The sequence below is a fragment of the Salvelinus namaycush genome, chromosome 24 (assembly GCF_016432855.1).
Source record: "Salvelinus namaycush isolate Seneca chromosome 24, SaNama_1.0, whole genome shotgun sequence".
Classification (NCBI taxonomy): Eukaryota; Metazoa; Chordata; class Actinopteri; order Salmoniformes; family Salmonidae; genus Salvelinus; species Salvelinus namaycush.
In genome coordinates, this window is record NC_052330.1 from 27575880 (window position 1) to 27720058 (window position 144179).

A 144179-nucleotide genomic window follows, 5' to 3' on the forward strand; every position below is an offset into this window, starting at 1 on the left:
ATCTACAGATGTCTCCCGTTTCACACGTCCCTCTCCTCCCATCCCTCCAACACATTCCGAAGCCACCGGTCTTTCTTCAGAGAACCATTAACTTTCTCCTTTGATTCTATGCTTCTTCTCTCTCATTTATTTAATATCTCAATGTTCAAAATGTCGAACCCAACAAAGCTAAACATTGTTTATTTTCATTCATTTAATTTGTTTTGTTTATTTTTCTTACATTTGATTACAGACAGTACACCTATGTTGCAATTATATGAGATTTTTTCCCCCATGAATGATTGTAGAGGATGTCTTCGTTGATTACACGTTGGATAGATATTATGGAATTATAGATTCTGTCAATTCTTTTGGGTAATATAAGTGTATTGCCTAATGTGAAAGTGTGTAATCTACTGTAATTTACAGTACTGTAGCATATTACTTTCAGCACTTCTAAGGCCGTATATTGCATTGTTTGCTATTGGATTAACTGGATGTTAAAACTACTAAATTGAGAAGATATCATTATGTTGTTTTGGTGATTAAACCAATGTTCTCATAACACTTCACAATAAACCTTTGAATCAGTGGTTGTGTGGTGAGAGATGTTTACAATCCAAATGAACGCACCATGACAGGTTTTGAATGAAAGAGTTGCTGCATTACAAGTGTGACCAGTTTGGTATGTACCACATACAAAACTAAGCTTGAGCGTTCTCACCAAGGGTGTGAAAAACACTTCTGCTTTGTGAACTTCAGTCCATCAAGAGTCTGAAATGATATAACCACTGAAAGGAAATTACGCTATGGTGATAGAGAAACTTCCCTCTTGGCACACACTGGATGAATCAACATTGTTTCCACAATATTTCAACAAAATTGCGTTGAACCAATGTGGAATAGACATTGAATTGACGTATGTGCCCAGTGAGTACTGTATGGTGAGAAACTTGTTGTGCAGAGACACTCTGACAGAGAGAGAAGCAAAGGAGAGAGTGAGGGAGAGGACAATGGTTAAAATGGCTGTTTTGGGACTGCTTGGGTCCTTTTTATATCTGCTAACAGGTGAGACCAGTGCGATATTTAGAGAATAACATGCAAACTATCCATCTCAGAAAACAATATATATATTCATATTGTAGAATTTCTTTGGTTGAGTAAACATTTCTGTTGTGACATTCGGTGGATATGGTGACTCCATTTATGTGAAAAGCATACCTTTTAAGTATATTAATGGTCACCATCTCTATTCTAATCTGTATTCAAAATAATGACCTGATATTATGTTCTTGTCAGGTGTCAGTGGAGAAACTGTCCCCCACATCACCACAGAGGGAGATGATGTCAGTCTGCCGTGTAACAATGTGGTTAATCCAGACTGTTCAACTACATGGATCTACAACAGAGATGGAACTGCCTTTGAACTAGTCAGTCTAGGGAAGGTGATAAAACAACAACTGAACAACATGGCTGACAGACTGAGTGTGGGGTCTGACTGTTCTCTAAATGTTAGTGATGTCAGAGCTGAGGATGCTGGATTCTACACTTGTCGACCATACCTTGCAAAGACTGGACTACAACAAGGAGAGGATGCTCATGTTCGTCTGTCTGTTCTAACCAGTGAGTATCTGTTGCTCTGCAGTGCCAACATTTTCAATGAAAAGCTGATCAATTATGTCAGTAAGAGTATGTTTGAGTAAGATTGACCTTGTCATGTGGGTAATGCGTACAGGACATTGAAAACAGTCCCAGTACAAAGAAAATGTATGTAGTGTATTTGAAATTTGAATTTTGAAGTGACCTTTTCTCTGATTCAACAAAGTAACATTGTCTGAGTAGTTGCATCATTTCAAAGGACAAAATCAATGTTATAATCGCGGTAATACGGGTTTGATTGAATTAAACCCCATAGTGTTGATAGTAATGTTGCTACTCAACCACATGTGAAACCAAAATTCACCATATGACACATTCATCTTATTCATATCCAGAGATCATATCCTCCACAACTGCAAGAACATCCACATCATCCAATCCATTCACTTCTGGTGTAGTAGCTCTACTTTATACAATACTATCTCCATCAGTGGAGGCTAGTGGGAGGATCTATAGGAGGACGGGCTCATCGTAATGGCTGGAATGGAATTAAAGGATCAGAGTCAAACGTGGTTTCCATATCTTTGATATGTTTGATACTGTTCCATTTCATTCTAGACATTACAATGAGCCCGTCCTCCTATAGCTCCTTCCACCAGCCTCCTCTGATCTCCATATGACCTCAGGCTCTCTGTACTGAACCATCCTGTCTCTGGTCCTGCCAGGTTCTCCTTCACCAGTCCAGATCCTCGTCCTCTCTGTGGCTGTGGGAGCAGCTGTGTGTGTTGTTGCTGCTGTCATCGTACTACACAAAAGGAGAACAAGTATGTCATAAATTGAATAAATATAGCCTACCAGATCACAGTGATAGGAAAGTGACACCTCAGACACCTAATTTCAATTTTGCTCTGCTTTTCAGATAACCGAATGTCAGCTGATGACAAAATTGTGAGGAACAAATATACATTATTGCATATTGTATACTTCTCTTTCGTTATTTACTAGATCCTGTGCATTGTTTACATTTCATTTTTATAGGATCTGACTGCAGGAAGCCACTCTAACGTACCAACCAATGAGGACAAGGTCAGTAAATCACAATATGATTACATTTCTGTCATTATATTTACTCATGTGAATCATGATGTTATTCAGCTGTTATCATGCAATGGGATTAATGTCCAGTTAATTAGTCCATAATCTTATTGTTCTCTGTACACTTGAAGCATCAACCTGATAGCAATATCACCTATGCCTCCATCCTCCACTTCAATCAAAATCCCCCGCAGAGTGTTGATGTAAGTGAAACTAAATAATACTGTGTGCAGGTATGACTCTTACTCCTACATAATGTTTAAAGCATTTAACTGGTTGTGTGTGTGTGTGTGTGTGTGTGTGTGTGTGTGTGTGTGTGTGTGTGTAGCTCCAGGGTGAGGATGCAGTGACCTATTCCTCTGTTAAGCCCTCTACTACCAGAGGGAGAGAGACAGCGAACCCTGCTGACCCCAGCTCCCTCTACTCCACTGTCAACTAACCTCAGGAAGCCAAGACATAAGGAGAGACAGCGAACCCTGCTGACCCCAGCTCCCTCTACTCCACTGTCAACAAACCTCAGGGAGCCAAGACATAAGGAGAGACAGCGAACCCTGCTGACCCCAGCTCCCTCTACTCCACTGTCAACAAACCTCAGGGAGCCAAGACATAAGGAGAGACAGAGAACCCTGCTGACTCCAGCTCCCTCTACTCCACTGTCAACTAACCTCTGTTGTTTAACCTTTATTTAACTAGGCAAGTCAGTTAAGAACAAATTATTATTTACAATGACGGCCTACCCCGGCCAAACCCTAACGACTCTTGGTCAATTGTGCGCTGCCCTATGGGACTTTCAACCACTGAGATGCAGTGCCTTAGATCACTCAGCGCAGCAGTTAAATGTATCATTTAACTTGTTAAGTTGACTGAGAACACATTCTCATTTACAGCAACAACCTGGGGAATAGTTACAGGGGAGATGAACGGGCCAATTGGAAGCTGGGGATGATTAGGTGGCTACAGTATGATGGTCAGATTGGGAGTGTAGCCAGGATACCAGAGTTAACACACCTACTCTTACAGTATCTGTGCTAACATAATTGCAAAATGGTTTTCTAATGATCAATTAGCCTTTTAAAATTATAAACTTGGATTAGCTAACACAACGTACCATTGGAACACAGATGGTTGCTGATAATGGGCCTCTACACCTATGTAGATATTCCATTTTAAAAAATCAGCCTTTTCTTGCTACAATAGTCATTTACAACGTCTACACTGTATTTCTGATCAATTTGATGTTATTGTAATGGACCAAAAATTGGCTTTTCTTTGAAAAACAAGGACATTTCAAAGTGAACCCAAACTTTTGAACGGTAGTGTATTTATACCCTGGATTGCTGATGCTATGTGTTGGCCAATGAGATGCTTTGAAGCCACCGGTCGGCTATATTGGCACTCCCTAGTGGGAGCAGTCCTCCATAGAAATGAATGGAATTCTACAGTATTTTCAATTAAAAGTTTCAAGGATGAAATTACATGTATTTAAGTATTTTTGTTGTTGTAGTGAGGACAGTAACATTAGTACAAAAAATAAATATTTTAAGGAAAATGTTTTTATATTTTTTTTTTTCATGTTTAGCTCACATAATATACATTAAAAGTATGCATAAATATACATTAAAAGTATGCATAAAGGTGTCTAATAGAATAAATGGGTAAAAAAACAAATGAAGAAATTAATAAATGCATTTCTATAGCTTCCAAAATATTTTACAATTGAGGAGTACCAATATTGCTGCCTGTGGCTTCAATACAGCACCCCCTGTTGGTCATCCAGGGTTTGCTCAAATCGTGGTTTTAATAAAACACCCACCATGACGCCCATTAGATTTGCCTGATATCAGACAATCTAAAAGGTAGAGAAAACCCCCACCAACTTAGGTTAGGGAGTAAAAGTAACGTGCAACAAACCAAAAAATGGAGAGACAAGAAAAAAGGCTTTAACATAGAAAGGCTATGCAAATCAAATGTATTTATATCGCCCTTCTTACATCAGCTGATATATCAAATGTATTTATATAGCCCTTCTTACATCAGCTGATATATCAAAGTGCTGTACAGAAACCCAGCCTAAAACCCCAAACAGCAAGCAATGCAGGTGTAGAAGCACGGTGGCTAGGAAAAACTCCCTAGAAAGGCCAAAACCTAGGAAGAAACCTAGAGAGGAACCAGGCTATGAGGGGTGGCCAGTCCTCTTCTGGCTGTGCCAGGTGGAGATTATAACAGAACATGGCCAAGATGTTCAAATGTTCATAAATGACCAGCATGGTCAAATAATAATAATCACAGTAGTTGTCGAGGGTGTAGCAAGTCAGCACCTCAGGAGTGAATGTCAGTTGGCCTTTCATAGCCGATCATTGAGAGTATCTCTACCGCTCCTGCTGTCTCTAGAGACTTGAAAACAGCAGGTCTGGGACAGGTAGCACGTCCGGTGAACAGGTCAGGGTTCCATAGCCGCAGGCAGAACAGTTGAAACTGGAGCAGCAGCATGGCCAGGTGGACTGGGGACAGCAAGGAATCATGCCAGGTAGTCCTGAGGCATGGTCCTAGGGCTCAGGTCCTCCGAGAGAGAGAAAGAAAGAGAATTAGAGAGCATATTTAAATTCACACAGGACACCGGATAAGACAGGAGAAATACTCCAGATATAACATACTGACCCTAGCCCCCAGACACAAACTACTGCAGCATAAATACTGGAGGCTGAGACAGGTGTCATGAGACACTGTGGCCCCATCCGATGAGACAAATACTCTCAACTGTTTAAATAAAAATAGAGTTTAAGTTACCTGTGATGAATGTTGAAAACAAAAACTTTAATTTCTATATGCAGGAAATCCTATTTTAATAATGGGCATGGTAAGAATTGACAACCAAAGTACGAGTCATAATTCCCATGACACCTAGCAAAATCTGAAAAGCGGTTCCTTCATTTATTCCATAGGATATTTTTTAGATTCACTTAAAATAAGGTCTGTTTCGTGTAGGCTTACATCACCGTGCCAATTTTATAACTGTGTAGATATCCATAGGACAAGGTAACTCTGATCAATATTGGCCAAATATAAGCGAAGATAAAAAAAATTGTAGAGTGGATTTATGAAAATATGTTGACAAACGTTACCTTATCCTAGTGAGATTTACACGGGTATCAAAACGTCGAGGCGGTTTAAGCCTGCACGAAACACAGACCTTATTTGAAGTAGATCAAGACATTCTCTATGGAAGACATGAACGGTAAAATAGCGAAGGAACCCCTTTCAAATTCAGCCGCAAGTTATTACAGGAATTATAATGCGTCGACTATTTCTCTCTAAACCATATACCTTTGACTAATCAGGAAACTATCACCTCGAAAACAAAACGTTTATTCCGTTCCGTATTTTATCTAACGGGTGGCATCCATGAGTCTAAATATTCCTGTTACATTGCACAACCTTCAATGTTGTCATAATTACGTAAAGTTCTGGCAAATTAGTTAGCAAAGAGCCAGGCGGCCCAAACTGTTGCATATACCCTGACTCTGCGTGCAATGAACGCAAGAGAAGTGACACAATTTCACCTGGTTAATATTGCCTGCTAACCTGGATTTCTTTTAGCTAAATATGCAGGTTTAAAAATATATACTTGTGTATTGATTTTAAGAAAGGCATTGATGTTTATGGTTAAGTACACATTGGAGCAATGACAGTCATTGATTGATTGGTTTTTATAAGATAAGTTTAATGCTAGCTAGCAACTTACCTTAGCTTACTGCATTCGCTAACAGGCAGGCTCCTCGTGGAGTGCAATGTAATCAATGCAAGATTGTATCCCCCGAGCTGACAAGGTTAACAATCTGTCGTTCCTGTCAATGACGTTCCTAGGCCGTCATTGAAAATAAGAATGTGTTCTTAACTGACTTGCCTAGTTAAATAAAGATTAAATAAAGGTGTAAAAAAAATAAAAAACGGCAAATCGGCGCCCAAAAATACCTATTTCCGATTGTTATGAAAACTTGAAATCGGCCCCGATTAATCGGTCGACCTCTAATCTGTATGATGTGTGAACTGGGTACTGGGTACTGTGTTTTCCCATGCTGTGTCAGGGTTTGAGACTGGGTCCAGAAAGACACTTGATTTGATGTTTTTCAGACAGTTTTGATGTAACTACTCTAATTCCCATCAAGACAACCAGCAGTACTCCACAACAGTATAAGACTGGTCATGTAAAAACAGCCCCAAACATATTGATAGGAAGTACTGCTTGTCTAGTGCTCTAGAGAATGGAGTAGAGAAAGATGTAACAGATTGCAGTAAAGAACTCTATAGGCAACACAGAGTCAGTGGATCCATACTGTACTGTGATGTCACCATTATTCACCAATGACAAGTGGTCACTGTTTGTTTTCCACTACTGTAGGACGACCCTCACCCCAAAGTGACATTTGTGTGCAAGAAATTCTTCTGTGTTGTCTTAGGAATTCAGCATTCTCTGTGTTGATCTCAGCAACCCCCATTGTCTGACCTCTGAGGAGCAGAAGTTACATCCTGTAGGTCTGATATCTGATTGGAGGTTAACTTTACATTAATGCCACTGTTCTTTCTCTTTTTTGTTATTATATTACTTTTTATCATGTGGAGTCAGATATACATTTTAATAGGCTAATTTCATGGTCTAATTACAAGTTGCGTGTGATGTATATACACTGCTCAAAAAAATAAAGGGAACACTTAAACAACACAATGTAACTCCAAGTCAATCACACTTCTGTGAAATCAAACTGTCCACTTAGGAAGCAACACTGATTGACAATAAATTTCACATGCTGTTGTGCAAATGGAATAGACAAAAGGTGGAAATTATAGGCAATTAGCAAGACACCCCCAATAAAGGAGTGATTCTGCAGGTGGTGACCACAGACCACTTCTCTATGCTTCCTGGCTGATGTTTTGGTCACTTTTGAATGCTGGCGGTGCTCTCACTCTAGTGGTAGCATGAGACGGAGTCTACAACCCACACAAGTGGCTCAGGTAGTGCAGCTCATCCAGGATGGCACATCAATGCGAGCTGTGGCAAGAAGGTTTGCTGTGTCTGTCAGCGTAGTGTCCAGAGCATGGAGGCGCTACCAGGAGACAGGCCAGTACATCAGGAGACGTGGAGGAGGCCGTAGGAGGGCAACAACCCAGCAGCAGGACCGCTACCTCCGCCTTTGAGCAGGAGGAGCACTGCCAGAGCCCTGCAAAATGACCTCCAGCAGGCCACTTCTTGCCACAGCTCGCATTGATGTGCCATCCTGGATGAGCTGCACTACCTGAGCCACTTGTGTGGGTTGTAGACTCCGTCTCATGCTACCACTAGAGTGAGAGCACCGCCAGCATTCAAAAGTGACCAAAACATCAGCCAGGAAGCATAGGAACTGAGAAGTGGTCTGTGGTCACCACCTGCAGAATCACTCCTTTTATTGGGGGTGTCTTGCTAATTGCCTATAATTTCCACCTTTTGTCTATTCCATTTGCACAACAGCAAGTGAAATTTATTGTCAATCAGTGTTGCTTCCTAAGTGGACAGTTTGATTTCACAGAAGTGTGATTGACTTGGAGTTACATTGTGTTGTTTAAGTGTTCCCTTTATTTTTTTGAGCAGTGTATAATATACTGTATATACACTATTGAAATATGTCTGTCCACCACACTACTATCCAGGAAGTACAGCTTCTACTGCAAGACCAGCCTTGTCAACCCCATCTTCTGCTGGTATTGTATTTAATACTGTTTCCCTTCTCAGTTCTATGGTAGACAGTATGAGTGGTACAGCATGGGGCCAAAGTCAGATGTACTACCTTGGTCAACACAAAGCATGCATTTGTACATGAAACTAAACTTTCATGTTACATTTTATAACTTGGCTGTGGTGCCGTTCACACTTCTCACTTCCTGTATGAATTTCTGCTTCTCTGTGATGCCAAATAAAAACACTCCAGGTTTAAGGTGTTATATAACCTTTCAATTATTTAGTGGATGGTGTGAACAATCATAATCCATTAAACACAAATTAAAATGCTGAATTAGATCTTTGTTGTTCAGACAGAGACGAAGTTGTAGAGGGGTTTGGCTGATGGATATTGGTCTTCAAACTTTACTTTAAATCAATCTAAATGATTGACTGTGTTTAATCACCGTCTGTCTCATTGTCCAGGTACCAGTAATGCTGTTAAGTTGCCCATCAGTCACATCATGCTCTTTGTGACACTGACCATCATGGCTGCCATAGTCACTATTCACACAAGGAGGAACCGCCCACCCAAGGCTCTGCCCCCACAAGCAGGTGAGAGTCACAGGCACTGGTCCAGTTCCATTTAAGTTCCTAACTCCTCCCACAACACCAGAGTTCACAGATCTGATAGGACTGTATAGACCTAAACATTATGAATGGTTCCATCAATCTATAGAACACATGGAGCAAACAACACATTACATTCACATTCTGATCTTCAGATGTGTGAACTGAAACGGAATCAGGTCATAAATAGTCATTTAATATTCTCATCTTGTTCCTTAATCTTAATCTTAATCCTATTAACTAGTTCATCTTTATGGTCTGCTATAGAATGAATGGTGAGACATGTTGTTTTGTTCTCTGTATAGAAGAAGCCTCTGGTATTGTGGTTCATGTCCTGGAGGAATGACCCCTTGTTCCTCTTCTCCCTGTGCTGGACTAAGACTTTCAAACTGTCTGTAGCTTTATTGAATCAGTAACAGAGGACATTATAAATGTTTTTAAAGTTGATGTTTATATATTTTAGTGCATAGTGTGGAAGATGTATTAATTCGTAGTTGTGTTCTTATATTATAGTATCTTTTTATACACCTTTATGTAGTAGGGATTCAAATATCAGCAAACCTTGGTTGATGTGTTTAATTTTTTCTGTCCATTGTTAATGACGTCAGCATGGAGAAATTCCTTGGTATTGTTTAATTAATCATTTGTGTCCTAAGCTGACTTAAAATGAGCACAATGCTTCTTCTAAAATGTATATTAATTACTAAAACTGTTTTTAAATAAACTAATAAAAATACAGTATTTCAAACTGCTACAGGTGTTTTTCAGGCTACCCTTCCACAATGTCAGGTAAAGCATGAATACATTGACCGTATGTCATTTACAACCTTCTTCTAGTCAGCAGCAAAGATAGATGTGTCTGTCCTTTTTCTCAAAGCCTACTCAGAATTTCTATGACAAAATAAAGAATTTTAAGCCCTTGAAGGCCTTGCTTACCATAGCCACCAGTTCTTCCCGTTGACATTGCAAATGACTTTAGCCTACGTTGCAAATGACTTTAGCCTAGTCACAGACTACTCCATTTATCACCTTTACCTGCAGCAGAGTTTCTTGCCAGGCGTAGTGGTGCTGTCTGTAATCCAAACATCTGGAGGCTGTATCACGCTACGTTAAACAGGTGTCCACATCAAGTTTGGTATCGGTATGACCACCAGGTTGTCTAAGGAGGGGTGCACCGGCCCAGGTCAGAAATGAAGCAGGTCAAAGCCCCTGTCCATTAGTGGTTTAGCGTCTGTGAGAAGATGCTACAGTGCAGCCTTGGCAAGACATTGAAACACAATCTTTGATTTTCATTTAGTTTCAGAATAAATATTCTGCTTCATTGTGGCAGCTGCCTCTTAGTGGAACAAAATGAAAAGATATTCAATACGGAAAGAGAGAACTAGGCTATAGCTTAGCTAGCAGGGTGTAACACCGACCCTGGGAGACGAGAAGCAAGAAGTAACGATGGTGACAGGTGTGCGCAATAATCACCACACTGGCAACAACGAGCGCTGGAGAGGGGGAGCGGGAGTAAACGTGACACAGGGAGTATATCTCACAGTTGAGAATTATACTGCCTCCTACTGGCGAAGACAGTAAATTACTGAATTAAACCCAAACAGGTAATACAATGTTATGGACCTCTTTGAAAGGAGTTAATCAGTTCTGACTTACTTTAGTCAAAATCGTTTTCAACATGAGTAATGAAGGAAAAAAACTGTTATCAGGAAAGCTAAAATATGTTTTTCTAAGAAGCTGCTATAGTGCTACATACTAAAAGAAAATAACAGAGGCATAGGTCATCGCATCTTCACCTTGGGCCTACAGAGACAACACAAACACAACAAAGTAAAGGCTGTAAACAGTGTATAGGATGGAGAGTGATACCATTACAATATGTTCAGTATAGCTTCACTTACATCAACTCTCTGAGGAGGATTTTGATTGAATGGAGGCATAGGTGATTCTGTCAGCAGGTTGACTCTACAAGGGTCAGAATTGTTATTGAAACATGAATCATTGAAACTGGACATTAGTCTGATTGCAGGATAACTGGGTCAAATGATGTTTCATATGAATCATGTTTCAACTTCCATTAGGATATTGATGCACTAACCTTGTCCTCATTGGTTGGTGGGGTGGAGTGGTTTACTGCATTCAGACCCTTCATAAATTAATAACAAAGGTAATGGATTCAAAACAATATAATTATAGTGGAACCTCTTAGTTATTTTACTACAATAGTATAATACACTGTTTTAGTCACAATGACATGTTATGTTACTCACAATGCTGTTGATTGTGAGTAATCAGTAATCAGTTGATTCTCTGAAAAGAACAAATAACTGAATAATTGATACAGTGGAACAACTGTCTCCATGTGTATTACTGTGTTATTATTGCACTCCATTAAAGTCAAAGAAAAATGATGAATGTCAGTATGTACATGTTCTCCTTCTGCGTACTATAAAGACAACACACAACTGCTCCCACAGCCACTCCTACAGTCACAGGGAGGATCTGGTTAAGTGGAGAACCTGACAGGACCAGGAAGAGGATGGTGGTCTGGTTTAGTGGAGGAGAACCAGCCAGGACCAGATAGAGGATGAGGTCTAGTTTAGTGGAGGAGAACCAGCCAGGACCAGAGAGAGGATGAGGTCTAGTTTAGTGGGGGACCTGACTGGACCAAAGAGAGGATGGGGTCTAGTTTAGTGGGGGAGAACCAGCCAGGACCAGAGAGAGGATGGGGTCTGGTTTAGTGTAGGAGAACCAGCCAGGACCAGAGAGGATGGTGTCTAGTTTAGTGGAGGAGAACCAGCCGGGACCAGAGAGAGGATGGGGGTCTGGTTAGTGGAGGAGAACCAGCCAGGACCAGAGGGGATGGAGGGCTGGTTTAGTGGGGGACCTGACAGGACCAGAGAGGGGATGGAGGGCTGGTTTAGTGGGGGACCTGACAGGACCAGAGAGGGGATGGAGGGCTGGTTTAGTGGGGGACCTGACAGGACCAGAGAGGGGATGGATAAGTTCACAAGATTTAATGACATAACAGAACAAACATACTGCTCTACTGTATGTGTCTGATAATGAAGAGTTATTTAAAAGAGCATGTTCTGCTCCTGAACTAGATATTAAAGACACGGATGATGACGGTGGAGAGGACAACGACGGTAAGAAACCATCTACACTGTAAAACCAGTTAAGTTCTGGCTGTTCAAACATTTTGAGGAAACGATTACCTCAAAAATAGGAACTTAAAGAAACTTAGAAATAGCTGAACCGAGCAGTACTACCTTCATATGAGTAATACAAATGCAGTGTTTTGGACTAAGATATACTTAAATTTAACACCCCCACTAAGCAACGACTCCAATCATTTCCCTGTGTGCCTTGGCTCTTCGATTGAATTGTAGCTTTACCAGCCATGACTTTATTTGTTCGTGAGACATGGTTGTTGAATTCGTTCATTTTCAGTCCTGTGGCCTTCAAGTGAGTTCCTAGGTTAATATTATGGGGTTGCAAAATTCCACAAACGTACCCAAAAAAATGTCCAGTAATATTCGAACGAGGATTTCTGGGAAATGTACCAGAATTTTGCAACCCTTACTCTAAATCACATCATGCTGGCTTGCAAAGTGATGTGTAACTCGTATTGAAATCGATCACGCATCTATCCAACAGTTTAAATTCGTATTCATCCACAACCTGCATTCATAATGACTGCCAGGGTTAAGAACAGTGGGAGGAGAAACCATGTAAACTGGAACAACCATTTCAGTAATGGGGCAAATATTCGGTGACCGGATTAGTTTAGAAAAATGTTATTTATCTTTATGTAGCATAACTTTTGAATCAATCAATCAATCAGTCAATGTACATGCATAAACACAGATATTACAACTATGTAGAAAACTCTACCTGCAGTAGAGCATGCTCGGAAACCAGTTGATTTATTATCATATCTTTAAAAAGAATTGTTGGTGTGACTTAGTTCTTAGTTCTGAGTCAGTACCACATAAACATTTTAAGTATAAATAACATTTCATTAACTTTGAGTACAACTTACAATAATTATTTCAGTTAAAAATGCCTTGGGGTTTACAATGTACTAAGTAAAATTCAAACTTTGTTTACCAAGGCAATGCTTTTAGTACTGTACCTCATTGTGCTTCATCTATGGACTATTGTGTGCCAGTCCCTCTTTCATCTCAAGTGACACAGGTGTGCTCTCTGTCTTCCTCCATCAGGTCTTAAACAGTCGGTGCTGATCAGGGTGCCAATGGGGGTGGTGGTGTGTGTGGCTGTGTGTGTGGCCGCAGCTCTGGTTGTCACCTTCAGAAGGAGGGTAGAACAGTTCTACCTGTTCTAGGTCTAAATGGAACAAATAAGAATGGAACTGGCTTCAAGGTCCAGATTTTAATTTGAAGGGGCTATGAAGTGGAGATGTAAGAACTTGAAGGTTCCCTTGAAATAAACTTTCTGAGTTAAGCTATACCAAAAAAGTGTAGTTCTTCCAACATTTCCATTACCTTTACATTTTTGTCATTTAGCAGACTTGGAGGTGGCAGAACGGAGCAAGTTTCAAGTTTAAATGTCACATGCACAAGTAGAGTGAAATGCATTTCTTGCCCGATCTAACCCAAACAATGCAGTAATCAATAACAATGTAAAACTAAACATAACAAGGTAGAACAAAAAACCTGAGATATACAAATAAGAATAACAATAAAATAATAAGAACATGATAAAGTAAGTAAGCATACTATATACAGGGTCAGTTCCAGTACCATATTTACAATTTGCAGGGATACTGGAGTGATAGAGGTAGATATGTATAGGGGTAAGGTGACTAGGCATCAGGATATGTGATAAACAGAGTAGCAGCAGCATATATGATAATTGTATATGAGTGTGAGCAAATGAGAGAGTGTTTGTGTGTGTGTTGGAGTGTCCGTGTGCGTAGTGTGTAGGGCCCTGTCAGTGTGCATAGAGAATAAGAATAAAATACAAAGGTCAATTTAGATAATTCGTGTAGCTATTTAGCAGTCTTATGGCACGGGGATAGAGCCTGTTGGTGTCAGACTTGATGCACCGGTACCGCTTGCCATCCCAAAGCAGGGAAAACAGTGGCTTGGGTGGTTGGAGTCTTTAATGATTTTCTAGGCCTTCCTTTCACACCACCTGAAAAACAGTAAAGGTCACGGATGGCAGGGAGCTTGCACACACCCATGTGTTGAGGTTCTTCATGGCAGAGGTGATGTTGCCAATTCTTACCATCTGGGGTCGGCCTGTCAGGAAGTCCAGGATCCTGTTGCAGAGGGAGGTGTTCAGGCTGAGGTTCCTAAGCATGGTGACGAGCTTGGAGGGGACAATGGTGTTGAACGCTGAGCTGCAGTCAATGAACAGCATTCTCACATAGGTATTACACCTAGGTGGGTGAGGGCAGTGTGGAGTGCAATTGAGATTGCATCGTCTATGGATCTGTTGGGGCGGTATGCAAATTGGAGTGGGTCTATGGTGTCTGGGATGAAGGAGTTGATGTGTGCCATAACCAACCTCTCAAAACACTTCGTGATTACAGATGTGAGTTCTACAGGGTGGTAGTCATTGTGGCAGGAAGCCTTAGAGTTCTTGTGAACAGGAATGATGGTGGTCATGTTAAAACATGTGTGGAGTACAGACTGGGAAAGGAGAGGTTGAAAATGACCGTGAATTTACATGCCAGCTGTTCTGCATATGCTCTGAGAACGTGCCCTGCGGCCTTGCGGTTATTGACCTGATTAAACTTCTTGTCAATAGGGGGGCACTGTTTTCACTTTGGAAAAAATCGTGCCCAATTTATTAAACAGCCTCGTACTCTATTCTAGATCATACAATACGCATATTATTATTACTATTGGATAGAAAACACTCTCAAGTTTGTAAAACTGTTTGAATTATATCTGTGAGTAAAACAGAACTCATTTTGCAGCAAACTTCCATACAGGAAGTGAAAAATCTGAAAACGAGGCTCTGTTTCAGGGCCTGCCTATTCAATTGCCTTATATTTTTCGATATGCATGCACTTCATACGCCTTCCACTAGATGTCAACAGGCAGTGGAAGGTGGAATGGGGTGTCTAGCTTGATCTGAGGTCGAACAAGAGCTTTTGGAGTGACAGGTCAGCCATTTTGTCAGTTTTCCAAGGCGCACGAAGAAGCTCCACATTGTCTTCTGAAAAGCGGTCGGTATACACGGCGAATATCTCCGGCTCTGATTTTATTTGATACATTTGATAATAACATCATAAAGTAGGTTTTTTCAACCGAGTTTTATCAGTTTATTCAAAGTTTATTGGGACTTTTGGAGTTTTCCGTTCTTTGCGCCAAGAGAGGATGGGAATGTTAGTAACCTTGGCTAGCATTGTGGCGCGAATTCCACAGAAGAAATGGACATTCTAAAACCAAACAACAATTTATTCTGGACCAAGGACTCCTTGTACAACATTCTGATGGAAGCTCAGCAAAAGTAAGAAAAAATGTATGATGTTATTTCGTATTTCTGTGTAAAATATTGACTCCTATTCTCCGCCGTGTTGGTGAGTGCTGTCTCACAATAACGCAAGCTGTATGTTATGGTAAAGTTATTTTTAAAAATCTAACACAGCGGTTGCATTAAGAACCAGTGTATCTTTCATTTGCCATACCACAAGTATTTTATGTAAAGTTTATGATGAGTTCTTTGGTCAGATTAGGTGAGTGTCCAAAATATCTCCGGACATTCTGGGAAAATTTTGCTACATATTCACCATGTATAACCACGATTGCAGCGCTAAATATGCACATTTTCGAACAAAACATAAGTGTATTGTATAACATGATGTTATAAGACTGTCATCTGATGAAGTTGTCCAAAGGTTAGTGATTAATTTTATATCTTTTGCTGGTTTTTGCGAAAGCTACCTTTGCGGTGAATAAATGCGTTTGTGTGTTTGGCTATTGTGGTAAACTAATATAATTCTACATTGTGTTTTCGCTGTAAAACACTTAAAAAATCGGAAATATTGGCTAGATTCACAAGATGTTTATCTTTCATTTGCTGTACACCATGTATTTTTCATAAATGTTTTATGATGAGTATTTATGTATTTCACGTTGCTCTCTGTAATTATTCTGGCTGCTTCGGTGCTATTTGTGATGGTAGCTGCAATGTAAAACTATGATTTATACCTCAAATATGCACATTTTTCGAACAAAACATAAATGTATTGTATAACATGTTATAAGACTGTCATCTGATGAAGTTGTTTCTTGGTTAGTGACTAATTATATCTCTATTTTGTCGGTTTTGTGAAAGCTACCTATGCGGTGGAAACATGGTGAAAATATGCGGTTGTGTGTTTGGCTATTGTGGTTAGCTAATAGAAATACATATTGTGTTTTCGCTGTAAAACATTTTAAAAATCGGAAATGATTGCTGGATTCACAAGATGTTTATCTTTCATTTGCTGTATTGGACTTGTGATTTCATGAAAATTATATTATATGATATCCCTGTCCCGTTAGGCTAGGCTATGCTAGTCAGCTTTTTTGATGAGGAGGATCCCGGATCCGGGATGGATATTAGTAAGACTTTACTCACGCCGGCCACCTGCGGCGCATGTCAGAGCCTGTGTAATATGATTCCACCTTATTCCTATATTGTCCATTTGCTAATTTGATGACTCTGCGAAGGTCAAAGTGGGACTTCTTGTACTTGTTCCTGTCCACAGCCATAGTCTCAAGGTTGTCTGCGATGGCCCTGTGTGCGGTAGCCCTATCCTGGCCCAGTGTCGTCCGGGAACTGTAAAAAATGTGTTTAGCGCCAACCTCAGTGTTAATCCAGGGCTTTTGATTGGGGAAGCAGCGAACCTTAACTGTGGGGACAACATCGCCGATGCATTTCCTAATGAAGCCGGTGACAGAGGTGGTTAGCTTATCGATGTTACTGGTGGAGTCCCGAAACATATTCCAATCAGCGCAAGCAAAGCAGTCCTGTCATGATTTGATTTGCCGATTGGTGGAAAAGGGAGGGCCTTGTATGCTTGCTTGTGGGTAGAATAACAGTGGTCTAGGACTTTATCGCCCCTAGTGGTGAGGGAGACATGTTGATGGAAGTTGGGCTTCACGTGTTAATTAATGACGTGGAATTGAAATCGGCAGCAACCAGAAAAGCAGCCTTGTACAGTTTGTTAAGTGCCAGGTTGTTATTTTTCTTGTCCTGAGGTGGAATGTATACAACAGTCACAATATTATCTGAAAACTCCCTCTGGAGGTAAAAAGGGTCTGCATTTGACCATCAGGTATTCAAAGACGGGTGAACAATGGGTCAACACTTCCATTGCACTCAGATCAGCACACCAGTTGTTATTGATGAAGAGGCAAACCCCCCCTCAATTTCCCTGAATCCACTGTCCTGTCGGCACGGTGATTGGAGAATCCATAGAGTTGGATAGCCATGAGGGGTATCTTGTCCAAGAGCAATGTTTCAGAAAAGCAGAGAATATTGCAGTCTCGTTGGTAGCAAATCCACAATCGAAGGTCATCCATCTTATTATCAAGTGATAACGGAGGGAAGAGTTGGCCAGTTTTCCCTTCGCCTTAATCTCGCCAGGATTCTCCCTCTCTTGCCTCTGTAACTTCAGCGTTTCCTCTTGGGTAGCCCAAGAATTGGCTTTGGAAGCCCAGGACAGATGAGTCACAGTTGAAGCAAGAATTAAGGTTGGGATGTACTGTAGCAGAGCCTTAAGGTAGGGAGGGGCAGTTCCCCTTGCTGCTCCGTAGGCAAGTACCACGGTCTTGTACTGGATGCAAGTTTAGACTGGAAGCCAGTGGAGTGTTCACAGGAGTGTGGTGGCATGGGAGAATTTGGGAAGGTTGAACAACAGGTGGACTGCAGCATTCTGGATAAATTGCATGGGTTTGATGGCACAAGCGGGAAGCCCAGCCAACAGCGAGTTCAGAAGTCCAGACGGAGCAGGCAGGCCTTGAAGCGGGCAAGCTTTCCCCGGGAGGAAGAGCAGCCATCTTGCCGAGGTTGAACTTGAGGTTGTGGGCCAACATCCAAGCTGAGATATCTGCCAGGCACGCAGAGATGCGTGTCACCACCTTGGTGTCATACGGGGGGATGAAGAAAAGTAGTTGAGTGTCATCCACATAGCAATAATAGGAAAGACATTGTGAGGATATGACAGACTTTATGTATTGGGAGAAGAGGACAGGGCCTAGGACGGAACCCTGTGGGGGACACCAGTAGTGAGAGTATGTGGTGCAGACACAGATCCTCTCCACGTCACCTGGCAGGAACGGCCTGCCGGGTAGGATGCAATCCAAGAGTGTGCAGAGCCTGAGACGCACAAACCTGATAGGGTGTAGAGGATGATCTGATGGTTCACGGTGTCGAAGGCAGATGATAGGTCTAGGAGGATGAGAACAGAGGAGAGAGTCAGCTTTGGCAGTGTGGAGAGCCTCCTTGACACAGAGAACAGCAGTCTTGGTTGAGTGACCCATCTTGAAGCCTGACTGGTTAGGGTCAAGAAGGTCTTTCTAAGAGACATAGTGAGAGAGTTGCTCAGAGACAACAGCTGGTCTGGCCTTGCATCAGACTTCTGTGTGACAATATCCTGTGTATTCTCCACTTCCCTTTCTCATTCTGTTCCAATGAATAATGACACAACCGATGCAGATAAACAATAAATATTACTATGAATCTCAATCTTGAAGTAACTCAGAGGTCACATAGGAATCTGCATAAAGAGGAAGAGTCTGACAATGATTAATCTGGACCGCAACTATATTATTCACAATACTACTTCGTCTTTATATGGGACACACCTCCTTCCACCCACTTTTGTGTGAAAACTTAATCTGTGGTCTAAAAATAATTCAAGTTTTAGCCTGTATATTTGATATTTTACCAGTAGGCTACAATAGGCTGTCAAAACTGTTTCTGTCCAGGCCACAATGACTCACACTTGACCATGAACTTAGTTGTCTTTACAGTAAAGTGTTGTGTTGCACTAGTGACATCTTGCGTCCATAAATATATGATAGCTCTAATTGACTGTGCTGAGAACCAGTCTGAAGATTTAGAGACTACCTTTGGATTTTGAAGGAGGGAGCAATATTCATCCTCGTTTATTCATGCAGTCTAATCTAAATCCTTCCCAGGCACATTGTGGCCTATTGTTTTTACCTTTTTAAAGATTGTCACTCCCCTGTCACTCAACCACAAAGTCACTAACATAGACCGTATAAACTGATATTTGCAGCGTCAGTGAAGTGAAACCTTAATTCTACCCACTTAAGAACATAGCCATTGAGTAAGATTGAATTTGCATTGCGTGCCAGCACTAAAGATGCTTGAAGTTATTCCTCAAGGTTGTGGCCCATACTCCCAGTAGGTATTAGATAGAACGTCTCGGCCACCTGTGGCTACCTACATTAGGTTACCCCATTGGCTCATAGCAAAAACTTGACCTTTTTCAAACACAATTTTCTTGTTGTCTGCTTGTTTTAGTCAAGTACAAAACTACATTTAAGAAAAAGACAACATGTCTAAATACTTTTTTTTAACCCTTATTTTACCAAGTAAGTTGACTGAGAACTCATTCTCATTTACAGCATTGACCAGGTGAATACTTAGTGAGGAGGCATGAATGAGCCAATTAGAAGTTAGGGATGATTAGGTGGCGATGATGGTATGAGGGCCAGATTGGGAATTTATCCAGGACACCAGGGTTAACACCTTTACACTAAGGGTGTTATAACCCTTAACTACAGGGAGTCAGAACACCCATTTAACATCCCATCTGAAAGACAGCACCCTACACAGGGCATGTCCCCAATCACTGCATTGGAATCTTATTTTAGACCAGAGGAAAGAGTGCCTCCTAATGGCCCTCCAACACCACTTCCAGCAGAATCTGGTCTCCCATCCAGGGACTGACCAGGACTAACACTGTTTAGCTTCAGAAGCAAGCCAGCAGTGGGATACAGGGTGGTATGCTGCTGGCCTACCATTTATTTTGAACATTGCCTGCTCCCAAGCGTTCTCACTACTTAGAAAAACATAATAATATAGGGCTTCCCTGAGGACCTTTTCATGACGATGCCAGCAGCCACCTGAGCGAGTGAGTGAGTGAGTGCTAGCTAGCTACCGACCGGAACATTAAGCTAGCCAAGACCAACAACTTAACAAATTGACTATACAGCTACAAGTAGTGAATGGAGTTACAAACGGACCATACTAAACAAGTTAAATGTCTTACGTGTGATGACTTTTTTTCCACACACATAGCTAGCTACATGTGTAGCCTACTTGGACACCAGCTCCCCACAATTTCCCACTCTCCCACGCTGAGAAATAGTCTGAAGCCACATGGCTCTTCTCGCAGTGTCTATTTCCCTATGTGGGAGCATTGCGAACCGTTCCATCTACATTGAACAAAACAGCAGCTTTTCGGCATGTTTAGTTATTTCTGTATTTTAAAAAATCTACGAGAAAGTTGGCTCTTTTACACTGGGGGTCAATATGAAATAATGTTTGTTTTTCCCCAATTTCTGGGCGTGGTTGAAAGGGATTCCTTATTTGTCACGTCCTGACCATAGTTCTTATGTGTTTTGCTTGTTTAGTGTTGGTCAGGACGTGAGCTGGGTGGGAATTCTATGTTGTGTGTCTAGTTTGTCTGTTTCTGTGTTCAGCCTGATATGGTTCTCAATCAGAGGCAGCTGTCAATCGTTGTCCCTGATTGAGAATCATATATAGGTGGCTTGTTTTGTGTTGGGGATTGTGGGTGGTTGTCTTCTGTCTTTGTGTTCTGCACCAGATAGGACTGTCTCGGTTTTCACATTTGTTATTTTGTATAGTGTTCACGTTATTGTCTCTTCTTTATTAAATCATGTTGAACACTAGCCGCGCTGCATTTTGGTCCTCTCCTTCATCCCAGGAAGAAAACCGTTACATTATTATTATGTGAATATTGCCTCGGACTGTCCTCTAGTGAGTTTACCTGTACATTCCGTTGCTATGGGGATTTTTTTCAGAGGTTGTGCTTTGAACAAAGTAGTGTCCTAACTATTCCCTCCATTACTGATTATTTTCACTCCTAATGATGACTAGATTTGTCAACAAATAGTGCTGAGACGAAATTTCGGTACATTTTTGGTTCAATTATCTGAATTTTATTAAATTTTTTCTTCTTCTGTAAGATAAATGCTCACATTGCACAGTTTCTCTAGAGATCAGTCAGATCCAGCCTGAACTGTGCAATGTATTAGGGAGGCCAACATTTTACTACAATGACATAATCCATTGCGCATCTACTTGTTCGGGAGAGCAGCTGATGCTTCGGAAGGTATCTCTACCTGAAAATATATTATCTAAGTGATTGATAGTTGCTATTCCCCAGTCATAAAAGTATGTTTTATTTACATTGAAGAACTACAAAATAGTGATTTTGTCAGACAGCACAGGCAGCAGCTCTATGGAGATGAGATGATGACTTGAAATGAAATGATAAATTCATCAAGTAAAATGAATGTAATATACACAACAACTGAAATATTTTATTAAAGTAAAGTAATGTGAATAAATTATGGTTAAGTGATAAGCATTAATGGGCAGTCACAACCATCATGGGACTTAATTTTTTAAATTCTGTGTTGTTACAGCATTCACCTCACATAATATGACGTGGTGAGGTTGGACCCAGGTGCAGAGAAGAGACCAGATGAGGAATCAATGGATAAGGATAAACATAATACTTTACTGAGAAACGGTAACGGAAGGATCACAGTAACAATGGGAAAACAACAAACACTAAGTCTCAAAAACTCACTCAAGAAACTAACGCGCACACACAATCACACACACACACACACACACACACACACACACACACACACACACACACACACACACACACACACACACACACACACACACACACACACACACAATCACACACGCACGCACGCACGCGCGCACACACACACACACACACACACACAGTAAACAATTCAAGCTTCTGCAAAGGACCACAGAAAACACACCTCTTTTAACAGGGACACAATCATGAAATAATAAGACACACCGGAGTCCAATAAACGTCTCTAGGGCGGTCTCTGCTGCCCTCTGGTGCCAGGAGGAACCATGACACATAATGCATTGTGCATTTCATGTTTTTTTTAAATGTGATTCTTTTTTAATAACCTAAACGAAACTTGTGTTTGATTTGATATGAGGTATATAGAAATCACATCATCAGCTTACAATAGCGAGGAATAATGGCCACAAGGTAGGCTACAAGAGTTGAGGGAATTGATAGTATAATGTATTTTCATCTCAAGAAGACACACCTGGGACAGATACATTTACTTGAAGGTAGTCTATTATTTGAGTGTGCTTTAGCTTGAAATTTGTCTTTATTCCATTGTTCCATTGTAAAAATGCTTGAAAGTATTTTAAACTTTTGACAGTATTTTACTCAGGTTTAGAAGGAGAGCTCCCTACTGGCCTGGCCCACTGACCGATGATGAAGACTTCAATAACCTAGCGGCTGCAGATCTACCCTCTCCTCCAGAATGTCAGTGAGGGAGAAAAGCACCAGATAGAGAAGATGGTGGACATGGGCGTAAAGGACCTCATCAACCTGACACAGCCACGTGAGGGCACTGGCATCCTTCACCTGGCAGCTGTGGCCAACAACACAAACATGGTAAGCTTCCTGCACCCCAGTCATGTTAGCTGCTGAGATGGGGCACGACGGCATGGTTGCCTTGCTGGCTAAGAACTACGCTGACATGAACCTGATGAATGCTGAGGGGAAAGGGGAGAGGATAGTCAGGCCACAGAGTAGGTGATGCTGCTGTGTGTGCTAGAGATATAATCCGTTCCACCGAATAAAATAGAACGGAATGGCATAGAATGGAGTAGAATATTCAGCCACTGAATAAGGACTTTATTTTCCACCTGTAGATAGAAATGGACCTTTAAACCACAAATGTATCAACCACAGGGTTTGTTTACTTACTATATTACTGTATGTAGCTCTTATACCAAGAGCTGTTGAATGCCCTGCCTGTTTGACTCATGCTCTCTCTGTTTACATGATGATGAGATCAGTGTTTCAGGCGACTCAAATCGACTCACCCACTCCAAAGGAACCAACGCAATGACACTCATACAAAACTCCTTAAAACCCAATTATGATAATAGCCTCAATTGCAGTGCGGACCAGTCTTCAGTTACAGTCAATGACTCTGGGCTCTTTTGAGGGGATGATTGTGGACATCTAATTACAGATCAGAAGGGATCCTCTCCCTGCTCTGTAAAGCCTGCTGGCCTGCTGGGTAATCCGATTTGATCGGCTCACCGACTCTGTCTCTTGGCTCTTTTCCCCGGTGTGCTCCTCTGCTGCATCTTCCCCCCATGCGCTGCCTGCAGGTGGCCTACACAGCATGGCCGATGTCAACAACGTCTCGCTTGCCGGGACACCCGTGTTCCTGCTGGCCGGCCAGCACGCCACTGACTGCTCCGCCATGTGCCTCTGCATCCTGGTGCAGGGCGCCGACCCTGACGCAGCTGATCATGACATGAGGGGTTCTGGGAGATCAAAGGCCAAATCTGAAAGGACACCCTATTCCCTATGTAGTGCACTACTTTAGTGTTATGAGGTAGAGTTTGGTGGAGTGTTACAAGTATGACATTTTGGATTCAACTAGGGTTATATTCCTAAAATTGAACTGTTGAAATTTGGGAATGTAAATTACCTGAATGTACCTGAATTGTTGACTCTCTGAGTAATCTAGATACCTGTGTTGAATAGAATAAAGTAACTAAGACTTTGCTGTGTGAATTCTATCTTCTTAATGCCATTCATCACATGACAGGCCGCACTGACAGGCCGCACTGCGTTGATGGAGGCAGCCAGGGCTGGGGCTGTGGAGCTGATCAGAGCCATCCTACTGAGGGGGGCGAACACACTTCACTGCCATGGGGGGATTCTTTGAGGTGGGTTATACAGTATTATACACCGGGAGGTTCGAGTCCTGAATGCTGATTGGCTGAAAGCTGTGGTATACCACGGGTATGACAAAACATTACTTCTTACTGTTCTAATTATGTTGGTAACCAGTTTATAATAGTAATAAGGCACCTTGAGGGTTTGTGGTATATGGCCAATATACCACAGATAAGGGCTGTGTCCAGGCACTCCTCGTAGCATCGTGCTTAAGAACAGCCCTTAGCCATGGTATATTGGACATATACCACACCTCCTCAGGTCTTATTGCTTAAATAATGCATTTGAACGTCAGATGTCTGTCAGTAAAGGCTAACCATGTCTAGTTGTGGGTTTGATTACCACATGGCCACATATACTGTATGTCTATACTCCATGGGCCGGTTTCCTGGACCCAGATTAAGTCTAGTCCTGGACTGAAAAGCCCTTTAAATAGAGTCTTTCCATTGAGCAGGACAAGGCTTTTTTCTGGTCTGGGAAACCATCCCGATATGTCAACTGTTGTTTTGAATACAACCGTCATCAGTTACTATAACTGTCCTGAAGGTGATCCAGGTGTCCTGAAGGTGATCCAGGTGTCCTGAAGGTGATCCCAGTGTCCTGAAGGTGATCCAGGTGCTGTCTGCGAACTCAGATGACATGGGAGTGATGACAGAGGGGGACACACCTCTTCACTACGCTGCCTGACTGCTGCGGATTCTTAGCACAGAGAGGTATAGACCTTCACTAATAACTAATTAACACTGAGTGAAACGGTCCTTCAAACAAACACATTTACGTTATACTCAGTGAATACATCTGTTATAAATATTTTTATAGTCTTCAGTGATATGCCACTGTTTCTTATGCATTTAATTCCCAGCATTTGGAATGTTTTCAGTGGGCTTTTTATGATTTAACTAAAGGGTTTCATTCTTTATTGTCTGTAACTCCAAGTTGTAACCCCAAACGGAAGAACCAGGAGGGCCTTCTCCCCCGTCAGATTGCCAAAGACAATGGCTACAATTCAGCGGTGAAGGAACTCAAGAAAGCAGAGAGGATACACAGGAAATACTCCAAACCCGGTGTGTCCAATCCCAACACTCCCTGAGCTCTGACTCTCCACTATTGGTCTCACGAGTACGAGACTGCCCTTCGGAACGCCTTTTTTGATGAATCAGGAACCGAATGCACGGAGACGGTTTCCAAGAAGATGTTTATGTCCGTGCTGCAGAAGCTCCAGGGCCCAGGGGAACCAGACCAGCTCCATGCGGTGGTAGTGGCCTACGACAAGAGGAGAGGAAGACTAGTCAACGTCAATGACTTCTTCAATGGCCGCAAATACCTCCATAAACCATTTACCATCGCCACCTATGCCCCCAAGAAGAAGAAAGGTAAAAAGGGCAAGAGAAAGGCCAAATTCACCCTCCCTTATCTGCACTGTCCCACCTGAGCTTATTTACCAGGGGGACGACGGCGGGCCGCCTTACTTCATGATCCAGACGTACCAGCACTGCATTGACGTCACGTTGTTCGACCGCGACCACCCGCCAGGCCACCCCATCGAGGACAACTCGGCCTGGACGAGCTAGAGAGGGTCTAAATCAACATCAACTACTGTGTGAAGACGGGGGACCTGGAGTCTCTGAGCCTGGCCTTTAGTCAGGGGGTCCAGGTGGACATGAAGGACTGCTTATACAATGCATTAGGAAAGTATTCAGACCCCTTGACTTTTTCCACATTTTGTTACATTAAAGCCTTGTTCTGAAATGGATTAAATCGTTTTTTTCTCTCATAAATCTACACACAATACCCCATGCAAATGTATTAAAAATTACAAGTATTCAGACCCTTTACTCAGTACTTTGTTGAAGCACCTTTGGCAGTGATTACAGCCTCGAGTCTTCTTGGGTATGACACTACAAACTTGGCACAGCTGTATTTGGGGAGTTTCTCCCATTCTCCTCTGCAGATCCTCTCAAGCTCTGTCAGGTTGGATGGGGAGCGTCGCTGCACAGCTATTTTCAGGTCTCTCCAGAGATGTTCTATAAAGTTCAAGTCCGGGTTCTGCCTGGGCCACTGGATCTTGCCTGTGTGCTTAAGGCCGTTGTCCTGTTGGAAGGTGAACCTTCGCCCCAGTCCGAGGTCCTGAGTGCTCTGGAGCAGGTTGTCATCAAGGATCTCTCTGTACTTTGCTCTGTTCATCTTTCCCTCAATTCTGACTAGTCTCCCAGTCCCTCCTCCTGAAAAATATCCCCACAGCATGATGCTGCCACCACCATGCTTCGCCGTAGGGATAGTATTGGCCAGGTGATGAGCGGTGCCTAGTTTCCTCCTCTTCCATACAGCTTCCTCTCCTCCAGACAGCTTCCACTCTTCCAGACATCTTCCACTTAGCTTCCTCTTCAGCAGACAGCTTCTACTCTTCCATACAGCTTCCTCTCCTCCAGACAGCTTCCACTTAGCTTCCTCTTCACCAGACAGCTTCTACTCTTCCAGACAGCTTCCTCTCCTCCAGATAGCTTCTACTCTTCCAGACAGCTTCCACTCTTCCAGACAGCTTCCTCTCCTCCAGACAGCTTCCACACTCCCATACAGCTTCCTCTCCTCCAGACAGCTTCCACCCTTCCAGACAGCTTCCACTCTTCCAGATAAATTCCACTCTTCCAGACAGCTTCCACTCTTCCAGACAGCTTCCACTCTTCCAGACAGCTTCCTCTCTTCCAGACCTGTAGCTCCCTCTTCCAGACAGCCTCCTCTCTTCCAGACAGCTTCGACTCTTCCAGATAGCTTCCACTCCTCCAGACAGCTTCCTCTCCTCCAGACAGCTTCCTCTCCTCCAGAGAGCTTCCACTCTTCCAGACAGCTTCCACTCTTCCAGACAGCTTCCTCTCCTCCAGATAGCTCTCTCTCTCTCTTCCAGACAGCCTCCTCTCTTCCAGAGAGCTTCCACTCTTCCAGATAACTTCCACTCTTCCAGACAGCTTCCTCTCCTCCAGACAGCTTCCACTCTTCCAGGCAGCTTCCTCTCCTCCAGATAGCTCTCTCTCTCTCTTCCAGACAGCCTCCTCTCTTCCAGAGAGCTTCCACTCTTCCAGATAACTTCCACTCTTCCAGACAGTTTCCTCTCCTCCAGACAGCTTCCACTCTTCCAGACAGCTTCCTCTCCTCCACACAGCTTCCTCTCCTCCAGACAGCTTCCACTCTTCCAGACAGCTTCCTTTCCTCCAGACAGCTTCCACTCTTCCAGACAGCTTCCTCTCTTCCAGACAGCTTCCACTCTTCCAGACAGCTTCCTCTCTTCCAGACCTGTAGCTCCCTCTCATCCAGACAGCTTCCTCTCCTCCAGAGAGCTTCCACTCTTCCAGACAGCTTCCACTCTTCCAAATAGCTTCCACTCTTCCAGACAGCTTCCACTCTTCCAGATAGCTTCCACTCTTCCAGACAGCTTCCACTCTTCCAGACAGCTTCCTCTCTTCCAAATAGCTTCCACTCTTCCAGACAGCTTCCACTCTTCCAGACAGCTTCCACTCTTTCAGACAGCTTCCACTCTTCCAAATAGCTTCCACTCTTCCAGACAGCTTCCACTCTTCCAGATAGCTTCCACTCTTCCAGACAGCTTCCTCTCTTCCAGACCTGTAGCTCCCTCTTCCAGACAACCTCTTCTCTTCCAGACAGCTTTGACTCTTCCAGATAGCTTCCTCTCCTCCAGACAGCTTCCTCTCCTCCAGACAGCTTCCACTCTTCCAGACAGCTTCCTCTCCTCCAGACAGCTTCCACTCTTCCAGACAGCTTCCTCTCCTCCACACAGCTTCCTCTCCTCCAGACAGCTTCCACTCTTCCAGACAGCTTCCTCTCTTCCAGACAGCTTCCTCTCCTCCAGACAGCTTCCACTCTTCCAGACAGCTTCCTCTCTTCCAGACAGCTTCCTTTCCTCCAGACAGCTTCCACTCTTCCAGACAGCTTCCTCTCTACCAGACCTGTAGCTCCCTCTCTTCCAGACAGCTTCCACTCTTCCAGACAGCTTCCTCTCTTCCAGACAGCTTCCTTTCCTCCAGACAGCTTCCACTCTTCCAGACAGCTTCCTCTCTTCCAGACCTGTAGCTCCTTCTCTTCCAGACAGCTTCCACTCTTCCAGACAGCTTCCTTTCTTCCAGACAGCTTCCCCTCCTCCAGACAGCTTCCTCTCCTCCAGACAGCTTCCTCTCTTCCAGACAGCTTCTTCTCCTCCAGACAGCTTTAGAGTTCTACTGATCTGAGCTAGAGGTAGAGCCCAATGACGTAAAATATGCTGAGGATATAGATCTGGGCTGCAGGCTGGTGGTTGACATGTGTCAATATCTCCTCTCTCCCCTCCTCTTCGTCTCTCCATCCCCATCTGTCAGACATGCTGGGCAGCAGGTCTCACTCTGCAGGTACCCACAAGCACTGCACACACACGCACACACACACACACACACATACACACACACACACACACACACACAAACCTTGTTAAGACACACACATCTCCATAAGCCTGTGAATGGCATCCCACATGGTTGATGTCACTGCCTGACTGGTTCTGTAATGTGCCTGTTTCATCCTTTGTTAGTCATCCATGTGCCTGTAATTGACTGGGACAGTCAGGCTGTTTGAGAGGTAATGGTTTCCAATGCAATACACAGTTCTTCCTCTGAACCAGCAGAGGGCACTGTTTGGCTAACTTTACTGGGGAAAAAGTGGTTGTTTATATTGCGGTGAATAGAAACTTCTAGGGAGCTCTTGTCTTACAGCCCAGAATGAAGCAAAATGGCAGCCGTGTATATTTACCTTGCTTATATAAATACCACCATGGCCATCATAGCTTGCTTTACAATTGTATATTTTGCCAGATTTCAATCTGACAATAAATAACAAGAAAATAAATTGTGTGAGCTCTTATATTTCTCTCTCTCTCTCTCTCTCTCTCTCTCTCTCTCTCTCTCTCTCTCTCTCTCTCTCTCTCTCTCTCTCTCTCTCTCTCTCTAAACATATGTTAACATTGCCAAAGCAAGTGAGGTAGATAATATACAAAAGTGACACTGACAGAAGTTTCAAAAGAATAAAGACATTACAAATGTCATGTTATGTATATATACAGTGTTGTAACGATGTACAAATGGTTAAAGTACAAAAGGGAAAATAAATAAACATAAATATGGGTTGTATTTACAATGATGTTTGTTCTTCTCTGGTTAACCTTTTCTTGTGACAACAGGTCACAAATCTTGCTGCAGTGATGGCACACGGTGGTATTTCACCTAGTAGATATGGGAGTTTATCAAAATCGGGTTTGTTTTCGAATTCTTTGTGGATCTGTGGAATCTGAGGGAAATATGTGTCTCTAATATGGTCATACATTGGGCAGGAGGTCAGGAAGTGCAGCTCAGTTTCCACCTCATTTTGTGGGAAGTGTGCACATAACCTGTCTTCTCTTGAGAGCCAGGTCTGCCTATGGCGGCCTTTCTCAATAGCAAGGCTATGCTCACTGAGTCTGTACATAGTCAAAGCTTTCCTTAAGTTTGGGTCAGTGACAGTGGTCAGGTATTCTGCCACTGTGTACTCTCTGTTTAGGGCCAAATAGCATTCTAGTTGGCTCTGTTTTTTTGTTAATTCTTTCCAATGTGTCAAGTAATTATCTTTTTGTTTTCTCATGATTTGGTTGGGTCTAATTGTGTTGCTGTCCTGGGGATCTGTGGGGTGTGTTTGTGTTTGTGAACAGAGCCCCAGGACCAGCTTGCTTAGGGGACTCTTCTCCAGGTTCATCTCTCTGTAGGTGATGGCTTTGTTACGGATGGTTTGGGAATCGCGTCCTTTTAGGTGGTTGTAGAATTTAACGGCTCCTTTCTGGATTTTGATAATTAGCGGGTATTGGCCTAATTCTGCTCTGCATGCATTATTTGGTGTTCTACGTTGTACACAGAGGATATTTTTGCAGAATTCTGCATGCAGAATCTCAATTTGGTGTTTGTCCCATTTTGTGAATTCTTGGTTGGTGAGCAGACCCCAGACCTCACAACCATAAAGGGCAATGGGTTCTATAACTGATTCAAGAGGTTTTAGCCACATACCTAATTAGTATGTTGAATTTTATGTTCTTTTTGATGGCATAGAAGGCCCTTCTTGCCTTGTCTCTCAGATCGTTCACAGCTTTGTGGAAGTTACCTGTGGCGCTGATGTTTAGGCCAAGGTATGTATAGTTTTTTGTGTGCTCTAGGGCAACGGTGTCTAGATGGAATTTGTACTTGTGGTCCTGTCGACTGGACCTTTTTTGGAACACCATTATTTTGGTCTTACAGAGATTTACTGTCAGGGCCCAGGTCTGGCAGAATCTGTGCAGAATATCTAGGTGCTGCTGTATGCCCTCCTTGGTTGGTGACAGAAGCACCAGATCATCAGCAAACACTCTTTACATACGCTGGGTATGTAAAGAGTTGGTAGGCTTTGAGGGGACTCCTATGGTAGGTAAACCTATATCTCATCTCTTGGAAGTGGTACTGTAGACTACTTTATCTTCTCTCTCTCTCTCTATGACTCTCTTGCTATCTCTCTATCTGTGTTAAACGTGTTAGCACTTGCTGAAGCTGATCCACGCTCTCTCTCCATCTCCAAATCAAATTAGACCACAGTGTCCTCAAGGTCCATTGGACATTGTTACATGATCGAATAAAAGGAAAAATAACAACTCTGAGGTTAGTGGTAGAGGCCGATGTTGTTGAATATGCATTACCACTAGACCTTAATGATATCAACCAGAGACAGAAAAGGAGAGGATGAGGAAGGGCTGTCAGTGACAGAGAGAGAGAGAGATGACAGAGAGAGACAACAGAGAGAGAGAGACGACAGAGAGAGCGAGAGAGAGAGAGATGACAGAGGGAGAGAGACGACAGAGAGAGAGACGACAGAGAGAGAGATGACAGAGGGAGAGAGACGACAGAGAGAGAGAGATGACAGAGAGAGACAACAGAGAGAGAGAGACGACAGAGAGAGAGAGAGAGAGAGAGATGACAGAGGGAGAGAGACGACAGAGAGAGAGACGACAGAGAGAGAGATGACAGAGGGAGAGAGACGACAGAGAGAGAGAGATGACAGAGAGAGACAACAGAGAGAGAGAGACGACAGAGAGAGAGAGAGAGAGAGAGAGATGACAGAGGGAGAGAGACGACAGAGGGAGAGAGACGACAGAGAGAGAGACGACAGAGAGAGAGATGACAGAGGGAGAGAGACGACAGAGAGAGAGAGATGACAGAGAGAGACAACAGAGAGAGAGACGACAGAGAGAGAGACGAGAGAGAGATGACAGAGGGAGAGAGACGACAGAGAGAGAGACGACAGAGAGAGAGACGAGGTAGAGATAGACGAGAGAGAGACGAGAGATGACAGAGGGAGAGAGATGACAGAGAGAGAGACGACAGAGAGAGACGACAGAGAGAGAGACGAGAGAGAAAGAGACAACAGAGAGAGACGACAGAGAGAGAGAGAGACTATTTTAACCATTTGTACATTGCTACAACACTGTATATATACATACTATGACCGTTGTAATGAGTGTTTACTGTTAATTTTTATTGTTTATTTCACTTTTGTATATTATCTACCTCACTTGCTTTGGCAATGTTAACATATGTTTCCCATGCCAATAAAGCCCCTTGAATTGAATTGAATTGAATTGAATTGAGAGACGACAGAGAGAGAAAACAGCGAGAGATGACAGAAAGAGAGAGAGACGAGAGCGAGAGACGACAGGGAGAGACGACAGAGAGACGATAGAGAGACGACAGAGAGAGAGACGATTGAGAGGGAGACGTTAGAGTTAGAGACGAGAGACGAGAGACGAGAGAGAGAGACGACAGAGAGCGAACTCACAAAAACAACACTAGACACTATGGAACACAAAGCTTTTACTATCTCACCCTGGAATATACATGGTCTGAGGTCATTTGCCTTTGGCCTAAAGAGCAGGAACCCAGACTTCCTCAAAGAAATTGGAAATACAGACATTGTCATCCTACAAGAAACATGGTATAAAGGAGGTGGCCCTACTGGTTGTCCTCTAGGTTACAGAGAGCTGGTAGTCCCATCCACCAAACTCCCAGGTGTGAAACAGGGAAGCGACTCAGAGGGTATGCTTATTTGGTATAGAGCAGACCTAACCCACTCTATTAAATTAGTCAAAACAGGAACATTTTACATCTGCCTAGAATGTAATAAGGAAATGATCTCAACAGAGAAAAATGTCCTCCTGTGTGCTACATATATCCCCCCAATAGAATCCTCGTACTTTAACGATGACAGCTTCTCCATCCTAGAGGGGGAGATCAACCATTTCCAGGCCCAGGGACATGTACTAGTCTGTGGTGACCTAAATGCCAGAACTGGACAAGAACCCGACACCCTCAGCACACAGGGGGACAAACACCTACCTGGAGGTGACAGCATTCCCTCCCCCATATGCCCCCCTAGACACAACTACGACAACATAACCAACAAAAACGGACCACAACTCCTGCAGCTCTGTCGGACGCTGGGTATGTAAAGTGTCAATGGTAAGCTTTGAGGGGACTCCTATGGTAGGTAAACCTAAAGCTCATCTCTTGGCAGTAGTACTGTAGACTACTTTATCACTGACCTCAACCCAGAGTCTCTTAGAGCGTTCACAGTCAGTCCACTGACACCCCTATCAGATCACAGCAAAATCACACTACTTGAAAAGAGCAATAGTCAATCATGAGGCATCAAAGCCAAAGGAGCTGAATAATATTAAGAAATCATATAGATGGAAGGAAAATAGTGTAGAAATCTACCAAAAACAATTAGGCAACAAAAATGCAATCCCTTCTAGAGAATTTCCTGGACACAAGGTTTCATTGTAATAGTGAAGGTGTAAACTTGGCAGTTGTAAGGCCTGGGTGTCGGAGTGTGGAGTCAACACGCAGGAAACAGCAGGTGCCAAATACAAAATGTTCTTTAATGAACACGGACCATCTAGTCCACCCTATAAACACACTGGGTGTACTATCTAACCAACCCCAGACACGGGGGGAAAGGAACACAGTCCAGAAAACACGTAGCACACAATCAACACCACTACTTACAAGCAAACAATCCCGCACAAAGAAACGTGCGGGCCGGCTGACTAATAAGCCCAACTAATTAACCCTAATACACCACAGGTGAACCCAATAACCACATAGGGAGGGGGAGAAAAAGATCAGTGGCAGCTAATAGGCCGGTGACGACGACCGCCGAACGCCACCCGCACGGGAAGGAGAGCCTGCCTCGGTCGAAGTCGTGACAGCAGTAGAAAACCTAACAGTATATTTGACCTCTCAGCTTCCCTATCAAATCTAAACATTTCAAGCAGACAACCTAAGAAATTGAACAACAACGACACCTGGTTTGATGAAGAATGCACAAACCTAAGAAAGAAAATGAGAAACCTATCCAACCAAAAACATAGAGACCCAGAAAATCTGAGCCTACGCCTTCACTATGGTGAATCACTAAAACAATACAGAAATACACTACGGAAAAAGAAGGAACAGCACGTCAGAAATCAGCTCAATGTAATTGAAGAATCCATCAAATCTAACCACTTCTGGGAAAATTGGAAAACACTAAACAAACAACAACACGAAAAGTTATCTGTCCAAAATGGAGATGTATAGATAAATAACTTCTCCAATCTTTTTGGCTCTATAACAAAGAACAAACAGCAAAAACATATACAAGATCAAATACAAATCTTAGAATCAGCTATTAAAGACTACCAGAACCCACTGGATTCTCCAATTACATTGAATGAACTACTGGACAAAATACAAACCCTCCAACTCAAAAAGGCCTGTGGTGTTGATGGTTTCCGACATGAAATTATAAAATATACAGACCACAAATTCCAACTGGTTAAACTTAAACTCTTTAACATCATCCACAGCTCTGGCATATTTCCCAATATTGGAACCAAGGACTGATCACCTCAATCCACAGAAGTGGATACAAATTTGACCCTAATAACTACCGGGAGTGGGGGATATGCGTCAACAGCCACCTTGGGAAAATCCTCTGCATTATCATCAACAGCAGACTTGTACATTTCCTCAGCGAAAAATATGTACTGAGCAAAAATCAAATTGGCTTTTTACCAAATTACCGTACGACAGACCACATATTCACCCTGCGCACCCTAATTGACAAACAAACCAAAACAAAGGCTAAGTCTTCTCATGCTTTGTTGGTTTCAAAAAAGCGTTAGACTCAATTTGGCATGAGGGTCTGCTATAAAAATTTATGGAAAGTGGTGTTGGGGGAAAAACATAATACATTATAAAATTCATGTACACAAACAACAAGTTTGTTGACATTGTCAATAAACACACACATTTCTTTCCACAGGGCTTGGGGTGAGACAGGGATGTAGCTTAAGCCTGACAGAGAGAGAGACAACAGAGAGAGAGAGATGACAAAGAGATTAAGATAACAGACGACAGAGAGAGAGGGCGAGATGACAGAGAGAGATAAGAGAGAGAGACGACAGAGAGAGAGGACAGAAGGAGAGACGACAGAGAGAGAGAGACAACAGAGAGAGAAAGAGAGACGACAGAGAGAGAGAGAGGTGACACAGAAAGAGAGAGAGAGACGACAGAGAGAGAGAGAGATGACAGAGAGAGATAAGAGAGAGAGATGACAGAGAGAGAAAGAGAGAGAGAGAGGACAGAAGGAGAGACAACAGAGAGAGAAAGAGAGACGACAGAGAGAGAGAGAGATGACAGAGAGAGATAAGAGAGAGAGACAACAGAGAGAGAGAGGGCAGAAGGAGAGACGACAGAGAGAGAGATGGCAGAGAGAGAGATGATAGAGAGAGATAAGAGAGAGAGACAACAGAGAGAGAAAGAGGACAGAAGGAGAGACGACAGAGAGAGAGAGACAACAGAGAGAGAAAGAGAGATGACAGAGAGAGAGAGAGAGGCGACACAGAAAGAGAGAGAGAGACGACAGAGAAAATGAGGTGGAAACTGAGCTGCACTTCCTAACCTCCTGCCCAATGTATGACCATATTAGAGAGACATATTTCCCTCAGATTACACAGATCCACAAAGAATTTGAAAACAAATCCAATTTTGATAAACTCCCATATCTACTGGGAGAAATTCCACAGTGTGCCATCACAGCAGCAAGATTTGTGACCTGTTGCCACAAGAAAAGGGCAACCAGTGAAGAACAAACACCATTGTAAATACAACCCATATTTATGCTTATTTATTTTAACTTGTGTGCTTTAACCATTTGTACATTGTTACAACACTGTATATATATAATATAACATTTGTAATGTCTTTATTGTTTTGAAACTTCTGTATGTGTAATGTTTACTGTTAATTTGTATTGTTTATTTCACTTTTGTATAATATCTACCTCACTTGCTTTGGCAATGTTAACACATGTTTCCCATGCCAATAAAGCCCCTTGAATTGAATTGAATTGAATTGAGAGAGAGATGACAGAGAGAGAGAGAGATGACAGAGATAGAGAGAGTATTGTAAATAAGCTTTGGCAGTATGTACATTGTTACGTCATGCCAATAAAGCAAATTGAATTGAATTGAAATTGAGAGAGAGACAACAGAGAGAGAGAGAGGACAGAAGGAGAGACAACAGAGAGAGAGGCAACAGAGAGAGAAAGAGAGACGACAGAGAGAGAGAGCGAGAGAGGCGACAGAGAGAGAGACGACAGAGAGAGAAAGAGAGACGACAGAGAGAGAAAGAGAGACGACAGAGAGAGAGAGAGGCGACACAGAAAGAGAGAGAGAGAGATGACAGAGAGAGAGACGACAGAGAGAGAGAGCGAGATGACAGAGAGAGATAAGAGAGAGAGAGACGACAGAGAGAGAGAGGGCAGAAGGAGAGACGACAGAGAGAGAGAGGCAACAGAGAGAGAGAGGCGACAGAGAGAGAGATGGCAGAGAGAGAGAGAGGTGACAGAGAGAGATAAGAGAGAGAGACGACAGAGAGAGAGAGAGGACAGAAGGAGAGATGACAGAGAGAGAGAGACAACAGAGAGAGAAAGCGAGACGACAGAGAGAGAGAGAGAGAGACAACAGAGAGAGAGAGAGACGACAGAGAGAGAAAGAGAGACGACAGAGAGAGAGAGAGAGGCGACAGAGAGAGAGATGGCAGAGAGAGAGAGACAACAGAGAGAGAAAGAGAGACGACAGAGAGAGAGAGAGAGACAACAGAGAGAGAGAGGACAGAAGGAGAGACGACAGAGAGAGAGACAACAGAGAGAGAAAGAGAGACGACAGAGAGAGAGAGAGAGAGAGAGAGAGAGAGAGAGAGAGAGGCGACACAGAAAGAGAGAGAGAGGGACAACAGAGAGAGAGATGGCAGAGAGAGCGGGAGATGACAGAGAGAGATAAGAGAGACGACAGAGAAAGAGAGAGGGAGACGACAGAGAGAGAAAGAGAGATGACAGAGAGAGATAAGAGAGACGACAGAGAAAGAGAGAGAGAGACGACAGAGAGAGAGATGGCAGAGAGAGAGAGATGAGAGAGAGCAAGAAAGAAAAGATGACTGAATTAACACAATAGAGGGAGAGAAAGCCCAGTAGTGACATTCATGTGTGTAATGGGATGGAGAGATGGAGAGAAGGGGAGTGAGAGCAGGGCAGGGTGAGTCAGTGAGGGGGAGGGAGCTGTCAGTCCTGGGGGAGGAGGAGATGGAGTGAGAGCAGGGCAGGGTGAGTCAGTGAGGGGGAGGGAGCTGTCAGTCCTGGGGGAGGAGGAGATGGAGTGAGAGCAGGGCAGGGGGAGTCAGTGAGGGGGAGGGAGCTGTCAGTCCTGGGGGAGGAGGAGATGGAGAGAAGGGGAGCGAGAGCAGGGCAGGGTGAGTCAGTGAGGGGGAGGGAGCTGTCAGTCCTGGGGGAGGAGGAGATGGAGAGAAGGGGAGTGAGAGCAGGGCAGGGTGAGTCAGTGAGGGGGAGGGAGCTGGGGGAGGAGATGGAGAGAAGGGGAGTGAGAGCAGGGCAGGGTGAGTCAGTGAGGGGGAGGGAGCTGGGGGAGGAGGAGATGGAGAGAAGGGGGGTGAGAGCAGGGCAGGGTGAGTGAGTGAGGGGGATGGAGCTGGGGGAGGAGAAGATGGAGAGAAGAGGAGTGAGAGCAGGGCAGGGTGAGTCAGTGAGGGGGAGGGGGCTGGGGGAGGAGGAGATGGAGAGAAGGGGGGTGAGAGCAGAGCAGGGTGAGTCAGTGAGGGGAAGGAGGAGGGTGGAGAGAGGAGGGCTGTTCTACCACAATCAATGCTATGCAGGTTAGTAGGAGTAAACAAGGCCGGAGGCTCTAATTGTCGGTCAGAAAGCTATGACGCAGTGAGTGTGTTAGGGTGTTTGTCTCTGTAGGACTATTATGTACGTGTCAGAGCACATGTCTGCATAAACGGTATCTGTGTGTGTGCTCCCCTCTGATGAACAGTCCTGTCTGGGTGTGTTCTCTCTCTCTGATGAACAGTCCTGTCTGGGTGTGTTCTCTCTCTCTCTGATGAACAGTCCTGTCTGGGTGTGTTCTCTCTCTCTGATGAACAGTCCTGTCTGGGTGTGTTCTCTCTCTCTGATGAACAGTCCTGTCTGGGTGTGTTCTCTCTCTCTGATGAACAGTCCTTTCTGGGTGTGTTCTCTCTCTCTGATGAACAGTCCTGTCTGGGTGTGTTCTCTCTCTCTGATGAACAGTTCTGTCTGGGTGTGTTCTCTCTCTCTCTGATGAACAGTCCTTTCTGGGTGTGTTCTCTCTCTCTGATGAACAGTCCTGTCTGGGTGTGTTCTCTCTCTCTGATGAACAGTCCTGTCTGGGTGTGTTCTCTCTCTCTCTGATGAACAGTCCTGTCTGGGTGTGTTCTCTCTCTCTGATGAACAGTCCTGTCTGGGTGTGTTCTCTCTCTCTCTGATGAACAGTCCTTTCTGGGTGTGTTCTCTCTCTCTGATGAACAGTCCTGTCTGGGTGTGTTCTCTCTCTCTGATGAACAGTCCTGTCTGGGTGTGTTCTCTCTCTCTGATGAACAGTCCTGTCTGGGTGTGTTCTCTCTCTCTGATGAACAGTCCTGTCTGGGTGTGTTCTCTCTCTCTGATGAACAGTCCTGTCTGGGTGTGTTCTCTCTCTCTGATGAACAGTCCTGTCTGGGTGTGTTCTCTCTCTCTCTGATGAACAGTCCTGTCTGGGTGTGTTCTCTCTCTCTGATGAACAGTCCTGTCTGGGTGTGTTCTCTCTCTCTGATGAACAGTCCTGTCTGGGTGTGTTCTCTCTCTCTGATGAACAGTCCTGTCTGGGTGTGTTCTCTCTCTCTGATGAACAGTCCTGTCTGGGTGTGTTCTCTCTCTCTCTGATGAACAGTCCTGTCTGGGTGTGTTCTCTCTCTCTGATGAACAGTCCTGTCTGGGTGTGTTCTCTCTCTCTGATGAACAGTCCTGTCTGGGTGTGTTCTCTCTCTCTCTGATGAACAGTCCTGTCTGGGTGTGTTCTCTCTCTCTCTGATGAACAGTCCTGTCTGGGTGTGTTCTCTCTCTCTGATGAACAGTCCTGTCTGGGTGTGTTCTCTCTCTCTGATGAACAGTCCTTTCTGGGTGTGTTCTCTCTCTCTGATGAACAGTCCTGTCTGGGTGTGTTCTCTCTCTCTGATGAACAGTCCTGTCTGGGTGTGTTCTCTCTCTCTGATGAACAGTCCTTTCTGGGTGTGTTCTCTCTCTCTGATGAACAGTCCTTTCTGGGTGTGTTCTCTCTCTCTGATGAACAGTCCTGTCTGGGTGTGTTCTCTCTCTCTGATGAACAATCCTGTCTGGGTGTGTTCTCTCTCTCTGATGAACAGTCCTTTCTGGGTGTGTTCTCTCTCTCTGATGAACAGTCCTTTCTGGGTGTGTTCTCTCTCTCTGATGAACAGTCCTTTCTGGGTGTGTTCTCTCTCTCTGATGAACAGTCCTGTCTGGGTGTGTTCTCTCTCTCTGATGAACAGTCCTGTCTGGGTGTGTTCTCTCTCTCTGATGAACAGTCCTGTCTGGGTGTGTTCTCTCTCTCTGATGAACAGTCCTGTCTGGGTGTGTTCTCTCTCTCTGATGAACAGTCCTGTCTGGGTGTGTTCTCTCTCTCTGATGAACAGTCCTGTCTGGGTGTGTTCTCTCTCTCTCTGATGAACAGTCCTGTCTGGGTGTGTTCTCTCTCTCTGATGAACAGTCCTGTCTGGGTGTGTTCTCTCTCTCTGATGAACAGTCCTGTCTGGGTGTGTTCTCTCTCTCTGATGAACAGTCCTTTCTGGGTGTGTTCTCTCTCTCTGATGAACAGTCCTGTCTGGGTGTGTTCTCTCTCTCTGATGAACAGTCCTGTCTGGGTGTGTTCTCTCTCTCTGATGAACAGTCCTGTCTGGGTGTGTTCTCTCTCTCTGATGAACAGTCCTGTCTGGGTGTGTTCTCTCTCTCTGATGAACAGTCCTTTCTGGGTGTGTTCTCTCTCTCTGATGAACAGTCCTGTCTGGGTGTGTTCTCTCTCTCTGATGAACAGTCCTGTCTGGGTGTGTTCTCTCTCTCTCTGATGAACAGTCCTGTCTGGGTGTGTTCTCTCTCTCTGATGAACAGTCCTGTCTGGGTGTGTTCTCTCTCTCTGATGAACAGTCCTGTCTGGGTGTGTTCTCTCTCTCTGATGAACAGTCCTGTCTGGGTGTGTTCTCTCTCTCTGATGAACAGTCCTGTCTGGGTGTGTTCTCTCTCTCTGATGAACAGTCCTGTCTGGGTGTGTTCTCTCTCTCTGATGAACAGTCCTTTCTGGGTGTGTTCTCTCTCTCTGATGAACAGTCCTTTCTGGGTGTGTTCTCTCTCTCTGATGAACAGTCCTGTCTGGGTGTGTTCTCTCTCTCTGATGAACAGTCCTGTCTGGGTGTGTTCTCTCTCTCTGATGAACAGTCCTGTCTGGGTGTGTTCTCTCTCTCTGATGAACAGTCCTGTCTGGGTGTTTTCTCTCTCTCTGATGAACAGTCCTGTCTGGGTGTGTTCTCTCTCTCTCTGATGAACAGTCCTGTCTGGGTGTGTTCTCTCTCTCTGATGAACTGTCCTGTCTGAGTGTGTTCTCTCTCTCTCTGATGAACAGTCCTGTCTGGGTGTGTTCACTCTCTCTGATGAACAGTCCTGTCTGGGTGTGTTCTCTCTCTCTGATGAACAGTCCTGTCTGGGTGTGTTCTCTCTCTCTGATGAACAATCCTGTCTGGGCCTTGCCTTGGCTCTACTATGCTGCTGTCTGAGATCAATGTCTGGAGCTCCCCGCAGCACTGCAGTGTTTCAGAGCACTCAGAGCACAACGCAATGCTTACTCAGCATTCCCTCACTTCCCACTACCCACTGGGACAGCTCCGGCCTGGCCAGGTTCTGTACTCATTCACTACACCTCCTCATGAGCAGATTATAGCACTCTCTCACTCACTTCTCTCTCTCTTTGTCACTCTCTCGCTCACTTCTCTCTCTCTCTCTCTCTTTGTCTATCACTATTTATCGCTCCTTCACTCCCTGTTTCCATATCTCAGAGAGAGCGAGAGAGAGAGAGCGAGAGAGAGACCTGAAGTCACGGTGTGGATGACTATAGGCCTGCAGAAAGTAAAGACCTGCTTGATTAGAGTAGCACTCTACTGACAAAGGAAACGAGAACGTCGTCATTGGAGACACATTCAATCATGAATAACAGAAGATGAAATGAACAGGTGGCAGAATTGTGATGTATGAGCTGAGCCTTCATCACTCCAGTGTTACCCAACTACATCATGCCTATTGACGGCCAGTAATAAACAGTGTTACCCAACTACATCATGCCTATTGACGGCCAGTAATAAACAGTGTTACCCAACTACATCATGCCTATTGACGGCCAGTAATAATCCTATCAATCAGTCCACTAGCAACAGCCAAGTAGGATCCACTTTTTTTTGTCAAAGAGTTGACAAGATGCATTGAAGCCAACACGTAATTACTTTGAAGGTCATCCATAAATGACTCAGTGTCTGAGAAGGTCAAGGGGTCATAATGCTTCTCCTCTTATTATTGAATAAATTCACTTGAACTAACAATAAATATGCCAGGTGAAAAGTTCTCCATAAGAGCTTGTTGTATTATTTATCTGTTGATCCATTCGTTTCGTTCTACAGGGATCATACGTTAGCTATAAAGCTCCTTTACATCTGCTTTCTCTTCTGCATCCTAAATGGTACCCTATTCCCTACATTGTGCACCACTTTTGATCAATGCACTCTGGGCCTTGGTCAAAAGTAATGCACTATATAGGGAATAGGGTACCATTTAGGATGCAGAAGAGAAAGCAGATGTAAAGGAGCTTTATAGCTAACGTATGATCCCTGTAGAACGAAACGAATGGATGTGACTAAGGTGGTCACCAGTCCGGAGCCTCCGGGGATGTTCGGTGGTCTGGTTCCTCCGGCGATGATCTGCGACCCGGTCCCTCCACCAAAGCGGAGGGATCTGCGGGCGAAGGGTGGTCTACGTCCCGCACCAGAGCCGCCGCCGTAAGGGATGCCCACCCGGACCCTCCCCTTTAGAGTCAGGTTTTGCGGCCGGAGTCCGCACCTTTGGGGTGGGGGGGTTGTACTGTCACTCGGCCAAAAACAAAGAAATAGAAAACATAGAAATAAAGAAACTAGAATTTCCACCCTAGTCACACCCTGGCCTAACCAGAATAGAGAATAAAAACATCTCTATGGCCAGGGCGTGACTAGGGTGGGAATTCTAGTTTCTTTATTTCTATGTTTTCTATTTCTTTGTTTTTGGCCGAGTGTGGTTCCCAATCAGAGGCAGCTGTCTAGCGTTGTCTCTGATTGGGAATCATACTTAGGCAGTCCTTTTTCCCTCTTTCATTTGTGGGTTCTTGTTTTTGCATTGGTTATTATTTCGCCCTGCAGAACGTCACGTTCGTATTTTGTTTTGTTGTTGTCGGTGTTCGTTAAATAAATAACGAGAATGAACACGTACCACGCTGCGCTTTGGTCCACTTCTTCCCATGACGATCGTGACAATAGGGTTCCATTTGAGATGCATTCTCTGTATTCTCAACTGTAGTATAGAGGAAAAACACTACACACTACAGGAATGAGCTGTATAGTAAAGGAACATTTGCTTTGTGGTTGTGATCTGCTTCTCGTATACATTATTAATGAAAAGTCGTATTTCACGTCGGATTGGCTGACTGTGCTTATAGGGCCGTTACTAGAGGATAGCCCTCTGTCCTCAGCTCTGTGCAGTGATTGATTCTCACGGAACCAATGATTCAGCATTTTCAGTTGCAAAAAAGTCCAGAGATATAAGTAACTATTTGGTGCAAGACCGAGATGATTCTAAACAGTCTGGTAAGATGCAGAGGCTCTTATGACTCACAAAGCCTAATCCATCCAAAACGATGTACATCCATCTAACCTAAAGACAATAATAATGCTGGAACAAACAGGAGTTATATAACAAAATTAAATGTTCAAAATGGTTGTAATTTTTGGATGACTGTGAGACAGCTAATATTCCTATAATAAATACATTTAATTAATAAATAATACATTCTAAATTGCATATGGCTCTTTCCTGCAGCGCCATCGGCCTCTCCCGCCCGCCCCAAACTGTCTCATTCTCAGGCCAAATCAACAACAACAACTTCCTTGGCCAAATCCTCTCCCTGATGAGAGTCTGTGTCCCAAATGGCCCCCTATTCCCTACGTGGTGCACTACGTTTCACCAGGGCCTATGGCTAAAGTAATGCATTATGTAGAAAACTAGGGTTTGATTTCATATGCAAACACAACAGATGGACCCTTGGGTAAAGAACCTTTAATCAAACTACTGCAACAGGGAAACACATGAATGTTATATAAGTCATCCTGGAGGAGCAAGTGCATCTGATGACTATGTATAATGCAACGGTCTGTTATGTAAAGACCAACGGAAGAGGAGAGCTGCTCTAGGGAATGGTCTGACCGACAGCACATCACCCCAACTGACAGGCAAGAGAAGGTCCATGGACGCATCCCAAAGGGCTCATTGGACTCTGGTCAAAAGTAGCACACTACAGAATAGGGTGCCATTTGGGACACAGACTGAGTGATTCTTCTAATTACCTCTTCTTTTTTAAGGGACCTAGCACGTAAGCATTTCACTGCACCTTCTATACCTGTTGTAAACTGTGTTCGTGACAAATAAAATTTGATTTCATTTGACTTACTTTAGTGACTTAAGTTGACCACAAACTGAGAGACATTGAATGAGGACCTGGTGAAAGAGAGAAAGAGAGAATCTCTGAAAAGGTAGCTGAGGTGAGGAGGAATGGAGGTTTCTTTCTGGCAAGGGAGGGAGAGTGGAGTGTTTTCCTCAAACTGTGTAGTACTGCAGAGCCTGAAGCGTGGATGTGCCAACCCGCGCCCGCTCCCCCCTCTGCTGCACTGAATCGATAGAGCTGGTTGGCTGGTTGGGGTTCAGGGGCCCTGTTTCACTGCAGTGGAGACTCTCTGCCCTGCCCCACCTCTCTCTCACACTCTCTCACTCTCTCACTCTCTCTCACTCACTCTCTCATCTCTCTCTCTCTCTCCTCTCTTCCTCCTCTCTCTCTCCTCTCTCTCACTCTCTCTCTTTTTCTTTCCCTTCCTCTCTCTCTCTCTCCTTCCATCACTCTCTTTCTCTCTCCTCTCTCTCACTCTCTCTCTTTTTCTTTCCCTTCCTCTCTCTCTCTCTCCTTCCCTCGCTCTCTTTCTCTCTCCTCTCTCTCACTCTCTCTTTTTCTTTCTCTTCCTCTCTCTCTCTCTCTCTCCTTCCCTCGCTCTCTTTCTCTCTCTCTCCCTCTCTCTTTCGCTCTCTCTCTTTCTAGAAAAAGTGCCTTTTCCACAGCTGTTGCTGCTTATTGTATTAGTATTGTCCGTTCTTTCATCACTATTTCATAATGATCATTTGTTTACATCCGTGTGAATAAAAGACACAGAAACTCTATGATATTCTCTATTATCTATGACAATAATGCTATGTTATGTCTACAACTAGAGAAAAGAGGAACAGAAGTATGCTGCTTCTCTCTCAGTTGAACTGTTTTAGAAAAAAAGGAATAGGAAACCAAACCAAACATGGTTGCAGGTGACGCAGAGAGGATACCCTGTTGCCATAGCAACATGCAGGTGCAGGCATTGGCAGCTAATCTCGTGTTCAATCTGTGGAGATAAAACATGTTCATGCACATAGTGGTGTTAATAATGTTTTACATGCACACACACACAACATGTACACACACACACTCAATACAGCCCCCACACACACCAGACCTGAAGAGAGACTACCACATTACCAGCCATCAGTAATGGACCTGGAGAGACTACTACATTACTGCACCATCAGTAATGGACCTGGAGAGACTACTAAATTACCACACCATCAGTAATGGACCTGGAGAGACTACTACATTACCAACCATCAGTAACGGACCTGAAGAGATGACTACATTACTAAACCATCAGTAATGGACCTGTAGAGACTACTACATTACCAACCATCAGTAATGGACCTGGAGAGACTACTACATTACTACACCATCAGTAATGGACCTGGAGAGACTCCTGCCATTACCAACCATCAGTAATGGACCTGGAGAGACTACTACATTACCAACCATCAGTAATGGACCTGGAGAGACTACTACATTACTAAACCATCAGTAATGGACCTGTAGAGACTACTACATTACCAACCATCAGTAATGGACCTGGAGAGACTACTACATTACTAAACTATCAGTAATGGACCTGGAGAGACTACTACATTACTAAACCATCAGTAATGGACCTGTAGAGACTACTACATTACCAACCATCAGTAATGGACCTGGAGAGACTACTACATTACTAAACCATCAGTAATGGACCTGGAGAGACTACTACATTACCAACCATCAGTAATGGACCTGAAGAGATGACTACATTACTAAACCATCAGTAATGGACCTGGAGAGACTACTACATTACTACACCATCAGTAATGGACCTGGAGAGACTACTACATTACTAAACCATCAGTAATGGACCTGGAGAGACTACTACATTACTACACCATCAGTAATGGACCTGGAGAGACTACTACATTACCAACCATCAGTAATGGACCTGGAGAGACTACTACATTACTAAACCATCAGTAATGGACCTGGAGAGACTACTACATTACTAAACCAAAAGTAATGGACCTGAAGAGACTACTACATTGCTAAACCATCAGTAATGGACCCGGAGAGACTACTACATTACTAAACCATCAGTAATGGACCTGGAGAGACTACTACATTACTACACCATCAGTAATGGACCTGGAGAGACTACTACATTACCAACCATCAGTAATGGACCTGGAGAGGCTACTACATTACTAAACCATCAGTAATGGACCTGGAGAGGCTACTACATTACCAACCATCAGTAATGGACCTGGAGAGACTACTACATTACTAAACCATCAGTAATGGACCTGAAGAGACTACTACATTACTAAACCATCAGTAGTGGACCTGGAGAGACTACTACATTACTACACCATCAGTAATGGACCTGGAGAGGCTACTACATTACTAAACCTTCAGTAGTGGACCTGAAGAGACTACTACATTGCTAAACCATCAATAATGGACCCGAAGAGCCTTCTACATTACTAAACCATCAGTAGTGGACCTGGAGAGACTACTACATTACCAACCATCAGTAATGGACATGGAGAGACTACTACATTACCAACCATCAGTAATGGACCTGGAGAGACTACTACATTACTAAACCATCAGTAATGGACCTGGAGAGGCTACTACATTACCAACCATCAGTAATGGACCTGGAGAGACTACTACATTACTAAACCATCACTAATGGACCTGGAGAGACTACTACATTACTAACCATCAGTAATGGACCTGGAGAGACTACTACATTACTAAACCATCAGTAATGGACCTGGAGAGGCTACTACATTACCAACCATCAGTAATGGACCTGAAGAGACTACTACATTACTAAATCATCAGTAGTGGACCTGGAGAGACTACTACATTACTACACCATCAGTAATGGACCTGGAGAGGCTACTACATTACTAAACCATCAGTAGTGGACCTGAAGAGACTACTACATTGCTAAACCATCAATAATGGACCCGAAGAGCCTTCTACATTACTAAACCATCAGTAGTGGACCTGGAGAGACTACTACATTACTAAACCATCAGTAGTGGACCTGGAGAGACTACTACATTACTAAACCATCAGTAATGGACCTGGAGAGACTACTACATTACTAAACCATCAGTAATGGACCTGAAGAGATGACTACATTACTAAACCATCAGTAGTGGACCTGAAGAGACTACTACATTTCTAAACCATCAGTAATGGACCCGGAGAGACTTCTACATTACTAAACCATCAGTAGTGGACCTGGAGAGACTACTACATTACTACACCATCAGTAATGGACCTGGAGAGACTACTACATTACCAACCATCAGTAATGGACCTGGAGAGACTACTACATTACTAAACCATCAGTAATGGACCTGGAGAGGCTACTACATTACCAACCATCAGTAATGGATCTGGAGAGACTACTACATTACTAAACCATCAGTAATGGACCTGGAGAGACTACTACATTACTAACCATCAGTAATGGACCTGGAGAGACTACTACATTACTAAACCATCAGTAATGGACCTGGAGAGGCTACTACATTACCAACCATCAGTAATGGACCTGGAGAGACTAGTACATTACTAAACCATCAGTAATGGACCTGGAGAGACTACTACATTACTAAACCATCAGTAATGGACCTGAAGAGATGACTACATTACTAAACCATCAGTAGTGGACCTGAAGAGACTACTACATTTCTAAACCATCAGTAATGGACCCGGAGAGACTTCTACATTACTAAACCATCAGTAGTGGACCTGGAGAGACTACTACATTACCAACCATCAGTAATGGACCTGAAGAGACTACTACATTACCAACCATCAGTAATGGACCTGAAGAGCCTTCTACATTACTAAACCATCAGTAGTGGACCTGGAGAGACTACTACATTACTAAACCATCAGTAGTGGACCTGGAGAGACTACTACATTACTAAACCATCAGTAATGGACCTGGAGAGACTACTACATTACTAAACCATCAGTAATGGACCTGAAGAGATGACTACATTACTAAACCATCAGTAGTGGACCTGAAGAGACTACTACATTTCTAAACCATCAGTAATGGACCCGGAGAGACTTCTACATTACTAAACCATCAGTAGTGGACCTGGAGAGACTACTACATTACTACACCATCAGTAATGGACCTGGAGAGACTACTACATTACCAACCATCAGTAATGGACCTGGAGAGACTACTACATTACTAAACCATCAGTAATGGACCTGGAGAGGCTACTACATTACCAACCATCAGTAATGGACCTGGAGAGACTACTACATCACTAAACCATCAGTAATGGACCTGGAGAGACTACTACATTACTAACCATCAGTAATGGACCTGGAGAGACTACTACATTACTAAACCATCAGTAATGGACTTGGAGAGACTACTACATTACCAACCATCAGTAATGGACCTGGAGAGACTACTACATTACTAAACCATCAGTAATGGACCTGAAGAGACTACTACATTACCAACCATCAGTAATGGACCTGGAGAGGCTACTACATTACTAACCATCAGTAATGGACCTGGAGAGACTACTACATTACTAAACCATCAGTAATGGACCTGGAGAGACTTCTACATTACTAAACCATCAGTAATGGACCTGGAGAGACTACTACATTACCAACCATCAGTAATGGACCTGGAGAGACTACTACATTACTAAACCATCAATAATGGACCCGAAGAGACTTCTACATTACTAAACCATCAGTAGTGGACCTGGAGAGACTACTACATTACTACACCATCAGTAATGGACCTGAAGAGACTACTACATTACTAAACCATCAGTAATGGACCTAAAGAGATGACTACATTACTAAACCATCAGTAATGGACCTGGAGAGACTACTACATTACTACACCATCAGTAATGGACCTGAAGAGACTACTACATTACTAAACCATCAGTAGTGGACCTGGAGAGACTACTACATTACTACACCATCAGTAATGGACCTGAAGAGATGACTACATTACTAAACCATCAGTAGTGGACCTGGAGAGACTACTACATTGCTAAACCATCAGTAATGGACCCGGAGAGACTTCTACATTACTAAACCATCAGTAGTGGACCTGGAGAGACTACTACATTACTACACCATCAGTAATGGACCTGAAGAGACTACTACATTACTAAACCATCAGTAATGGACCTGAAGAGATGACTACATTACTAAACCATCAGTAGTGGACCTGGAGAGACTACTACATTACTAAACCATCAGTAACGGACCTGGAGAGACTTCTACATTACTAAACCATCAGTAATGCACTGAAGAGACCACTACATTACTTAACCATCAGTAATGGACCTGGAGAGACTTCTACATTACTAAACCATCAGTAGTGGACCTGGAGAGACTACTACATTACTACACCTTCAGTAATGGACCTGAAGAGATGACTACATTACTAAACCATCAGTAAAGGACCTGGAGAGACTACTACATTACCAACCATCAGTAACGGACCTGGAGAGACTTCTACATTACTAAACCATCAGTAATGGACTGTAGAGACTTCGACATTACTAAACCATCAGTAATGGACCTGGAGAGACTTCTATATTACTAAACCATCAGTAGTGGACCTGAAGAGATGACTACATTACTAAACCATAAGTAGTGGACCTGAAGAGACTACTACATTGCTACACCATCAGTAACGGACCTGAAGAGATATTAGCTGATGTACGAAGGGCTATATAAAATAAACTTGATTTGATTTGATTTGAAGGGACTACTACATTACTAATAACAGCACTTCGAGATATTAGCTGATGTACGAAGGGCTATATAAAATAAACTTGATTTGATTTGATTTGAAGAGACTACTACATTACTACACCATCAGTAGTGGACCTGGAGAGACTACTACATTACTAAACCATCTGTAATGGTCCTGGAGAGACTACTACATTACTAAACCATCAGTAATGGTCCTGAAGAGACTACTACATTACTACACCATCAGCAATGGACCTGAAGATGGCGGTAATGGGGGAGTTGATTGGCTGACCGGAACGCTGACCTCCATAACCCAGAAACAGGACAACACAGAGCATGAAGCATCCCCCGAGGAGCACTGGACAACACAGAGCATGAAGCATCCCCCGAGGAGCACTGGACAACACAGAGCATGAAGCATCCCCCGAGGAGCACTGGACAACACAGAGCATGAAGCATCCCCCGAGGAGCACTGCAAGGTTAGGTGAGGGGAACACACACACATAAAAATAATAAATAATAATAACTGTAATTCCTGAACCAACACTTGCACAATATCCCTTCCTTCCTCTGCCTCTGACAGCTGCTTCATTGAGGAAAATGTACTTACTATGACTGTGCTATGTGGTTGTCCCATCTAACTTTCTTAAGATGAATGCACTAACTGTAAGACGCTCTGGATAAGAGCATCTGCTAAATTACTAAAATGTCAATCTAAAAATGGAGGTGATCCAATGGCACACTGACAGCACTCTCTCACAGGGTCTTTAAAACAATAACGTCCCTCTTCCCCTACTCCCCTACTCAGCAGTCACCAGCTTTGTCTAAACATCCTAATCATCATCATACGTTCATTAGAAATCATTTTTTCAATTTTGATAGAGAACTCATTGCATCTGCTCATGGGGCATATCAAAATGTAGTCATGCAGCTAGAGGATCTCAGCTGTTCCAATGTTTTATCCCCTGATGCAAATGCTTAAGTAAACACACACACACAGTACACACACACACACACATGCACATATGGAGACTAAGAATACACACATTTGTGTTCAGTTGGCAATAACATGCCACTTCCTGTGAGTTAGCCAGAAGGGACGTTCTGTTTTGGTCCAGTGCACCGAAGAATTACAGCATTCAGCTCCGTTCTGCCATCCTGCACTACACGGCTGTCCACGCACACAGAATGGCATCTCTGAACCTTTAAACCCTACTTTCTCTGCATCTCTCTCTCTCTCGTGCGCTTTTTCTCTCTCGCTTTTTCTCTCTCACTTTTTCTCTCTCTCTCTCCCTCTATTTATTCTGTCTCAGCCTCTCCCTATCCCTCTCTTTAAATATCGACCACATTCTCTCACTCTCTGTCACTCTTTAATCCTTCAGTTCTCCTCCTCTCCCATCCAGAGGTAGTAGTGTAGTATGAGGCAGCATTAGCTGTGATGTGATGTGGAGAGAAAGGCCTGTGGGGTGTAGAGATTAATTTCAATAGCAAGTCAATATTCTCCCTGACAGCCATCCTTGCCATTGGATACAAGACCTTCAGTCTCACATTTATCAATGTCACGACATAGCCCGAATCTATCAATACATCAATTATCAGATCTATCAATACCTCAATTATCAGGTTGAATATCACTCTCTGCGGTCGACACTGAGGCTGAGAGACGTTCCTTCTTCTGGCCTCATTAAGTTTGTGTGAGGTTGATGCACCTTTGCTATACTATGCAACACAATCCCATACAATAAATTGGTTTTATTTACACACATACAAATACATGTGCCACAATGGTGCACTTGAGCAGTTTCTACTACAGAGAGCTGCATTGCAGTATAGTGTACATGTTGAGAAAGCAGTCCATAGGGTGTTATTGTAAATGATAACAATAAATAACAAACAAACTGAAACGCATATAGTAACTCAACAGTGCCTGCACAAAATGATTTAATTTATGTTACCACGGTAACAGAATCACAGAGACACTAGTGATTAATTAGATCAGAGAATTTACTGGGAAAGGAACCAGATCAGTTGTAACTACTGTGTTGAACTGAACAAGAGCTATACAAAACGACAGTTGGATGATATACTGTAGGGTACTGTATCAAGACAAGAACAGTATTCAGTGACTACATCCGGACAGGTATGCAGTACATATATGAGTGCGTTTGCTCTAGTAACTGAGGTGTGACATTAAGCCTCTCTATCACCGCCAGGTGAACAGAACAGTTGTTTTTTTGTGGAATATGCTGAGTCACAGGATGAGCCCATAGCTGCAGCAGCAGCAGCCTCCCCTCCCTGCATCTCTCCTCCCCACCCTCCCCTCCACCACCCTCTCCTCCACCATACATCCTCCCCACCCTCCCCGCATCTCTCCTCCCCATCACTCTTTCACTCTATCTCTCTTGCAAATCTCTTCCCTCTCTCTATCTCGCTCTCTGTCTCCTTCAGTCCCTATCTCACTCTCTCTGTCTACCTCCATCTTTCTCTCCATCCCCCCTCCCTCTCTCAGTAGTTTAATAAGAATGAAACCATTCTGAGAGAGATGGGATGTCAGAGGTTACAGGCTAGCCTGATACAGAGCTGATAATTCTGCTGTTACTGCTAATCTCCCTCTCCAGCCACTGCTTCTGCTCTCTGGCCGCTAAAAACAGCAACACTCTATCCTCTATCCCTCCCTCCCCTCCAACCAGAACACTCACAACTTCAAAGAGACTATTTTTGAAAAGTTTGACGTTTTCTTTTATGTCCTGGAGAAGGAAAAACGACAGGCAGAGAGGATGAGAAGAAAATGGAGATCTTGTTTAGCATGTGAGATACTCTTCTTCTCCAAGACAGAATGTCAGTGACTGCTACTCTGCTGGTGTTCTTACCTTTACATGAAGGATGTTTTATTCAAATAATAAATAAATAACTGACGATGCAGGATGCGGGTCACTTTAAGCTGTCACTGTTACCATACAAAAGTCTCATGTTTTTCTGTGATGCATTTGTCAAATGTTAATTCATTACCATAGTAGTAAAATTATAGAAAATGAATATACTTTACATTTAGTAAATCTGCAAAGCTGCGAGCATATGAAGAGTTCATTTCCAAAGCTATATATCCAACAACTTTTCACATTTGTGTTTTTTTCAGATTGCTTGTGTGTACCTTCATGTGCGTTTAAAATATTACTGTTCTCAGATGTTTCATTGATAGATTTTAGATGTGTAGTATTTTTGTTGTTGTTGCACAACACAATATTGTTGAGCTGGAATGTAATGTCTGTATCATATTTGACTGTGATATGTGGTTGTCTCCTCTAGCTATCTTAAGATGAATACACTAACTCTGAGTCACTCTGGATAAGAGCATCTGCTAAATGACTAACATGTCAAATGTAAATGTTTTACATACATATCTCATATTACTGTACTGATGTCACAATTGTATCATTTGTACAGTTCTTTATTTTTAAAAAAGGTGTTATTTATTGCATTTGACTGTGTAAACCTAGCAAGACTACTTATTTATCTGAGAGCGAGGCGGATACATAGCATTTTGCAAAAAAACATAATTATTTGTCCCTCTGAAAGGACGCCATCAAGTGATAGATTTTAAACAAATACATGTCTGTCATTGAATAACCCCATGCCATGATTAGATAGTGAAAAAACACACCAATCTTTTCATAATATCTTTAAACAATAAATGTGTTTTAGAATAAACTCTTCATATCTACTATGTTCTGTATTACAAATGCACAACATTTCATGGTACTGGTAGTATGGAACTGCAAAATAGCTGGCTATCTATAAATACATGCAGTTACTATCTGTTGGTTTCATGAATGGAATGGCCTGCAAGAATCTTCTTTCCCCCTCTCTCTCTCTTTCTCTCCTCCCCCCCCCCCCCCCCCCCGCTCTCTCTCTCCCCCTCTCTCTCTATCTCCCTCTCTCTCCCCATCTATCTATATCTCTCTCTCCCCCATCTCTCTTTCCCCATCTATTTCTTTCTCTCCTTCTCCTCTCTAAATGGATTTTTCATGCAGTGTTATCATTATCATTAATTTAGGAGACAGGAAGGCTTCAGAGCCATAGAAGATACATTTATTAGACTGCCAAACAGAGGTAGAGAGGAGAGGGGAACATTCCCACGCTGCCTGGAGAAGTCTACACTGCTCATTAGGAAATATCAACTACTAATTTCCCATGTTAATTTCCTTTGATTGATCCGAAATTAAAGCCTGTGTTTATCATCCATGTGTCTATGATTATATTGATAACTCCCTCATACATGACTGTGATTATCCTTGTCTTGAATACATGTACTGTAAGACAAAGGTTAGGTGTTGCTGGCATAGGCTGAAGACATAGGTTGGAAGAAGCAATCATGGTTTCTAGTGAAAGCTAAGCACACCAAAAGGTAGGCTGTAAGAGGTCAGGCTTGCAATTTCCCCCGAACAAGCCAGAGAGAATTGGCTTGTACTTTCCAATCAAATCTAATCTAATTGTATTAGTCATGTACACAGTTTACAGCAGGTATAAAAGGTGCAGTGAAATACTTGTGTGCTAGCACCCTCAACATAACAGTACAATAACCAATATAAATAATTGGAGTCAAATCAAGTAATAGTAGAACTAGTATGCATAGTAAGAGCCTGGTATGTACACAATAGAATAATAGATCATGAATGTGCTGTCAAGTGTGACTGTGTTTACAAATGTAAAGTGGGTAGTGTCTTCTGGTTGTGCAGTTGAATAAATAGTATATACTTGTGCATGCATGCGTGTGTGTGTGTGTGTGTGTGTGTGTGTGTGTCTATGTCTGTGTGTGTGTTTGTGTGTGCATGCGTGTGTGTCTATGGCTCTGTGTGTGTGTGTGTGTGTGTGTGTGTGTGTGTGTGTGTGTGTGTGTGTGTGTGTGTGTGTGTGTGTGTGTGTGTGTGTGTGTGTGTGTGTGTGTGTGTGTGTGTGTGTGTCTATGTCTGTGTGTTTGTGTGTGCATGGTGTGTGTGTGTGTGTGTGTGTGTGTGTGTGTCTATGTCTCTGTGTGTGTGTGTGCGCGTCATACAGAAGTATTTATTATTTAACCTTTATTTAACTAGGCAAGTCAGTTAAGAACAAATTCTTATTTTCAATGACAGCCTAGGAACAGTGGGTTACCTGCCTTGTTCAGGGGCAGAACGACAGATTTGTACCTTGTCAGCTTGGGGATTCGAACTTGCTAGTCTAATGCTCTAACCACTAGGCTACCCTGCCAAATGGGGTTGGATGTCACACAGAATGAGGTTGGAGGTCACAATGTAACTTATTTTGTAACAGGAAATTAAGCAATATGGCATACAGAGCCTTTCTTTGATCAAATTATATTTACTAACAAAATTCAGTATTTTGTGTCTTGAGAACAACAGATTGAGTAAATGTGTTTGTGTATGAATGTGTGGGTGTGTGACAGAAAAAAATGTGTATAAGAGAGAAGCAATGAAGGGATCTCTTCATAGCACATACTGTAAGAGCTTGGGATTTATTGTAAACTGGCAGTGGCAATGTTGATTGTGACAACCAACCCCACATTCCATGTGACAACCATCCCCAACAACATAATTGTTCATGGATACTCCCATAATTCAAACATTTACGAAGAAAATTCCAATATTTTTTTTTTAACCTTCACCTATGAAAAACACTAATTCCCGTCAGCTCAATGTTTTGTCATGCTGACATGAATTGACCAGGTGGAGGATCCGCCCCTTTTTTTCAATTTTGGCCAACAATGACATATCAAATCTAAGTGCCTGTAACTCAGGCCCTGAAGCAAGGATATGCATATTCTTGGTACCATTTGAAAGGAAACACTTTGAAGTTTGTGGAAATGTGAAAGGAATGTAGGAGAATATAACACAATAGATCTGGTAAAAGATAATACAAAGACAAAACCAACCGTTCTATTGTATTTTATTTGTACCATCATCTTTGAAATGCAAGAGAAAGGCCATCATGTATTATTCCAGCCCAGCTGCAATTTAGATTTTGGTCACTAGATGGCAGCAGTGTATGTGCAAAGTTTTAGACTGATCCAATGAACTATTGCATTTCTGTTCAAAATTGTGTATCAAGACTGCCAAAATGTGCCTATTTGGTTTATTAATACATTTTCAAGTTCATAACTGTGCACTCTCCTCAAACAATAGCATGGTATCCTTTCACTGTATTAGCTACTGTAAATTGGACAGTGCAGCTAGATTAACAAGAATTTAAGCTTTCTGCCAATATCAGATATGTCTATGTCCTGGGAAATGTTTGTGTAACTTACAACCTCATGCTAATCGCATTAGCCTAAGTTAGCGCAACGTCCCGCATGGGACCCACCGATCCTGAAGAAGTTTTTTAACGAATTCACACAATTTAACTTGAAAATTATTACACAACTCCATTTAGATTGGGAGTAATTAGCACTGTGACAACCAACCCATGAGACAACCAACCCGGTCTCCCCTAACTTATAGAAGTTAGAGTAGTGATTCAAAACTTTACTTGTGTCCTTTCTGTTTTGTTTGGGATTCACAGTGACTGAAGTACAGTGTGCATTGTTAGGTTAAAATGTGGGTGAGTCAGGAAAATAATGACTGTAAAATGTCAATATATAAAAAAGAAATGCGTCATTGCTGTTAGAGAAAGTAACGACCTCCCATTAGCATAACGCTATAGACTATTCACAATTCTGTTTCAGAGCATCCAATAGGGTTATGTTGTTGTGCGGGTGCTGTTTGTTTCAATAGGGCTAAATTACACGTTGGTAGTAGATACTCAATAATATCGTCATACCGAGCATGTGTAGGCCTATTATGCTACCTATTTCTCATCATAAAGCCACATAAATATCTGTTTGGGGCGAGAAACTGTTTAGAATCGATGGCTGAAATGTGATACCATGACACGACACATGTAAACACATTCACAGGCTGTTGTTTGCCAAAAAAAAATACATGGCGATTTCCGTTGAGCAGTTACCGGTGCGCATGCAGCTGCTCATTACCAAGCTTGCAGAAGTGCCTCTCTTTTTGACAGATAGGCCTATCTATTAAAAGCTGCTGACGTCAAAAGCGACTGCCATCTTTGACTAGGGCAGAGCTGCTGCGTTCCATTGAAGAACTGAGGAGGTATCAACCACGCGCAGTGCCTTTGCAGCAATCCAGTCCATACAGAACGGGAGTGATATCGGTTAGTTGTTGAAATACGCAGACATTTCCTCCTGCTGACTGCAAGCCACCGACCACGGCACAGGTAGGAGAACACTTTAGATTTCTCTATTCTATTATAACGCAAATGTTTTATTTTCGGGGGTTTTCACCAAAATATTTTCAGTACAAAATGAAGTACTCGGTTTTTAATTGTGAAGCCGTTTTCGATTGAGAGCATCGGAGGATATGTTTTGATAAACCCCGCATGACGGTAGCACTTGATTAATAAAGGTTTATTCGTTGCCTTTTTGTTGAATTCGCATGTCTGATTTTGAAATATATAAATTGTAGACATGCCGGGGTTTGCCTCTTTCTAATTACATGAACCTTGTGCTGTGCGTGTAAATCTCCACGAGCAGTCGATTTTCTGAAATTGAAGGATGCTGTATGTGCTAATGCGTAAGGTGTGGGCGTTTTCTGCGTTTCAGCACCTTGGACAATGACAGCTGGGGCTCGGCTGCGCTGTTGTCTCTCTTGCTCTCAAACTCTCTCAGAAAATAAACAGACGAACACGCACAAGAAATTAAACAAAGGCACGGCATTCTGGTTTATTAGATGTTCAACCCGTATTAGATATGACTTGTTGTGTTTTGCACCAGCATGCTTTGAAACGTGTGTTTATTTAGAAGCTTTTGGGGATTTTGCGCAGAGCTGGTTTATCACTCCCTCGAGTGATGCTTAAGAGGATGGTATTTTACTACCGCTTCTCAAATATGGGTAGGAAACAGCTCACTGCTGATGCCGCAGTGGAATCGTGAATGATAGTAAGTTTAGCAAATCAAAAGTGGGGGTGATTTAGTGCAGATTTGGAGCCTATTGTGCGTTAAAAATGCAGTTGGGGAGAAACATCCCAAGGGGGTGAAAGAAGGGGTCCTCAATTGATTTGGGGAATGTCATTATAGTAAACTGCGCCAGAGTGTGTCGATGGGAGGAGGGGGGGGGGGGGGGGGGGGTAAACAGGGGAGACACGACCGACAGTCTTCATCAATATGCCACTATATATGTTCGTCCGTCCGTGCTCGCTGGCTGTAGCCTACTCAGTTTGTTGCGTCAAAATGGCCACATCCCTGCCATGCCATTTAGGTGACGAGGCATCGGTAATTACCGTCTGTGTCTTCCCGGTGCTAGAGGATGGGCGGGGGCTCGAGGCGAGAAGAGCGGGGGAGGACGGTGAAACCCGCACTATGACATCCTATAGCCCCCATCCATCCTCGCCATCCTATACGTATATGCACTGCACCTCGACTACATCAAACCACAGATGAGATCCTTAGATCGTCGACTTGTCAAGCACGAAGCATGTGGTGAAATTGACACCAAATCTGTTATGATGTATGTGCATTTAAATGGTCTTCTCTCCATCATTGCTCAATGGAACGTTGTTGATTGCTGACCAGACCTTTAAGGTTTGCGGCAAATTAGTTATTTAGGTCACGTGCTCCTCTACGTGCTCTTCTTCGCAGGTCGCACCTGGAAATACAGTTTTTAGATTTCAGCACCACGTGATGTTGGACCACCGTCGCATCTCCCCCATTGCTCTACCTGAGAGTTTTCAGTCTCTTGTGCCATAACATCAGAGGGAAAGACAGAGAGACAGAGACAGGAAGAAAGAGACACCGAGAGAGAGCGAGGAAAGAGAGAGAGAATATCAAAATGGAGAAGCTAGTAACAGGCCGTTAGATATGAGAGGAATCCAGCATTGAATGGAGTGTTGAGAGGGCCGGTGTTGAGCTGACAAATAAAAGGACATGCACGCATGCTTTCGGTTGACATGGCTGCTATAGCCTACCATATCGCATCATGCGGCTTCCATCGGTTTGACTGCAGAGCGTGGGCGGCACTATAGGGCTTTTTCCACGAGTAAATGGTGACTCATATACCATCACCCAGCGGTAGCGGTTGATTGTTTTTCGGAACAGCCTATTGTTCATTTATATAGCTGCTCTCTCTCTCTCTCGCTATGTGTGTCTGGTATACCGAGCTGAAATCTATAGAATCAATCCAATGCCTCGGAAATCAATGTTTTTTTCAGACTTGCTGAACTGTGCATTGTGCGTGTTGGTGCATGCGGCTATCCCTGTTTTTTTCTGGGCATATATTCTCCAGATAACAGTAAATGACTGCCGACGTTACCACATTTCCCCCTAAAAAGCTATACTGAAATGGACATTTGGCCAAGAAGTCCGTTGGGAGTGAATCGATTTCAGAACATTTAACTTATATCACAATCTATATGATTGCAGCCTTGGATTAATTAATTCACTTTTTTTTGCCAAACATACCAACGAATAAATGCCTCACTGTTACTGATTGATAATGATGCTTGTAAACTGAAAGAACCATGGCATTCTACTGTAATTCGACATGCATTTGTGATGTACTGTATGCCTTGAGGAAGCTGAAGAATCGTGCATTTTGTTCTGCTTTTTAATTTGATATAAGAATCACAATATCATATAATTCAGTTTCAAGCCAAATAGTCGATGTCAGGAGGACTGTGTGTGATGGTATCTCCATAATGAGGTCTGTTATGATGTTGAGTAATGTGCTGTTCTGACCAACGGAGACTAGTGGACGCTATTCTAGGTTCATGGCCCTGGAAAAGGACTGTAGATTAGGTTTTCTGTCAGGAAGTACTGTATTTTGCGTTCCAAAGGGCACAGTATTCCATATTTAGTGCACTACTTTTGGCCTGGGCCCATAGGGCTCGGGTCAAAAGTAGTGCATTATGTAGGGAATATGGTGCCGTTTGCAAAATATGTGTGGGGATTGACTGTATTGACATCATAATCTGGCAATTTTTGTGTAGGCTATTATCAATTCAGAAACCTATAAGATCTAACATATACGTGGAAACATTAAAGTATGTCGCATGATAAGATTCAATCCGACACTATGTTTAAGCGTTTCAGTGTATGTATAGGCTTCTATCAGGTACAGCGTATTCTGTTTCGCTACATAACAGAGGCCTACTCCAGTAGCATCAGTTTCACCAGGAGAGTTAACCTTGCCTTTGACCTGATGACAGTAGTGGAACAGGAGGAGGGGAGAGGATTTGGCATCTACTCTTTACCACAAGGGAGTTAGTCTCATTTTCCCTGAGACAATCAGGTAGTAAACAATAAGACAAAATGGCTGCTGCTGTAGAGCAGAGGAAGCTGTGGCGATGTCCGAAGATTGAGGACTTTGGCGCGTTCCCTCCGTCACTGCCTATGACACATGGCTGGGACACATCGATGGGAGAATCTCTCGATAACAAGTCTGCATCAGCCCTGGGACAAAGGAGTTGTACAATTTTGTTAGAAGATGTTGTATAATTTTTCTATACCTGAAAGCCCCCTCGTCTTTGTAGTGAAGATGAAACAGAGAAGCTATAATGTCACCTTGCGTTGCAGTCTTTGAGATAGTTGTATAATGTTATGTAGGCTCCAACTAATGATTCCATTTGGCTGACAGTCATATAGTTATATTTCCTGCAAATGTCAGAGTCATCAACATGGTTGTTGGTTTTCGATGTACTTTACTGAGCTGCACAGCTTTTCAATCAATCAAATTGTGTTTATATAGCCAGAACCTAGCCCATGGACCCCCACAGAGCATGTTGCTAACAATTATTCATTGGTAATAATAGTGAGAGAGGCTGGAGTGTCACTCTGGGGGCTGTTCCCATCTGAGCTCTTCTTCTCTGGTGCTACTGTTTTTTTTTACCATGATCCTCTCTTCCCACCACCCACCAATCAGAGGAGGGGCTGATGTTCCTCAGAATTATGGAAAAGAGAAGATAATGGCGAATGAAAGGATTAGTGAGAGAAAGAGAGAGAGTGATAAAGAGAGAGAGAAAGAGAGAGAGTGAGAGAGAGAGTGATAAAGAGAGAGAGCGAAGAGGAAGAGAGATTGTACCTTTAATCTTCTATACTGCAATGACAATGCATCAACACATTTAATCCACTGCAGGTACAGTAGTACATCTACTAAATGTTTACTTTCGAGTAGAGATGGCCAAATCTGATGAGGGTGAATTATCCTTGGTAAATATTGTTTGTCTTCTTGTTGTTGGACCTTCTCCAAATCATATAGCACATATATCATAAAAGCTTTTGTAAAGAATATTTGTTGGTTTTCATAGACCTCATAAACTATCTCTGTTTTTAGAACATTACATTGGTCAGTGATGACAAGACATATGGTGTGAGCAGGCCTGCCAGTAACAAGGTATGACGCAGACTGCAACAGTACTAAGTCTCGTGCTGCAAGTTGCTGTGACCACAGATATCATCTTCCCAGTCAGTTGTATGATGGAAGGATTCCTCTGTGTTGAGTTACGAGGCATATGATTGGTTGAAACGTCCCTGGTCTGGACTGAAGCACGGACATCGCCATCGAATCCCTTCTTCAGTGAGCCACGTTAACCAAGTCATCTGGTCTAGTCAACATGAATGTGCTTGGGCCGTTCACCATTACATGTCCTATAGTGAGCTCAGGTGCCTGACAATATGCTAGACACACATTAGTATTGTGTTGACTCTGGGCTGCATTCAACACCATTACTGTATCTTATTCAGAAGCCAATGAAGCGTGGCGAGTCTCTGTGGTGATATTGTTGCTCTACCTTTGTCAATCTGAGGCTGGGTAATTTAAGATGCTGCAGTGCAGGCAGTGGGGGTTCGGGTAGATTATTCCGGGGGTTTTCTGGCTTGTAAACAACACAGTTGTTGTTAGACTGTCTGCCCTAAGATTGGAAGGTTGGGTGTTTGATCCCCAGGCAAGTCATATAAAAGACTTAGGGATTAAGGAGATAGAATTCGGGGTAAGGCCCTCTGATAGACTAGTATCCTGTCCAGGGGGTTGCTTGTACATCACACTATAGAAACAGGAGATTGGCTCCTGCTGTTGTGAGCCAAGGCTACTTACTTTATTCTGGCTTGCACATACTGTACCTAGAACTGCCTGATCAGAATTCATAGTGAATGAGTAATGACCCTCTGACTGTATGCAATACATTGGCTTTATTGTCATATCACTGCCTGGGATTGGATCTTTCTCCTCTCTTTCTCTCTTTCTCTCGCCTGCACGCATGCATGCACGTGCACACACACATTTGATTTGCCTGAGAGATTTTGATTTGATCTAATCTGTGTGTGTGTGTGTTCTTCGTATAGCCGTAATATGATAATGATGCAGATGTTGGTTCACTGAGCTAAAGCTTCATGGCAATATAGAGAATATCAATTAGGGACAATTGTAGGTAACATGCTTCAATTTCCTGCCTGGCCAATCAGCTCAATGCATATTTGTCTTGACTGGATTTACACTCATAATGAGTTATTTTTCTCTCCGTCTGAAGTCTTTTTTATAGTGGATTATGAACATCTCTCTCTTTTGCTTGCTACTAGTAACATGTAATAAATAGTAGGTTAGAACATGCTTATTACATGTATTAGCACCTATTAATGTTAATATTTAACCAAATGTAAAGATAATCATGAGGGATTGGGCAGAAGAAGAAGAGGAGGAAGAGAAGAAGAATAGCAGTACACTCTTAGAGATCCTGTCTGTAATTCAATGAGTGCACTAGGGAATAATACGATGTCATTCAGACATAGCTATTATTATTAGATATTGTGAGTGAGGGTCTTGTCAGAATGTGTTTCTTGGCCCGGGGGCCCACTAATTGCTTTTTAATGTCTTTGTCTTTATGACTCCTCAAATATTTAATAGCCTCTAATGCTGCCACCTCTTGGCTACTGAGGCTGCTGTCACTGGACAACTGATAAATTACATTTTGGGGCTGATTTGACTGATTCATGGTAATTCTTCCCACATAATTCAATGTGTCCCAGATGACAGCCTATCCATTTGGGACACAGATAAATGATGTGGGGAAAATTGCCATAAATCAGTCAAAAATAAGCCATGAATGTGTTCACGGAATCGGAACATCTATGGAATTGGAACATCAACGTGTTTGAATGGAACATTGTGGGGTAGGAATCTGAATAGGCTGTATTACAGTACAAACACATTCCAGAGTAAAAAAACATGATTAAGGGGATAATGAAACAAATCAATATTGATTAAGACAAAACACTTTGATTATCTATTACCACAGCATCAGTAAACCATCTGTAATTGTATCTGCATGTTCCTTTCAGGGATGGGGATTGGGTACTTCAATGTGCCCCTTGCGATTCAATTCCATCAAATATCACAACATAAAAAAGCATCTGCTGCAGGTTTCGGCGTGCCTCTGCATCTCGACACGGTTTTATCGTCTCAGTCCATTAAAAACTGGAAGGTCATGCTTTTAATTCAAAACAGGCTGCCGACACGTCTCGTAGGGCTGGGACAATAAACTGAAAATGATCGACACCGACCAAACCGACCACTTATTGTGGACATTTAGCTGATATCGTTCAGTAGCCTATATTAGAGAAATGTGAAGTTTAAAATGAAGCTAATATGGGTGATTGTTGGGACAATTGATAGCTACTACATTCAAACTAGCAGTAGTAATTTGAAGGGTAATATAAAAAACTGGTGGACATTGTTATAAACTATTTATCGTTATGGTATTGATTCAGTCAATTTATCTTAAAATTGATTTTTGTCCATATCGCCCAGCTCTAGTGTCTGGTACAGTAGGTTCAGATCATATCCCAGCTCTAGTGTCTGGTACAGTAGGTTCAGATCATATCCCAGCTCTAGTGTCTGGTACAGTAGGTTCAGATCATATCCCAGCTCTAGTGTCTGGTACAGTAGGTTCAGATCATATCCCAGCTCTAATGTCTGGTACAGTAGGTTCAGATCATATCCCAGCTCTAGTGTCTGGTACAGTAGGTTCAGATCATATCCCAGCTCTAGTGTCTGGTACAGTAGGTTCAGATCATATCCCAGCTCTAGTGTCTGGTACAGTAGGTTCAGATCATATCCCAGCTCTAGTGTCTGGTACAGTAGGTTCAGATCATATCCCAGCTCTAGTGTCTGGTACAGTAGGTTCAGATCATATCCCAGCTCTAGTGTCTGGTACAGTAGGTTCAGATCATATCCCAGCTCTAGTGTCTGGTACAGTAGGTTCAGATCATATCCCAGCTCTAGTGTCTGGTACAGTAGGTTCAGATCATATCCCAGCTCTAGTGTCTGGTACAGTAGGTTCAGATCATATCCTAGCTCTAGTGTCTGGCACAGTAGGTTCAGATCATATCCCAGCTCTAGTGTCTGGTACAGTAGAATTTCTCTACAGATCTATCGTCTCGTAACAGGTTGTCTCCTCCTGCCTCTCCCATAACCTCTCATTCCCATTCTCTCCCTTCTCTCCCCTCTCACTATTTTCCCCACCTCACCCCACCCCTCTCCCCATCCATCTCACCTCTCTCCCCTCTCTACCCCCTCCCGCCTCTCTCCCCCATCCCACCTCTCTCCCCTCTCCCCCTGTCCCTTGCCAACCTCTGCGGCGGCCGCTCTTTGTCGTGTTTGGCTTGTCACTTGTCATATTTCCCAGGCCCTCCGGGGGCAGTCTGCTGTTAGTTAATGTTCCCAAGAGGAAGGGAATGAGCTAGTTTTGACCAGCCCAGCTGGGTGCCTCCCTGGCCCTAACCGTAACCCTACACAAGGAGACCGCAGAGGTGACTGCCGTGACTGCCTGCCACCGTCAGAGGGGAGATAGGGCTCCTGCTCTGCAGTACATGGGGAGATAGGGCTCCTGCTCTGCAGTACATGGGGAGATAGGGCTTCTGCTCTGCAGTACATGGTTTGATAGTATTTGTTTTCTTTCAAGTACTTTGTTGAGCATTTGATTTAGTTGCTGCTTTCTGAAGGGCCAGCAGATGAGCGCGGTTTGCACCTTTGGGACTATTCCATTGGCTCCATTGCTTCTGGCACCGCAAGCTTTAATCAAACATATTGACAGAAAACATGTGTTATCACACTACCTCAATAGTACCTCTACAATATGAGTTTTGGTTCTGACTATTTCAGGGAGATTTGACTGATTGATGGATGAGAAGCAGGTACACATTTTTGTGTGTGTTTTGTATTGAGGATTGGAGGAGGACAATCAACTGTAGAGAGGTGATTTTGAGAGGACAATCAGCTTTTTGAAACAGCCTGTGTGGTGTGAGAAGGTCATGAATGCAAACAGCAGGGTCAGCTACCCTATATCCCAGTGTAAACAGCAGGGTCAGCTACCCTATATCCCAGTGTAAACAACAGGGTCAGCTACCCTATATCCCAGTGTAAACAGCAGGGTCAGCTACCCTATATCCCAGTGTAAACAGCAGGGTCTGCTACCCTATATCCCAGTGTAAACAGCAGGGTCTGCTACCCTATATCCCAGTGTAAACAACAGGGTCAGCTACCCTATATCCCAGTGTAAACAACAGGGTCTGCTACCCTATATCCCAGTGTAAACAACAGGGTCAGCTACCCTATATCCCAGTGTAAACAACAGGGTCTGCTACCCTATATCCCAGTGTAAACAACAGGGTCTGCTACCCTATATCCCAGTGTAAACAGCAGGGTCAGCTACCCTATATCCCAGTGTAAACAGCAGGGTCTTCTACCCTATATCCCAGTGTAAACAGCAGGGTCTGCTACCTTATATCCCAGTGTAAACAGCAGGGTCAGCTACCTTATATCCCAGTGTAAACAGCAGGGTCTGCTACCTTATATCCCAGTGTAAACAGCAGGGTCTGCTACCTTATATCCCAGTGTAAACAGCAGGGTCAGCTACCTTATATCCCCGTGTAAACAGCAGGGTCTGCTACCCTATATCCCAGTGTAAACAGCAGAGTCTGCTACCTTATATCCCAGTGTAAACAGCAGGGTCTGCTACCCTATATCCCAGTGTAAACAGCAGGGTCTGCTACCTTATATCCCAGTGTAAACAGCAGGGTCAGCTACCTTATATCCCCGTGTAAACAGCAGGGTCTGCTACCCTATATCCCAGTGTAAACAGCAGGGTCTGCTACCTTATATCCCAGTGTAAACAGCAGGGTCTGCTACCTTATATCCCAGTGTAAACAGCAGGGTCTGCTACCTTATATCCCAGTGTAAACAGCAGGGTCTGCTACCTTATATCCCAGTGTAAACAGCAGGGTCTGCTACCTTATATCCCAGTGTAAACAGCAGGGTCAGCTACCTTATATCCCAGTGTAAACAGCAGGGTCTGCTACCCTATATCCCAGTGTAAACAGCAGGGTCAGCTACCTTATATCCCAGTGTAAACAGCAGGGTCAGCTACCTTATATCCCAGTGTAAACAGCAGGGTCAGCTACCTTATATCCCAGTGTAAACAGCAGGGTCAGCTACCTTATATCCCCGTGTCAACGGGCTTTAGAAGAGAGGTGACCCGATTTCAAAAACATCCTCACAATACGCTTCTTTAGCTTACGATGATTTAAAGAGGACTCATTCTTATTCCATAGGCTAATATCTCACAGATTGATGTGTAAATGGTGTTGTGGTGGATACTGTGTGTGGTATTAGCTGGAGCAAAGACTGAGATTAACCGAGGAAGAAGAGAAAATGGCAGCCGTTGCAAACAAAGGGTCACTGTGAGCACGCAAACATGCACGCAAACGAACACACGCACACAGACAAAGAGCTATTCTCTGTTTAAATGTTGGAGCAGAACAATGATTCCGCCTATTGTCAGAACAGACCATGTGCCAGTTTGTCTGTAAGGTTTGGAAATGCCAGTCTAACTGAACATTTGTTTGGTCTGAGTGCTTGAGTCAACCACATAGCTGCTGCCCAATGAATGAATGACGAAGGCAGTTACCTTCAGCTGAAGTTTCGATCAGGGCACGGAACGCATCCCTGAGGAATTTAAAGCACCTCCTTGAAATTCTCATTCCCTCGTTCATTTTGATTTCAGACAGCACGGTAATGTGTTTGTGGTTCTGTACCAGGCAGGGTCTTTATTTGATGAATACGTGTACAGTCATTTTAGGTTTTCCAGGCGAGATCATTTGCAGGCACACGAGGGAGAGCCAGCCGACAGGGGTGGGGGTGGGGGTTGGAGTAGGGAGGGCGTTCTGTAAGTACTCTGTGATTGGACAAGGCATGAAATATGGCCGCCTCATAAGATAAGGGAACGTGTGGGGAATGAAGCCATCTCAATATGTTTCATTACTGGACCTGCAGTGATTATAGCTGCCTGACTGTAGCTCAGACACTGGGATATAGGGTAGCTGCCTGACTGTAGCTCAGACATATAGCTGCCTGACTGTAGCTCAGTTACGTTTTGAAATGTGGAAATTGTAAAAGTAACAGATGCATTAACTGGTTAACTGCTTTTTAATATCTTATTAATTCCTCTTTAATATCTTATTAATAAGTCTTTAGTCAGCTAGAAGCGTACACAGTGTTTATTACCTTGGGAAATGTAAGAGCTGTCATATAAAACATTTAACAACATATTGTCTGCTGCCATAATGAAATTATGCTATAGTCAGCAAAGCTCAGTTAAACACTCCCTATAGTGTGTGTGTGTGTGTGTGTGTGTGTGTGTGTGTGTGTGTGTGTGTGTGTGTGTGTGTGTGTGTGTGTGTGTGTGTGTGTGTGTGTGTGTGTGTGTGTGTGTGTGTGTGTGAGTGTGTGTGTGTGTGTGTGTGTTAGCTTGTATCAGGACAAATAGTCAGTTAGGCCTAGCAGTGGCTTGCATGGAGCAGTGGTGGAGAACCTGACGTGTGTTAGAATCATCAATAAGAGGATGACACTGGAAAACATCTCCACAGACATTTTTTTAATGATATTATGCTTCCTGCAGATTCCTGCAGATATTTGGAGCTTCCTACGAATCCCAAATGAAACAATCACCAGTATTTTGGATTTGGAGAGAAAGAGGGAGGCAGGTAGAGGATAAGGTTTGGAGAGAAATAGGGAGGTAGAGGATGATGTTTGGAGAGAAAGAGGGAGGTAGAGGATGAGGTTTGGAGAGAAAGAGGGAGGTAGAGGATGAGGTTTGGAGAGAAAGAGGGAGGTAGAGGATGAGGTTTGGAGAGAAAGAGGGAGGTAGAGGACGAGGTTTGTAGAGAAATAGGGAGGTAGAGGATGAGGTTTGGAGAGAAAGAGGGAGGTAGAGGATGAGGTTTGGAGAGAAATAGGGAGGTAGAGGATGATGTTTGGAGAGAAAGAGGGAGGTAGAGGATGAGGTTTGGAGAGAAAGAGGGAGGTAGAGGATGAGGTTTGGAGAGAAAGAGGGAGGTAGAGGATGAGGTTTGGAGAGAAAGAGGGAGGTAGAGGATGAGGTTTGGAGAGAAAGAGGGAGGTAGAGGATGAGGTTTGTAGAGAAATAGGGAGGTAGAGGATGAGGTTTGGAGAGAAAGAGGGAGGTAGAGGATGAGGTTTGGAGAGAAAGAGGGAGGTAGAGGATGAGGTTTGGAGAGAAAGAGGGAGGTAGAGGATGAGGTTTGGAGAGAAAGAGGGAGGTAGAGGATGAGGTTTGGAGAGAAAGAGGGAGGTAGAGGATGAGGTTTGGAGAGAAAGAGGGAGGTAGAGGATGAGGTTTGGAGAGAAAGAGGGAGGTAGAGGATGAGGTTTGGAGAGAAAGAGAGAGGAAGATGATGAGGTTTGGAGAGAAAGAGGGAGGTAGAGGATGAGGTTTGGAGAGAAAGAGGGAGGTAGAGGATGAGGTTTGTAGAGAAATAGGGAGGTAGAGGATGAGGTTTGGAGAGAAAGAGGGAGGTAGAGGATGAGGTTTGGAGAGAAAGAGGGAGGTAGAGGATGAGGTTTGGAGAGAAAGAGGGAGGTAGAGGATGAGGTTTGGAGAGAAAGAGGGAGGTAGAGGATGAGGTTTGGAGAGAAAGAGGGAGGTAGAGGATGAGGTTTGGAGAGAAAGAGAGAGGAAGATGATGAGGTTTGGAGAGAAAGAGGGAGGTAGATGGATAGATTAGATAGTGGATGGGCTTGAAGAGGGGAGGGAGGAGAAGGAGGTCAAGGAAGGTAGAGAATAAGGCAGCGTGTCTGTCTCAGAGGCAGATGTCTGGCAGCTGTCAGAGGGAAACAGAAGACAGTAAATCATAGTAAATTAGCTGAGCCAATCAGTAAATGTGTCTGACCTTGTTAACATGACAGAAACCCATTCTCTCTCTGCTGGATCTGAGGGTAACATAAAGCTTCCTGTTTATCTGTCAGTGCAGATGGACGTGGACCGTTCACCCTCACACATTGATTGTGTTGATTCTGTGGTCCAGATTTGTAGGTTGATTGTGTAGCAGCATGTTTACCTCGGGCTCTATTCAATCCGTATCGTGTTGCAGCATGATGAAAATGTAATATTCTCATGTTAGAGGAGACTGCATTCACGGTAAACTCTGCAGATTTCGGGTCAATAGGAAATTACCTTTACATTTCTAGCATTTCTACATTGTAACGCTTTACAGATTGAATAGAGTTCCTTGTGTTATCTGAATATTACCTGCTGATTCCCACTTAGATTCCCATCTATTTGCACTGCAAATAAGTAATTCAGTTGAATAGATTTTCACATGATACCTTAGATATTGTTCTCTTGTGTTATGCATATATTTGAAGTCAGAGGATTGGATTTATATAGTGCTTTTTTATATAGGGTTTTTCCAAGTGCTTTCAAGCTCTCTACATAGTAAGGAGGAGTATATGTACTGTAGCATATACAGTACGTAGGCCAGGTTGTGTCCTAGCTGTGTTTAAAGTCTCAACTAGTTATGACATACGTCTCCAAGGGGTATCCATGTTTCTGTGACAACAACCCTAATGGATGCTACTTCAGCATGAATCACGTCTTCACAATGTCCAAGAGAGGTGAAAAACCCCTGGCTTGTAGTTCACACTCAGAATGACAACGGTCTCATCAGATCTCAATCTAAATGGATCAGAATCTAAATGGAATCTTTAGATCAGAAACTAAATGGAATCTTTAGATCAGAAACTAAATGGAATCTTTAGATCAGAATCTAAATGGAATCTTTAGATCAGAAACTAAATGGAATCTTTAGATCAGAATCTAAATGGAATCTTTAGATCAGAAACTAAATGGAATCTTTAGATCAGAATCTAAATGGAATCTTTAGATCAGAAACTAAATGGAATCTTTAGATCAGAATCTAAATGGAATCTTTAGATCAGAAACTAAATGGAATCTTTAGATCAGAAACTAAATGGAATCTTTAGATCAGAATCTAAATGGTTCACACACACATATCTCTAGTCCATTGTGAAAACGTTCAATTAATAGCCGGATTAAATAATATGACTCAATAGGTTGATTAAATAATTAATTAATTGGTTTATTAAAATTCTATTAATTGATGGCATGTTTTCAGTTGCCCTCTGCACCCCTCAGTTTAGGACTGGTTGATGTGCTAGTTTCAGCGGTAAACTGCAGAGAGGATAACAGGCAGCCTTGAGGGGCTCCAGAGAGAAAAGCCTGTTTGTGTTTGAGATGAAAGCCTTTCTTTCTCTGGTAACACATTTTGATGCCCTGTTTTTCAATCTAATTTGATTTTAAAGGCACTGCTTCTGCTGCTGCCCAGTCGGTAAGAGATTTCTGTAATCCAAGATGGCTGCTGGTCGTGTTTAGCCATGCAGGGGAAGGAAACGTCTAAAGAAAAGCTATGGAGGGAGGAAAGCGAACATACTGTGTGCTTTGTGTACAAAGATCCCACGGGACAAAAACTGGTTGAATCAACATTGTTTCCACGTCATTTCAACAAAACAATTCAAGGTGATGATGTTGAATCAAGGTGGAAAACTGATTGGATTTGAAAAAAGTAATCAACGTAAAGGAATTTAATCTTCTTTTCACCCAACTTTTAACCTAAATCCAATGACAAGACAGTGACATTTTTTGTTGATTTCACATTGAATTCACGTTAGTTGACAACTCAACCAAATGTAAATCAAAACTAGACATTGAACTGACGTTTGTGCCCAGTGGGATAGTTCTCCCGTGGCTGTAAAAAAGGTTATGAGTGATACTGTATTTTGTTAATAACATGATAATATGGTCACTTCTGCATGAGAATATGTATATCTGTATGTAGGAGTCATATATTACAGTATATGACCTAGTCAGTTACCAAGAGGAAGATGGATTTATGATACTGTACTAAAGATTACTGATTACTGTAATACATCTTTAAGATTGCTGTATTAAAGATGTGGCGCTTGTTACAATCACAGATGTTGTGAGATTCCCACGACACATGTAGGCTCCAACTGCAAGGGAACAGAACGATCTGGGGGGCAGAATATGGAATAGAATCTAGAATCCCTTGTCACGAACGATGATACACTCTCTGACACATAATATTGTACACTACTACACATAACTTTAACGTTGGTGATTTCGATGTTGTTAGGTTGTTAGGTAACCCTTGTAAAGATGATTTATTATAGTAATCAGCGGAACCTTACTGTGAAGGGTACATATATTCTGTGACATGCATACCGATACGATTGCCCCTCTATTATATTTAGCAAGGTAAACAATGACTGTCGTCAATCCCTCAGTGAATGTGAGTGGGTGCTACTGAGGAGAGATCAAACCCCTGTCTGACAGTGGAGGCTGCTGAGGGGAGGACGGCTCATAATAATGGCTGGAATGGGGTCAATGGAGTGGTATCAACCACATTGATGTGTTTTGATACCATTTCATTGACTCTATTCCAGCCATTATTATGAGCCGTCCTCCCCTCAGCAGCCTCCACTGCTGTCTACTGTATGATTGAACCTCTAATGATTCTGGTCTACAGGGAAACACAGCACAGGCTTACAGTGTCCAGTGTGCTAGCTAGCCAACCCACAATATCCCTTCGACTTGACTCTCTAAGACTGCCATCATTCTGCAAACATCAATGACTTGCGCACTTCCTTTTCATTCAGTGGAACAAATGCTGTTGCAGTCACTAATCCTCTATTATACTGGGCTCTAACTGCGCCAGGGACTGCAGATGAAAAGCGACTGCCGTTCATTCGCCTGAGATCCAAGAAAATAGAGACAATGTGATCAAACAAAACACACCTGTTTTGGGGGGGAGGTGGGTAGATTCACTTTTGATGTGTAGGTTAATTACTGTGGCATTGGGCAAAACACATCTCAGAAAATACCATGATGTAGCACCCTTCCTAAAAAGACACAAATATCTACACTAGCACTGAAGCAATGTATTTGGCACGCATTCTAAGTGGTATTCTAGTATGTCAATTGGAACGTAACCTTAGCACTGGGAACATACTTGTTTAGCTTAGCATGCTAAAGGCTGTCGTTTAGCTTAGCAGACTAAATGATGTTTCTAGCTTAGCGTGCTAAAATACGTTCTTTAGCTTAGCATGATAACATGTGTTGTTTTGTGTCTCCTTTCCTCCGCTAGTCTTCCCCGGCCTCCCAGTAGGATCTATTCTTTCCCGTTGGAGACCAACTCCACCCCGTACAGCCAGTAGCCATGGCTGAAGACTTGGACATGCGCAATGAGCTGTCGGATATGCAGCAACGCGCCGACCAGCTTGGAGATGAGGTGAGCAACACAACCCCTACCCATGCTACTGTTTACCACATCTTCAACAGATTTAGAGACACGTGAGAGACACTCAAGCCTTCAGGGAGTACATAGAAAATCATCCAGAAATAGGCATATGCAACCACTACACGTAAAACAAATATGAAAAGATAAGCTTGGAGTTAAAAGGTGTAGAATTGATGATAAACTCATTCCTCACTCTCCACTCGACATAAAATCCACAGATCCAGTTAAATACATCTTCCACCTAAAGTGACTGTACACGTTACAGTGTCACACATTACCATAAGATAGCCCGCTAGATGACCTCATCCTGGCAGCAGCAGCCAGTTCCTATAGAGAAGGGTAATGTGCTGTTGGCCTCATCGGCTGCTCAATGCCAGGGTCTGTGTGTCAGGTGGAGGGAGTGTCCAACTGCATCCAGTCTTATGTAACTGTGAAGTGTGTGTGTGTTAGTTTGTACGTGTGTGTGTGTGTTGCCAGCAGCCTCAGTACTAGCCTGCAGCAGCCTAGCCCACATTTCTCCCGCCTCTCCGATGACTCACACTTTCACAGCTGAGCAGAATATTAAACACTCACACACACATGCAACACAACCAGGACATACAATGGTGGTTCCAATCACAGTTTCCTCTCTCTCTCTGTCCAATCACGTCGCTAATGCTAAACAACATCTCACCTTGAGACGTTTCTTACACAACGGCCATCTTGAAGCTGTATCTCTGAGATTCAGAGTATAGTGGTGGTCACTTGGTTTCTGATGGGGGTGGGGGAGAAGATGACTGTAGAAAAGAGGCTGACTGTAAACGTTACAGCGTTGAGGCTCAGCCTGTGAGCCCGGGCTGTGTCACCTCCCTCTCCCCACCCCCCTCCCCCACCCCCGGGGGCTCAGCAGTGCAGTGAGCTGCATCACAGAGCGGATCCGAGCTGCAGCCATGCAAAAGGGATAAGATATCACAGCTCCCACAGAAACCCCACAGCCCCAGTACAGCCAGAGCCTCACAGCCACATGCTTAATGATCTCTATTTAGAGAGAAAATTGGATCATGCCGCTATCGCTCGCTAGCTTGCTAGCTGGCCAACAGTAGAAGAGGTTGAAAAGGGGGCTGGGAAATTGATCCCAAGCCTTCAATGTAGAGTATATGCAGTTATTTTACGACATGGTTTACAACAGTTTGAATGATACTGATAAATAGAAGCACTGTTTTAATCTTATTTAAATGCAAATGTATTTAAAATACAAGTTCAGTAATGCTTCCAAACCTTTTAAATGTATTGTTTGCACAGTATTGTCATGATTGTGCATAATTAGTGATTTTGTGTTTATTTGTGCCTCTAAAGATACATATCCTATAACTGACTCCCTATAACTACATCAGAGTTCTGTTATTTCCATGATGGTCATTGTAACAATTCACCCTACTGATACGCAACATTATATTTTTAGTTTAACCTTAAAGGTCCAATGCAATCATTTTTATCTCAATATCAATCATTTATGGGTAACAGTTAAGTATCTTACTGTGATTGTTTTAAATCCAAATGGTCAAAAAGAAACAAAAATAGCTTCTTAGCGAAGAGCAATTTCTCAAGCAAGACTGTCTGGGAGTGGTCTGAGTGGGAAAGGCAAAACTGAAAACTAGCTGTTACTGGCAGAGAGGTTTGGAACTCTCTTTCTTATTGGTTTATTAACTCATTTACTGCTTGGTGATGTCACCAGGCAGGCCAAAACTCCATCCCACCAAAACAGGCTGACATTTCAGGTGGTCTTTTCAAACAGCTCCCACACTAAAAGGGCAATATGATCATTTTCACAATTTCACAGTATTATTCCAACATCATAGCGTGGAAATATATCAAAGACAGGAAAATCATGTTCTTGATTGCACTTAATATAATATGTATGAAATTACAGAAAATCAATTAGTTCTGAAAATTAATGTAATATCTATTTTACCTGTTTTTAACTAAGCAAGTCAGTTAAGAACAAATTCTCACTTTCAATGATGGCCTAGGAACAGTGGGTTAACTGCCTTGTTCAGGGGCAAATCTACAGATTTTAACCTTGTCAGCTCAGGGAGTCGATCTTGCAACCTTGCGGTTACTAGTCCAACGCTCTAACGACTAGGCTACCTGCTCTAACGACTAGGCTATCTGCTCTAACCACTAGGCTACCTGCTCTAACGACTAGGCTATCTGCTCTAACCACTAGGCTACCTGCTCTAACGACTAGGCTATCTGCTCTAACCACTAGGCTACCTGCTCTAACGACTAGGCTATCTGCTCTAACCACTAGGCTACCTGCTCTAACGACTAGGCTATCTGCTCTAACCACTAGGCTACCTGCCTCTAACCACTAGGCTACCTGCCTCTAACCACTAGGCTACCTGCTCTAACGACTAGGCTATCTGCTCTAACCACTAGGCTACCTGCTCTAACGACTAGGCTATCTGCTCTAACCACTAGGCTACCTGCTCTAACGACTAGGCTATCTGCTCTAACCACTAGGCTACCTGCCTCTAACCACTAGGCTACCTGCTCTAACGACTAGGCTATCTGCTCTAACCACTAGGCTACCTGCCTCTAACCACTAGGCTACCTGCCTCTAACCACTAGACTACCTGCTCTAACGACTAGGCTATCTGCTCTAACCACTAGGCTACCTGCCTCTAACCACTAGGCTACCTGCCTCTAACCAGGTAGCTCTAACCACTAGGCTACCTGCCTCTAACCACTAAGCTACCTGCCTCTAACCACTAGGCTACCTGCCTCTAACCACTAGGCTACCTGCCTCTAACCACTAGGCTACCTGCCGCCACAGTATCATTTTGATTATCATTTTGATTGGATTGGTAATCGATTCCAGTTACAATTTTAGGCAATTATATTTCACGAACAAACATATGGTGCTATCTGGAGAATACCACATGGTACTATCTATAGTAGACTATATGGTGATATCTATAGTAGACCATATGGTGATATCTGGAGTGGACCATATGGTGATATCTGGAGTGGACCATATGGTGCTATCTAGAGAATACCACATGGTGATATCTATAGTAGACCATATGGTATTATCTATAGTAGACCATATGGTGATATCTATAGTAGACCATATGGTGCTATCTATAGTAGACAATATGGTCCTATCTATAGTAGACCATATGGTGATATCTGGAGTGGACCATATGGTGATATCTATAGTAGACCATATGGTGATATCTATAGTAGACCATATGGTGCTATCTATAGTAGACCACATGGTGCTATCTGGAGGGGACCATATGGTGATATCTAGACCTGCATCTCAACCTCCAGTCATATCTGTCATGTCTTCTGATGCTTTCCAGTTCTAATGTTTCTTCTCCTTTCTGTCCACAGTCACTGGAGAGCACTCGTCGTATGCTACAACTGGTGGAAGAGGTAAGAGAAAGACACCATTCATACTTACAGTGTTCACAACGCCAAGCCAGAATACAGTGCCGAGCCGTGCGAGGTATTGACATGGGTAAGACATGCACTGTGTGTTCGTGCATGTACAGAACCAGGATCTGCCTGGCACAGCAAATTCACTGGAGCACATTTAACTCGGAGAGTGTTAAATGTATAACTTTTACAGTGCACGTATGATTCCTACTAATACAGTGTTAAAATAACACTGTTGAGAGTTTTGAAATGTTATCTTGGTAAGAAGAGTGGAGATGAGAGAGAGATCAGAGGAGCTAGAGAGAGAGAGAGAGAGGGAGAGAGAGATCAGGAGAGAGAGCGAGAGAGAGAGATCAGAAGAGAGAGAGAGAGGGATAGAGAGGGAGGGAGAGAACAGGTCTCTGATGACAGCCTTGTGCTGCATATCTCAAGGTCATATTGATCATCAGTTCATATATCTCACCGAATAGCACAGCACAGCACCACCCTGTCATCACTGGAGGGAGGGAGGGAGGGAGGGAGGGAGGGAGGGAGGGAGGGAGGGAGGGAGGGAGGAATAACAGCACCTCGGACGTGACAAACAGACAAGTGTCAGTGAAGATAGAGGGAGGGACTGTCTGACAAAAGAGAAAATGGAGGATAATGGAAAGAGGGAGCAAGAGAGGAAGAGAGGGACAGTTAGACTGCGATGATTAATCAGATGATTAGCGATAAGAGTGTATCACCCCACAGGTCCAGAACACAGATTCTATTTGATTAAAGTGATTATCTCTCTCTCTGTTGTCATAAGATTTAGGTGAGCAAATTCTCTTTTTCATGCAAACAAAAATGGATCTGCATTTCCAAATACATAATGATGGAATCCAGGTGTATCCATTTCCATCCATACGGTTTGCATAAGGTGATAGTATCGAGTCAAGCTGAGCCTAGATGAGGGGTTCAGTGCAGTGCACTATGGGGATCGTATTCGATTGTGCCAAGAAGACTCCCCTGGGAGTCATATTAACTAACTTGGGATTTCTCTGGGAAGTGGAATGCTAAATTACAGAATAATTTATACACTGCAGTTGTGGCTTATTGCTCCCCCCTTGCCCCAAACTTTGATGCTCTCATCCTTGTAAACTGCTGAGGAGGCAGGAATGAGAGCCAGGAGAGGCAGGGTGTCTTATTTATGCTGCCTATGCTCCACACCAGGTTCCATGTTTATTAGTCAGCCAGGAACTGTAAAAGTCTCCATGATATCAGGAGAGTTTTGTTTTGTTAGCCACATTGCACACTGGTCAGAGGTCCATACTGTATCTGTATCTAAAGCCAATCAATTACTAATATGGATAGCGTTGGCTAACCTAACATAGCAGGTGTAAAAAGATGCCTGAACAGAGTCCCACACCCGTTTTTCAGGGGAAATGGATGTTAGGTTGAAAATACTGTATCCCTGAAAACCGACCCTGCAGAGAGTGGTTTGGGCTGGCTATTCATGTAGTTTTCTACCGACCCTGCGGAGAGTGGTTTGGGCTGGCTATTCATGTAGTTTTCTACCGACCCTGCGGAGAGTGGTTTGGGCTGGCTATTCATGTAGTTTTCTACCGACCCTGCGGAGAGTGGTTTGGGCTGGCTATTCATGTAGTTTTCTACCGACCCTGAGGAGAGTGGTTTGGGCTGGCTATTCATGTAGTTTTCTACCGACCCTGCGGAGAGTGGTTTGGGCTGGCTATTCATGTAGTTTTCTACCGACCCTGCGGAGAGTGGTTTGGGCTGGCTATTCATGTAGTTTTCTACCGACCCTGCGGAGAGTGGTTTGGGCTGGCTATTCATGTAGTTTCAGAACCCCAAGGTCTCCAAGTGTACTGTAATCCACTGCTGGGATTGGTGAAATGATCTTACACAGATATAGAATAGCAGTGTACAGTCTGCTGTAAGAGAAAAGATGGTGCCTGCATCGTAAATAGGCATAAAGCCCGATTTTGGCATTATTATCAACTTTCAATCTGATGTAAAGCTTTTCATTTAGGATATTTTTTATCAATCGTCTTTGAATGTCAGCTATTTATAATGTGTCATACCAAACAAAGGGTTAATGTTCCCTGGCTTATAACCTCTGAACCTGATCAATACTACCCCACTTCCTCTCACAGGAGGGTAACAGGCGACGCCACTTTCCCTCAATATCTACATTTTTAAACATAAACACCTACAACATTAAAACCCAAAGCGCATTAAAACCCGAAGCGCTAACCATTACAGCAAGTCAAAGACACACAGGTTGGCCAATCCAGTTTAAAATCACACCAGAAACGGTTAGAATATGCAAATATTCTCAGGCTGTCACGATTCGGACAATGTTACTGTTTCTTGAGAGATTTTAAGTTGAGCAAATGGCAAGACCTTGGTCTAACTTTGTCTAAGGCTTGAGGTGGGTTTTATTCTGATGGTCTCTTCCTGTTTTCCAATCATGTTGCATTTGCACTCTAATGTGTATTCTATAAGGCGTCCATGTCCACCCTTTGTGATCTGACCTCTCTCTTTCTCTTTATTTCCTTCCATTCATCCCTTCCTTCTTCACCTCTCTCCGCGGTGGTTATTGGGGAGTAGAGTAAAGATGCTGGTATCAGGACCTTGGTTATGCTGGACGAGCAAGGAGGTAAGTGTTGGATGTCTTCCGGAAGGGAAACCCAATGGGACGACGTTCCCAGCCTTGTAACTGATGTTTCGCTATGAATAACATAACAGTGCATGTTTTGAAGTAGTTAGCTAGAACGACAGATTCTACCGTATATTTCAACTTGAGTTATTTTCAAGTGCTTTGTACATTGAAATAGACAGATATATGGATGAGTTAGAATAAACTCATATGGTTATCTTTTAGACGTTTATGTAAACAAACAAATGTAGATATTCTTGATGGTTGAATTGTTTCCTGTGGACTTGCTCTTATCCATTACATGCCAGTTCATAACTAAGGTTTTCTCCAACTACCCCTTTGAATCAATGATTTTCATCTATTTTAATTTCTGCCCTAATGCATGCTTTATTATGAATTCCACTGCAGGTCAACAATTAGTTTGAAACCTGACGAAGAAACTAACAACTCTTTTTTTTCCGTTTTCTAACTTTTGGTTTTGTTTGCTAACTGCTTGTTCTTGGTGTGCTAACATATTTTCTTTGGTTCGCTAACTTAATTACCTTAGTTTCACTAACTTATATTCTTTGGTTTTGCTAACATGTTTTCTTTGGATTCGTTAACAGTTTTTCATTCGCTTCGCTAACAGCTTTTCTCTGGTTTCGTACCCCAAAGACGACAAGTATACCTCAAAACATTCTCAGGCCAAACACCGCAACAACCACCCTTTATTTACTATATTTAAGTCTCCATTATACTTCTGTGCCAAAAGTTGAATTGGAGAAGCCCACTTATCCATAATTTGGGTGAATTCTTCCAGTCATGGAGGTTTGTCCCTAAAAGGCCACCAACCGAACAGTAGGCCAACGTGTCAAAGGTGTAGTGATAAAACCGGTTCTGTCTCAGAGTTGGGGAAGTAAATCAAGGATCGATTTAACGACAAAATTCATTCTCATTCTTCCATGGATTTACACACTAACAATTGAACACACTTTTGTATCATCCCTGGTTAAATGCAGTTTGTGAATGCACTGTATTATGGCATGTCATGAACAGACGTAGCCACACAGAAACAAACAGGACAAGTCAACGTGTTTAACACTGTACTCCACTAAAGGACTACTGTGCTAGCCATATTCCTTAAAGTCTTGTTACTCTATAAAGCAGACGAAGAATGCACACATGATTTACACCTGATAGTGACCAATAACAAATGTTATATAGAGAAACTAATAACATGGCCTAAACCCTGGTTCAGTTGAACCTTCCCACTGGGCACAGACATCAATTCCACGTTGGTTAAACGTAATTTAATTGAAATGACTTGGAAACAACGTGGATTCAACCAGTGTGTGCGTAGTGGGTTATTGGCATTACCACTGGTTTGTTGTGCTTGGATTGACCAGAGGACATATTTGTCCTGCCGGAAGGCATTAGCCTCAATCTAGCCTTCTGATTGGCCGGTTCGACTGCTGTGATCAGATCCTAATGGGGAAAGCCCACGACCGAGGTCCTTAATTACAGACTCACTGTAATCTGCTCATTCCTTTATCATCCCTTCATATCTCAATCATCCCTCCATATCTTTATCATCCCTCCATATCTTTATCATCCCTCCAAATCTTAATCATCCCTCCATATCTCTGTCATCCCTCCATGTCTTTATCATCCCTTCATATCTGTATCATCCCTCCATATCTTTATCATCCCTCCATATCTGTATCATCCCTCCATATCTTTATCATCCCTCCATATCTTTATCATACCTCCATATCACTATCATCCCTCCATATCTTTACCATCCCTCCATATCTTTATCATCCCTCCATATCTTTATCATCCCTCCATATCTCTATCACCCCTCCATATCTATATCATCCCTCTATATCTTTGTCATCCCTCTATATCTCTACCATCCCTCTATATCTCTATCAACCCTCTATATCTCTGTCATCCCTCTATATCTCTGTCATCCCTCTATATCTCTACCATCCCTCTATATCTCTATCAACCCTCTATATCTCTGTCATCCCTCTATATCTCTACCATCCCTCTATATCTCTACCATCCCTCTATATCTATGTCATCCCTCTATATCTCTGTCATCACTCCGTATCTCTATCATCCCTCTATATCCCTGTCATCCCTCTATATCTTTGTCATCCCTCTATCAACTTATCTCTCCCCTTCTGCAATCCATCCATCCAGGGTTACAGGGAAGCGTTTTTAAATCATGAATCTTGTTCTGGAGGCAGCTCTGCAGAGTGGTCACTAGCTGGAACATAAACATCACCCTAACCTTAACCCCACTGCTAACCATAATGCCTAACCCTAACTTTAAATTAAGTCCAAAAAGCACAACAAAATCATGCATTTTTATAATATAGACAATTTTGACTTTGCAGCTGGCACATCTAGTGGAAATCGTGTAGTTCTGCCTCAAGGACAAGACTCATGACAATAAGCGTCAACCTGCTCCAGGGTTGCCTCCACAAAGCCCATTTGGACGGCTCGCTAGTTGCTGAGGTGTCTCTAAGCCTGGCTAGCTGCCCTCTGACCTCCGCTTATTGATGGTGTTGTATTGGAGAAGCCTGAGGCTGATGCAGTGCACAAGGTTTGAATTAATCACAAAGTTAAATAACAAAGAAAATTGGATGGAAAATGTAGGGTCGGGTAATGTTCCACTGGCAAATAAATGTATTATTTCCATTTTACGTTCTTCTTCTCCTCTGTTTAAGTAAAGGTCACATGACTAAGTTGTTGGTACAGTACAAAAGCATGCCAGGGATTTTACAAAGGTGGACAGTGTCAATGGGCTTAGCCTTGACTGTATTCCTGACGTTCTCTACTCTACCTTCCAACCTCATCTCACTATAACACATACTGCACGTAATTCCTACGCAGTCTCCTAAACCACGACCCCGGAGTTGTCCATGCACCCACCTACCTGGGGGGCACCCCTCCCACACCAGGGCTGTGGTCAATTCCATTTTCAATAAATTTACTGCAGATAATTAAATTGAAAATGCATTAATTTAATGACAATTTGATTTAAATAAAACTGAAATTAAATTAATGAGTAAAAAAATCCTCATAGACAATGTTGTCAATTTTCCATTCATTATGAACTTTCTGCTGAATTGACAATGGAATTTACCCCAACCCAACCCAACCCTGCCCCACACCACATCAATAGGACCCACCCAGCTACCTTCACCAGGTCCAGACCCCACTGCCCATGAACGGCATACAGAATTTCCTAGGGGAAGGATACTGTAGGGTAGAATCGGTAGGATTTCAGATTTGCCCTAAGTTTCCATGAAGCTACAACCATGGCGAACGTTGTGAAGGGTTATATCTTTAGATTTTCAATTTAAACCACTAATATTTATTTCACATAACTTCCAACACTAAAAGACTTAAATAAGAAGGTCCTTTTCAAACATGAACATTTGACAACAAACATCCACTTCCATCCCAAATAAAAATAGTATGTACATTCAAGTAAATAAATTAAAGTTTCTGTAATACAAATAAATAGGTGCTTTTGTGTACGTAAAATGAAATGAGTATATAAAAATGATGTATGGAAACGGAGTGTCTCAGTCATGACTTGAATCAGTCCCCAGTACTCTGAAGATCCAGCTCATGTTATACCAGTGTACTGATGCTCTCAATAGAAACTCACACACAGCTCAATGCTCCTCCTGACTCATATATTTCTGTCATAGTCAATAAAATTCATTCCACTGCTGTCATCCCTTTGTCCTGACCAGAACAACTGGATCGTGTTGAAGATGGCATGAACCATATTAACCAAGACATGAAGGAGGCCGAGAAAAGTTTAAAAGATTTAGGGAAATGCTGTGGCCTTTTCATATGTCCCTGTAACAAGTAGGTACTGACCCAACGAGCCCAAAGGTTCTTCACTATGTGGTGGCGTCCAGTTCTTTTCCTTTCGTCACAGTGACTGTCTGAATCTGTTGTCTTCTCTTTGTCTTCTCTCCTCCTTTCTTTCTTTTGTTTCCTTTTCTTCTCACGTGCTTCGTTCTGTGGGGGATAAATTACTTGTGTTTAATCAGAGCAAATGGAGCGCATCGAGGAGGGAATGGACCAAATCAATAAGGACATGAAGGATGCAGAAAAGAATTTGAACGATCTAGGAGCATTCTGTGGTCTTTGCTCCTGTCCTTGTAACAAGTAGGTGCTGCCTGCCTGCCTGCCTGCCATTAAAACCAGGGTACAAGTGGCGTCATAGTGGTCAGTAGTGCGCTAGTCTTCTCCAGCTCTAACCAGACTGACTCCTCCCCTCTAACCTCTAACCTCTGACCTCTTACCTCCACGCTCAATGACTCAGCCTGAACCAAGGAGGCCATGACGGCATAAGACAGGCACACACACACATCCACACAAGACATGTTGTCTCGCACACACACACACATACACACAAGACATGTTGTCTCGCACACACACACACATACACACAAGATATGTTGTCTCGCACGCATGCTGTACACACACACACACACACACACACACACACACACACACACACACACACACACACACACACACACACACACACACACACACATACACACACACACACACACACACACACACACACACACACACACACACACACACACACACACACACAAAGTGACTGACAGGAGCCTCAGGTCCTCATGGGTCTCGCTCTAGTGATCCTCCGGGCAGGCCTCCAGACATATCCCAGAATCCTTTGCGCCATCCGCAGGCTCGGCTCAGGAGCTCCCCACAGGCCCATCTGTCACAGCCTACGCTGAACCAGGGTGTCAGATCAGTGCATGGAGGTTGTTAACAACAATGCACTGTTAGCCTATACAGTATGTAGAGAGTATCCGAGTTCCCCTCAGCAGCATAATAGCCAAGCTGATTACTGCCCACAAAATGTCCAAACACTTACTGTCCCTAACTAGTAATGCTAGACAGGACATTCTATGACCCCTGAACACATCCAACCACCAAATGTCTTGACTCCTATCCATCCGCAAACCAAACTCTCCTCCACTCAGACCAGGTCAAAACTCATTAGCAGTGCCCTTCTCCAAGCACCATTCTCCAAGTACCCTTCTCGTCCAAGCAAACTTCTCGTTTGCACGCTTACATAAGAGTCCATAGAACAGCACCATTCTCCTCTTGCCAGACTATCAAAGCCACTATAGTTACTATTACTATAATAACCATTATAGCCACTACTACTATCATAGCCACTATAGTTACTATTACTATCATAGCCACTATAGTTACTATTACTATAATAGCCATTATAGCCACTACTACTATCATAGCCACTATAGTTACTATTACTATCATAGCCACTATAGTTACTATTGCTATCATGGCCACTATAGTTACTATTACTGTCATAGCCACTATAGTTACTATTACTGTCATAGCCACTGTAAGATTCCAAGACTGCTTAACATTTTCCTCATCTGCATGTAAATACACACCATCAGACAACCTAAACAAGCTGACGTCTGTAGAGTAGATCAGTAGCAGCATGGCATGCGTGAGCCATTCTCTCTCTCTCTCTCTCTCTCTCTCTCTCTCTCTCTCTCTCTCTCTCTCTCTCTCTCTCTCTCTCTCTCTCTCTCTCTCTCTCTCTCTCTCTCTCTCTCTCTCTCTCTCTTTCGCTCTCTCTCTCTCTCTCTCTTTCGCTCTCTCTCTCTCTCTCTCTCTCTTTCGCTCTCTCTCTCTCTCTCTCTCTCTCTCTCTCTCTCTCTCTCTCTCTCTCTCTCTCTCTCTCTCTCTCTCTCTCTCTCTCTCTCTCTCTCTCTCTCTCTCTCTCTCTCTCTCTCTCTCTCTCTCTCTCTCTCTCTCTCTCTCTCTCTCTCTCTCTCTCTCTCTCTCTCTCTCTCTCTCTCTCTCTCTCTCTCTCTCTCTCTCTCTCTCTCTCACACACCCAACACAAGAATGACTACTGACTGGAATGACAGGAAAAGCATGACCCTTGAATGCCATGCATGCTGATAATGCACTGAGAGTAATGGTACACATGATGAAATACTGATGTTGATGATGTTCATGATGAACTCCTGTTATTTGTCATATAATTGTAGTAATTTACCACTATTATGGAAGCCACTAGAACATTTAGTATATGAGGTTGACTGAAACCCAGGGCTACATTCTAGTTCTCTAGATCTATACTGGAGAAGAAATCTCAACCCCTGGATTTAACCTCTGTTGTAGGTGTCATTTTTCTGATTTCAATCAAATGGAATTGATCCAATCAAATTGATTTGGTCCAATCGAATGGAATTGATCCAATCAAATGGAATGAAGCTTCTTCACTAGTAGGACGATTGGGATTTAATATTTTATCAGCCTGTCAATCAAAAGCGTTCACCCTGATGAGGGTCTGTCTGCATGTCTGATTTACATAATATCCAAATAGGTCCAGTTATACTGTAAGTTGATGGAGGTTATACAGTATGTGTTACCCAAACAGATTCACTCCCATCAGGGACTTGGGAGTTTATCACCCAAAACATATTTTTAGCTGATAAAAGGAGAAAGATAGAAAGATATAGCGAGAAAGATACACATGGCACATGGAAAGGATGTGATAACCGAACTGTAGCATATACAACACAAATTGTATAACATCATTGAGACGGGTGAATGTAGGAGGAGAGGAGGAGAGTTAACCAGGCAGTATGTCTGACTGTGTGTGTTTACCACAGTGGTCTGTCAGCGCTGTCAGAGAGCCAAGAGAACCGTCGCCCCAGTCCATTTCTATAAATACTAGCTCAGTGGGAGGGTTTATAATCAGCAATCTTTTCTATCCTCTGATAAAACAAGAAATGTTACAGAAAGGAAATATCTACTGTCCCCAAGCTCCAAGGTTACAGAAAGGAAATATCTACTGTCCCCATGCTCCAAGGTTACAGAAAGGAAATATCTACTGTCCCCACGCTCCAGGGTTACAGAAAGGAAATATCTATTGTCCCCAAGCTCCAAGGTTACAGAAAGGAAATATCTATTGTCCCCAAGCTCCAAGGTTACAGAAAGGAAATATCTACTGTCCCCACGCTCCAAGGTTACAGAAAGGAAATATCTACTGTCCCCAAGCTCCAAGGTTACAGAAAGGAAATATCTACTGTCCCCGCGCTCCAAGGTTACAGAAAGGAAATATCTACTGTCCCCACGCTCCAAGGTTACAGAAAGGAAATATCTACTGTCCCCAAGCTCCAAGTTTACAGAAAGGAAATATCTACTGTCCCCAAGCTCCAAGTTTACAGAAAGGAAATATCTACTGTCCCCAAGCTCCAAGTTTACAGAAAGGAAATATCTACTGTCCCCACGCTCCAAGGTTACAGAAAGGAAATATCTACTGTCCCCACGCTCCAAGGTTACAGAAAGGAAATATCTACTGTCCCCAAGCTCCAAGGTTACAGAAAGGAAATATCTACTGTCCCCACGCTCCAAGGTTACAGAAAGGAAATATCTACTGTCCCCACGCTCCAAGGTTACAGAAAGGAAATATCTACTGTCCCCAAGCTCCAAGGTTACAGAAAGGAAATATCTACTGTCCCCACGCTCCAAGGTTACAGAAAGGAAATATCTACTGTCCCCAAGCTCCAAGGTTACAGAAAGGAAATATCTACTGTCCCCAAGCTCCAAGGTTACAGAAAGGAAATATCTACTGTCCCCACGCTCCAAGGTTACAGAAAGTAAATATCTACTGTCCCCACGCTCCAAGGTTACAGAAAGTAAATATCTACTGTCCCCATGCTCCAGGGTTACAGAAAGTAAATATCTACTGTCCCCAAGCTCCAAGGTTACAGAAAGGAAATATCTACTGTCCCCAAGCTCCAAGGTTACAGAAAGTAAATATCTACTGTCCCCACGCTCCAAGGTTACAGAAAGGAAATATCTACTGTCCCCAAGCTCCAAGGTTACAGAAAGGAAATATCTACTGTCCCCACGCTCCAAGGTTACAGAAAGGAAATATCTACTGTCCCCATGCTCCAGGGTTACAGAAAGGAAATATCTACTGTCCCCACGCTCCAAGGTTACAGAAAGGAAATATCTACTGTCCCCAAGCTCCAAGGTTACAGAAAGGAAATATCTACTGTCCCCAAGCTCCAGGGTTACAGAAAGGAAATATCTACTGTCCCCAAGCTCCAAGGTTACAGAAAGGAAATATCTACTGTCCCCAAGCTCCAGGGTTACAGAAAGGAAATATCTACTGTCCCCAAGCTCCAAGGTTACAGAAAGGAAATATCTACTGTCCCCACGCTCCAAGGTTACAGAAAGGAAATATCTACTGTCCCCAAGCTCCAAGGTTATAGAAAGGAAATATCTACTGTCCCCACGCTCCAAGGTTACAGAAAGGAAATATCTACTGTCCCCAAGCTCCAAGGTTACAGAAAGGAAATATCTACTGTCCCCAAGCTCCAAGGTTACAGAAAGGAAATATCTACTGTCCCCACGCTCCAAGGTTACAGAAAGGCATTAAATCAATTCAGCCATTTGGTTTCAGACTGAGGACAGACAGACATGGTTTCAGACTGAGGACAGACAGACATGGTTTCAGACTGAGGACAGACAGACATGGTTTTAGGGAAAGAAATGAAATGAAAAGAAAAACACAGGTAAATATAAAAACGATAGCTCAGGGTTCTCTCATGTTCCATGTTGAATGTTATGAAGCAGAGAACATTTTAAATAATTGCCTACTAGATACAGTATATCATACATTTCACACAGACAGATCTTTTGTGATGATTGTTACCATCTTAACAACTGCAGTGTACTAATAGACTCATTAGACGGAGCCTGAAGCATAGACTCACCCAGGGCCTCCTTTGACACTTGTCATGGTTAGATCTCTGTCAGACAGAGTACATAGAAAATCTAGATACAGCTATATAATTAGTCTTCAATTCATCTTGTTTACCTCGCAGTATTTGTTAGATCCACTGCTATATACTTCTAATAATGTATATATATATTTATAAAGCGTATTTCTCACACTCGAGGCGCTAAAAGGTATTGCATAAATAATATTTATTCCCTGAATCAAAATCAAATCAAATTTTATTTGTCACACGCGCTGAATACAACAGGTGTAGGTAGACCTTACCGTGAAATGCTTACTTACAAGCCCTTAACCAACAATGCAGTTTTAAGAAAAATATTTACTAAATAAAATTAGTAAAAAAAAAATTTTTTAAAGAGTAACAATAAAATAACAATGACGAGTGTATATACAGGTGGTACCGGTACCGAGTCGCGAAACCGAAATCGAGGAAGCCTACGTTTTGTCAAAGATCTCATCTTCTGACTGAGCCGGATAACTTTCACTGATCGACCTTAAGTCTATGTAGTTTCCGTCATTACGAGATTTACAACCTGAACAAGACACTTGATGTTGAAAAAGAAGCATACTCTACAGTAGGGTGTTACATTCTGTTACGTCCCTCCAGTTTGTTTTCTTTTGCAGTTCTTCACACCTGTCCCCAACGATGTGGCAGTCCAGTCCTGTTTCTCAGTGTTGTCTGTCTGCCAAAGCCTTGTGTCTCTGTTCTCTGTCACGTATAGTCACACTGAGGCTGTGTCTCAGATGGCACCCTATTCCCAATGCTGGATGTGTGTAGGGAATAGGGTGCCATTTCAGATGCAACCTAGGATATACCTTTGTGAGGGGGGAGGTGGGGGGGACATTTCAATATGAAGGAATGCTTTGGGGCGGGTGGGGGAGGGTGGCACAAAGTGAGTAATCCTAACTGTTGTTTACAAAATGCATGTAAATACTAATGTCACATCTTTCAGCTGGGAAAAGGCATGTGTCTCAGCATACCTTATGCCTTAAGACAGTACAGTATGTTATATACCTAGGAGATATAACATCGCATCACACTAATGATGATACAATTAGAGAATGATGGAATGACCAAACCCATGCCTGCTCTCTCTGCTTTGCTTGGTTAGTCTCTAGTCTTCGACCTATTTCTCATATTTCTATGTGACGGATCGATGCATGATGCTACAGTTACACCTGATAGATGATATCTAGCAGTGGTTAAGCCTCACCCTCCTCTTCCTCGGTCCACTGCAGGATGAAGAGTGGAGGCAGCAAGGCTTGGGGGAACAACCAGGATGGAGTGGTGGCCAGCCAGCCTGCCCGCGTGGTGGACGAACGCGAACAGATGGCCATCAGTGGAGGATTCATCCGCAGGTGAGGGGGGTTAGGGTTGGGGGGTGGTGGGGGGGTGACGTGGAGGAACCAGTGGGTTGTTGATGTAGGGACCAGGGATATCCTGTTAGATAGAGTTGAGGGAGCTGTAGGGACCAGGGATATCCTGTTAGATAGAGTTGAGGGAGCTGTAGGGACCAGGGATATCCTGTTATATAGAGTTGAGGGAGCTGTAGGGACCAGTGATATCCTGTTATATAGAGTTGAGGGAGCTGTAGTGACCAGGGATATCCTGTTAGATAGAGTTGGGGGAGCTGTAGGGACCAGGGATATCCTGTTATATAGAGTTGAGGGAGCTGTAGTGACCAGGGATATCCTGTTAGATAGAGTTGAGGGAGCTGTAGGGACCAGGGATATCCTGTTAGATAGAGTTGAGGGAGCTGTAGTGACCAGGGATATCCTGTTAGATAGAGTTGGGGGAGCTGTAGGGACCAGGGATATCCTGTTAGATAGAGTTGGGGGAGCTGTAGGGACCAGGAATATCCTGTTAGATAGAGTTGAGGGAGCTGTAGTGACCAGGGATATCCTGTTAGATAGAGTTGGGGGAGCTGTAGGGACCAGGGATATCCTGTTAGATAGAGTTGGGGGAGCTGTAGGGACCAGGGATATCCTGTTAGATAGAGTTGAGGGAGCTGTAGGGACCAGGGATATCCTGTTAGATAGAGTTGAGGGAGCTGTAGGGACCAGGGATATCCTGTTATATAGAGTTGAGAGAGCTGTAGGGACCAGGGATATCCTGTTAGATAGAGTTGAGGGAGCTGTAGGGACCAGGGATATCCTGTTAGATAGAGTTGAGGGAGCTGTAGGGACCAGGGATATCCTGTTAGATAGAGTTGAGGGAGCTGTAGGGACCAGGGATATACTGTTAGATAGAGTTGAGGGAGCTGTAGGGACCAGGGACATCCTGTTAGATAGAGTTGAGGGAGCTGTAGGGACCAGGGATATCCTGTTATATACAGTTGAGGGAGCTGTAGGGACCAGGGACATCCTGTTAGATAGAGTTGGGGAGCTGTAGGGACCAGGGATATCCTGTTATATAGAGTTGAGGGAGCTGTAGGGACCAGGGATATCCTGTTAGATAGAGTTGGGGAGCTGTAGGGACCAGGTATATCCTGTTATATAGAGTTGAGGGAGCTGTAGGGACAAGGGATATCCTGTTAGATAGAGTTGGGGAGCTGTAGGGACCAGGGATATCCTGTTATATAGAGTTGAGGGAGCTGTAGGGACCAGGGATATCCTGTTAGATAGAGTTGGGGAGCTGTAGGGACCAGGGATATCCTGTTATATAGAGTTGGGGAGCTGTAGGGACTAGGGATATCCTGTTAGATAGAGTTGAGGGAGCTGTAGGGACCAGGGATATCCTGTTAGATAGAGTTGAGGGAGCTGTAGGGACCAGGGATATCCTGTTAGATAGAGTTGAGGGAGCTGTAGAGACCAGGGATATCCTGTTAGATAGAGTTGAGGGAGCTGTAGGGACCAGGGATATCCTGTTATATAGAGTTGAGGGAGCTGTAGGGACTAGGGATATCCTGTTATATAGAGTTGAGGGAGCTGTAGGGACTAGGGATATCCTGTTAGATAGAGTTGAGGGAGCTGTAGGGACCAGGGATATCCTGTTAGATAGAGTTGAGGGAGCTGTAGGGACCAGGGATATCCTGTTAGATAGAGTTGAGGGAGCTGTAGGGACTAGGGATATCCTGTTAGATAGAGTTGAGGGAGCTGTAGGGACCAGGGATATCCTGTTAGATACAGTTGAGGGAGCTGTAGGGACTAGGGATATCCTGTTATATAGAGTTGGGGGACCTGTAGGGACTAGGGATATCCTGTTAGATATTGTTGAGGGAGCTGTAGGGACTAGGGATATCCTGTTATATAGAGTTGAGGGAGCTGTGGGGACTAGGGATATCCTGTTATATAGAGTTGAGGGAGCTGTAGGGACTAGGGATATCCTGTTAGATAGAGTTGGGGGAGCTGTAGGGACTAGGGATATCCTGTTAGATAGAGTTGAGGGAGCTGTAGGGACCAGGGATATCCTGTTAGATAGAGTTGAGGGAGCTGTAGGGACCAGGGATATCCTGTTATATAGAGTTGAGGGAGCTGTAAGGACTAGGGATATCCTGTTAGATAGAGTTGAGGGAGCTGTAGGGACCAGGGATATCCTGTTAGATAGAGTTGAGCGAGCTGTAGGGACCAGGGATATCCTGTTAGATAGAGTTGAGGGAGCTGTAGGGACCAGGGATATCCTGTTAGATAGAGTTGAGGGAGCTGTAGGGACCAGGGATATCCTGTTAGATAGAGTTGAGGGAGCTGTAGGGACCATGGATATCCTGTTAGATAGAGTTGAGGGAGCTGTGGGGACCAGGGATATCCTGTTATATAGAGTTGAGGGAGCTGTAGGGACCAGGGATATCCTGTTATATAGTTGAGGGAGCTGTAGGGACCAGTGATATCCTGTTATATAGAGTTGAGGGAGCTGTAGGGACCAGGGATATCCTGTTAGATAGAGTTGAGGGAGCTGTAGGGACCAGGGATATCCTGTTAGATAGAGTTGAGGGAGCTGTAGGGACTAGGGATATCCTGTTAGATAGAGTTGAGGGAGCTGTAGGGACTAGGGATATCCTGTTAGATAGAGTTGAGGGAGCTGTAGGGACCAGGGATATCCTGTTAGATACAGTTGAGGGAGCTGTAGGGACTAGGGATATCCTGTTATATAGAGTTGGGGGACCTGTAGGGACTAGGGATATCCTGTTAGATATTGTTGAGGGAGCTGTAGGGACTAGGGATATCCTGTTATATAGAGTTGAGGGAGCTGTAGGGACTAGGGATATCCTGTTATATAGAGTTGAGGGAGCTGTAGGGACTAGGGATATCCTGTTATATAGAGTTGAGGGAGCTGTAGGGACTAGGGATATCCTGTTAGATAGAGTTGGGGGAGCTGTAGGGACTAGGGATATCCTGTTAGATAGAGTTGAGGGAGCTGTAGGGACCAGGGATATCCTGTTAGATAGAGTTGAGGGAGCTGTAGGGACCAGGGATATCCTGTTATATAGAGTTGAGGGAGCTGTAAGGACTAGGGATATCCTGTTAGATAGAGTTGAGGGAGCTGTAGGGACCAGGGATATCCTGTTAGATAGAGTTGAGCGAGCTGTAGGGACCAGGGATATCCTGTTAGATAGAGTTGAGGGAGCTGTAGGGACCAGGGATATCCTGTTAGATAGAGTTGAGGGAGCTGTAGGGACCAGGGATATCCTGTTAGATAGAGTTGAGGGAGCTGTAGGGACCATGGATATCCTGTTAGATAGAGTTGAGGGAGCTGTGGGGACCAGGGATATCCTGTTATATAGAGTTGAGGGAGCTGTAGGGACCAGGGATATCCTGTTATATAGTTGAGGGAGCTGTAGGGACCAGTGATATCCTGTTATATAGAGTTGAGGGAGCTGTAGGGACCAGGGATATCCTGTTAGATAGAGTTGAGGGAGCTGTAGGGACCAGGGATATCCTGTTAGATAGAGCTGAGGGAGCTGTAGGGACTAGGGATATCCTGTTATATAGAGTTGAGGGAGCTGTAGGGACTAGGGATATCCTGTTATATAGAGTTGAGGGAGCTGTAGGGACTAGGGATATCCTGTTAGATAGAGTTGGGGGAGCTGTAGGGACCAGGGATATCTTGTAAGATAGAATTGAGGGAGCTGTAGGGACTAGGGATATCCTGTTAGATAGAGTTGAGGGAGCTGTAGGGACCAGGGATATCCTGTTAGATAGAGTTGAGGGCGCTGTAGGGACCAGGGATATCCTGTTAGATAGAGTTGAGGGAGCTGTAGGGACTAGGGATATCCTGTTAGATAGAGTTGAGGGAGCTGTAGGGACCAGGGATATCCTGTTAGATACAGTTGAGGGAGCTGTAGGGACTAGGGATATCCTGTTATATAGAGTTGGGGGACCTGTAGGGACTAGGGATATCCTGTTAGATATTGTTGAGGGAGCTGTAGGGACTAGGGATATCCTGTTATATAGAGTTGAGGGAGCTGTAGGGACTAGGGATATCCTGTTATATAGAGTTGAGGGAGCTGTAGGGACTAGGGATATCCTGTTAGATAGAGTTGGGGGAGCTGTAGGGACTAGGGATATCCTGTTAGATAGAGTTGAGGGAGCTGTAGGGACCAGGGATATCCTGTTAGATAGAGTTGAGGGAGCTGTAGGGACCAGGGATATCCTGTTATATAGAGTTGAGGGAGCTGTAAGGACTAGGGATATCCTGTTAGATAGAGTTGAGGGAGCTGTAGGGACCAGGGATATCCTGTTAGATAGAGTTGAGCGAGCTGTAGGGACCAGGGATATCCTGTTAGATAGAGTTGAGGGAGCTGTAGGGACCAGGGATATCCTGTTAGATAGAGTTGAGGGAGCTGTAGGGACCAGGGATATCCTGTTAGATAGAGTTGAGGGAGCTGTAGGGACCATGGATATCCTGTTAGATAGAGTTGAGGGAGCTGTGGGGACCAGGGATATCCTGTTATATAGAGTTGAGGGAGCTGTAGGGACCAGGGATATCCTGTTATATAGTTGAGGGAGCTGTAGGGACCAGTGATATCCTGTTATATAGAGTTGAGGGAGCTGTAGGGACCAGGGATATCCTGTTAGATAGAGTTGAGGGAGCTGTAGGGACCAGGGATATCCTGTTAGATAGAGTTGAGGGAGCTGTAGGGACTAGGGATATCCTGTTAGATAGAGTTGAGGGAGCTGTAGGGACTAGGGATATCCTGTTAGATAGAGTTGAGGGAGCTGTAGGGACCAGGGATATCCTGTTAGATACAGTTGAGGGAGCTGTAGGGACTAGGGATATCCTGTTATATAGAGTTGGGGGACCTGTAGGGACTAGGGATATCCTGTTAGATATTGTTGAGGGAGCTGTAGGGACTAGGGATATCCTGTTATATAGAGTTGAGGGAGCTGTAGGGACTAGGGATATCCTGTTATATAGAGTTGAGGGAGCTGTAGGGACTAGGGATATCCTGTTATATAGAGTTGAGGGAGCTGTAGGGACTAGGGATATCCTGTTAGATAGAGTTGGGGGAGCTGTAGGGACTAGGGATATCCTGTTAGATAGAGTTGAGGGAGCTGTAGGGACCAGGGATATCCTGTTAGATAGAGTTGAGGGAGCTGTAGGGACCAGGGATATCCTGTTATATAGAGTTGAGGGAGCTGTAAGGACTAGGGATATCCTGTTAGATAGAGTTGAGGGAGCTGTAGGGACCAGGGATATCCTGTTAGATAGAGTTGAGCGAGCTGTAGGGACCAGGGATATCCTGTTAGATAGAGTTGAGGGAGCTGTAGGGACCAGGGATATCCTGTTAGATAGAGTTGAGGGAGCTGTAGGGACCAGGGATATCCTGTTAGATAGAGTTGAGGGAGCTGTAGGGACCAGGGATATCCTGTTAGATAGAGTTGAGGGAGCTGTAGGGACCAGGGATATCCTGTTAGATAGAGTTGAGGGAGCTGTAGGGGACCAGGGATATCCTGTTATATAGAGTTGAGGGAGCTGTAGGGACCAGGGATATCCTGTTATATAGTTGAGGGAGCTGTAGGGACCAGTGATATCCTGTTATATAGAGTTGAGGGAGCTGTAGGGACCAGGGATATCCTGTTAGATAGAGTTGAGGGAGCTGTAGGGACCAGGGATATCCTGTTAGATAGAGTTGAGGGAGCTGTAGGGACTAGGGATATCCTGTTATATAGAGTTGAGGGAGCTGTAGGGACTAGGGATATCCTGTTATATAGAGTTGAGGGAGCTGTAGGGACTAGGGATATCCTGTTAGATAGAGTTGGGGGAGCTGTAGGGACCAGGGATATCTTGTAAGATAGAATTGAGGGAGCTGTAGGGACTAGGGATATCCTGTTAGATAGAGTTGAGGGAGCTGTAGGGACCAGGGATATCCTGTTATATAGAGTTGAGGGAGCTGTAGGGACTAGGGATATCCTGTTAGATAGAGTTGAGGGAGCTGTAGGGACCAGGGATATCCTGTTAGATAGAGTTGAGGGAGCTGTAGGGACCAGGGATATCCTGTTATATAGAGTTGAGGGAGCTGTAAGGACTAGGGATATCCTGTTAGATAGAGTTGAGGGAGCTGTAGGGACCAGGGATATCCTGTTATATAGAGTTGAGGGAGCTGTAGGGACCAGGGATATCCTGTTAGATAGAGTTGAGGGAGCTGTAGGGACCAGGGATATCCTGTTAGATAGAGTTGAGGGAGCTGTAGGGACCAGGGATATCCTGTTAGATAGAGTTGAGGGAGCTGTAGGGACCATGGATATCCTGTTAGATAGAGTTGAGGGAGCTGTGGGGACCAGGGATATCCTGTTATATAGAGTTGAGGGAGCTGTAGGGACCAGGGATATCCTGTTATATAGTTGAGGGAGCTGTAGGGACCAGTGATATCCTGTTATATAGAGTTGGGGAGCTGTAGGGACCAGGGATATCCTGTTAGATAGAGTTGAGGGAGCTGTAGGGACCAGGGATATCCTGTTATATAGAGTTGAGGGAGCTGTAGGGACCAGGGATATCCTGTTAGATACAGTTGAGGGAGCTGTAGGGACCAGGAATATCCTGTTAGATAGAGTTGAGGGAGCTGTAGGGACCAGGGATATCCTGTTAGATAGAGTTGGGGAGCTGTAGGGACCAGGGATATCCTGTTATATAGAGTTGGGTTGCTGTAGGGACTAGGGATATCCTGTTAGATTGAGTTGAGGGAGCTGTAGGGACCAGGGATATCCTGTTAGATAGAGTTGAGGGAGCTGTAGGGACCAGGGATATCCTGTTAGATAGAGTTGAGGGAGCTGTAGAGACCAGGGATATCCTGTTAGATAGAGTTGAGGGAGCTGTAGGGACCAGGGATATCCTGTTATATAGAGTTGAGGGAGCTGTAGGGACTAGGGATATCCTGTTATATAGAGTTGAGGGAGCTGTAGGGACTAGGGATATCCTGTTAGATAGAGTTGAGGGAGCTGTAGGGACCAGGGATATCCTGTTAGATAGAGTTGAGGGAGCTGTAGGGACCAGGGATATCCTGTTAGATAGAGTTGAGGGAGCTGTAGGGACCAGGGATATCCTGTTAGATAGAGTTGGGGAGCTGTAGGGACCAGGGATATCCTGTTATATAGAGTTGGGGAGCTGTAGGGACTAGGGATATCCTGTTAGATTGAGTTGAGGGAGCTGTAGGGACCAGGGATATCCTGTTAGATAGAGTTGAGGGAGCTGTAGGGACCAGGGATATCCTGTTAGATAGAGTTGAGGGAGCTGTAGAGACCAGGGATATCCTGTTAGATATAGTTGAGGGAGCTGTAGGGACTAGGGATATCCTGTTATATAGAGTTGAGGGAGCTGTAGGGACTAGGGATATCCTGTTATATAGAGTTGAGGGAGCTGTAGGGACTAGGGATATCCTGTTAGATAGAGTTGAGGGAGCTGTAGGGACCAGGGATATCCTGTTAGATAGAGTTGAGGGAGCTGTAGGGACCAGGGATATCCTGTTAGATAGAGTTGAGGGAGCTGTCGGGACTAGGGATATCCTGTTAGATAGAGTTGAGGGAGCTGTAGGGACCAGGGATATCCTGTTAGATACAGTTGAGGGAGCTGTAGGGACTAGGGATATCCTGTTATATAGAGTTGGGGGAGCTGTAGGGACTAGGGATATCCTGTTAGATAGAGTTGAGGGAGCTGTAGGGACTAGGGATATCCTGTTATATAGAGTTGAGGGAGCTGTAGGGACTAGGGATATCCTGTTATATAGAGTTGAGGGAGCTGTAGGGACTAGGGATATCCTGTTATATAGAGTTGAGGGAGCTGTAGGGACTAGGGATATCCTGTTAGATAGAGTTGGGGGAGCTGTAGGGACCAGGGATATCCTGTAAGATAGAATTGAGGGAGCTGTAGGGACTAGGGATATCCTGTTAGATAGAGTTGAGGGAGCTGTAGGGACCAGGGATATCCTGTTATATAGAGTTGAGGGAGCTGTAGGGACTAGGGATATCCTGTTAGATAGAGTTGAGGGAGCTGTAGGGACCAGGGATATCCTGTTAGATAGAGTTGAGGAAGCTGTAGGGACCAGGGATATCCTGTTATATAGAGTTCAGGGAGCTGTAAGGACTAGGGATATCCTGTTAGATAGAGTTGAGGGAGCTGTAGGGACCAGGGATATCCTGTTAGATAGAGTTGAGCGAGCTGTAGGGACCAGGGATATCCTGTTAGATAGAGTTGAGGGAGCTGTAGGGACCAGGGATATCCTGTTAGATAGAGTTGAGGGAGCTGTAGGGACCAGGGATATCCTGTTAGATAGAGTTGAGGGAGCTGTAGGGACCATGGATATCCTGTTAGATAGAGTTGAGGGAGCTGTGGGGACCAGGGATATCCTGTTATATAGAGTTGAGGGAGCTGTAGGGACCAGGGATATCCTGTTATATAGTTGAGGGAGCTGTAGGGACCAGTGATATCCTGTTATATAGAGTTGAGGGAGCTGTAGGGACCAGGGATATCCTGTTAGATAGAGTTGAGGGAGCTGTAGGGACCAGGGATATCCTGTTATATAGAGTTGAGGGAGCTGTAGGGACCAGGGATATCCTGTTAGATACAGTTGAGGGAGCTGTAGGGACCAGGAATATCCTGTTAGATAGAGTTGAGGGAGCTGTAGGGACCAGGGATATACTGTTAGATAGAGTTGAGGGAGCTGTAGGGACCAGGGATATCCTGTTAGATAGAGTTGAGGGAGCTGTAGGGACCAGGGATATCCTGTTAGATAGAGTTGAGGGAGCTGTAGGGACCAGGGATATCCTGTTAGATAGAGTTGAGGGAGCTGTAGGGACCAGGGATATCCTGTTATATAGAGTTGAGGGAGCTGTAGGGACCAGTGATATCCTGTTAGATAGAGTTGAGGGAGCTGTAGGGACCAGTGATATCCTGTTATATAGAGTTGGGGAGCTGTAGGGACCAGTGATATCCTGTTATATAGAGTTGGGGAGCTGTAGGGACCAGGGATATCCTGTTATATAGAGTTGAGGGAGCTGTAGGGACCAGGGATATCCTGTTTTATAGAGTTGGGGAGCTGTAGGGACCAGTGATATCCTGTTATATAGAGTTGGGGAGCTGTAGGGACCAGTGATATCCTGTTATATAGAGTTGAGGGAGCTGTAGGGACCAGGGATATCCTGTTATATAGAGTTGAGGGAGCTGTAGGGACCAGGGATATCCTGTTATATAGAGTTGAGGGAGCTGTAGGGACCAGGGATATCCTGTTTTATAGAGTTGGGGAGCTGTAGGGACCAGTGATATCCTGTTATATAGAGTTTGGGAGCTGTAGGGACCAGGGATATCCTGTTTTATAGAGTTGGGGAGCTGTAGGTACCAGGGATATCCTGTTTTATAGAGTTGGGGAGCTGTAGGTACCAGGGATATCCTGTTTTATAGAGTTGGGGAGCTGTAGGGACCAGGGATATCCTGTTATATAGAGTTGGGGGAGCTGTAGGTACCAGGGATATCCTGTTTTATAGAGTTGGGGAGCTGTAGGTACCAGGGATATCCTGTTTTATAGAGTTGGGGAGCTGTAGGTACCAGGGATATCCTGTTTTATAGAGTTGATGAGCTGTGGGGACCAGGGATATCCTGTTATATAGAGTTGGGGGAGCTGTAGGGACCAGGGATATCCTGTTATATAGAGTTGAGGGAGCTGTAGGGACCATTGATATCCTGTTATATAGAGTTGGGGAGCTGTAGGGACCAGTGATATCCTGTTATATAGAGTTGAGGGAGCTGTAGGGACCAGTGATATCCTGTTATATAGAGTTGAGGGAGCTGTAGGGACTAGGGATATCCTGTTATATAGAGTTGAGGGAGCTGTAGGGACCAGTGATATCCTGTTATATAGAGTTGGGGGAGCTGTAGGGAAAGGGCAGTTTGATGGGAGGCAGAATGTCTACAGGTATGGCGATAGGGAGAGGGGGGGTAAACAGATAGAGGTGGAGGTCATGAACGATTTCCATATGAAGCTTTAAAGGTGTGTGTAAGGACGATAGGGGTTGTGAGCAGTAGTTACCATCTGCTGGTATGACGGGGGTAGCGTAGAGCATTTTGTTGAGGGTACACAGGGTGTTGTTTAGCCAGCTGTTTGGGCAGGAGGCTGAGGTTCTCAAAGCAAGAGAAATCAAAGGTGAAGCATGTACAGGACGGGATGGGACACTACCTTTATAAACTCTATTGTTAAACCAATATGTGTTGTGTGTGTGTGTGTGTGTGTGTGTGTGTGTGTGTGTGTGTGTGTGTGTGTGTGTGTGTGTGTGTGTGTGTGTGTGTGTGTGTGTGTGTGTGTGTGTGTGTGTGTGTGTGTGTGTGTGTGTGTGTGTGAGCCTTCCTTAACCAGGTGTGTGTTTCTTCCACAGGGTAACGGATGATGCCAGAGAAAATGAGATGGATGAGAACCTGGAGCAGGTGGGAGGCATCATCGGTAACCTGCGCCACATGGCCCTGGATATGGGCAATGAGATTGACACCCAGAATCGCCAGATCGACAGGATCATGGAGAAGGTACTGCTGCTGTTCCTCTATTGATCCTCTATTGATTGTCTATTGGTCCTCTATTGATTGTCTATTGGTCCTCTATTGATCCTCTATTGATACTCTATTGGTCCTCTATTGATCCTCTATTGATCCTCTGTTGATTCTCTATTAATCCTCTATTGGTCCTCTATTGATACTCTGTTGGTCCTCTATTGATAATTTATTAGTCCTCTATTGATCCTCTATTGGTCCTCTATTGATCCTCTGTTGATCCTCCATTGGTCCTCTATTGATCCTCTGTTGATCCTCCATTGGTCCTCTATTGATCCTCTATTGATTCTCTATTGATTCTCTATTGCCTCTATTGATCCTCTATTGATCCTCTATTGTTCCTCCATTGATCCTCTATTGATCCTCTATTGGTCCTCAATTGGTCCTCTATTGATCCTCTTTTGATTCTCTATTGGTCCTCTATTGATCCTCTATTGATCCTCTGTTGATCCTCTATTGAGCCTCTATTGATCCTCTATTGGTCCTCTATTGATTCTCTATTGGTCCTCTATTGATCCTCTTTTGATTCTCCATTGATTCTCTATTGCCTCTATTGTTCCTCTATTGATCCTATATTGGTCCTCTATTAGTCCTCCATTGGTCCTCTATTGATCCTCTATTGGTACTCTATTAGTCCTCTATTGGTCCTCTATTGATCCTCTATTGATCCTCTATTGGTCCTCTGTTAGTCCTCTATTGGTCCTCTATTGATCCTTGATCCTCTATTGATCCTCTATTGGTCCTATGTTAGTCCTCTATTGGTCCTCTATTGATCCTCTATTGATCCTCTATTGGTCCTCTGTTAGTCCTCTATTGATCCTCTATTGATCCTCTATTGGTCCTCTGTTAGTCCTCTATTGGTCCTCTATTGGTCCTCTGTTAGTCCTCTATTGATCCTCTATTGGTCCTCTGTTAGTCCTCTATTGGTCCCCTATTGATCCTCTATTGGTCCTCTGTTAGTCCTCCATTGGTCCTCTATTGATCCTCTATTGGTACTCTATTAGTCCTCTATTGGTCCTCTATTGATCCTCTATTGATCCTCTATTGGTCCTCTGTTAGTCCTCTATTGGTCCTCTATTGATCCTTGATCCTCTTTTGATCATCTGCTGGTCCTCTATTGATCCTCTATTGGTCCTCTATTGTCTATCTGCTATTATTTAGAGTTGTTGTCCAAATATTTTTTACTTCACATGACAAACAAGAGTCATTAGCCTCACATGTCAAAATGTTATTATCTGTGTATATTATCTGCAAAACAGAACCACAAATAACTAATGTTCCTCTCTCTCTCGCTCTCTCTCTCTCCCCCTTTCTTTATACAGGCTGATTCCAACAAGACCAGGATTGATGAAGCCAACCAGCGGGCCACAAAGATGCTGGGCAGTGGCTAAGCTCCCGGAGCACGTTGCTTCTCCCGCAAGCGCAGTTTGTCACAAGGCGCAAACATGCTTTTATCATGGTATTTACCTTCTAGGTTTGCACACATGCACATATCACCTCCCCCCATTGTAAATGTTGTTATGTGTATTGTCTGTCTGGCTTTTTCAATGATTGTCCTCGTAAACAAAAGTATTTCTTATACTCCGTATCATTCTTTCCAAAGGTTGTATATAGTGCTGACTCGATGGCTCTAGCTCACTTGTCAAGTTTTTATTCTCTTTATCAAATATATATATATATATATATATATATATGATATATATGTGATATATATGTGATATATATATCATATATATATATGTATAAAGGTACACTGCTGGATGACAAGTATAATAGGAATGCTATACAAGCTGTTTTTCCTTTTCAGTATATCAGTATTGTCTTAGTAAAACTGTGTCATTCCATCAGCTGCTGTCATGCTCCTTATTTTGATGTTGTCATGACGAATGAAGAAGAGGAAAAAATAAGATGATAACAAACGATAGTAAATTCAAAAAGCACTTACGTACAATCACTGTCTTTGGTTCCTTTCCCTCACCGCAATTATCATGAGTTACTGTTTAGACAATGTGCAACTAGATTTGCTGTAATAGACATTGCATTCCAAGTGATGTGAATTGTGAGTTCTGCATGACAAATGGTAGATTTTAGAGTCATATACATAAAACCTGTCTTAAAAATATATAAAAACAATAACATGGCAGTAGCAAAGTTGACAAAAGCATGCTCAGTATTAGGACACAGTTGAACGTTCCATACTCTCCTGCAAGTTTGCAATAGTGCCACTATTCCTGTCAAAATATATTTACAGACTGTGACCATCGTTGTAAAATAATGCAAAATGATTTTAACGTGAAGAGATGATGATGGAAGAATGAGGATATGGCTGTAACCGCAAAAAATGATGTGTTTTTTTCTAAATGAATATGCAGTTCAGTGAAGATATGGAATACGTGCTGAAGGGTGAGGTACTGGTTGTGTATTGTATCATAGATTTTGGATGCTCTGAAAAAATGAACAAATTACACATTGTTTGCAATGTAAAGCAAAGACGCGTATTTCTGAGAGACCTTACTTTTATAAGAAGACTGTATCCTGTTAGTTTAATCTCCCCGTGTGGTTTGTTATTGGTAAAATAATAATGATAACTAAATAATATGAATATCATAATAATAACAAGTTTTGAAACAAAAAATGACATACAAAAGTTTTGTTTGCTTCTGTACTTTTAGAGCTATGCACACCAAATCACCAAGATGTTGAGTAGTTAGAATAATATGATGAACAAATACCTTCTCTGAATGACACAATAGATTAAACTGTGAGATTGATGTCCTCAAAACGCATGTGATATTCAAACTCCCTCTGTATCCTGTCAGTTTGTGAAGTTGTGGAACATTTTGTAGCTAGCTGAATTGATTAAAAGTAATAAACCCTATTCTCTGTGCTCTGTGTAAATTGGTCTTTATTTCTCTTGTCAATCAATGGTTTGTCTCCGTAGAAAAACAGTTGTTAATACAGTTGAAGTCGAAAGTTAACATACATGCCAAATACATTTAAACTCAGTTTCTCACAATTCCTGACATCCAATCCGAGTAAGGTCTTAGGTCAGTTAGGATCACCACTTTATTTTAAGAATGTGAAATGTCAGAATAATAGTAGAGAGAATTATTTATTTCAACTTTAATTTCTTTCATCACATTCCCAGTGGGTCAGAAGTTTACATACACTCAATTAGTATTTGGTAGCATTGCCTTTAAATTGTTTAACTTGGGTCAAATGTTTTGACAAGCTTCCCACAATAAGCTGGGTGAATTTTGGCCCATTCCTCCTGACAGAGCTGGTGTAACTGAGTCAGGTTTGTAGGCCTCCTTGCTCGCACATGCATTTTCAGTTTGGCCCACACATTTTCTATAGGATTGAGGACAGGTCTTTGTGATGGCCACTCTAATACCTTGACTTTGTTGTCCTTAGGCCATTTTGCCACAACTTTGTAAGTATTCTTGGGGTCATTGTCCATTTGGAAGACCCGTTTGCGACCAAGCTTTAACTTCCTGACTGATGTCTTGAGATGTTGCTTCAATATATCCACATAATTTAGCTTCCTCATGATGCCATCTATTTTGTGAAGTGCACCAGTCCCTCCTGCAGCAAAGCACCCCCACAACATGATGCTGCCACCTCCGTGCTTCACGGTTGGGATGGTGTTCTTGTCACGACTTCGACCGAGGCAGGCTCTCCTTCCCGTGCGGGTGGCGTTCGGCGGTCATCATCACCGGCCTATTAGCTGCCACTGATCCTTTTCTCCCCCTCCCTATGTGGTTATTGGGTTCACCTGTGGTGTATTAGGGTTAATTAGTTGGGCTTATTAGTCAGCCGGCCCGCACGTTTCTTTGTGCGGGATTGTTTGTTTGTAAGTAGTGGTGTTGGTTGTGTGCTACGTGTTTTCTGGACTGTGTTCCTTTCCCCCCGTGTCTGGGGTTGGTTATATAGTACACCCAGTGTGTTAATAGGGTGGACTAGTTGGTCCGTGTTCATTAAAGAACATTTTGTATTGGCACCTGCTGTTTCCTGCGTGTTGACTCCACACTCCGACACCCAGGCCTTACAGTTCTTCAGCTTGCAAGCTTCCCCCTTTTTCTTCCAAACATAACAATGGTCATTACGGCCAAACAGTTCTATTTTTGTTTCATCAGACCAGAGGACATTTCTCCAAAAAGTATGATCTTTGTCCCCATGTGCAGTTGCAAACCGTAGTCTGGCTTTTTTGTGACGGTTTTGGAGCAGTGGCTTCTTCCTTGCTGAGCGGCCTTTCAGGTTATGTTAATATATCTCGTTTTACTGTGGATATAGATACTTTTTGTACCTGTTTCCTCCAGCATCTTCACAAGGTACTTTGCTGTTGTTCTGGGATTGATTTGCACTTTTCGCACCAAAGTACGTTCATCTCTATGAGACAGAACGTGTCTCCTTCCTGAGCAGTATGACAGCTGCGTGGTCCCATGGTGTTTATACTTACGTACTATTGTTTGTACAGATGAACGTGGTACCTTCAGGCATTTGGAAATTGCTCCCAAGGATGAACCAGACTTGTGGAGGTCTACAATTTTTTTTCTGAGGTCTTGACTGATTTCTTTTGATTTCCAATGATGTCAAGCAAAGAGGCACTGTGTTTGAAGGTAGGCCTTGAAATACATCCACAGGTACACCTTCAATTGACTCAAATGATGTCAATTAGCATATCAGAAGCTTCTAAAGCCATGATATCCTTTTCTGGAATTTTCCAAGCTGTTTAAAGGCACAGTCAACTTAGTGTATGTAAACTTCTGACCTACTGGAATTGTGATACAGTGATACAGTAAACAATTGTTGGAAAAATGACTTGTGTCATGCACAAAGGAGATGTCCTAACCGACTTGCCAAAACTATAGTTTGTTAACAAGAAATGTGTGGAGTGGTTGAAAAACTAGTTTTAATGACTCCAACCTAAGTGTATGTAAACTTCTGACTTCAACTGTATATGTCTGTCTTTATCTGTTAGTCAGACTCACCTGGACAAAGACATCAATATTGTTTTACCCACACTGACATACAGTATAACAGCAACATAATATACATCTAAATGTGTATGAACATTTAAGGTATATTGAACGGTATGTGTAATGACAACCTGAACCCCCAGTATAGAGTGACAGTGCCTTCAGACAGTACTCTATCCAGACCCCTTGACTTATTCCACATTTTGTTGTTACAGCCTGAATATTTTTCTCAACCATCTACACACAATACCCCATAATGGCAAAGTGAAAACATGTTTTTTGACATTTTAGCAAATGTATTGAAAATGAAATACAGAAATACCTCATTTACGTACAGTACAAGTCAAAAATATGGACACAGCTACTCATTCCAGGGTTTTTCTTTATTTTTACTATTTTCTACATTGTAGAATAATAGTGAAGACATTAAAACTATGAAATACATGGAATCATGTAGTAACCAAAAAAAGTGCTAAACAAATCTAAATATATGTTATATTTGAGATTAGCCACCCTTTGCCTTGATGATAGCTTTGTACACTCTTGGCATTCTCTTAACCAGCTTCATGAGGTAGTCACCTGGAATGCATTTCTTCCTTTCCTGTGGCGGTCCTCAAGAGAGCCAGTTTCATCATATTGCTTGATGGTTTTTGCGACTGCACTTGAAGAAACTTTAAAAGTTCTTGAAATTTTCCTCATTGACTTACCTTCATGTCTTAAAGTAATGATGGACTGTCGTTTCTCTTTGCTTGTTTGAGCTGTTCTTGCCATAATATGGACTTGGTATTTTACCAAATAGGACTATCTTCTGTATACCACTCCTACCATGTCACAAACAACTGATTGGCTCAAACACATTAAGAAGGAAAGAAATTAAAGAAATTAACTTTTAACAAGGCACACCTGTTAACTGAAATGCATTCCAGGTGACTACCTCATGAAGCTGGTTGAGAGAATGCCAAGAGTGTGCAAAGCTGTCATCAAGGCAAAGGGTGGCTACTTTGAACAATGTAGAAAATAATCAAAATAAAGAAAAACCCTTGAATGAGTAGGTGTGCCCAAACTTTTGACTGCCGATGTAAGTATTCACACTCCTTTGCTATGACACTCCAAATTGAGCTCAGGAGCATCCAATTTCCTTTGATCATCCTTGATGTCACTACAGCTTGATTGGATTCCACCTGTGGCCAATTCTAATGTTTGGACATGATTTAGAAAGAAACACATCTGTCTATATACCATTCTGTATACGTCTGTACGTTTGTTTATCCCATGTGTTACTCTTTGTTGTTGTTTTTGTCGCACTGCTTTGCTTTATCTTGGCCAGGTTGCAGTTGTAAATGAGAACTTGTTCTGAACTAGCCGACCTGGTTAAATAAAGGTGAAATACACTGCTAAAAAAAATAAAGGGAACACTTAAACAACACAATGTAACTCCAAGTCAATCACACTTCTGTGAAATCAAACTGTCCACTTAGGAAGCAACACTGATTGACAATAAATTTCACATGCTGTTGTGCAAATGGAATAGACAAAAGGTGGAAATTATAGGCAATTAGCAAGACACCCCCAATAAAGGAGTGGTTCTGCAGGTGGTGACCACAGACCACTTCTCAGTTCCTATGCTTCCTGGCTGATGTTTTGGTCACTTTTGAATGCTGGCGGTGCTTTCACTCTAGTGGTAGCATGAGACGGAGTCTACAACCCACACAAGTGGCTCAGATAGTGCAGCTCATCCAGGATGGCACATCAATGCGAGCTGTGGCAAGAAGGTTTGCTGTGTCTGTCAGCGTAGTGTCCAGAGCATGGAGGCGCTACCAGGAGACAGGCCAGTACATCAGGAGACGTGGAGGAGGCCGTAGGAGGGCAACAACCCAGCAGCAGGACCGCTACTTTGTGCAAGGAGGAGCACTGCCAGAGCCCTGCAAAATGACCTCCAGCAGGCCACAAATGTGCATGTGTCAGCATATGGTCTCACAGGGGGTCTGAGGATCTCATCTCGGTACCTAATGGCAGTCAGGCTACCTCTGGCGAGCACATGGAGGGCTGTGCGGCCCCACAAAGAAATGCCACCCCACACCATGACTGACCCACCGCCAAACCGGTCATGCTGGAGGATGTTGCAGGCAGCAGAACATTCTCCACGGCGTCTCCAGACTCTGTCACGTCTGTCACATGTGTTCATGTGCTCAGTGTGAACCTGCTTTCATCTGTGAAGAGCACAGGGCGCCAGTGGCGAATTTGCCAATCTTGGTGTTCTCTGGCAAATGCCAAACGTCCTGCACGGTGTTGGGCTGTAAGCACAACCCCCACCTGTGGACGTCGGGGCCTCATACCACCCTCATGGAGTCTGTTTCTGACCGTTTGAGCAGACACATGCACATTTGTGGCCTGCTGGAGGTCATTTTGCAGGGCTCTGGCAGTGCTCCTCCTTGCACAAAGGCGGAGGTAGCGGTCCTGCTGCTGGGTTGTTGCCCTCCTACGGCCTCCTCCACGTCTCCTGATGTACTGGCTTGTCTCCTGGTAGCGCCTCCATGCTACGCTGACAGACACAGCAAACCTTCTTGCCACAGCTCGCATTGATGTGCCATCCTGGATGAGCTGCACTACCTGAGCCACTTGTGTGGGTTGTAGACTCCGTCTCATGCTACCACTAGAGTGAAAGCACCGCCAGCATTCAAAAGTGACCAAAACATCAGCCAGGAAGCATAGGAACTGAGAAGTGGTCTGTGGTCACCACCTGCAGAACCACTCCTTTATTAGGGGTGTCTTGCTAATTGCCTATAATTTCCACCTTTTGTCTATTCCATTTGCACAACAGCATGTGAAATGTATTGTCAATCAGTGTTGCTTCCTAAGTGGACAGTTTGATTTCACAGAAGTGTGATTGACTTGGAGTTACATTGTGTTGTTTAAGTGTTCCCTTTATTTTTTTGAGCAGTGTATATATATATATTTTTTAATATAAGTTGACACAGTTGACAGTTCATATCAGAGCAGGAACTATACCATGAAGACCAAGGAACTGTCCGTAGACTCCGAGATTGTCATGCCCTGACCTTAGTTATCTATGTTTTCTTTATTATTTTGGTTAGGTCAGGGTGTGACGAGAGTGGGTATGCTTGTTTTGTATTGTCTAGGGGTTTTTGTATGTCTAGGGGTTTTGGTAAATCTAGGTATATGTAAGTCTATGGTGACCTGAATTGGTTCCCAATCAGAGGCAGCTGTTTATCGTTGTCTCTGATTGGGGATCATATTTAGGTTGCCATTTTCCCTTGGGTATTTGTGTGTTCTTGATCTATGTTTAGTTGCCTGTCTGCACTATCCATATTAGCTTCACGGTTCGTTTTGTTAGTTTGTTAGTTTGTTCAGTTCTTTAAATAAAGAAGAATGTACGCTTACCACGCTGCGCCTTGGTCTCCTCCCTACGACGGCCGTGACAGAGATAGAATAGTAATGAGGCAGATATCCGGGGAGATTCTAGTGTTTAACATTTCCAAGAGGAAAGTGGTCTCCATCATTGGGAAATGTAAAGAATATGGAACTACCCAGACTCTGACAAATGTTATTTTTTTTATGTAACCTTTATTTAACTAGGCAAGTCAGTTATGAACAAATTCTTATTTACAATTACGGCCTACCCCGGCCAAACCCAGATGGCGCTGGGCCAATTGTGCGCCGCCCTATGGGACTCCCAATCACAGCTGGATGTGATACAGCCTGGATTCAAACCAGGGACTGTAGTGATGTCTCTTGCACTGAGATGCAGTGCCTTAGACTGCTGCGCCACTCGGGGCTAGCCGTCTGAAAAAACTGAGCAACTTGGCATAAAGGACCTGGTAAACTGGTAAGGCTAGAGGGAACAATGAAAGGAACCAAATACAGGCAAATCCTTGATGAGAACCTGCTTCAGAGTGAAAACGACCTTAGACTGGGGAGAAGATTGACGTTCCAACAGGACAATGACCCCAAGCATACAGCCAAAACAATGTTGGAATGGCTTCAGAACAAGAATGTGAAAGTCCTTGAGTACTCCAGCCAAAGCTCAGACTTGAATCCCACTGAAGCTCACAATCTAACTTAACCTTTTCGTGCAGTGGGCTAAATCAGGATCACAGAGTGTTTCTTGGTAGTCTTAAATAAATCTTTGAAATAAATGTATACACCTCACACACGTGGTTACGGGCTTAAAAAAGAAGACACCTGTACCACCTGAAATGTATACAATTTTGAGCTTGCGTCTCAGTATTACACTTTCTATACATCACAGAAGACTGAAATATAAAAAAACTGTAATCGCTGCCAAAGGTGCTTCTACAAAAGGGGTGTGAATACTTATGTAAATGAGATATTTCTGTATTTCATTTTCAATACATTTGCTAAAATTTCTACAAATATGTTTTCACTTTGTCAATATGGGTTATTGTGTGTAGAGGGGTGAGAAAATAAATATATTTAATCCATTTTGAATTCAGACTGTAACACAGCAAAATGTGTAATAAGTCAAGGGTATGAAGGCACTGTATAACTTGACTGATATTATTAATGGAAATATACATATATTGTACTATACCATCCAGCTTTATGGAATTATGCATGTACTTTAATCATTTTAATACGAGCCAAGTGTTACCTTCATAAAAGGTAACAATTACCTTCATAAAAGGTAACAATTGGGTTGTGTTCCAAACGGCACCCTATTACCTATGTAGGGCACCACGTTGTACCAGGGCCTATATAGGGTATAGGGTGTGATTTGGGACACAGCCCAGGAGTCAGCATCCGGTGGACCTTTGGAAGGTCTCATTAGTTAGATGAATGTGATGGTGGTGTTTCAAAATTAGGATCAATCATCCTTCCACACTTTGTATTAGGTCCTAATGGCTAGACAACACAGCACAACATCCCCCAGGCAAACACACACACACACACACACACACACGCACATACACACAGACACACATACACACACACACACACACACACACACACACACACACACACACACACACACACACACACACACACACACACACACATGCACAGACACACACACCTGCACACAGACACACACACACACAGACACACACACAGACACACACACACACACACACACACACACACAGACACACACACACACAGACACACACACACACACACACACACACACACACACACACACACACACACACACACACACACACACACACACAGACACACACACACACACACAGACACGCACACACATGCACACACACATACACACACACATGCACAGACACACACACCTGCACACAGACACACACACACACACATACACACACATACATGCACACAGACACACACACACACACACACATGCACACAGACACACACACACACACACACACACACACACACACACACACACACACACACACACACACACACACACACACACACACACACACACATACACACATGCACACAGACACACACACACATGCAACCAATCGATCACTCGTATCATCTCTGATACAGACCTTTTACTTTGTGTACCACTTTTTATAGAGTTTTGTGGATTATTTTTAACCCAAGAAAGAAAAACAACATTATTACTGTGACTGTCTAAATACATGTATTCCAAAATATAAATGTGCGTCATACTGTATTACACAATTATATTCCTGTCTTCTTCACAAGAACAACCTTGTCGGTCATTTTGAGTTGTCTTATGCCACACAAAAGAAAGCTGCAATATCTCTTATGAGAGAACTTGAGTTCTTAGAGGGCAGCCTGCATATTTCTGCCAAACCGTTGAATCAGACCAAGCTGCTACAGAGACAGAGCGCATTAGGCTGCATCTGTTCTGTAACTTCCAGTGAGATAAATCAGGATAAAGGAAACATTGGGGAAAACAAGTGCTGCTGCAATACGACGCAATCACTATACACTGTACTGTAGCTTCTCCATTATTCATAACAGAAGTACATCTAGTGAGAGAAGAGGAGAGGAGGAGAAGAGAGGAAGAGAGGAGGAGAGGGGAGAGGAGGAGGAGAGGGGAGGGGGGAAGGAGGAGAGGAGGAGAGGGGAGGGGAAAGGGGTTGGAGAGAAGGAGAGAGGAGGAGAGGGGAGGGGAGGAAGAGAGGGGAGGAGGAGAGGGAAGGAGGAGAGGAGCAGGGAGAGGAGAGAAGGTGGGGAGAGGGGAGAGGAGGGGAGGAGGAGGAGAGAGAAGGAGGGGAGAGGAGCAGGGGAGGAGAGAGGTACAGCGATACTGATCTAGAACTGTAACTTTCCATTCATTTATATTTGTGATACTTTTTAGTAACATAAACATATTACATTCTATCAGTGGAGGCTCCTCAGAGGAGGAAGGGGAGGACCATCCTCCTCAGTGAATGTAATTTTTTTTTTAAATAGTGAAACATTTAAAAAGTTATCATTTTTAGAGAAATACATTCAGGTCACCAAATAATTGATTAAAACACACTGTTTTGCAAGGAAGGCCTACAGTAACCTGAACAGCACTCTGTAGGGTAGCACCATGGTGTAGCCGGAGGACAGCTAGCTTCTGTCCTCCTCTGGGTACATTGACTTCAATACAAAACCTAGGAGGTGTATGGTTCTCACCCCCTTTCATAGACCTACACAGTAATTATGACAACTTCTTGAGGACGTCCTCAACCTATCAGAGCTTCCGCAGTATGAGCTGACATGTTGTCCACCCAATCAAAGGATCAGAGAATGAATCTAGTACTGAAAGCATAAGCTACAGCTAGCTAGCACTGCAGTGCATAACATGTGGTGAGTAGTTGACTCAAAGAGAGAGAAAGACAATAGTTAAACAGTTTTCAACAAATATATTTCTTCAAAAATGAAGGGGAAGCAAGAGAGAGAGAGCTAAATTTTGTCATTTCTTTTCACATTCACTTGCTTAGGTAGCACATGGAGCTAGCTACTTTAGTCTACTCAAACACCCGGCTCAAATAGAAGAATGCTATGTTAGCTAGCTGGCTATGACTAGGTAAGCTTTTGAGTTTTCTAATTTATTGCCACTGGGGCCCGTCGGTGGGTAACTGCTAAACTGTTTAATGACTGTACCCTGTATTGGATGATTGTAGAGGGTTTACTAACATGTTAGTTCTATATCTATGTTGACTATGACATTATTTTAGCTGATATGGTGACAACGATGTAGGCTATGTGTAGTGGTTAGCGGTTATGATATGAAGGTTTGGCTTGGAAAGGTTGTCGCCTGGTCACAGACAGCAAATGTGTTTTGCACTGGATCCCACAAGCGAAGGGAAAAGGTGAGAGTAAGAGAGTGTGTAGATGTGAGAAGGAATTAACAAGCAAAGTGATCATGCTGTTTGTTTATTTCTACTATGAAAGTCAACCGTGTTTATGTGTGTTTAGGAGTGTATTCATTCCGCCGATTCTGTTGAAAAACGTTTAAAATGGAACAAAACGGAGACAAACATACCTGAATTTGTTGCATAGAAACTCTTGTTTGCAACTGTTGGACTAATTATTACACCCTAGATCAGCTAGATGCAGGCAAGAGTGTGCAAGGCGGTATTGAACGTGTCACTGTCTCTCACCTAAAAAACTTATCTCGGCCTGTGTGCACCTACGTTGTAAACTCTAATTCATAGGCTAGGTTGCAGCAACCTCATGATTGGTATAGGGAAAAATCATGTAGTAGCCTAAACCTATCGATGTTACATTGAACTGGGTGAATAGAATATGAATGACAGTCATCCAAGACAGTGGCGATTTTAGCATATCAATCTTGGTGGGGCAAACTCAAAAGAAATATGTTGATGCATGTCAGCAAAGCCCCCACACAACACAACACTAAACAATACATGAATTGCAATATAACGATGACAAACGGTGCCCACAAACTGTTAGGGCCTCCATAAATCTGTCCCAACAGCAGAGCTTTCTATCCAGCACCATGGAGTGAATCCTTACCACCTCTACACCTGGCTATCAGAGGAGCCTTGTCTGGCAGTCTGGCTGTTTATTAAGCCTCATTTAAGAAAATATTGTGGCAGACGGCAGGGAGAGGTGAGGGGAGCGGTAATTGAGGAGAGATCATTTGCAGGACGCTGGCTCAGCCCCCAAGCCTTATATGGGCTTCCTTCCCCAACGAGGCAAGACTGTCACTCGTTAAGCCAGGGAGTGCTTGGGGATAAAGGAGGAAGTAGCCTGCACAAAGGGGCAGAGGAGGTATGAGAAAAGGGAGGTATGAAGAGCGAGAGAAACGAGAGCAAAATCTGTGTGATTGCCCCGTTGTGACCTGGACTGTCGGACTACCCCTCTGGTGTACCAGACCGAATTGGCTGAGAACCCGAGTGTGAGGATTACCCCTGGAAAACGGAATGGACAAAGAGAACGGCTTGTGGACTGTGAGGTGGTGAATTCCACCTTCTTTCCCCGTGTTCCAAAATCCCTAAAACTTCCCCTTTGCATTATATTTGTGCTACTGGTGCCTGTTTTGTTATTGAACTTGTTGATGTGGAAACCCCACACCCTTGATCCTGCTACAATATATACAAACAAAAAACATAGCTGATATGGCTGACTTGCTTAAACAAATGTGGTTTCTACTGACAATTGAGATGTACAAACTATGGCATTAGGGAACAATGAGCTGATAAGAGGCAATCTGTAATTTCGATTAAGACAATGATGAGCGAGCTAAGACGGACGTAGACAATAACTATTTGTTCAACACTTTTGAAATGTACTGCGACAGAATTCAGAACATGGGCCGTTCTTGTAGTATTCTCCCTGTACACCAAGTCAGAACCGTAGGATAAATAAAAGGGGCATATAAGCAGACAATGAAAGCTCTTACAATATTCGATGATGACATTTCTCTAAAACAGGCTATAGGCTACATGTCCACCACCAAGTCAGAACAGTCGGCTAAGTTATGAGGGGGAAAGGGACCAAATTATTAGGGTGAGGCACATGGGCTACTAACAGCTTACTACACAACATACACTTAAAATTACTTTATTAGCTACAGTATACATATCTCCCTGGCATAATACATAATTTATGCAGCAGCATACAAGACATGTTTGGACTCACCATTGTGCTGTGGTCACTTGAACAGGAAGGTGGCACAGCGGTCCTTCTTGTGGGCAACTGTGTCATCAAATTTTTGTCAGTGATCTTCAGGTCGGAGCTCTAGAAAGAGGCCAGAGTTCCCAACTTGAATAACTGTTCAAAACGTGTTTTCCCAGTCGGAGCTCGTTTGTTTCTTAGTTCCCAGTTGTCTTGAACTCACTGAAGTCTGAGATTTCCCAGTTCTGAGTTTCCAGTTGTTTTGAACGCGGCAGAATTCATGCTGGATTGACAGCATGGCCAATGTATTCAACCTTTTCTGACCCATGGTGTTGCGTGTGAATGTTTATCCTTTTAAGGTTAGAAAATAGACCCTTAAAACCAGACTTGGACCACACACGCTCTCCACCTAACATCAGGGGAAGCAAAATAGTGAAATCAAATTTTATTGGTCACATACACATGGTTAGCAGATGTTATTGCAAGTGTAGCGAAATGCTTGTGATTGCTTTGCAACGTTTGCAGTTAGCCACTAATTCCTTCCAAACCACTCATTGTTGATTTTTTTTTAAACATTGTTTGCATACTGATATGTGGCACGTATTAATGCCAAAATAACATGCAAAACAGGCAAATTATTTATTATTATCCAATATGCTGTAATAGAAATAAGGCCATGCTCATACATTTTTTTATCTTCCTCCCTTATCTTAAACGGCACCGGCTCCCGCTGCATTCTATGCAAATGGTTGTGGTACCTGTGCAATAAATGTGTAATTACCATTTGACCATTTGATCACATAATTTCTTAAATAAATAAATAAATAGCATAAAGTAAAGTGCTACCCACCAGTAAACAAGCCCTCCTCCAGTCCCCTCACTGCGTTCCAAATGGCACCTTATACATTATATAATGCACTACCATATGGGCCCTGGTCAAAACTAGTGCACTAAATAGGGACTAGGGTGCAATTTGGGATGCAGACAGTGCCATTTACAGCTCGGATGCTCCCTCCATCGTGACTGTGGGTCGTGATCGCTTAAACACAGTAAATGATAGGGTAATGTTGCTGTCTGAGTATGTGGTTTTCAGAGAAGATACAGAGAATTGTATGGCTGAAGTATAACATATGAGTGACAGGTGTATGGCTGAAATATAACATATGAGTGACAGTTGTATGGCTGAAGTATAACATATGAGTGACAGGTGTATGGCTGAAATATAACATATGAGTGACAGTTGTATGGCTGAAGTATAACATATGAGTGACAGGTGTATGGCTGAAATATAACATATGAGTGACAGTTGTATGGCTGAATAATAACATATGAGTGACAGGTGTATGGCTGAAGTATAACATATGAGTGACAGTTGTATGGCTGAAATATAACATATGAGTGACAGGTGTATGGCTGAAGTATAACATATGAGTGACAGGTGTATGGCTGAAGTATAACATATGAGTGACTGTGTGTAATGGGGTTGCGAGGTTGTAAAATGGATGGATTAAATTGGTGTGTGCGTATGTGTGTGTGATGAATGACAAGTGCTCTCCCTGCAGTGGAACATTGCTGACTTCTTCCTTTCAGCAGCTCCTGTCTGGTACTGCACACTGTGTGTAGTCTACATCCAGGGTGTGAGCTAATTATAGACATCCTGCTCCCCCCTTTCTCTCCCCCTTTCTTTCCCCCTTTCTCTCTCTCTCTCAATTCAATTGACTTTATTGACAAAGTATACATATAAAAATACATTTTCATTGGTGGGACCAACAGCAATAATAGTAGTAGTTGAAACGTAATCACCATTAACAGCAACTACAACAACAATATTAATGAGAATAACAATACATTAAAGCAATAGTAGTAGACCAGTCTCAACCTGACTGAGAAGACGCATGACATGGTATCTCTCTGTCTCTGTCTCTGTCTCTGTCTCTGTCTCTGTCTCTGTCTCTGTCTCTGTCTCTGTCTCTGTCTCTGTCTCTGTCTCTGTCTCTGTCTCTGTCTCTGTCTCTGTCTGTCTGATGGATACACCACCCAGTTTGTGCTGGTGCTGATGGCTACTAGCTGGTAATTAAATAATTTGGTGTTTTATGATAGAGATGTGTCTTGTCCCAAACAGTACTGAGAATTAGCCTCTTCCCTAGAATCATATCTCCTTCAGTGTTTGGCATCCCCCATACACTGTCTCCCACGGAATCTGTCATCTCATGTTCCCCATCCCTGGCTGTCTACCTATCTGATTATTAATTCTTCACCCACTCAGGACCCACTCTGGATCTCTCAACATCTGACACGTTCACTCCCTCATCTATACCCTCATCCCTCTATTCTCTTTATTTTCATTCCTCTCCCTCTCCCTATCTGCCTGCCTGGCCTGCTAGCACTCATTCTCATTTACAGAGGCTATATCTGTCCCCCTAAATGTATTCAGGCTGTCCTTGCAAGCAGGCTACAGCGACCATCACATCTGAGCAGCCCTTGTAGAAGTAGAACTGCTCACAATGTAATGTAATCTAACAGAGCTGTTCTTACAGCCGGACAGAGTGGGAGGGAGGGAGGGAGGGAGGGAGGGAGGGAGGGAGGGAGGGAGGGAGGGAGGGAGGGAGGGAGGGAGGGAGGGAGGGAGGGAGGGAGGGAGGGAGGGTTATGTAAGGACTGGGCTGTGCTGCTGCTATTGGAACACGAGACATTCTCCTACAGAGAGAAACAACAGTCCTCTAAAGGGGCGAGAGAAAAATATAGGGATGACAGGGAAAAAGAAATAGAGAGGACAGAGAAAAAGAGAGAGGACAGAGAAAGAAAGAGAGAAATAGAGAGGAAACAGGACAGGGATAGAGAGAGAGAGGACAGGGAGAGGACAGAGAGAGAGATACACACATTGAGGGAATGTAAGAGAGGGAGAGACAGCAAGAGGATGAAAGAAAGAGACAGAGGAAAGATAGGATCATAGAGACAGCAAGAGAGGTATATATTGAGAGAGGGAGGGAAAGAGAGAGTGCGTGTCAGAGAAAGAGTCAAATAAATTGAGTGAAATCGGGATCTGTGGGGCTGATAGGGGTTTTGCTCTGCAGCCCATTCTAAGCATCCTGCGTCTGACTGCTAGGGTGGAGTCTGTGTGCTGTGTGAGGGACTGATGAAGGGATCAGTCAGAAGAAGGCAGGAGAAGAGAGGATAAGAGAGGAGATGGAGAGAGCAAATGAGAGGTAATGAGGAGACAAGACGGGGAGAAGAGTGAGAGACGAGAGGAGGGAAGAGGGAGAGATGAAGGGAGTGAGGAGTGGCCAGGAGGGGGGTGAGGAGAGGAAAGGAGAGATGAAGGGAGTGAGGAAAGAGGGAGTGAGGAGAGAGAAGAGGGAGAGAGGAAGCGAGTGAGGAGAGGAGAGGAAAGAGGGAGAGATGAGGGATAATTTGTGGAAAAGAGAGGAGAGGAATAGAAGAGGGAAGAGGCTATGAGCTGGCTAATGTGGGGGAGGTGGCATGAATAACAACACATCCACAATGGTGGGATGCAGAGGAGAGAAAGGAGGGGAGAAGAGGGAGGGTGGGAGAGGGGTGGGGCTCCTGTAGACTATACGCATAGGGAAACCACTGCATTCTCCTCTCTCTCTCCCTTCCTCCCTGTCTCAGTCACATGCAGACAGTGAAGAAGTGCACCTTGCAAGGCTCTTAGCTACCCTCTTAGCTATGCTATACACCCTGTACTTAACTGCTACTTAACATAGAAATTACCCTCCCGCAGTTTATCAATGAAAGAGCCTGTCTATTTCCCTCTGCATAGCTACAACTAGGACACCTCTCTCCCTCTCCTTTGCTCTCCTTCTCTCTCCTTCGCTCTCCCTGTCTCTCCCTGTCTCTCTCTGTCTCTCTCTGTCTCTCGCTGTCTCTCTCTCTCTCTCTCTCTGTCTGTGATGCTCTCCTAACAGAGCTGTTGTTGTGGGGGAGGGGAAAGACAGAGCTGAAGAGGGAAGGGTGGCTGAGTCACAGTCTACAGACAGACGATGCCTTCCAGGTCCCTCCAACCTTGGTCCTCCTCCCTATTCACATAACCACATCTGCTACCCACGATAACCCCTGCCGCCCCTCGTGCCTCCCCCCTCCCTCCCGTCCTCCTCCATTCATTGTGTCTAAAAGTGTATACATGACCTTTTAATTACGTGCCTCTGAATGACCTCTACTGTCAGCTTAGCTAGTTGGTGGCGTGTAAATATTTGGGACATGGGAAGGGAATGTGAAGTAAGAGAAACACCACCACCTAGTGGGGGAGGTTGGGTTCTGCATGTGGTGATGGGCGTTGTTAGACTGCAGTTGTAAACATGGTTTAGGTTGACCAGTCTGAGGTGAATCTTGTTGTTACATTTTCAGGTTACCATATGTGTGCGTTTATACGTGTACCGAGCATTGTATACTGCTTGCTTGTTCTTTTTCTATAAAACAAAAATCAAATATCACCACGTTTATTAATCACTGGCTTCACACACACACACACACACACACACACATACACACACACACACACACACACACACACACACACACACACACAGTGGGCCAAATATGTGTATTCAAATGTGATTTAACACACACAGAATGAAGCCCTATCGTCTACAGTCCACTCTTGGTTATAAGACCACACAACAGCCCATAGACTCCTCTACTTCACTAAATCCCATTGTGAAGTACAGAGCTGTAATATGGGTCAAGGACACTCACTTACACAGCAACAGTACTCATAAAAGTCACTTGTATTGCAGACAATTCATTTGAAACCCACTGATGAATTGACTGACACGGTGGCTCTACAACATTCAGATCAAAAGCCATAAAAAGACAGTTCAAATGGGACATGAGAGAGATATACGGACGTCACACTAGAATGGTAACAATTTGGCCACCTGTCTGGATGCCAGTCCCCTTTAGCCTGATAAAAAATTGCATTCCATCAATCTTACAGCCTTGAGGGGAACCAGATACTACTTTAAATGGATGAGGTTCGTCCATTTGGCCTAATATTGACGTCCAGTATTTCCTCTAACATAGACCACAGCAGTCACTGTGTAAAGCTCTTGATACACGGAGAGCTGTTGGGACTAGGGGTGATGGGGGTTAGAGTATTGCTCAGCACCCACTCAGCTCTACCCACTGGAACTGTGGATCTAGATGGACTGGATGGGTGTAACGGCAGTCTAAGTCGTCCTCCTCCTCAGACGAGGAGAGGCGAGAAGGGTCTGAGGACCAATGTGCAGCGTGGTAATTTTCCATGATTTAATTAACACAAAACAAGACACTATACAAAATGACAAAACAAACTAACCGTCACAGTCCTAGCTGGTGCAGACAAAACACAAAGACAGGAAACAACCACCCACAATCCCCAACACAAAACAAGCCACCTATATATGATTCTCAATCAGGGACAACGATCGACAGCTGTCTCTGATTGAGAACCATATTAGGCTGAACACAGAAACAGACGAACTAGACACACAACATAGAATTCCCACCCAGCTCACGTCCTGACCAACACTAAACAAGCAAAACACATAAGAACTCTGGTCAGGACGTTACAGTACCCCCCTCCTGAGGTGCGGACTCCGAACGCACCCCTAAAACTCAAGAGGAGGGCCTGGGTGGGCATCTGTCCGCGGTGGCGGCTCCGGCGCAGGACGAGGACACCACTCCACCACTGTCTTTGTCCCCCTCCTTAGCGTCCTTTGAGTGGCGACCCTCGCCCACGACCTCGGCCTAAGAATCCTCCCCAAGGCCCCCACATGATTTAGGAGGTAGCTCAGGACAGAGAGGTAGCTCAGGACAGAGAGGTAGCTCAGGACAGAGAGGTAGCTCAGGACAGAGAGGTAGCTCAGGACAGAGGGGCAACTCCGGACTAATGGCAGCTCCGGACTGAGTGGCAGCTCATGACTGAGTGGCAGCTCATGACTGTAGGGCAGCTCATGACTGTAGGGCAGCTCATGACTGTAGGGCAGCTCATGACTGTAGGGCAGCTCATGACTGTAGGGCAGCTCCTGACTGGCTGGCAGCTCTGGCAGCTCCTGACTGGCTGGCGGCTCTGGCAGCTCCTGACTGGCTGGCGGCTCTGGCCGCTCCTGACTGGCTGGCGGCTCTAGCAGCTCCTGACTGGCTGGCGGCTCTGGCAGCTCCTGACTGACTGGCTGGCTCTGGCAGCTCCTGACTGGCTGGCTCTGGCAGCTCCTGACTGGCTGGCTCTGGCAGCTCCTGACTGGCTGGCTCTGACAGCTCCTGACTGGCTGGCTCTGGCAGCTCCTGACTGGACGGCTCTGGCAGCTCCTGACTGGACGGCTCAGGCAGCTCCTGACTGGACGGCTCAGGCAGGTCCTGGCTGGACGGCTCTGGCTGGTCCTGGCTGGACGGCTCTGGCTGGTCCTGGCTGGACGGCTCTGGCTGGTCCTGGCTGGACGGCTCTGGCTGGTCCTGGCTGGACGGCTCTGGCTGGTCCTGACTGGACGGCTCTGGCTGGTCCTGACTGGACGGCTCTGAAGGCTCAGTACAGACGGGCAGCTCTGACGGCTCGGAACAGACGGACAGCGCTGGGCAGGCAGACAGTTCAGACAGCGCTGGGAAGGCAGGCAGTTCAGACAGCGCTGGGAAGGCAGGCAGTTCAGACTCAGGCTGCGCTGGAGAGGAGGAAGGCTCTGACAGCGCTGGACAGGTGGGAGCAGCTGGAGAGAGAACCCGGAGAGACAGCCTGGTGCGGGGGGCTGCCACCGGAGGACTGGTACGTGGAGGTGGCACCGGGTATACCGGACCGTGAAGGAGGACACGCGCTCTTGAGCACCGAGCCTCCCCAACCCTGCCAGGTTGAATGTTCCCCGTAGCCCTGCCAGTGCGGCGAGGTGGAATAGCCCGCACTGGGCTAAGCACGCGTACTGGGGACACCGTGCGCTTTACCGCATAACACGGTGTCTGACCAGTACGACGCCCTCTCACTCCACGGTAACCACGGGGAGTTGGCTCAGGTATCCTACCCGGCTTTGCCACACTCCGCGTGTGCCCCCCCCCCAAGAAATTTTTGGGTCTGACTCTCGGGCTCCCAACCGTGTCGCCGCGCTGCCTCCTCATACCAGCGCCTCTCTGCCTTCGCTGCCTCCAACTCCGCCTTGGGACGGCGATATTCCCCTGGCTGAGCCCAGGGTCCTTTGCCGTCCAGAATCTCTTCCCAAGTCCAGGAGTCCTGGGTCTGTCTCTGCTGCTGTCGCTGCCCTTTTCCACTCCGCTTGGTCCTTTGGTGGTGGGTGGTTCTGTAACGGCAGTCTAAGTCGTCCTCCTCAGACGAGGAGAGGCGAGAAGGATCTGAGGACCAATGTGCAGCGTGGTAATTTTCCATGATTTAATTAACACAAAACAAGACACTATACAAAATGACAAAACAAACTAACCGTCACAGTCCTAGCTGGTGCAGACAAAACACAAAGACAGGAAACAACCACCCACAATCCCCAACACAAAACAAGCCACCTATATATGATTCTCAATCAGGGACAACGATTGACAGCTGTCTCTGATTGAGAACCATATTAGGCTGAACACAGAAACAGACGAACTAGACACACAACATAGAATTCCCACCCAGCTCACGTCCTGACCAACACTAAACAAGCAAAACACATAAGAACTCTGGTCAGGACGTTACAATGGGTGTATAAGCAATATGGTGAACACACTTAGCCCATCACAGGGCTAAGTGGAGCTATCACCAATTTCAATATTGCAAAACAAAATAAACAGTCCAAATCAAACCTCTCAGATCTACAAGAAATGCCCCCCCCCCCCCCCCCCCCCCACCACCAGAAGCAGGAAATGCACCAGAATTTAGCAGCCAAACAAAAGTCATAAGTCCTAGTTGTGGGAGTCCATTTGGGATTGGTAACAGGAGTCCTAATCTCAGACCCTGGCTATGTCACAAACGGCACCCGATTCCCTACATAGTGCACTACTCTATAGCAAATAGGGTGCCATTTCTCTTTAAAATCTCTTCACTGAGAAGACGAGGCCATGTCTGCTGAGGCGGTTGATGAGAGTGGTCCTGGAAAACGCTGCTCCTGGACTGCATGTACACTCCTCCTCTGTTAACCACAGCACAAGGTTTAGTTCTCAGTCCTGCATCTGTTTACATTATCGTGTATCTACCTTTACAATGTCATGAGAGAGAGAGACTTGATAGAAGGAATTGTGGTTCATTCAGAATTGTGATAGCTGCCTGTACCATAGCGACAGGCGTGGCTACATGGCCAGGCTCTGTGGACCAATCAAAGTCAACATAGTAAATCAACACAAATTATGTGTACCAATGATAATCAAGACGTAGATAATAATAATAAGCAGAAAACTGTGTGGACAGACCATGAACAGACACAACCCTGACCTGCATTACTAGCAAACCAAACCAACACATCACCCAGAGACTGAGCCAACCTGCTCCATGTTTCTGGGTACAGATCCTAGCGTTGGGTCTTCCCTGAGGGGTGCAGAGCCTCAGCATAACCATACCTGAAAATCATTGAAAAACTGAAAATCAGACCTGAAAATCAGACTGAAAGATCTTCCCTCCATCTGCTGGAGGAGTGATAGGGAGCACTCAAAGTTGTGACTGCTAGCCTCCACTTCCATAAACTGATCAAATTAATACACTGCCTTATTTTAAATAATAATATGAATAAAATATGTTTATAGTGATCTAATCAACAGTCTACAATACCTCCATCCAAAACTTGAATAAGCATAAAACATTTATGGCGGTTCTTCTCACTAGACACATGGCTGACTGGACCATTCATATAAATGTCTCATCGGGCCTGAGTCGACCACAGCGCCTGCTTCCTGCTGGGTCCAGCCTTGGTGAACACGCCAAAGGAGAACTCTGGAAACTGAGGAGCAGAAAAATCAACCAATTAACTGGAAAATTTAGCTCATTACCTTAATGTCCAATACAGATCATTTCTTCTTGTTATCGTTTTCCAGTACAGTAACTATGTGCTATATTCACACAGATCTGACAGCTATAGAGGTCGGCTCAGCGAGGGGCTCACAGTTCAATGAAGAGGAGGCTATTAATTTGTCTCGTCTCTCTACTCTGCCCTTCTTTCACTGCCCTTAATATGGCCAACCAACTGTGACTGTCCCTTTCTTTTACAAGATTGGTAACCAAGCTACCTGATTAAGCTAATTACCACATACATCTAATGTGGAAAAATGCACTGTATGTGCCAATATGGACTCAGAAGTAGTGCACTATGTACTGTGATGAATAGGGTGTTAGGCCCTGGTCAGAAGTAGTGCACTATGTACTGTAATGAATAGGGTGTTAGGCCCTGGTCAGAAGTAGTGCACTATGTACTGTAATGAATAGGGTGTTAGGCCCTGGTCAGAAGTAGTGCACTATGTACTGTGATGAATAGGGTGTTAGGCCCTGGTCAGAAGTAGTGCACTATGTACTGTAATGAATAGGGTGTTAGGCCCTGGTCAGAAGTAGTGCACTATGTACTGTAATGAATAGGGTGTTAGGCCCTGGTCAGAAGTAGTGCACTATGTACTGTAATGAATAGGGTGTTAGGCCCTGGTCAGAAGTAGTGCACTATGTACTGTAATGAATAGGGTGTTAGGCCCTGGTCAGAAGTAGTGCAGTATGTAGAGTATAGGAGCTTCTTTCCCGGACCGAACCAAAACAGCAGGCTGCCACAGAACATCTTTATCAACCACCAGACACCACCAACACCTACATGCACAGAGTACTGGACCTGGGGAGGGAGGAAAGGGAAGGAGGGAGAATGGGAGAGAGAGAGAGAGAAAGGGGGGAGAGAGAGAGAGGGGGGAGGGAGAGAGGGGGGGAGAGAGAGGGGGGAGAGAGAGAAAGGGGGGAGAGAGAGAGAGGGGGGGAGAGAGAGAGGGGGAGGAGGGGGGGAGAGAGAGAGAGAGAGAGAGAGAGGGAGGGAAGGAGGGAGGGAGGGAGGGAGGGAGGGAGGGAGGGAGGGAGGGAGGGAGGGAGGGAGGGAGGGAGGGAAAATATATATGAATAACATTTAACACCTGTATGTTCCTGTAAGCTACTGATGCCAGGTGAAAGGTACAGTAGAGGTAGGACACATCACAGGCATTATATTCCCTAGTGCAGCATTGTTGTCCAGAACCAGTGGTGAGACACCCCACAGACATAATGAGGAGAGAAATATGATGAATCACTTGAGACTGCTGTATGACTCATTATCATCTAGCTCTCTCCACATGAAGAAAGACACGGGTTGTTAACAATCTTTTTTCTCTCCACATTGGATGTTTGTGAGTAAATGAGGCTTCACCAGAAACAGTAGTTTCATCAGAAGCTAGTAATTAAAAAAATATGTGGACGGTCACTGTTGCTTGACCTAATTAGCTGTAGTGAAAGCAGGGAAGGGGAGAGAGATGAAGATACCGAGGTAGACTATGGACATGACAGGAGTTCTACCTATAATATAATAAGACATGCCATTAAGCGGACACTTTTATCTCATGAATTACAGTTATGCGTGCATACATTTTAGATACTGGTGGTCCCGGGAATCAAACACACTAACCTGGCGCTGCAAGCACCATACTCGACCAACTGAGCTACAGAGGACCACCTACCTAAGTGGGTACAGTATGCAGCAGTAGATGGGCTTGAACAGTGGGCTTGGTATTGAATAGGTTGGGTAGCCATGATGGATAAAATACTGGCTAAAGAAGGGGTAGTCAGGTTACCAGTCCATTTCTGCTTTGGTAAAACTGGTCAAAACAGCTACTCATCAGCAAGACAACAATGTAGCACTATTGAGTAATTGAATGCAGGCAGACACGGTCAGGTCCAGAGGGTCAAGGGTTGTTGTTGTGTTACATCTTAACGTTGACTCCTCCTCATACAGGAAGCGCTGGGATCTCCTGACCAGCCATGGGTCTGAGGCAATGAAGGATATGGCAGCTGGACAATCTGCTTACTGAAGAACAGGCTAGCCCTGAGGAATACACACACACACACATACACACGCACATTCACAGGCATACGCGCACACACACACACACACACACACACACACACACACACACACACACACACACACACACACACACACCACAAACACACATACACACACACACACACACACACACACACACACACACACACACACACACACACACACACACACACAGTCATTGTACTTCCAAATACACTCTCGATTTGCACCATCACCCACAGAATTCAACACAGACAGATGCCATTAACTAATTTCATCTAATTTCATCTATTCATCTATAGACTTGTCCTCTAAATCCACTTCAGCATTGCCAAGAACCGACTGTCCCATACCAACAAAATGCCATTACTTTGAATGGGAATGCAGTTAACACAGACAGTCTGTACATCAGAGATCTGCCAATACCTCTTCTTGACTTTGGTTCCTACGATGGGGAGAGGTTGGTGGCCAAATTTCTTCCTCAGCTTTCTCAGGGAGCCGCTGTCTGCAAAGCCGTAGATGGCTGACTTCCATGTCACAGCCTCCCTACAGGGAAGGAAGGAACATCTCTTTAGCCAAGTCACCATCACAACAAACTGTTAAAGAGATACTTCATTTCAAAAATTCAGTCTGTCAGAATTCCCCATGGCAACAAACATATTTTTAAGGGATAGTCCACCCCTAAATGAAAGTTTGGCTGATATTATCAGACCTCAAAAGTGGTTTATGAGACCACATCCCATGCCATTTGGTGTGTCGAACAAAATTATGAAATAGTCGGTGCCTATAGTTCGCTTTCCTTCAGGCAAATAGCTGGATCTACAAAATATGATGTGGACCTTGGACTCATCTCAACATTAGATCTAAAACAGCTTACAAGCTTTGATTTTTAAGTGAACTTTAAATACTTTAACATAAGACTACATTTCCCATAAGGCATATGTAGGAAATAGGAAGTGAGAGCTGTCTACCGCACAGCTGTTACTGTTCCTATTAACAGATATGACACAGGGTTATTATGTGTCCTTTGCTGAAGGAAAGACTGAACTAGTACACAGATAGAAACCTCATTGGAAACCAACAATTGTACTGATGCAGTGAGTTCATAGTGCCTGTTTGAAATGCAGCTAAAAACAAAAACATCTTCTTTGCCAAAATGGTGCTGTAATTGATGGCTGCCGGTACAAACACGCAGACACAAACAACTGTGTTGTTCTCTATAAACAAAAACATTCATGAACACAACTAACAGGGCAGCTCTCTACCTTTAAACTGGTCCCTGGTGTACAGGATGCTCATGTCAGCTGGGATGGAGTCAAATCCACAGCTGCCAATCACAGCGCTCTGCTGAGCTGGTCCAGCTGCATTCTCTCCAGGAACTATGGACCGTAACACAACACTACCATACAAACACTATGCCGATCGATCTGGTAGAGAGATATGGAATGCATCCTAAATAGCACCATCTTTCCTATGTAGTACACTACTTTTAATCAGACTATGTTGCATAAAGCTCATACTGTCCTTGTCTGTGTGAAGTGCGATACCTTTCGTAGACAGTAATAAAACTAGGTTGGTGTTAGAGGCTATCAATCAAACTAACAAATGAATAAAGCCCTTTTTACATCAGCTGATGTCACAAAGTGCTTATACAGAAACCCAGCCTATAACCCCAAACAGCAAGCAATGCAGGTGTAGAAGCACGGTGGCTAGGAAAAACTCCCTAGAAAGGCCAGAACCAAGGAAGAAACCTAGAAAAGAACCAGGTTCTGAGGGCTAGTAAAGGCAGCTAATAGAACCATAAAAACGTACAGCTGAAATGATGGTGTTGTATAACGATACTCTACCTGAGCTTCTCCACTGAAGTCTATACAGGCCCTGACCACTGACTCACCATAAACTGTACTGGGGAGACAAGAAAAGGGGACTCAATAAGATTTGGTGTTAATAGGGATATCGGCGTGTGTGTGGCCCAGCCCCCGAAGTGACTCTCATCAATTGTATGCTCAGATTCTTCTGTGTTGTGTTCAGGAATTTAGCCTTCTCTGTGTTGATCTCACCAACCCCCATTGTCACACCTCTGGGTAGCAAAGGTTCTATTGTCTTTACAGGTCTGTAGGTCTGATATCTGATTCAAGGTTAATTTTACAGTAATGCTATTGGTCAACTACTCAGATTTTGAATGCAAACAACTCAGATGTTATAAAAGGGTCTTAGGTTCATTGTCTCTTTCTCTTTTTTGTTCCTGATCTGTGCTGGTGAGATACCTACACACTCTCTCTCCCATAAGCTATGGGCCATGGCACTCTCTCTCTCCCATAAGCTATGGACCATCGCACTCTCTCTCTCCCTCTCTGATCATGCTTAGAATAATGCCTTTATTAATGCTTTGTAGCTTAAGCTTTCTGCCTTGTGAATGTAATCATTCATTTTACAAAGTAATGAAATACACTTGTATTCAGAATTCCATTCCCCGACATTTCATGATAGCCTATTAGTGTAACTCAACTATGGTCTCTTGCATAATGCTAAATCATCTTTATGGAGTCAGATAAACATTTTAATAGGCTAATTGCATAGTCTTATTCCGGGTCACATATGAGATATTTATAATATAATATATATCCAATAATACCCCACTACAGTAAGTGATGACCCCGACGTGATGCTCAGACATCCAAACAATGTCATAAATTGTGATTGAGTCATCACGCTGGGCCTAGGTGCCTGCAAGTCGCCAGTCGCGAGTATCACCTGCTTTCATTCTTGCACTACGTGTACATGTGTGTGTGTGTGTGCGTTAATCATCAACTCGTCATCACCTTATCAAAAGTCAAAAGTATACCATCATCTCCTTATATAATTCCCATATCTTTGCTTTTGCCAACATATTATTATGGTCCATACATACTGATAGAGCAGAGTCTACTGTAATGTACTGCAGTACCCAGGACACAGCTACACAGTCAGCATATTCCTAACAAGCTTAATGCGCAGCGACAGTTTTCCAATTATCATTGGGGACAGGAGTACCTTGGGAGTCTGGACGAATGACAACTCAGGCCCACAGCTGTGAGAGGCCAACCAGACGCCTCCTTCCTCCCAGGTCTCAACAACAACACTCATTATAACTGGCCCCACACAGTAGAGAACAACCAGTCCTTGTTGGCACATGAGTCTGCTTCGGAAACACCAGCCGTGATTATTTCAACTTCAGTCCTAGCTCTGGCTTACCTGGAAACTGGGATCAAAGTTATCCTGAATGCATGCTCTGGTTAAAACACCCACATTTACAGTCAATCATAGTAGCTTAATAAAGTAAGCATTTAGACTGATCATACAGTTTGGAAACATCTGCGTTGTAAGACCAGTTTGCACTGTTACTGATCCCACAAGGCAGTGGGATTAATTCATAGAGTAATTGGATTATTTATTAATTCATCCATGCTGTCACGCCCTGACCTTAGAGATCCTTATTATTCTCTATGTTTGGTTAGGTCAGGGTGTGACTCGGGTGGGAAATTCGATGTTTTCTGTTTCTTTGTTTTTAGCCGAGTGTGGTTCCCAATCAGAGGCAGCTGTCTATCGTTGTCTCTGATTGGGGATCATACTTAGGCAACCCTTTTTCCCACCATTAGGTTGTGGGATCTTGTTTTCTGTTTAGTTACTGTTGCCTGACAGAACTGTGCATTTTCGTTTTCGTTATTTTGTTTGAGTGTTTTTTTAAATTAAAATCATGAACACTTTCCACGCTGTGCTTTGGTCTACTCTTCCTACCACCAACGAGAGCCGTTACACATGCATTCATTTATTCAGACTTGGTCATTTTTATAAATCACATCCAGTTATAACACCAACTGGGATTAAACTGCAGTATGCACCCATTTAGTGTTTAAATATGAAGTTATGTTGTTGTTTACGCGTAGAGAACAACTACTGCGTGTGCATACTGTGTGTGCCTAGTCGTTCGAAGGTAACTGAAACCGTTGCCGCTGTAAATCATTATATAGTAGCCTAGTCAAACCATGCCTAACATAAAATCTTTATTTTACTGGCAGCAGGTAGTATACACTTGCCTCTCTTTTCTGGTTAGGCTAGTGTACAACACGTATGGAGCGTCACTCTTGGAGGCTTGGTTCAGACCTCCCTCCAGCCACTGTCTGCTCTGTCCAGCCAAGGCCCATTTCAGAGACCCACTGGGACCTTCAGCGCTCTGAGCCTCTTCCACCACAAACTGCCTGTTAAAACCAGAGGCTCCGAATATGATAATGTTGTCAGGCCTGGCAGAGGTTACAGTCAACATTGTGCACTAATGCCTATTTACTCAGTGCAATGCGTAAATGAATCTGGGGGAGGGCAGACTACTGTAAAACACCCCTAGTATTTTACTTGTGTTGTGATGTCAACCAATGCAACTACTATAATGTCAACCAATGCATTCGGTATTACTACAATGGTAGGCGGAATATAGCCAGAAGGAAATACTACACCACATGGGTAGGCATAATCTGAAATAACTCAAACTTTGTCTGAAAACATATAAGCTACGCAGCAATCTTGTTTGAGTCTGAGCTGTAGTCCAAAGCTTAATAGTATGCAGTATAATTAATACTACATTGATATTTTTCTAGATTCATAGTGGCTGGTTGGGTTTCATGGTTTACTGAGACATCTTGTGGCCAGTTGGTGATATTACATCTTGAGTGGCGGCACTGTGTGTAGGCTACAACGTTGCACAACTCATGCCAGTGTGAACTGTAAAATAACATCAACATACCAAGTTTTCTTGATATCATTTATATTCCATTGAGAAAACAAGTCAACAAAAATACTGCAACATATAAACATGGATTGCATGATGCAACACAATAGTAAACAACATACAGTGAAAATTAGAGGCAACATTCATTGACATTACTCAACCACAGCCATTTAGAGAGCATGGAAAGAGAACATAAGACGTTGACCAAAAACAACAATGTCAGAGGCAATAGATAGAACAGAAGTCTGGGACATTCCAATGGTAAACTGGGACTTCCTGTCTGATGTCCATCAAACACAGATTTGTGTGTGCTCTCTGTGCTGTCTGAACCAGCAGGAGAACACAACTGTCAGTCAACGAAGCACTGTGTGTCCTGGAGAGATACTGTGTCTAGATCAGGGTTCTCCAACTCTGGTCCTGGAGAGATACTGTGTCTAGATCAGGGTTCTCCAACTCTGGTCCTGGAGAGATACTGGGTCTAGATCAGGGTTCTCCATCTCTGGTCCTGGAGAGATACTGGGTCTAGACCAGGGTTCTCCATCTCTGGTCCTGGAGAGATACTGGGTCTAGATCAGGGTTCTCCAACTCTGGTCCTGGAGAGATACTGGGTCTAGATAAGGGTTCTCCAACTCTGGTCCTGGAGGGATACTGGGTCTAGATCAGGGTTCTCCATCTCTGGTCCTGGAGAGATACTGGGTCTAGATCAGGGTTCTCCATCTCTGGTCCTGGAGAGATACTGGGTCTAGATCAGGGTTCTCCATCTCTGGTCCTGGAGAGATACTGGGTCTAGATCAGGGTTCTCCAACTCTGGTCCTGGAGAGATACTGGTTCTAGATCAGGGTTCTCCATCTCTGGTCCTGGAGAGATACTGGGTCTAGATCAGGGTTCTCCATCTCTGGTCCTGGAGAGATACTGGGTCTAGATCAGGGTTCTCCATCTCTGGTCCTGGAGAGATACTGGGTCTAGATCAGGGTTCTCCAACTCTGGTCCTGGAGAGATACTGGGTCTAGATCAGGGTTCTCCAACTCTGGTCCTGGAGAGATACTGTGTGTGCATGATTTTGATCCAGCCCTGCAATATAGTCTTCAGATTGGACCACAGTTAGCAGAATCAGGTGTTACTGCTGGGATGGAATGAAAGCCTGCACACCCACTAGATCTCTGATTTGGAGATCCTTGACGTACAGTAGATATACGTAAACAACGTCTATTCATGAAAGCAAGGGAATGGATTTGTATTGAATACATTAAAATATACTCATAGAATAAAATACAAATAAAGGACATTAAGGGCTGTACGGATACATGAGCAGCACAACTAGACAAAAGTGCCTGAGATGTTGAGTAAGTACAGTACTGAATGTCATGACTACATTAAAATGCATTGCTGTATGAACATTGACCTTAGTTCATTTTGTCATACCAAGAGCCATACATACAGTACCTATCATGCATATTTGTATTGATATCGTTACTCGGTTATCAGCAAATTACTTCACAATGTGCCAATTCCAGAGAGCCGTTCTTCACAAATGTGGACTTTCATTTGCAGTGGTCAACAACCATGAGTTCCTTCAGAGGAATGTAAGAGTAATTCCAAACCCAAGTCTCCACGTACAAAAACATCTGCAAAATGTACAACATGTAGGTTATATTTGACAAGTCAAGGAGTCAAGGACTCGAGGCAACAAGTCGAGGAGGAAGTGTCCTTTCAATCCCCAACAAGTCTTTGTTTTTTAATAGCATACTGTACCCCAAGTTTTACTATGAGGCTCTCAAATCCAGATAAACAGATTTACTGTTTATCGAATTGTATCTGTTTTTCAGATAAACATCTTTACAAATTCAGATTAACATATTTTCTCATAAAAAATTAGAATTGGAATATACAGGTAACTACCAAGATAAAGGAAACACTTGAGTAAATGAGGGATACAAAGGATATTGACAGCAGGTGCTTCCACACAGGTGTGGTTCCTGAGTTAATTAAGCAATTAACTTCCCATCATGCTTAGGGTCATGTATAAAAATGCTGTTGCCCACTATTTTGGGATCTAAGTGACTTTGAAAAAACAGTCTAAAAGGAGCATAGGGAGTTTAAAGTGTGTGTGTGTGTGTGTGTATGTGTATGTGTATGTGTATGTGTATGTGTGTGTGTGTGTGTGTGTGTGTGTGTGTGTGTGTGTGTGTGTGTGTGTGTGTGTGTGTGTGTGTGTGTGTGTGTGTGTGTGTGTGTGTGTGTGTGTGTGAGGGATACAAAGTATATTGACTGCAGGTGCTTCCACACAAGTGTGGTTCCTGAGTTAATTAAGCAATTAACATCCCATCATGCTGTCTGTCTGTCTGAGTATCAGTCTCCAGATCTCAATCAAATTGAACACTTATGGGAGATTCTGGAGTGTTTTCCACCACCATCAACAAAACAACAAACAATGTCTTGTGGAAGAAGGGTGTCGCATCCCTCCAACAGAGTTCCCGACACTTGTAGAATCTATGCCAAGGTGCTTTGAAGCTGTTTTGGCGGCTCGTGGTGACCCAACTCCCTATTAAGATACTTTATGTTGGTGTTTCCTTTTATTTTGGCAGTTACCTGTACCCTACAATGCTATGCTTTGTTCCTCTGTGGTTTTAGGAGCTCTTTTGTGCAGCGTCCACAAGTTAAAACAAGAGGGTAAAAACAAGATGGGAGGCAGTGTTCTGGAAACCGTTTGGACTGCATCTGAAATGTCAGTCGGTAAAAACGGCTGTAACTTTGTCTCCTGTTGGGTCAATGATCATAAGCCGGTTCAGTCTTTATTTCAGGCCCTTCCACAGAACATTAATGACCTTATGACCTTGACTGCTACAGTAGGCAGGTTCTTCTGTATGTTTAGTTCATAGACTGCTACAGTAGGTAGGTTCTTCTGTATGTTTAGTTCATAGACTGCTACAGTAGGCAGGTTCTTCTGTATGTTTAGTCCATAGACTGCTACAGTAGGCAGGTTCTTCTGTATGTTTAGTCCATAGACTGCTACAGTAGGCAGGTTCTTCTGTATGTTTAGTCCATAGACTGCTACAGTAGGTAGGTTCTTCTGTATGTTTAGTCCATAGACTGCTACAGTAGGCAGGTTCTTCTGTATGTTTAGTCCATAGACTGCTACAGTAGGCAGGTTCTTCTGTATGTTTAGTCCATAGCTACAGTGGGCTACTGAGTCTATATCGTCTGCAGCAGTAGGTAAGTGACTGTATGTCCTGACTGTATGTCCTGACTGCAGCAGTAAGTGACTGTATGTCCTGACTGCAGCAGTAGACTAAGTCCTGATTGTATGTCCTGACTGTATGTCCTGACTGCAGCAGTAAGTGACTGTATGTCCTGACTGTATGTCCTGACTGCAGCAGTACGTGATTGTATGTCCTGACTGCAGCAGTAAATGACTGTATGTCCTGACTGCAGCAGTAAATGACTGTATGTCCTGACTGCAGTAGTAGACTAAGTCCTGACTATGATCACATGGGCATCCAGTGTCTGAGCCTATCCAGGAAGCGTTGTACGTGCACAACGTAAAAGTCTACGTTGTGAGAGAAATCAATGCAGATGCTACTGTATGTGTCCGCTAGGGTGCAGTACAGAGCCGTCCCGCCCAGACTGATCACCACGGTTACCAGGCACAACAACAGCAGGATCAAACACGAGTCTCCGCCCACCTCGTCTGCACAGAGAAAAAAACATACTAATTCATATTTTGAACAAGATAATGGTGCATGGTGCAGATGGTATACACAGATGGTATGAGGTGTTACTACAATGTTATTATATTTGTATTAATTTATAATACGTATAGCTTGTATAGACTGTGTGTGGGGGGAGGGGCATGGTGCTTGCAACACCAGAGTTGTGGGTTTGATTCCCACAGGGGACCAGTATGTAAATATATACACTCACTACTGTTAGTCGCTCTGGATAAGAGCGTCCACTAAAACATGTGTGTGAGAAGACAGAGGTTGTTTTTGGGCTGATTCATACCTGGTTCCATGCCGTCCTCTGGCTGGCTGAAGTGCACCTTACGTTTGGAGTTGTGTTTGGCTGCATCGGGACCCTCGGGGGGCAGGCCATCTAACGATGCCCTCCTCCTCTTTAGAATGGACACCAGGCCGTCTGCTGAGGAGCTCTGGAGGGGAGCAGAGTGCCGGGAGTCAGAGATACTATGACAGGGAATAGATGGAAAATCCCAGGCTATATCTGAAATGGCACCATGTTCCCTATATAGAGAGCTACATTTGACCAGCTCAATAGGGCCACATAGAGGTGAAATGATGTGTATGTTCACACAACAAACTGCAATAATGCACAGATGTAGGTTTTGATCACCCTGCTGTTGCAGGAAACGCAAACTGTATTCAAGGTCTAAAAAAGGTTGTAATGTTTTGTCATTTGAGGACGTCATTGTCACAACCATTGACTGATTTATTTAATAGGACCTGTATGTGAGCTATTTTTTCTACAGGCGTCTATTGTGGCCCTTTAATGACATCATAGCCTCTGTGTCCTGTCCTCAAATCTCACTGAGTTCCACCCATGGCCACGTCGCTTGGTGTGGCACAGCACATGGAATGAAGTAACAAACACAGCCAACTCTGATTACAGACCCAGCTCCTCTGCCAAGACTTCTCTGGGCACCCTTGAGCCTGTCCAGAGCTGTGTGTCAATCCAAAATGTGTGTCCCCTCCCAAACAAGAGACAGAGACAGAAAGAACATGCAGAGACAGAGACAGAGAGAGAAGAGAGAGACAGAGAGATAATGATAATACGGTAAACATGAGGCCATTAATGTCTCAGTGTTTCCTCACCTCCTCTACTTGAGACAGTTTGTCCAGGTCTTTGGCTGAGGCTTGGGGAACCCCCGCTGGCCACTCCACCACCTGCACCTCCTCTTCTGGACTCTCCTCAAACACCTCCTCTTCATCCACCCCCAGCCCTTCCTTCTCCAACTCTTCCTTTCCTCGCTCTCCCTCCCCTCCTCCCTCCTCCTCAGCCATGTTAGGGACAGCTCCTGTTGACGTGGTCTCCTTAACATCCTCCTCACTCTGTCTTACAGGGTTGTTGACTCTGACTGCAGAGACAAGAGAAGTGTTGCTTAAAGCACGGACACACCGGTAGCGTTTGCCAGCTAAGAGTACTCAGCACCTCTGAACAGAGTGTCGGACGTAATTTACAAACCGAGTGCAAACCGGTTCTACATGTAGAATCACATAAAAATGGCATCAGTTAGATGGCCACCGGCAGGGTGGTCCCTCAAACACACACGACGAAGGAACGGCGAACGAACAGCAGATGAACAGGAGATGATCAGCAGATCGATTACAGTACTACTGATCACCTGGCTTCACCATAGACAGACACACACACACACTAACACACTAAAAGTACTGTAGATATAGCTGAGACAGTACGGAAGCATCATCTGGCATCAGATTCCATTTTATGAGCCCGTATTGAACCAAACTACACTCTGAGGCTTTCCAGTGAACAAAGAGGACGATATCATCAACCTCGTATTCACATCTCTAGGCTAAGTGACCATACTATAATATTGATTTAGGAATTCATATGATGTGTTTTGTGTTGACCTTTTCCATGATGGGATGGTGACCTTTCTTTCTCTCTCCCATCATACTGCCCCCTGGTGTTGTGGCTGTCTTTCAGCACCGTGTCTGCCATGCTCTGGGGAAAAAACAGCTCTATCATGAATGTCATACCACAAAAACACTCATCTTATGTGATGGATTAAGAAACATGTTTTGTATTTTCTTACCATTTTCGCACTAAGCATTGGTCTATAGAGAGAGAGAGAGAGAGAGAGAGAGAGAGAGAGAGAGAGAGAGAGAGAGAGAGAGAGAGAGAGAGAGAGAGAGAGAGAGAGAGAGAGAGAGAGAGACAGATTGGATAAATGGATGTTTTGAAGCAAATTTGATTTAAAAATGTTAAAGCTAACATGACCGGAGGCCACTACAGTAAGTTGGTGTCTGGCATCCAGCTGAATCAATCTACCACAAGCCACTGGGTCGTTCAACCAATTAGGTGCCTTTTCAGTAGTATAACTCATAAAAAAGAGTTTGAATTTAAAAAAAAAAAAAACATTTTCCCATCTCAAAAAATAAAGTAACGGGGTTGACAATTTGGTCTTACTGTAAATCAGCCATAAATCCCCATGTGCTTGTGGTGTGCAACAGGGAGGGGCACTTGAATGCAAGCTTCACAAAACTAAAACATTTAGAAAAAATGTCTAGCCTGTCTATCTCTGGGTAACAGGGTTGACGTGTTCTGCTCGACCCGCTCAGTTTTCCAACACTAAACACCAGAACATGGTCAAAAAGAGTAAAACCAGCTCACCTGCTTTTACACTATGATTAGATGTTCAACATTTCTTTAGAAACAAAAATATTTAAAAAGGAAGAATTTCACGATATTAAAAAGATAATTCAGTTCACGTAAGAGGGTTGAACTTAAAATGAGGGCCAGGTTGTTGGGTTTTTTTACCGTAAAATGAATCACATGAAATAAATAATTATCTTCAGAAATGACATAGCTTTACAATGATGGTGAAAACTTGGAGAAATGTTGGGGTTACATGGGTTAAAATCTTCCTAGAAGTCACACTGGATGCACAGAGGGACAATTTCAGCACTGTAGCAAGTCTTTATTCATATTCAAAATCAGATTTATAGAATTTTCCAAAAGGTCTATATTAAAGGGCACTTAATTTAATAAGACAGGCTTTTAAAATGCAATATTTGTGCACAAGTTCTACTTGAAATACCAAAGGGACGCAAAAAGGCACTCATTTCATGGAACGACCCTACTAACACACCAAGAGACATGGGCGGGGTTCTGTGACTGAAAACATATCTGAGTCTATAGCTTAGTAGAGTAAGTAAGTCAATTAAATGAGCATTAGTTAATTAAGGTGTGGTTTCATGTCTAGACAACAACCACTAGCGTGGGATGCTTATGTTCAACATTCAAACATAGGGTATGATCTCACATATTATGACTTTAGCTAATAAATCACGTATTAATGAACATATACATTTAAATGCAGACAGTGTTTGTTGTTCAAATTCCTTTGATCCCTGTATGGAGCGGTAGTATTGTGGGTGGTGACAGACTGTGACAAACTAAAGTAAATAGGCATGATTTGCTTTCCCTTCTACTGACACAATCAGTACCACTGCTGCAACTAACTGTCTAAGTGATTGTGCATTTAGTCCCAGTTCTAGAACAGCACTATAACACATCAGTAAGTTATGGTCCACCAGTATCTAGCTCACCTCTGGTGCGTCCTGCAGATCTGGCTCAGTATTTCTATGTGTTCCTGTCCAGTGCTGTTGGTCTCAGCTGGGGAGGTGCTCTCTGCTACTCTGTTACATTCTCTCCACTGGCTCTCTGAAAGCACACATGACACACAGGTTATGATTAACACACACACACACACACACACACACACACACACACACACACACACACACACACACACACACACACACACACACACACACACACACACACACACACACACACACACACACACACACTCAGACACAGTGCAATTGGAAGAATGACAGGGTTATATTTTGTCAGTGATGGGTTCAGGACTTCAGGCTGCAGTGACAGAACAGATGTGTGGAGTGGAGTGCAGTACCCCAGTCCTCCTGCAGGGCGGCAAGGTTGGACAGGAGGCGCTCATGGTACAGTTTCTCCAGCTGCAGGAACTGCACCGCCCACTGGTCTGATAACCACTAGCAGTTAAGGAAACCAGATACCACAACAGCCAATAACAGCTGTCCCTGAGGCTGTCAACTCTGAGATTCAAAAGACAGTATCATATTAACAAACTTCTGACAAATATATACAGCATCTGGTGTTTTGAAGATGACATCACTGAGCTGCTGCACAATTCAGAAAATGGATGACGCTATAAATAAATACTGGGATTTTAAAGCCACAGTCCCCAGAGTGACATCCTAAATCAGTGTCACCACAGTTCCCAGAGTGACATGATAAATCAGTCACCACAGTTCCCAGAGTGACATCATAAATCAGTGTCACCACAGTTCCCAGAGTGACATCCTAAATCAGTGTCACCACAGTTCCCAGAGTGACATCATAAATCAGTGTCACCACAGTTCCCAGAGTGACATCATAAATCAGTGTCCCCACAGTTCCCAGAGTGACATCATAAATCAGTGTCACCACAGTTCCCAGAGTGACATCATAAATCAGTGTCACCACAGTTCCCAGAGTGACATCCTAAATCAGTGTCACCACAGTTCCCAAAGCTTCGAAAGAAATACACTGCAATTTAACAGCTCCATTAAAACAAAAGACATAGTGGAGATAAGTATTAGCAATGTGATGGCAAGGATACAGTCCTCATCCAGGGAGTAGGCCTCTGCTATCTGTGAAGAACGAGACAGAGAGAGAGCAAGAGAGAGAGAAAGAGTTAACATTTGGCAATGTTAACATATGTTTCACATGCCAATAAAGTCCTTAAATTGAAATTGAATTGAGAGGGGGGGAAAAATATATACAAACCAACCTGCTTATTCTGTTACTTGGATCACTCACTCAGAATCAGACTTGTATGTCAGGGCTTTACTTAAAAATATAATGTGTTCTCAATATGTTACATAAAGGAAATACATAAACTAGATAGTTTAATTTAGAAAGTAATTAATTTAATTTAATTAGAAAGGTTTTTGCTGAAGACAAATGGTGTGCTTGCTTTAGGTGCAGTCTCTAGAATAGATATTCTCGTGCTTGGTAATGAAGTATTGGAAGGTATAGGGAAAGAAGACCCAAGATGGGACTCAGATGTCACATGGTAAATAACAAGCCGTTGTGTGTCAGGTTCACTTATAACATGATGCGCAGCAGAACTCAAAACAACTCTGCCTGTCCCTGCCTCAACTCTGTAGAGCCACACATATACTCCAGATGCCATGGGATTTCCCATAGAGGTCAACGCCTGTTTACAAGGACTTTACTTCTCTTGGCCAGTTATTCTGCCAATGCTCCACTGATTGTACCAGTCTGATCACAGAGAAACTCTGTCTTCTGTATCAGTGTATAAGAGGCCCGTCCCAAATGGCACCCTGTTCCCTGTATAGAGCGCTACTTTTGACCAGGGCCCATATGGAAGGACCATATGTAGGGAATAGAGTGCCATTTGAGACGCAGCCCTTAGTGTATCAATGTTGCCGGTCCTTTCTATGGGGCGTCTAAATCATAGCTGGCTCTTTGTTCCATGATGACCAGAATTGGCGAAGAAAGACAAACAACTACATGGCTGTTACAGTACTATGGGAGCCAACGCACTAACAGAATAAGATTAGAACAGTGTACAGAGAAAGGGCATCAAATAGTATCTGAAATGAATCCCAAGGAGTACCTTTAAAAATGTGCTTGTCTTGTCCTACTGGCAATGAATTAGCTGATAACTACTTTAATGAGGGAAACGATGACATGTTGTTGTCTCACCTAGCTATCTTTAGATGAATACACTAACTGTAAATCAGTGGATAAATACTGGATAAGAGCATCTGCTAAATGACTCAAATGTAAAATGTAATGATTACATTTCTTAAAGCATGATTTATTCTCCCTACAAACAAAAACAAATCAGAACGGAAAGGCAAGATGTTTCAGTTGCAAAAAATTGGTGACAGAAGAGGATGGTACAAAACACAATCAGCCCTTAGGACCAATCCACAGAGGACCAATCCACAGAGGACCAATCCACAGAGGACCAATCCACAGAGGACCAATCCACAGAAGACCTGAACACAGAGGACTGTGTGAGGGTGAAAACACACACACACACAAACACACAAACCTGGTGTAGAGACTGTGGCATCAGTGTGTGGTCATCGTGTTCTCCCAATGACTGTAGTGAGGCTAGCAGGTCAGGGCTGGGGCCTGGGGGACCACTTCCTGAAAGCACACACAATGTCATGTGCAATACAAAGTTGATGAATAGAGATGCAGTAGAATGAATAGCTGTAACATTTTAAAAAGCACGCAGTAGAATGAATAGCTGTAACATTTTAAAAAGCACGCAGTAGAATGAATAGCTGTAACATTTTAAAAGGCACGCAGTAGAATGAATAGGTGTAACATTTTAAAAGGCACGCAGTAGAATGTATAGGTGTAACATTTTTAAATAATCTGTTTGATTTTACATTTTGAGGCTACTCTTAAGGTGTTATCATGGCAGCCATAAAGAGTAAGGACATTCTAGTGGTCTAGTAGCAAAGATACAATTTGTGCTTGTCTTTTGAAACAGCTTGAGGTAGTTGACCCAGATATACTACACAGTAAATATGTCCCATATACTACACATACAGTACTGAACGAGACGTGTGCTATATGCGGAGTGCTAGGCTACCTGAGGCAGTCCCAGTGTTGTTTCTCTCCTCTCTCTGAGTCGTCTCAGTGTCTGGGTCTCTGGAGGGGCTGGTGCTCTTGTTACCCATCCTCTCCTTCACGCTGTTGTTCTCCTCCAACTCAGTGGTTCCCAAACGGTGGGTCGGGGCCCACAGGAGGGACGTGGCTGGCTGCTTTAGGGTTGCCACTTACTAGTATTGGATTCTGACTAGAGACATTGATTTGGTTCAGGATTATTCTATGGGTCACAGAAAACCCCAAGAGCTTTACGTCAGCTTAATAAAATGTGGGATCCAATGTTCTAGGTTTACCAGTTTGTTGTTGTTGTTGTTGTTGTTGTTGCAGTTGGGAAAGTATGAGTAGAAGGTCGTATCATCAGTGAGTGGATAAGGTCTATTATTTAATTTCTTTGTATTCTGGTCTTCTTGTTGGGGTTGTTTTGGGGCTCTCCCTGATCCTCGAAAACCCTTGATCAGCTCACCAAGGAGCTTATTCCTCTCCTCTTCAACACCCTGCTGGATATAAACAGATGTTATAGTGTTAGTATCAGCGTGTGTTTCCAAGCCAGAGATACACTGCATGATTTCATTACTGACTGCACTCCTACTTGAGTTAGTGAGAAAACTCAATGTGCAGAAGAGTAGGAGTGAAATGCTAGTTATTTTGCTGAGTGAATCTCTTCTGAGAGAACTCTTTGTGTTACAAGCCTGACCTCCAGGGGCCCCAACATACACAAAATAATCTTGGTTCGGGGCCACCTGGAGGTCGGGGGCCCCCCAGATTGCATATGAACACATCATAAGCAATGGCAACATGTGTAGAATTGCAGGGAATTAGCTTTAAAACTGTGCAAATGTCTCTCTTTCCCCATGGCAAAATGTGTAGAATAAGAGAGGGTTGGAGGTAGACGGGCCCTGCACACACACACAGAGACGGAGACGGAGACAGAGAAAGCCAGTTGACACAGTGTTTAATAAACAACCTCCATCATAAGACCTAGCCTACATTTATGCTTGAATGAATGACCAGAGTATGGATGGAAAATGCACAGGGTCAGCTCGGAACACTTGGTGCCATGTTCACAGTCATGTGGATGTGAGCGGGTTTAGAACATAGAACTAGAAAATAGAATTTGACAGTTAGAACACAGCTTAGAGCAAGGAGGACTGTGACTCATATGGTGTGAATCCTGTCTACTGTGTAGTAGTGGCTGGCCTTTACCCTCCTATTATCAAACCACTGTGACTGAGCATTACTCATAGCTCTTACATAGATTTAAAGTGACAAAACTCACGGAACATTTGCACACCGTTTCTCAACCATGTTTGTATCATCCAACCTGAAACTGACAAGACTACTGATTACAATGAACCTTTTTGATGTATAGAGTAATATGTGTAACAGAAATGTTGTCATTTCAGAGGTCTATTTGGTCTTATTTGGTTATTTTTCTTGTAGTCATGTGTACTTTTATTTTGTGACGTTTACAGGACCATGTATTTAAATGAAGGCTACTTTATGTCGCCAACCAATAGCGAAGAATTGATGCTGAAGCTGATGCGTTCTGCTTTCAAGTGCGTGCTCTGCTCGGTGTAGTCAAAATGATCAGTCCAAGCCAAGCCTTTCATGTTGTTTCAATTCATGTAAATACTGTTTAACTCTACACAGTAACAGTCATAAACAGGATTCATGCGCTACAATATCGCAATTTACAGTATATATTTTCACCTAATAAACAATTTCATGTTTATTATTCGGCAATGAAGAGCAAACATTTCAGGCTAGTCCAATAAACGTTGCAGATTCAAAAAGCTATTAATGCGATATTTAGGCTGTAGCTTTATGGGCTAACATACTGTCATAATTATACCCGAAGAGCACTCAATGATAACAACACTACAAACTGTGGTAGGCTACCTCATCACGCGGATGTATGCATACTCACACATGCAATATAATGTCGCGGTAGATTCGTGGGTGACAATCACCGGAACGGTCATCAACGGTCATACAACTCAATCCCTTCTATTCTGAACGCGATGTTGTAAATGCACATGATGCTATAATAGTGAGTGTCACCGTGGGTAGTGATTTCTATAATCTGTCATCTAAAGTGATGTCCTCTGCAGATCCATGGTTGTTTACGATCTAATCCGGGAAATTTCTGTTGCAGCTCCTCATTGCAAAATATATCATTTTATTGTACAACGGAGGCAATGGGGACATCTTCTGGCTGAACTCTTATATCGCTCACCGACTGGCCTGCAGTAACTAGAGGAATGTATTTATGGGCTTGTATGTGTTTTTTTGCCCAGTATTTACAAAATGTGGGAAAGTATTGTGTAAAAGGCATCTCCTTAGAAACCGCATATAACAATATATATTAGAGAGCTTTGGTATCATTCTCATGGAAAGCTTATTCAATATCTGGCACTTGATAATGCACTGGTGTATCATCAGTAAAGTAACTGAGTCAGGGTTCTTCTAGCCTACTCCTATATGCATGTGCTTGATACCTCTGGGGTCCTCTGTGCAGGTTTCCATTATAATTAAATGGTAAAAATATATTTGAAGAATCCCATGGGTAACTTACTATTTAAAAAGATGCATAGCCTTCGTCTGTGTATATGTAGACAATATTTCTAGAATTGGTGATTCAAAGTGTGAAATCCAACAGTCACAGTGTTGAGAATCCTTTGTGACAACGTGGGGGCACATCCAACACAGGCAGCTCACAAGTATTAACCCTTTGAATGACCCTTATCATACTGTATGTCTGTCCTTTCTAGATATAGTTGCCCTGTTCACATCTGCATTGTTATTTTCGTGGAGATTTCAAATGAGTCCTAAATGACAGTGAAGTAGAGCAGAAAGAGAGAAAGGCTGGAACGCGGAGCGATCTGTGTGTGTGTGTGGGGGGGGGAGTCTGACTTTGTAATGGGCTACCTTTAGAAGTGAACTCTGGCTGACTGGGCATCCTCATTACCTTCCCACTGGAAAACAGCCGTAGTGACAGCAGCTAATGGCTAAACTGTTGCATCATGTTACAATAATGTACCTTAAAGACCCGGCCCTGACAAAAAACGTGATGTTCCTGTGTTTTATATACACTGCTCAAAAAGATAAAGGGAACACTTAAACAACACAATGTAACTCCAAGTCAATCACACTTCTGTGAAATCAAACTGTCCACTTAGGAAGCAACACTGATTGACAATACATTTGCACATTTGTGGCCTGCTGGAGGTCATTTTGCAGGGCTCTGGCAGTGCACCTCCTTGCACAAAGGCGGAGGTAGCGGTCCTGCTGCTGGGTTGTTGCCCTCCTACGGCCTCCTCCACGTCTCCTGATGTACTGGCCTGTCTCCTGGTAGCGCCTCCATGCTCTGGACACTACGCTGACAGACACAGCAAACCTTCTTGCCACAGCTCGCATTGATGTGCCATCCTGGATGAGCTGCACTACCTGAGCCACTTGTGTGGGTTGTAGACTCCGTCTCATGCTACCACTAGAGTGAAAGCACCGCCAGCATTCAAAAGTGACCAAAACATCAGCCAGGAAGCATAGGAACTGAGAAGTGGTCTGTGGTCACCACCTGCAGAACCACTTCTTTATTGGGGGTGTCTTGCTAATTGCCTATAATTTCCACCTTTTTTCTATTCCATTTGCACAACAGCATGTGAAATTTATTGTCAATCAGTGTTGCTTCCTAAGTGGACAGTTTGATTTCACAGAAGTGTGATTGACTTGGAGTTACATTGTGTTGTTTAAGTGTTCCCTTTATTTTTTTGAGCAGTGTATATATCCACACTAACAGGTTGGAATAATATTGTGAAATTTTGAAAATTATGATAATACCCTTTTGGTTTAAGAGCTGTTTGAAAAGACGCCTGAAATTCCAGCCTGTTTTGGTGGGATGGCCTCTTGGCCTGCCTGGTGACATCACCAAGCGGTAAATTAGTTATTTGACCAATAAGAAAGATAGTTCCAAACCTCTCTGCCAATAAAAACTAGTTTTCAGTTTCCCACTCAGACCACTCCCAGACAGTCCTAGCAAAATTCTTGCTTGAGAAATTGCTTTTTGCTAAAAATCTAATCACATTCCTCAAATACAATAGAGCACCACAAAAGAAGGTCTTAATACCCATAAAACCTAGCGGTCAAACATGGAAATGGTTCCAATCATTTTCCCACCATTCATTTTTCCCATAGGGTATATTTGAAACACTAAAAATAAGGACTGTGTTTCGTGTAGACTAACCCTGGCTTGACGTTTTGACAACTATGTAAATCTCTCTCGGACAAGGTGACTTATATCAATATATTTGGCTTTATTTACTCTCAGATTCAAAAATGCTAATTAGCATCAAAATAGACATCATGCAAGACTACAAATCCCTGCAAGCTCCTGCACATCATCTCTAGCTGACACTTTTGCTAACAGGTATTGTGTCGATTAAAAACTTGCACAAGACAGTTCACAAAATTGTCCATTTAAAGAAATTTAGCCAATTTATTAATTACTACATTTAGCTAACATTAGAAAGTAAACCCTGAGATTCTGTCCTTCGCCACTAATCCAGATCATCATGGCATTTGTACAGTAGTTGTTTATGATTGCCATATTAGCAACTAATTAGCATTTTATTTTGGGGTGTTAAATACAGGCGAATATATTGAATAAAGCCACCTTATCCTAGAGAGTTTTACATGGTTATCAAAACATCATGCCTAAATATAAAAGGAAATAGTAACACAATAAAAACAATAACGAGGCGATATACAAGAAGAACCAGTACTGAGTCAATGTGCAGGGGTACGAGGTAGTTGAGGTAATTGAGATAATATGTACATGTAGGTTGGGTGTGACTAGGCAAAAGTGACTAGGCAATCAGCTCTCTACTATAAACAGAGTAGCAGCAGCTTATGTGAAGAGTGAAAGTGTCTCTATGTGTGAGTGTGTGTGTGTGTGTTTGTGTGTGTGTGTATGTATGTTGGAGTGTCAACTCTACTGATGCTTTTGTCATAAAAAATGTTGCATTATATAGTGCACGGGTTCCCAAACTTTTTTTTACAGGCCCCCCTGCCAGCATTGGGGAATATTATATGGCCATTTCTATGGACACAAGCACTGTTCATTGGTGGAGAGAAAATGTTGCAGGTTTAAAGCTTATTTCCTGCAATTCTACACATTTTGTCATGGGGTACAGAGAACTTTTAACTGTTTTAAAGCTCATTATCATTCAATTGTATACATTTTGCCATGTCTAATGTGCATTCGTGTGATATTTGAGTGACTCAAACATTACAACAAAATATGTGGGATAAAAAACGTTAGCTGACAT

The 144179-nt window shown here is 43.6% G+C and overlaps 1 protein-coding gene and 1 pseudogene across 2 annotated transcripts; both read left to right on the plus strand.

The window, feature by feature from the left end:
* Positions 1 to 22758: 22758 nt before the first annotated feature.
* On the plus strand, positions 22759 to 71639 carry LOC120019377 (annotated as a pseudogene).
* On the plus strand, positions 56183 to 101495 carry LOC120019534 (synaptosomal-associated protein 25-A-like). Of its 2 annotated transcripts, XM_038962831.1 has the most exons (8): positions 56183 to 56259; positions 71570 to 71713; positions 75101 to 75142; positions 77738 to 77786; positions 81848 to 81965; positions 87880 to 87999; positions 98440 to 98584; positions 99931 to 101495. In XM_038962831.1, exons 2-8 carry the CDS (start codon positions 71642 to 71644, stop codon positions 99997 to 99999), a joined length of 615 nt encoding a protein of 204 aa, XP_038818759.1. In that variant the 5' UTR covers positions 56183 to 56259; positions 71570 to 71641; the 3' UTR covers positions 100000 to 101495. The 2 variants fall into 2 exon arrangements, with proteins under 2 accessions (XP_038818759.1, XP_038818760.1); XM_038962832.1 differs by lacking the exons at positions 56183 to 56259; positions 81848 to 81965 and adding an exon at positions 81542 to 81659 and having other exon boundaries at positions 71642 to 71713; positions 99931 to 99999.
* The last annotated feature ends 42684 nt before the right edge of the window (positions 101496 to 144179 follow it).

What these genes read in the sequence shown, in the direction of transcription:
- LOC120019534 (XM_038962831.1), top strand. Translation starts at nt 71,642, where the DNA reads ATGGCTGAAGACTTGGACATGCGCAATGAGCTGTCGGATATGCAGCAA. An exon ending in TATGCTGGACGAGCAAGGAG is followed by an intron (nt 77,787 to 81,847) that starts GTAAGTGTTGGA and finishes GTGTTTAATCAG; the next exon opens with AGCAAATGGAGCGCATCGAG. An exon ending in TCGACAGGATCATGGAGAAG is followed by an intron (nt 98,585 to 99,930) that starts GTACTGCTGCTG and finishes TTCTTTATACAG; the next exon opens with GCTGATTCCAACAAGACCAG.